This window comes from Cydia pomonella, chromosome 1 (genome assembly GCF_033807575.1).
Source record: "Cydia pomonella isolate Wapato2018A chromosome 1, ilCydPomo1, whole genome shotgun sequence".
Classification (NCBI taxonomy): Eukaryota; Metazoa; Arthropoda; class Insecta; order Lepidoptera; family Tortricidae; genus Cydia; species Cydia pomonella.
Genome location: NC_084703.1, coordinates 15,770,004 through 15,914,182, shown reverse-complemented (window position 1 = coordinate 15,914,182; position 144,179 = coordinate 15,770,004). Strand labels below are relative to the sequence as shown.

The window sequence follows — 144,179 nt, the reverse complement described above, 5'->3', positions numbered from 1 at the left end:
ATTACATATATATGTATATATGTAGGTAATCCAGGGGGTCGCGCAACTCCCGCGCAGTTTAGGTAGCTCTGCATGGCTCAGGGTAGTCGCTGATATACACCGTGTTTTTTTTATTTGCGTTAATTTCGAGGGTGCATTCCTGAGCTTAAATTAAATAACTTTCTCAAAGATACCGATATTCTAACTAACTCCATTTCGGAGATAATCAATCATAATTTTTTATATCATAAGGCCCTTACGAGCGTGTACACTTGCCTTAGGGCCTGTTTACTTATTGATTAGTGTTTAGTGCGAGTTCATACATTTGCTACTAAACGTACGTACTATCTCGGACGATCGATGTTAGAAATGACATTGATATATCACAGTTTTCAATTGTTTGGTCGAGTTAAATGTAATGCCCGTGTTACAACAACGCTATATGCAACATTTAGTTACTTTTTATAAAAATAGTAAAACAAAACAAAAAAAAATTTTTTTTTGAAAATTAACTATGCCATTTAGTTTCCTTAAACGTACTTACCGAAACCCCGGAGTTAACGCAATTCAATAAAAACACGGTGTATATTATAGAAATAAGGATACTAGCAAGTAATTAAGTAGATGTAACAGAACGTATTCATGATGGCCGGTATCATCATCGTTCGTCTCATTCGTTTTTAGTTTATTTCTTATGTGATCATGACTCGTTCTTTACTCTTCTTGTTCGGTATCCATCAGTATCCTCCTATTACTATTTCTAGGACTACTTATTCTGTAACTAGCCTCTCTCTTAATAAGTCTTATTCATTTATCGTCACGGTATCTCAAGTCACATTCGTCGCTTGTCTCATTTGTTTTTTTTTTTTCAACCCATATATTTATTCGCCAAACAATGTTTAACACGTTCGGTGCTGGTCACATTCGTAATTCTCGTCTCTTTTTGGTTGCATTCTGTGTTCGTCACGTTAATGTTTCGTCTCATTCGCTATCTGTGACTACCGTTTCTTTCACATCACTCTTATATTATCATGAACCTATTGCAAATAGCATTTACAATACCTATTTAATACCATGTTCATATATAGTATAATGAAAGGAACAAGTAGAAAATGAACTAGAAGAATTCTAAATAAGGGTAAAAAATGAGAGTGACGAAAACGTATGTGACTAAAGATACAAAAAACGACGTATAAAAAAACGAATATTTAAAACATATTAGGAGAAAGACGACTAACAGAATTTGTCGAAAAAATATAATGCTACCTGCGTAGACACACTGGCAACATCCCACCTCCAACGGACTAATGTAAACAAAACGTAACAAATATAAGAGCACCATTTTGTACCATTTGGCGTTGAAACTAAATCCATGGGGTCCCAGCGCGCACAAGTTTTTTGGAGAAATCACGAAACGTCTGGTTGACGTAACTGGTGACCGAAGAGCCGGCGGCTTCCTCGCACAACAAATCAGTATTGCGATACAATGAGGAAATGCCGCCAAAATCCTTGGTATAATGCCTCAAGGGCCTATTTTAGATATAAGCTAGTAATAGTAATCCTCTGTATATATCCATTATGTATATTGTTATTGTAAATTTGCTCTGCGTACTGACATGCTGGAATGGAAGCGAAATCGTTGCGTGCTCGCGGCGATATCGTTGCGCACTCGCGGCGAACTCGTGGCAAACTCGCTGCGCTCGCTTCGCTTTCAACTGGCTCACAAATCGCAAGTGTGATAAGGCCCTAATAAGAGGAGCGACGATGATACCCCTGTGTTAAATGCCAGGTCTTCTAACATCTTGACCGTTAAGGATGGGTGTTATATTATGTAGGTATGTATGTTGGTATTTAATTTAGGTACATTCCACGAATTTGAATTCTAGGTCAAGTTTATCTTTGTATTTACATTACTTACTCGTATATTATATGCATACCCTCATGGCATTACATTTATATTGTAATTATGACCGGATCAAAATGGTCCAATAATCAAATCGTTAAATGTACCGAATTAAAACTTTTAGAAGGTAAATCGATGTAATAATTATATTCAGTGGACAAACCTACATGTAAACAGTGCAATATTAATTTATTATAAATATTAGTGAATGTAAACACGGACAGTTGATATGTAATGTAAATATTAATACTTTATGATTATTAAAAAATAAATTCCTTTAATTTATATTGTTGTTTTATTTCAGCAGGCAAATAAAAAATCTGATAACTAGCAGTAGGTTACTACATAGTATCATAGTCAATGAGTAGGTATAGTTTTGTTGGCGAATGCGAGCCCACGTTCTAGCCTTACAAATAAATAAATAAATAATAAATAAAAAAAAAAAAAATAAAAAAATAAAATAAAAATAAATATATATATACAATACAAAAGGTTAAACTGTAGTTAGCGGGAATTTGCAATTGAAATGGTATATACGCAGACGATGTCATCAGGTAACAATAACACATAGGTTGCTTGTAAGTTTCGTAACTCACAAATCCACAATCCTTAACGCATTCACTGCTAGCAACCCACCAGGCGGGCGCTCAGTTCGCAGTTGCTTTTCGCTACATACGGGTTTTCACAGGTTACCCTCGATGGTCGTAGCACGCGCTGCGCGCTGGCACTGAATGTGTCAAGGTAGACAACATAAACTATTGCAATAAGTTTTTACTATTGCATCCCTGTTTATTGCGGTAAAAGAAACAAGTGCGAAGCGATATCTGGTTGATATCGATTAAGTGCCGCGGCCCCGCCCCTCGGACGGAGTTTTTAGGATTCCATTCCTCAAAAAGAAATAACGGAACACTTCTGTCTGTTTTTCGTGCTAATGTTTATAGGCGATACCTAAGTGGAATTGTAACTTAGTATTTAAATAAAATAAATCACTTTAATTCAGACAAATGTCCATAATAATAGAATGAGGTAAAAATAAGAACTAAAATACAATAAAATTAAAACTTATACTACTAGTTGCTTCAGTCGATAGGTATGACTAGTCTCAATTTATTTACATTATTATTGCAATATAATTGCATTATATATATATTTATATTATATCACGTGTCTACTTTTTGTTCTCATTCTGATGAACGGATCACATGCCCAACGCGCTGCAGCACCTGGGTAACCTCAGTAGGATGCGAAAAGCGTCATTGTATTGAACTCGCAAAGTTGAAAATGCTTTCCTACTAAAGTTCACCCAGAGCTGGCAGGTATACAAACACTGACAAAATGCTCGAAATAGAGTCACTTTGACACTCTCTGTACACCTTGCAAATTTGCGCGCGAGCATGTTACACCTAATCGATAGGGCTCGTCTTTCCCTTTCCATATCATGGTCATCTTTTAAATCACTACACAAAATGTGCCCAAGGTATTTAAACCTATTTACAACACGCACTGACGAGCCATTTAGAACCAACTTCGGTATCGTGTCCGGACCTCTGCCTGCCCTAAATACCATCATCTCTGTTTTCTGAACGTTATACTTTAGGCCATGGGCCGTTGCATACCGGTCACAAATCGAGAGTAACGTCTGAAGACCACTGATAGCATGGTGCTGAGCCCGTCTTTCAGTGGTTTTCAGACGTTACTATAAATAAGACATCATTTTCTGAGTTATTTAAACTTAACAGATAAAACATTAAAGGTACTAATTCCTGGCGTAATAAAAGTAATTGTACCTTAGCGTTTTTTATTAAAAATGAGATCGATAACTTGAAAAATGATAACGCCTGCGAAATTGTAATAGCAAGCAAAATATAAAATGGGTAAAACTTGGAAACCACAAATAAATAGGCTCATATTATAATTGAATATGAAGGTACAAAAATTTGGCTCTTATAGAATTTAGTCTAATCTAAGTCACCCGTTTTGTTTTTAACCACAGGTACTACAACGGTTCCCATCATCTGAGTAGGCAGATAGGAGTATTTGACGCACATGCTGTATAACGCACATAATTTGCCATAAATAACATCACCGGCATACTGCACGTGTTCCAAACTAAGCACATCGTGCCCAGGCGATTTACCCTTTGTCATCTGTGATCTGTGAAACTGCTTTTTTGACATCCTGTGGGGTAAACTGAACTGAACCTTCCGATTCCGAGACCTGTGTACCCGCTCGGGCGCTGTGGGTAGCGGATTGAACCTGCCAGCAAACATGTCGGCTATGGGCTTAGGCTCCTGCAGACCGTCCACACTAGCAGGCACACTATTTTTGGGATTCAATTTTTTAAGTGTTCAAAAACTTTGTAAAGATTTTTTCGCGCTTACATGTGGCAAGTATATCCATTTAATCTTATCTTCATTGTCTTGACAATACTTAAGATTCTTTTTGAAGATTTTACGACTGTCGCGCATGTTGCCATATATTTCACCTGAAGACGGGCGGCCTGCAAGAACCCAGGTCTGAAAATGTACCCTGGATAATTGGTGACTCTCCTTGACATGTAGATTCCATCCCGTTACCTTTCTAGCCTTTTTCCGTTTATCACTCGAGAATTGCAAGTTACGGCGGCCGACTGCAAACCCGTTACAATTTGTCGATACAGATTTTCTATGTAGCTTATGGCTACTTATATTGTTACATAATAATGCAGGGTCGTCAAAACAAATATCACAATTCGAACCGTCATTAATACCTACAAGATTATTATAGAACATGCGTGCGTATTCCTTAATATGTGACAGCGATCTCGTACCCCATTTAATATATTTAATATCACTGTTGTACGTTTACATCGTTAGTTATATATATATATCGTTAACCTTAAGTCACATTCTATAGCAAGGGGTAAGTGATCCGACCACAGGACATCTTGTAAAACTGTTACCGACTTGATAGTTCGCCAGGCCGCTTCAGTTGCGAGACAGTGGTCTAGCCACCGTCGGCACCCGAGAGCCTCTCTATAATAGGTACGTAAATATGCCCGCGTCCAGGCCTAGCATGTTTATATCTGCGCATTACCAGGTTTGATCCCTACAAAAATTAATCATTTCACGCATTTTAAGTTTGTGACATTAATGTCCTAAAAGAATAATTAAAAAAAAACAGGACTCCTTATACAAAAACGCAATTTTCTGGTGATATATGTATTTTTGTACTTAGGTGTTTAATACACTTAATACATTAGGTACAAATGAGTATCGTGTCGTAGCATGTAGTACCGCCGGTGTTTAAGTCAAACTCGCATTTATTTCCGCTTAGCTATCACTATCATTCATACTTGTAGATATATGTACAATAATAATTTACTATGGAAGCTTATAAAGGAACAGATAGATGGAAGTCTTTATCTAATTAAAACATCAGAGTTTCCAGAACTAAGTTTAACACTTTCTCCGCCCTTCTTTAGGTACATACATGAATGCCACTCATAATTCAACGCCAAAATCTCACGCCAATACCTACTTGAAAGCATCAACATTATAGCTTATTATCAGACTCATATAAATTAAAACTTGTTCTCTTTTGTTCCCGAAAGTATTTCCTCTCCTAGAAACTTAACGGTCAAAAGCACAAAAGTTATAAACCACCTATAGGTACTTACACCCATTGACATAATATATATCTAAGGACGGGCCTTACGGGCTTACGGGTTACGGGCACTAAGAATAGCGCTAGTTCAGTGGTGTCACTCTCGAATTCGAACCAATCGTCTGTCATTCACGAAGACGCGTGCCTCATATTGTCATATTATTAAAGGTTTAGTTATGTTATGATTTAGTACTAGTACTAGATTTGACAAATCTGCGCGTCATTGTGGATGACACGAAATATAATGGCGTTATTCATAAACGCCTGTGTATAAAATAAATTAAGTACAAATCATTAAAGTACGAATGAAATCCTCAAAAAGTCGCCCTTTGACCTATTTCTCGATTTGAATTTCAAATTATGAGACGCCATACCCCATACCTACACCTTTTTCCACTTTTTGGCCGCCCTCTAACTTTCAGGAACAAGAAAGGCAAATTAGCACCTCAATCTCTAGGTATATAAGAAAAGGTCTCTAGGTATATTGGACCCGGGTATGTCCTTAAACTACGTCCAAAAGAGAGGTATGGGCAATGTGAATGTCATCTCGCCTTGTGTGGCAGGGCACAGCACAGCAGATGTCATTCCAGATCTAGAGCAGAGCCCAACTGAGGAAGTACCTCCACCTTACAGAAAACCGCAGCCAAATAACACTTGACGCTACTCATAGTGTTGTGTTCCTGCCGGTGAGTAAGGTTGCCAGAGCTCAACGAGGGGGGTGGGGTTAGGGTCGGCAACGCGCATGTAACTCCTCTGGAGTTGCCGGTGTACATAGGCTACGGAGACTGCTTACCATCAGGCAGGCCGTATGCTTGTTTGCCACCGACGTAGTATAAAAAAAAAACAAGGAGCTGTCTTGAAATATCTGGATACCGTAAAGAAAGGACGCACGAAGGCAAATTAGCACGAGGAATTTCGTACATTAATCCGCCTGTTCCTATCTTTATCGCACGCCCATAATTAGGTATATTACTGTTCCGCTCCCACAGTGTCAGTGAACGCCGGCTTCATGGGCGGGACAGCAATATAATTACGCTCGTGGCGAAAACAACAACCATGTGTTACTTTGTAACATGAGTTGTCAAACGTTAGTGCTTCGAGTGACAATATAAGGCAGTTACCAGCGCTAAAGTCAGACCAAGCTAGCGAGCAAGCAGCTAGCAGCTCGGCAGCGATTATGCACAGACTGTGCAAGTTTGACGTTTAAAAAGTTTATTTTAAGAGAAACGTACAAACTTAGAATCTAGAATGTATTATGCTGATTTGTAGCGATCGACATTATAATCAAAGTGATTTGTTAAGATTTAGGTAGTTAGTGGAAACAGTTTTCTCACAAAATGGAAATACATCAAAAATTTAAGTACTTTCGGTTAGAATCGCAAAGCTGTTCTTCCCTCTTAACATGGTCCGACTCTAATACCTAGTTCCGCTATTACAACTGCTCCACGATATACTCTTTTACTATTTACGTCTACTATAGTTATTCTGTCTATGTTTTTACTAAATATGGACCCTACACACTTAAATAAGTGCTGGGATTAAGTCAATTCGCGATTCTAATACAAAACTGGGATGTTAGTCTCAATGCGGCTTTATACGAAGTAAAAAGCGTTTTCAAAATATTTTATTTTTGAGCGCCTTCCCTGTTACGTTATGGTTTTTGATGGCACCTGAGGGCCTACCGCGAACCACGTTCGACGTGTTGCCTCCCTGTCACATTTACGTACGTACGAATTTACAAGTGCGACAGAGAGGCAACACATCTAACGTGGTTCGCGATAGGCCCTCTGTGTCCAATCCACTGTGCACACAAACGGGTATTCATTTAAATCTCTCTCGTCTATTTGCTTTGTATGAAAACTAGGCAGTAATCAGGTTCTCGTTTGTTTCGTTTTAGGAATGTTCAAATACCGTAAAGCAGTAATAATAATTGTCATGATCAGTGATCGGATTTCCCGGTGCAATACGGGGTGAATGACTTCAAACATTATACTAATATGGATATACCCCGGGATTCCACAACTAATATTGTAGAATAAGTTACTGGCTATATTACATTCAGTAAATTTTAGTAACATTTTGTCGCGTAAAATAAATATTTTCGGAAAATAAGTGTATGTGCATTGTGCATATAATAAGCGTTAGTATTTTCTTTATTCATCTTAACTCTTAGGTTTAGTTTTTTTATAATATGCATATAATAAAATAAAAAAACCAAAGCATTAAAAATGCATACCAATACATTATAAAATACCTAACCTAGGATGCCGCCAGGGCGTTTATTTATTATTATGCAATTTCGATATATGTACTTTCAACAATTACAAAAGATAGGTTGTAAAACACTGTCATAATTAAACATATTTCAGTCATCCAGTCAGTTTGACAATTCACTAATATTTATTTGTTTTCTTGCTTTGCACCATAAGTGGCCAGTAACATTAAGATATCGAATGATATATGTATACAACTTATTGAAGTATTGATGAACCGCGTTATATGTGATAATAATAACAAATAATATGGATATCTACTAAAAATACTGTACAGGTTTAAATTAAATTAAAGTAAAGAATATTCAATGCATTGATAAAGATTTAGTTTACGAGTATATTCGTAATTTGAGCTGCCTAACTAAGTATACCTATCATATCGATATAAAAACAAACGAAATCCGGGAATTTTGGTCATATCCATATTACGTTTTCTACTTGGTATCCCACGGTGTTGCACCGGAAAATCCGATCACTGAGAGCCTACCGCGAACCACGTTCGACGTGTTGCCTTCCTGTCACACTTACGTACAAATGTACAAGTGCGACAGAGAGGCAACACGTCGAACGTGGTTCGCGGTAGGCCCTCTGGCCATGATTTATTTACGTTTATACTCAATAAGTTTTTGTCAAAGATTACATTTTTGATACAAGCTTTTATCGCTGACTGTACTTTTCTTTCCACAGGCAACTAATACTCATCCAGACAATTCTAACAACCCCAAACACAATTACGTTGCGTTGTTTTATCACAGAATTCCTATGGCCATCTTATACAGTCGCCATCAGATAGATTGGAGCGTCCGAGGTGCTCAAATATATCTTCACACGCACTCTAACGCCTTATTTAGTTTACTGATAACCAAAAATATACATTCAATGGTATATGACCTACAATAACTGCAACAAAATACATATATATTCTATAATATATATTACATAATATATACAAAAACTACAACATCCTCCACACATCCTTTAAATTAAGTTTCTTCCGAAGGCCATAACTTTTTTTGAATTCGCCTTTACTACAGACTATTATCATTATTAACGGGAAAGTTGGAAGGAAATTTGTATTTGTTGTTTGCGAGGTACGATATCGTCGGCAACATCGTCTGATGATGTTGTCGCTAGAACTCAGTTATAAAAAAACTACAATTTTCAACACACTTGCTCAAAACGACGTTTTTATTCCGATTTTTGGCTCATAATCCTAGAATTCAAACACGCGTGCTTATTCAGTATATTATGAGCTTATAATATAATGAAAAAGCACGAGTGCTATAAATTATAACATTATATTATAAAATAAAAAAAAATAACGCGCCAGCCATTTTCCGTATTTGTCATAAAATTGAAATAGTTTGCATGTTTTTAGTTTATACATACATTGACGAAAATGTAATTTTCAAGCATTGTCATTTTCAAAAATTGATGCTGCCAGTAATAGAAAATCAGCAAAAACGCCCAGTCTTATTTGGAAAACGTGTTGGTAGCTTCAATTAACTGGCGAATAAGTGCCTACAAGCCCAGCACGCTTTAGTGCAATTATTCGATGTTAAAACTGTAAGCCACCATTTTGAAAATTGTACTTTTACTATTTCGACAAAAAAATGTAATTTATAAGTTTTTTCCTCGCAAGTGTGTTGAAAAACGTCGTATAAAACGCGTGTGTATTGGTCATTACCCACATCGGCTTTCTTATTGCGCGCTCGCTTAAAGCTCGCGCGCACAATATCGCCTCGTGTGTAATGACCAACTTAGCACACTTGTATCATAATGTACTATCCATATTACATATATATGTATATATGTAGGTAATCCAGGGGGTCGCGCAACTCCCGCGCAGTTTAGGTAGCTCTGCATGGCTCAGGGTAGTCGCTGATATACACCGTGTTTTTTTTATTTGCGTTAATTTCGAGGGTGCATTCCTGAGCTTAAATTAAATAACTTTCTCAAAGATACCGATATTCTAACTAACTCCATTTCGGAGATAATCAATCATAATTTTTTATATCATAAGGCCCTTACGAGCGTGTACACTTGCCTTAGGGCCTGTTTACTTATTGATTAGTGTTTAGTGCGAGTTCATACATTTGCTACTAAACGTACGTACTATCTCGGACGATCGATGTTAGAAATGACATTGATATATCACAGTTTTCAATTGTTTGGTCGAGTTAAATGTAATGCCCGTGTTACAACAACGCTATATGCAACATTTAGTTACTTTTTATAAAAATAGTAAAACAAAACAAAAAAAAATTTTTTTTTGAAAATTAACTATGCCATTTAGTTTCCTTAAACGTACTTACCGAAACCCCGGAGTTAACGCAATTCAATAAAAACACGGTGTATATTATAGAAATAAGGATACTAGCAAGTAATTAAGTAGATGTAACAGAACGTATTCATGATGGCCGGTATCATCATCGTTCGTCTCATTCGTTTTTAGTTTATTTCTTATGTGATCATGACTCGTTCTTTACTCTTCTTGTTCGGTATCCATCAGTATCCTCCTATTACTATTTCTAGGACTACTTATTCTGTAACTAGCCTCTCTCTTAATAAGTCTTATTCATTTATCGTCACGGTATCTCAAGTCACATTCGTCGCTTGTCTCATTTGTTTTTTTTTTTTTCAACCCATATATTTATTCGCCAAACAATGTTTAACACGTTCGGTGCTGGTCACATTCGTAATTCTCGTCTCTTTTTGGTTGCATTCTGTGTTCGTCACGTTAATGTTTCGTCTCATTCGCTATCTGTGACTACCGTTTCTTTCACATCACTCTTATATTATCATGAACCTATTGCAAATAGCATTTACAATACCTATTTAATACCATGTTCATATATAGTATAATGAAAGGAACAAGTAGAAAATGAACTAGAAGAATTCTAAATAAGGGTAAAAAATGAGAGTGACGAAAACGTATGTGACTAAAGATACAAAAAACGACGTATAAAAAACGAATATTTAAAACATATTAGGAGAAAGACGACTAACAGAATTTGTCGAAAAAATATAATGCTACCTGCGTAGACACACTGGCAACATCCCACCTCCAACGGACTAATGTAAACAAAACGTAACAAATATAAGAGCACCATTTTGTACCATTTGGCGTTGAAACTAAATCCATGGGGTCCCAGCGCGCACAAGTTTTTTGGAGAAATCACGAAACGTCTGGTTGACGTAACTGGTGACCGAAGAGCCGGCGGCTTCCTCGCACAACAAATCAGTATTGCGATACAATGAGGAAATGCCGCCAAAATCCTTGGTATAATGCCTCAAGGGCCTATTTTAGATATAAGCTAGTAATAGTAATCCTCTGTATATATCCATTATGTATATTGTTATTGTAAATTTGCTCTGCGTACTGACATGCTGGAATGGAAGCGAAATCGTTGCGTGCTCGCGGCGATATCGTTGCGCACTCGCGGCGAACTCGTGGCAAACTCGCTGCGCTCGCTTCGCTTTCAACTGGCTCACAAATCGCAAGTGTGATAAGGCCCTAATAAGAGGAGCGACGATGATACCCCTGTGTTAAATGCCAGGTCTTCTAACATCTTGACCGTTAAGGATGGGTGTTATATTATGTAGGTATGTATGTTGGTATTTAATTTAGGTACATTCCACGAATTTGAATTCTAGGTCAAGTTTATCTTTGTATTTACATTACTTACTCGTATATTATATGCATACCCTCATGGCATTACATTTATATTGTAATTATGACCGGATCAAAATGGTCCAATAATCAAATCGTTAAATGTACCGAATTAAAACTTTTAGAAGGTAAATCGATGTAATAATTATATTCAGTGGACAAACCTACATGTAAACAGTGCAATATTAATTTATTATAAATATTAGTGAATGTAAACACGGACAGTTGATATGTAATGTAAATATTAATACTTTATGATTATTAAAAAATAAATTCCTTTAATTTATATTGTTGTTTTATTTCAGCAGGCAAATAAAAAATCTGATAACTAGCAGTAGGTTACTACATAGTATCATAGTCAATGAGTAGGTATAGTTTTGTTGGCGAATGCGAGCCCACGTTCTAGCCTTACAAATAAATAAATAAATAATAAATAAAATAAAAAAAAAAAAAAAAAAAAATAAAAATAAATATATATATACAATACAAAAGGTTAAACTGTAGTTAGCGGGAATTTGCAATTGAAATGGTATATACGCAGACGATGTCATCAGGTAACAATAACACATAGGTTGCTTGTAAGTTTCGTAACTCACAAATCCACAATCCTTAACGCATTCACTGCTAGCAACCCACCAGGCGGGCGCTCAGTTCGCAGTTGCTTTTCGCTACATACGGGTTTTCACAGGTTACCCTCGATGGTCGTAGCACGCGCTGCGCGCTGGCACTGAATGTGTCAAGGTAGACAACATAAACTATTGCAATAAGTTTTTACTATTGCATCCCTGTTTATTGCGGTAAAAGAAACAAGTGCGAAGCGATATCTGGTTGATATCGATTAAGTGCCGCGGCCCCGCCCCTCGGACGGAGTTTTTAGGATTCCATTCCTCAAAAAGAAATAACGGAACACTTCTGTCTGTTTTTCGTGCTAATGTTTATAGGCGATACCTAAGTGGAATTGTAACTTAGTATTTAAATAAAATAAATCACTTTAATTCAGACAAATGTCCATAATAATAGAATGAGGTAAAAATAAGAACTAAAATACAATAAAATTAAAACTTATACTACTAGTTGCTTCAGTCGATAGGTATGACTAGTCTCAATTTATTTACATTATTATTGCAATATAATTGCATTATATATATATTTATATTATATCACGTGTCTACTTTTTGTTCTCATTCTGATGAACGGATCACATGCCCAACGCGCTGCAGCACCTGGGTAACCTCAGTAGGATGCGAAAAGCGTCATTGTATTGAACTCGCAAAGTTGAAAATGCTTTCCTACTAAAGTTCACCCAGAGCTGGCAGGTATACAAACACTGACAAAATGCTCGAAATAGAGTCACTTTGACACTCTCTGTACACCTTGCAAATTTGCGCGCGAGCATGTTACACCTAATCGATAGGGCTCGTCTTTCCCTTTCCATATCATGGTCATCTTTTAAATCACTACACAAAATGTGCCCAAGGTATTTAAACCTATTTACAACACGCACTGACGAGCCATTTAGAACCAACTTCGGTATCGTGTCCGGACCTCTGCCTGCCCTAAATACCATCATCTCTGTTTTCTGAACGTTATACTTTAGGCCATGGGCCGTTGCATACCGGTCACAAATCGAGAGTAACGTCTGAAGACCACTGATAGCATGGTGCTGAGCCCGTCTTTCAGTGGTTTTCAGACGTTACTATAAATAAGACATCATTTTCTGAGTTATTTAAACTTAACAGATAAAACATTAAAGGTACTAATTCCTGGCGTAATAAAAGTAATTGTACCTTAGCGTTTTTTATTAAAAATGAGATCGATAACTTGAAAAATGATAACGCCTGCGAAATTGTAATAGCAAGCAAAATATAAAATGGGTAAAACTTGGAAACCACAAATAAATAGGCTCATATTATAATTGAATATGAAGGTACAAAAATTTGGCTCTTATAGAATTTAGTCTAATCTAAGTCACCCGTTTTGTTTTTAACCACAGGTACTACAACGGTTCCCATCATCTGAGTAGGCAGATAGGAGTATTTGACGCACATGCTGTATAACGCACATAATTTGCCATAAATAACATCACCGGCATACTGCACGTGTTCCAAACTAAGCACATCGTGCCCAGGCGATTTACCCTTTGTCATCTGTGATCTGTGAAACTGCTTTTTTGACATCCTGTGGGGTAAACTGAACTGAACCTTCCGATTCCGAGACCTGTGTACCCGCTCGGGCGCTGTGGGTAGCGGATTGAACCTGCCAGCAAACATGTCGGCTATGGGCTTAGGCTCCTGCAGACCGTCCACACTAGCAGGCACACTATTTTTGGGATTCAATTTTTTAAGTGTTCAAAAACTTTGTAAAGATTTTTTCGCGCTTACATGTGGCAAGTATATCCATTTAATCTTATCTTCATTGTCTTGACAATACTTAAGATTCTTTTTGAAGATTTTACGACTGTCGCGCATGTTGCCATATATTTCACCTGAAGACGGGCGGCCTGCAAGAACCCAGGTCTGAAAATGTACCCTGGATAATTGGTGACTCTCCTTGACATGTAGATTCCATCCCGTTACCTTTCTAGCCTTTTTCCGTTTATCACTCGAGAATTGCAAGTTACGGCGGCCGACTGCAAACCCGTTACAATTTGTCGATACAGATTTTCTATGTAGCTTATGGCTACTTATATTGTTACATAATAATGCAGGGTCGTCAAAACAAATATCACAATTCGAACCGTCATTAATACCTACAAGATTATTATAGAACATGCGTGCGTATTCCTTAATATGTGACAGCGATCTCGTACCCCATTTAATATATTTAATATCACTGTTGTACGTTTACATCGTTAGTTATATATATATATCGTTAACCTTAAGTCACATTCTATAGCAAGGGGTAAGTGATCCGACCACAGGACATCTTGTAAAACTGTTACCGACTTGATAGTTCGCCAGGCCGCTTCAGTTGCGAGACAGTGGTCTAGCCACCGTCGGCACCCGAGAGCCTCTCTATAATAGGTACGTAAATATGCCCGCGTCCAGGCCTAGCATGTTTATATCTGCGCATTACCAGGTTTGATCCCTACAAAAATTAATCATTTCACGCATTTTAAGTTTGTGACATTAATGTCCTAAAAGAATAATTAAAAAAAAACAGGACTCCTTATACAAAAACGCAATTTTCTGGTGATATATGTATTTTTGTACTTAGGTGTTTAATACACTTAATACATTAGGTACAAATGAGTATCGTGTCGTAGCATGTAGTACCGCCGGTGTTTAAGTCAAACTCGCATTTATTTCCGCTTAGCTATCACTATCATTCATACTTGTAGATATATGTACAATAATAATTTACTATGGAAGCTTATAAAGGAACAGATAGATGGAAGTCTTTATCTAATTAAAACATCAGAGTTTCCAGAACTAAGTTTAACACTTTCTCCGCCCTTCTTTAGGTACATACATGAATGCCACTCATAATTCAACGCCAAAATCTCACGCCAATACCTACTTGAAAGCATCAACATTATAGCTTATTATCAGACTCATATAAATTAAAACTTGTTCTCTTTTGTTCCCGAAAGTATTTCCTCTCCTAGAAACTTAACGGTCAAAAGCACAAAAGTTATAAACCACCTATAGGTACTTACACCCATTGACATAATATATATCTAAGGACGGGCCTTACGGGCTTACGGGTTACGGGCACTAAGAATAGCGCTAGTTCAGTGGTGTCACTCTCGAATTCGAACCAATCGTCTGTCATTCACGAAGACGCGTGCCTCATATTGTCATATTATTAAAGGTTTAGTTATGTTATGATTTAGTACTAGTACTAGATTTGACAAATCTGCGCGTCATTGTGGATGACACGAAATATAATGGCGTTATTCATAAACGCCTGTGTATAAAATAAATTAAGTACAAATCATTAAAGTACGAATGAAATCCTCAAAAAGTCGCCCTTTGACCTATTTCTCGATTTGAATTTCAAATTATGAGACGCCATACCCCATACCTACACCTTTTTCCACTTTTTGGCCGCCCTCTAACTTTCAGGAACAAGAAAGGCAAATTAGCACCTCAATCTCTAGGTATATAAGAAAAGGTCTCTAGGTATATTGGACCCGGGTATGTCCTTAAACTACGTCCAAAAGAGAGGTATGGGCAATGTGAATGTCATCTCGCCTTGTGTGGCAGGGCACAGCACAGCAGATGTCATTCCAGATCTAGAGCAGAGCCCAACTGAGGAAGTACCTCCACCTTACAGAAAACCGCAGCCAAATAACACTTGACGCTACTCATAGTGTTGTGTTCCTGCCGGTGAGTAAGGTTGCCAGAGCTCAACGAGGGGGGTGGGGTTAGGGTCGGCAACGCGCATGTAACTCCTCTGGAGTTGCCGGTGTACATAGGCTACGGAGACTGCTTACCATCAGGCAGGCCGTATGCTTGTTTGCCACCGACGTAGTATAAAAAAAAAACAAGGAGCTGTCTTGAAATATCTGGATACCGTAAAGAAAGGACGCACGAAGGCAAATTAGCACGAGGAATTTCGTACATTAATCCGCCTGTTCCTATCTTTATCGCACGCCCATAATTAGGTATATTACTGTTCCGCTCCCACAGTGTCAGTGAACGCCGGCTTCATGGGCGGGACAGCAATATAATTACGCTCGTGGCGAAAACAACAACCATGTGTTACTTTGTAACATGAGTTGTCAAACGTTAGTGCTTCGAGTGACAATATAAGGCAGTTACCAGCGCTAAAGTCAGACCAAGCTAGCGAGCAAGCAGCTAGCAGCTCGGCAGCGATTATGCACAGACTGTGCAAGTTTGACGTTTAAAAAGTTTATTTTAAGAGAAACGTACAAACTTAGAATCTAGAATGTATTATGCTGATTTGTAGCGATCGACATTATAATCAAAGTGATTTGTTAAGATTTAGGTAGTTAGTGGAAACAGTTTTCTCACAAAATGGAAATACATCAAAAATTTAAGTACTTTCGGTTAGAATCGCAAAGCTGTTCTTCCCTCTTAACATGGTCCGACTCTAATACCTAGTTCCGCTATTACAACTGCTCCACGATATACTCTTTTACTATTTACGTCTACTATAGTTATTCTGTCTATGTTTTTACTAAATATGGACCCTACACACTTAAATAAGTGCTGGGATTAAGTCAATTCGCGATTCTAATACAAAACTGGGATGTTAGTCTCAATGCGGCTTTATACGAAGTAAAAAGCGTTTTCAAAATATTTTATTTTTGAGCGCCTTCCCTGTTACGTTATGGTTTTTGATGGCACCTGAGGGCCTACCGCGAACCACGTTCGACGTGTTGCCTCCCTGTCACATTTACGTACGTACGAATTTACAAGTGCGACAGAGAGGCAACACATCTAACGTGGTTCGCGATAGGCCCTCTGTGTCCAATCCACTGTGCACACAAACGGGTATTCATTTAAATCTCTCTCGTCTATTTGCTTTGTATGAAAACTAGGCAGTAATCAGGTTCTCGTTTGTTTCGTTTTAGGAATGTTCAAATACCGTAAAGCAGTAATAATAATTGTCATGATCAGTGATCGGATTTCCCGGTGCAATACGGGGTGAATGACTTCAAACATTATACTAATATGGATATACCCCGGGATTCCACAACTAATATTGTAGAATAAGTTACTGGCTATATTACATTCAGTAAATTTTAGTAACATTTTGTCGCGTAAAATAAATATTTTCGGAAAATAAGTGTATGTGCATTGTGCATATAATAAGCGTTAGTATTTTCTTTATTCATCTTAACTCTTAGGTTTAGTTTTTTTATAATATGCATATAATAAAATAAAAAAACCAAAGCATTAAAAATGCATACCAATACATTATAAAATACCTAACCTAGGATGCCGCCAGGGCGTTTATTTATTATTATGCAATTTCGATATATGTACTTTCAACAATTACAAAAGATAGGTTGTAAAACACTGTCATAATTAAACATATTTCAGTCATCCAGTCAGTTTGACAATTCACTAATATTTATTTGTTTTCTTGCTTTGCACCATAAGTGGCCAGTAACATTAAGATATCGAATGATATATGTATACAACTTATTGAAGTATTGATGAACCGCGTTATATGTGATAATAATAACAAATAATATGGATATCTACTAAAAATACTGTACAGGTTTAAATTAAATTAAAGTAAAGAATATTCAATGCATTGATAAAGATTTAGTTTACGAGTATATTCGTAATTTGAGCTGCCTAACTAAGTATACCTATCATATCGATATAAAAACAAACGAAATCCGGGAATTTTGGTCATATCCATATTACGTTTTCTACTTGGTATCCCACGGTGTTGCACCGGAAAATCCGATCACTGAGAGCCTACCGCGAACCACGTTCGACGTGTTGCCTTCCTGTCACACTTACGTACAAATGTACAAGTGCGACAGAGAGGCAACACGTCGAACGTGGTTCGCGGTAGGCCCTCTGGCCATGATTTATTTACGTTTATACTCAATAAGTTTTTGTCAAAGATTACATTTTTGATACAAGCTTTTATCGCTGACTGTACTTTTCTTTCCACAGGCAACTAATACTCATCCAGACAATTCTAACAACCCCAAACACAATTACGTTGCGTTGTTTTATCACAGAATTCCTATGGCCATCTTATTCTGTCTCCTATCAGATCAGCTAAATGGTACCATAATACGAGGGTTGCCTTTTATATTTCGGGATTAGAAATTATTAACAACTTTATACTAACAAAAATGACTTTATTGGGTTTTCAAAATATTCCCCTTTGAAGTCTACACATTTTTTCATTTCATTAAACCAATTTTTAAAGCAGTTCAACCACTTCGATTGCGACACCTCCAAAACGTGCATTTTGAACGCATCGACCGCTGCTTCCGGTGTCAAAAAACGTTGTCCGCGCAGTTTGTTCTTGATGTGCGGGAACAAAAAAAAATCATTGGGGGCCAAATCAGGACTATACGGCGGGTGACCCATTAAATCGATATTTTGAGCTTTTAAAAAGGCGGATGTTTGTGCCGACTGGTGGGGGCTCGCATTATCGTGGTGCAGTATAATCCGTCTGCGACGATTGGCTGCCCGAACTTTTTCAATCACCTCTGGCAAACAAATGGTTATATACCATTCAAAATTAACTGTCCTACGTTTTTCTAAAGGAACAGTTGCAATATGCCCAGTTTTTCCGAAGAAACAGGCAACCATTGGTTTTGCAGTACTTCGTGCACGAACACCTTTTGTTGGATTTTGTTCACCTTGAAAGACCCACACTGTCGACTGCTGTTTATTTTCCGGTTCATACGAGTAGATCCACAATTCGTCACCTGTGACAATATCATAGACATATTTCGAAGCCCCACTGCTGTATTTAGCATGTCTTTGCACCAATCCACGCGAGCCTGTTTTTGAGCACCGGACAAATTACGTGGTATCCATCGAGAACAAACTTTCTTGACTGCTAAATGTTCATGCAATATTGTTTGTATGCTGGTCCCACTAATGTCCAAGGACGCCTCAATCTTTCGATAAGTCAAGTGGCGGTCTTGCAATATGAGTTCACGCACAGAGTCAATGTTTTCCGGAACAACCACTGATTTTGGACGACCTTCACGAAACTCGTCCACAAGCGAATTACGGCCACGAACAAACTCTGCAAACCAACGATAAACACTCGTCCTTGATGGTGCTTCATCTCCAAAAGTCGAAATAAGTTCATCGATACCCTGTTGTTGACTGAGGCCCCGTCGAAAATTGTAAAACATAATCGCTCGAAAATGTTCGCGAGTCAATTCCATGGTAGCGGATAACTTTTCGAAATATAGATAAATTTCTTAAATTCGCGCTCAAAAGTATATCTTTTACAGACTTAGTTGTTCTATATTAAAGACATCACTTTTTGTTAAGCTGTTACAGAATGGTAGATACTTATGAAACGTTATTTGATCCGCTACTTTTGATGCCGACTATACCTACAACAGGTATTTAATATTTTAAATACTTTTTTTAACAGATCTAAACACCTATGTATAAAACTCAGGACTGTCTGTTATTGTTACCCTTATATCTGTATGTTTTTACCTATACCCACTAAGAATATCATATACAGGTTGATTCAGGAGACGTGAGCAAGATCAAGCTTGAGCATTCAGTAAGTTATAAGCAATTGTTTCGTACCAGTATTTGTGAGATTAACGTTCTTTAATTTTTTTACTGTTAAAAAAAAATGTTATAATTTATTTACGCCATGTATGGTCACCCTATTTGTTTTATCCATAACAAGTGACAAATTGAATGTCATCGGAGTCTGGTTACTTTTGAAAAATCGTAACTCAAGTGTGACATTTTGTTTTCTTCATAATCAAACTGCTGTCCTAACGGTTAAAGAGGTTTTATCTTTCTTAATTAAGTGTTGTAGGGTGTCCATGATTGTAGATTATCAAATTTGTCCTTCCCAAAAAGTTAAACTAGTAGCTCTGTGAGCTGTAGACCTCGCGAGCATAGCTTATGGCTCCTCTACACGATGGCCCAGCGTAGGCAAGTCCTATAGTCTGTATCTTTAGGTATTTAAAAAAAGGTAAACAAAATCTACCATCAAATGGCTCCTTAAGGCAGCTGAGGGTAGATGGAAACATTACATGATCAAGTAACGTAGGTTTAAAGTCAGGTCGTTCAGTGACAGATCCAGGCGGTTTTTGTATTTGGTTGATTAACCAATAAATATTAAAACTACCCGAAAATTTACAAATTGTTTGTTTACCTTTTTTTAAATACCTAAAGATACAGACTATAGGGGCGCATTTATGCGTTAAAGCAGCGGTTCCTAACTTGAGGGTAATTACCCCCGTAGTGGTAAATCTGGTATTTTACGGAGGTAATAAGCTCAATTAAATATGACAGAAATTAGACCTGTAAGAAAGAATATTGATATTTATTGGGAGTAGGGGTAAAATCGGGTTCCCTAGTTAGTCATAGGGGTGGCAGAACTGACAAGGTTAGGAACCACTGCGTTAGAGGGAGCAAGTGATATTGCTATCTCATTTCACCGCATAGCTGCGTCCTACGCTGGGCCATCGTGTAGAGGAGCCCTTAAAACTGAATAAATGTACCTATGGCTCCGCTGTTTAGAAGAATTTATAAAAACTAAATTGACAAAAAAACATAATTATCGAATAGGATGGTCCAACTTTGTATGTAGAGAAAAGTTGAAAGGATTTTATCTTCACAAGGCTCCCTTTATAGAACAGTAATCTATGTGCCAAATTTGAACTCATTGCGAATGATTAGGTGGTCGCTATGATTTTGTGATTTGCAATATCCTCATACAAATACAAAAATGCAAAGTTACCTATAACAAAAAAAAAACGATCGCCATCTTTTTAAGCATACTTATAAATAATAAATAAAACTAATAAAGAGCCCTAAAAGACATTTCCGAAGCAGATTTATTGATGGGTCAATTTATTTTCATACTATTTTGTATAGCAGTATTTTTTCATTTATAGCGACCTCTAAATAATGTTAATTGCTCTTAATTTTTTAAAGATGCTTTTTCGTATATCAAAATTTAAAAAGCCTGCACGGAAAAGGAATTTTATATTTATTAATAACTAAGAAAACTTTGTAGACACGTATATTTACTGCCATCTTTGGACATATGATTAAAACTTTTGGAACGTTATGGTGCCATCGCTCGAAACGATGCTGTCAAACATTTGGCCTTTTATCTATTAGATGGCGCCACTTTTAGGTCTTTAACAATTTTAACATATATTAGTAAACGAATAAGGATCAAAAAGATCATCAAGGAAAGGAAAGTCAAATGGTGTTCTACAATTTTTATCATGTGTCGAAAGATTAAGCAGCAATTTTACTGTAGCAACAAAATTTTGTTTGACAGTCCACCTCCATTTCAAATTCTCTTTGCCAACGCCTACAAAATGGGAAGGAAAGAGAAAATACTCCCTTTCCCGTTTCCAAACGCCCACAGTTAGTCGGTCATCCCCTGAATGGTAAAAGTAGAACCACCTCCATCTTCGTCGGCAGAAGAAGGGCCATCAGAGCTTCACTCTGTAGTGTTTTATCTCTATAGGATTTGGCAATTTAATCCGCTATAACATCATTTTGCTACATCGAATACCTTGACTAAAATATCAACAGAAGATATGTAACAAATCTTTGGAACATTGTGTTCCTGCAAATTTGTGGCCTGAATTTTTATAGACAAGATTATAGCAAGCATCGCTGGCTCTTAGTAATCTATATGCACCAAAATTTTCTAAAAGAATGCCACGAACCGTACCGAAACTTTCTGCGGCGACTGCACGCAGGAAATATGTTAGAAAACCATTTCCCTCTTTTAGCTATGATATATTTTTTTTATTTATTAAAGCAATATAACATACATTTACGTTTAAACTTCTATTCCTAATATAATATCAATATTCCAATCTACAACTACGTCTCTATAGCAAAGCCAAAGTTGATAAATTAATCTAAATGTAAAAACTGCTCAGATTTTTTTAAACATGAACCCGTTTTCGCCTGCGCAACTGTCCGTCTCCTTGAACTTTAACGGCTGTAAAAAAAAGTTCAGACAATAAAACTGAAACGAATACGCTTTGCTCGCGCTTCGTGCTCGCTTGATCAACAATACGAAATTTAAACACAAAAAAAATACAAAATGTTACAATTCAGGGAATAGATCCAGGGTCCTCTTCTCTCTCCCTGTTACAATAATAGTCAATACAAAATAGGAAATTAAAGTGCAAAAAAAAAAACAAAAAAGATTTCATTGTTCGGGATTTGAGCCCGGAACCTCATGATTGTAAAGCTAGTGTATTCCAATTGAGCCACGAATGGATATATGTGACACGGTGAAATTAGGCTACTTATTCTCGAGTAAAACCTAAATATCTAAATACCCCCTAAACCAGCGTTCTAAAATATCTGAATTTTTCGCAAATCACTCTGTAACCATGTCTCACAAGGAGGAAACTCTTATGATATCGATACGGCTATTTGTTTAGGCGCGACGTACCATGACTCCGCCATTTTGAAAAAATTCCAAAAACTGGATCGACAAAAAAATTCTATTTGATCATAGAATATGGTCGCAAAATTTCACGCGAATCGGTTGAGAATTGCGACCTGTAGAGGAGAACATCCGGACATACGAAAGCAGATTGCGCGAGTCAAAACGTAGACCTACGCTACGCTTCGGTCAATAACAGAAATAAAGCGAGATTGTTTTACTTAAATATGATGATGAACGGTTCATTAACATTTACTGATTGTGTAGGCTTAGTCTTGCTCACGTCTCATGAATCAACCTATACCTATACTTAAACATATGTCAGTTCCTCAATCCGACTGACAGTCTGATTCCCTAAACTACAGATTGATTCACAACAGCTGGGCACTATATCTACTGTAACTTTGCTGTGACTCTCTTTTGGAGTAACATCTAACATTGGACTAACCCATACCAAAACCAACATAATTTTGGTCATCTTTCAGATCTTACGATTAAATTGGATTTAACACATCAAGTTGGAAGCTAAAGTTTTTCAAATAACTGCCTGTTAAGTAATTGTATTAAGTAATAAGTTGGTATTAGAGTTTGAGAAATGTTTTATAAAATATCGAGCGATAATTACTCATAAAACGGTCTAGTACAAACTAAATGATAAATAAATGCAGATTGAAGCCTTTCACGGCCAGTCTTCAGCTGTATCGTGGACTGTGTGCCACGTGAGCCCAGAGCCCGCGGGCGCGTGCCGCGACGGCAGCAGCACGTGCCGCGCGAACGTTCTACCCTGCGTCAGCCCGAGGAACAACTTCCAATTCTTCCTCCGCCCAAAATCGTAAGGGTTCCTAAACGAGTCGCCCTGCGTTTTCCTTAGGGACGCGTTAATATGAGCTTCCACGCTCGTTTCACCCCTACCCACGTTCTTTCCGTGCATGATAGTTAATGTTCCTAGAGCTAATAATACAGACACACAGGTAAAGGCCATGAATACGACAGCTTTTCGCTTCCAGGGGTGTGCGGCGATGCGCTGTGTTTCCGTGATGGGCGGCACGGGCAGCTCGTGCTCGCGCGGCGAGTTGACGGAGTCGTACTCGACTATAACCTTCACTGGGACCAACACTCCACTCTGGTTCATGCGGACTGGGTGCCCAATAAGGTCAGGGTCGTTGTGTGGAATGATTCCACCTGTAAAGTCAAAGTAGTTTCGAAAAATAGACATATTAGAACTACTTCCTCTATTAAACAAGAGAATAGAAGGGAAAGTCTAGGAAAAACTATATATATTACATTAGAATGGACTGAGGGAGTAAATAACTATTACTAGTTATAGCCTTTGCTTTGAGATCGTAAACTTACCAGTGTCATTCACCCATATGACTTGATATCCTATATCAATCCCAGCAATGATGACGAAGGCGACGCCCGCCACCATGTACGCCATGTACAGGTAAAAGTGACGCGCGTTATAGTAGCCCACGCAGTTGTTGAGCCATGGACAGTGGTGGTCCATGGCCAGCACGCAGCGGTCGCACACGGAGCAATGATGCGTCCGGGGAGGTTTTGGAGATATACATTTCTTGCAGATGCTAGCAGCTTCCGCTATCATTGAACCCTGTTATGTGACGTACAAGTCATTATCAGATAGAAACATAATAGGTCTCTTTCCTGCTCTTAAGCATTCTCATGAAACAATACTATGGCAATCTAATTCGTCATAGTACTATGAGAAACAAATTAGATACCTATTACCTACTCATGTCTTATGTTAATTACAATTTTGATGAAAACATGTCACTTAAACAAAACAGAACTCTTTGATTTGATGACATGGTGAATGGGATGGGTTGTAGTTTTGCAACAGAAAAGTAAATATGCCAAGCAATATGGGACACAATAAATAGTATATCACGACTAGACAACACATCAAAATATTTTATTAATATGTGTTTTTTGTCCATGACATTACACACCACTACGAGTATGTTGCCTATTTATATGCATTGTTATTTTAGTGTGATAATCCAATAAAAACAGTATATCATAGTAAAGCTGCTATTTGATGACGGGTTATCGGGGTAAAAGGTGGGAAAAAATCCCCAGTAGTTACCACTGGTAACAACTTGGTGGTTACTAGTGGGAATAACCCTTAAAGTCCAGCCATTCAAGGTGACTGCGGCTTAAAACTCCTTAATACACTTAACTGTTCAACTTACATGAGGAGGATATCCTGGGGAAGTAGCCACACCCATATAGTAATGGAAAACAATATTGAGCAATAGCCAATTGCCAAAGATGACCAGGAACACAGTAGTATATGGACTTCTATGCCACCAGTATGGAAGCCCGACCCAGTATGCTATGGCCACAACAGCAGTGGTCAATACTGTTACACAGAACACAAACACCTGGAACAAACATTTTAATAAAATGACCAGCCCAGTGACACTTAGAGGTTTCAAAAAACAATTGATGTAAGTATAATGCATGTAAAACAAGAAAAGTAGTACTCACCCTCCCTAAATAACTGGCAAAATTGTCAACAAACCAAAAGATGGGTTCTAACAAAAAATCTACAGCATAACTTTGACTCATGTGTTCATTGTATGTGAGGGAGCGAGCTGTCAGCACCAGTTCAGCGTACTTCCATGCTGTATAATCCCTGTATTGTACAAATAATGTTACTATACAGTGAATGATGTATCAAATTCAAGTTAATAATGCTGAGGGAAAATTAACAGGAGATTTAAATTGAACACACACATCATATCTGTTTCTTCATCAATGGATAGCTTATTTAATAAATATGACGAAATTGTTTAACCATATGCATCCATATGAAAATTTATTTAAAGAGTGTAAGGATAAACACCAGTTTTATGTTTAGTATCTGAAAGTATCATCTAAATGTGAACTAGGACTCCTAAATATTCTAATATTAAATCTTTTTCTTGTTGTGTGATCCTAAAAACATAAAAAATTTATTTTATTTAAAGATGTATCATGTGATAAATATCCATGATTAGAAGAAAAACACATTGATACATAAAAAAGTACCTTATTCTTGGGATGATTTCTCGCCACTTCAGCCTCCATTTAATGACTGCCATAATTTGAACAAGTGCCTAAAACATATAACATCGCATACGGTGTAAAGTAATATACCTAAGAAAGTTAGATACTTGTGAGTAAAGAAAAACTTCATTTTCTTACCTTTTTTATAGCATCGGCTTAGAATTCATGTTTTATCAGACGAAATCATGGTAAGGTTTTATTATATTTTCCCCTGAGGAAAACGTTATTTTTATATTTATTCTATTTACACTCGCCGCAGCACACTGTCAAAGAGCATATAATCACTACCAAAGAGCATATCACTACGTTGTGATGTGATGGAAGAGGGAGAATGTTTGACATTTGCAAATTTTTTTTTCATCCATCTGGTTAGACTATAACTCTAAGCCATACTGCCTTGTCAAGAGTAAGTTTTTTTTCTGTAAGTTCAATCCCGTAGAGCAAAGAGTAGTATAAAATAGGTAGAGTCAAACCAAGCTAAGTTGGCGGTGATTTTGATAGCCCAGCCTGTGCAAGTATTAAGTACACGTAATAATTTCATAAAAGTTTGGCGTTTAAATTAAAAAAAAAACACTTGCTCTCTGGGCTTGCCTTGGACTGTCAAATTCGCTGCCACTACCAATCATAGATGGTGTAGATGGAATAGTCGTTACATTTGTAGCTGGCCCCAAACGGCTTTTCCTTTGTCTATTGTTAACTAAAACGGTGCGTGCCACTACCTGCAAAAAAAAACGGCCAAGTGCGAGTCGGACTCGCGCATGAAGGGTTCCGTACAATTTAAGACGTATTAAAAAAAAATCTTCTTACTAGATCTTGTTCAACATTTTACCACTTTGGACACACATTTTACCACTTTGGAAGTGTCTCTCGCGCAAACTATTCAGTTTAGAAAAAAATGATATTAGGAACCTAACTATCATTTTTGAAGACCTATCCATACATACCTTACACATATATGTTTGATGAAAAAAATTTTTTTTTAATTTTATGACTTATTAAAAAAAAACTACTCACTAGATCTCGTTCAAAACAATTTTCGGTGGAAGTTTGCATGGTAATGTATATCATATATTTTTTTTAGATTTTTCATTCTGTTATTTTAGAAGTTACAGGGGGGGGGACACACTTTTTTTCACTTTGGAAGGTTCTCTCGCGCAAACTATTCAGTTTAGAAAAAAATGATATTAGAAACATTAATATCATTTTTGAAGACCTATCCATAGATACCCCACACGTATGGGTATGATGAAAAAAAAATTTTTTTTTTAATTTCATGACGTATTAAAAAAAAACTACTTACTAGATCTCGTTCAAACCAATTTTCGGTGGAAGTTTACATGGCAATGTATATCATATATTTTTTTTAGATTTTTCATTCTGTTAGTTTAGAAGTTACGGGGGGGGGGACACACTTTTTTTCACTTTGGAAGGTTCTCTCGCGCAAACTATTCAGTTTAGAAAAAAATGATATTAGAAACATTAATATCATTTTTGAAGACCTATCCATAGATACCCCACACGTATGGGTATGATGAAATTTTTTTTTTTTTTTAATTTCATGACGTATTAAAAAAAAACTACTTACTAGATCTCGTTCAAACCAATTTTCGGTGGAAGTTTACATGGCAATGTATATCATATATTTTTTTTAGATTTTTCATTCTGTTATTTTAGAAGTTACGGGGGGGGGGACACACATTTTACCACTTTGGAAGTGTCTCTCGCGCAAACTATTCATTTTAGAAAAAAATGATATTAGAAACCTCAATATCATTTTTGAAGACCTATCCATAGATACCCCACACGTATGGGTTTGATGAAAAAAGATTTTTTGAGTTTCAGTTCTAAGTATGGGGAACCCCCAAAATTTATTGTTTTTTTTTCTATTTTTGTGTAAACATCCTAATGCGGTTCATAGAATACATCTACTTACCAAGTTTGAACAGTACAGCTCTTATAGTTTCGGAAAAAAGTGGCTGTGACAGAATCGGACAGACAGACGGACATGACGAATCTATAAGGGTTCCGTTTTTTGCCATTTGGCTACGGAACCCTAAAAAGGGCCCGGTCACTTTATCCGGTTATTTAATTATAACTCCTATGGTAATCGAAATAAGATTCAAAATGAACAAATGGTAAAATAATTTGCGATTTCTTGTGTGGTCCCTATACGGTTACTGACTGAGTGCCGGCGAGTCGAACGCTACCGATCCATTCTAAAATGTGTCCTCGAGATGCGCAATAAAGGCGCGTTTTCGAAAAGCGCCCCTACATTGGTTTTTGAGCGTTGGACTAGCCCGCGCTCAGGTGCCAATTAGAATTATACGACCTTTTTTTTGCAGGTAGTGGCACGCGCGGTTTAAGTTAACAATAGACAAAAGATTAGCCGCTTCGGGTCAGCTTCAAATCGAACGACTATAGTATCGTATAGACGTGCGCCCGTGAGGGACAGAACATACACAATGCGACAAAATTAAAAACACGTTTTAACATTCCTTACAATATACCAAAAACAACCTACGTAAATTGGTCGGGTTATTTATTGCGTTACAAACCATACTAAAATAAAATGTACGGTGGGGAATTTAAAAAATGAGACTGACAAGGACAAACAACAATATCGTTTTCTCTGCTCCTCCTGTTCACAATACGAAATTTAATATTCAAGCCGTAGCCAATTCAGGGCTGCCAGATCGTATAATTCGATACGAATTTCGTATAACCGGACTGATTATCGTATCTATCATGTATTGGTAGTCGTTCGGTATAATTGGATACGAACGAACGCGAATGGTTATTTCGCATTTCTATTTCAGCACGGGATTAACAGAGATGGATTGCCAACTTGATCGTATGATACGGTGACGGTTTGAGTGGTTTCTCTCTTTAGCTCTTTAGACTCGCCATTTCATCGGTTTTCTCATATATTTACCAAAAATCTGACAGCTCCTGTGCTGCCTCCTACAGTTCATGCACGCTTCCTATTAGCCCGGTTGGCCCGGTTAAGCTTCGGTTACACTGACACGGAGCCGCTGTGTAAGCGATACATCGCCCATTATATATATATATAGTGATGTGACAATGTCCCGTTTGCACCAAGTGATTACTGATTATATTGCTCTTTGGTTTGCACACCGGCCGAACCGAACCATTAGCAGGCCGCAGGAAATAAAAGCCACTCTTCAGAACATGCATATTATTTTAATAAAGAAAAGAATTATTATTATTATTACTTATCTTAACTGAAATCGTGACTGCTAACATCTCTAGAGACTTCGCACGAGAGTTACGTACCAAAACAAGTCCAAGGAACAGTGTTATTAAAATATTCTCAGAAAGTATCACACTGTAGGGTGTGAAATTATCATGTAGGGTAATGCGGAAAAGCTTGGTAGTAATAAGTAGGTCACGGCAAAAAGCTCTTCGAAAATATCTTAAGAGGTCGAGGTAGACCTAGATAAGTTGGCAGCAGTTTTGATAGCCCAGACGGTGCACGGGTTATTTTAAACGTCAAATTTCTTCTGACATTATGATGTTTACTTGACACTTGCACCGTCCGGGCTATCAAAATCGCTGCCAACTTAACTTTGTCTGACTCAAAATCTGAATCAAAAGTAACATAAAATAACTTTTTATTTACTGTGTCGCGTTAAGGACCGAGCACACAGGCTTATAATAAGAGACCTGATTCTGCAAAACTGATACTTTAGTTTTCATGTGATTTCAGTTTTTAAGGTGTATGTAACAAAGCAAAAAAAAAAAAAACAGTACTAAATATCCAACTTGATTGAAAGATGCAGTCGGTTTTAATTTAACCGTGCTTCAGGGGATAGGTAATCATCTAATCATACAATTTAAACTCCGCTGTGCGCTTGGCGGCCATTACATGTATTTGTGGCCCTTGGTGTAATTTTTCACAATCCAACAAAACTAAACCACCAACACATCAGCGACGAGACTTCTCATTGTATTAGGCATAAATTCAGAGGTCAAATAAAGAACAAACAGTTCTTAGGATCCTATTACTTAAGCCAAAGTGAAATCAACTATTAAGAAATAAAATAACATATTTTTAGTATTCTGATGAATTCAGCATTAGTGATAATGTTGTTCGCGTGTCAGTGCGACTAAATTAATTCGGTATTCTAGGAATATGAATTGCTTTAGGATTCCTTTATGTATGACCATCTGTTATCAACTATATCCTATATGAATGATTATTAAGGAAACACCTTTTACAATTTTATAGGTACACTGCATCATATGTTTCTAAACACTGCGACACAAAACTACAAAACAATGAGCACCTCATGTCCATTCATTCCTAATTAGAGGTAAAAAAAATACAGTTCTGAAACAACAAGGACAACTACTGAAATACTTATTATATAGTAAAAACGTGAAAAATACACTTACGAGACAGTTAAGAAGTCGTAGAAAAGGGTTCACATTTAAAATGTCGTTTTATATAGACATCATCACAGCGATTCGTCAGCTTTGTTGAACTCCTAGTTAGTATGCTACGAGTACTAATTATTAAATTAACCACTAAACAATCTAAACATGTTCCGAGATTAGCCACAGAAAGATCTGTTGAGCATTGAGATCAAAGCTGCCTATTTAACACGAATATTCCAACCAGGTTTTTACCGATATATATACTCGTCTATTTGTTTTACTCCAGTAACAAATTTGTCGAAGAAATGAATCTGGTTTTCAAAAATTAACCTAAAAAATTACTTACTCTATGATATTATGAGAACTATATTAATTATTTTGATTATTCTGGTTAAGTGAAATCGTCTTCACTAACGGTGAAATTAATTTAATCTTTACCGAGTTTAATAATTTCGTTGGTTCTAATACCTTTGAGTAATCTGAGAATACGAGTACTAAAAATTCCGTATGGTCCCTAGTCTATTTTACAACATTAAATTAGGTGTTTGAAGTTCATTGCATATATATCGATAAAAACCGATTAAGACAAAAACTGTTCGGCAGTCAGGTACTAGTTTTTCTGTAGATAATATCAGGATCAATATGCACTGTTAGACCACGGACTGAACGTACGCGGCGAGCGGCGTCAAGCCGCCACCGCTGTCGTCCAAAACAGGTTTACTCAAGTCGTCGACATTTTGATCGTGGCGCTCGGAACCGGGCGGCGAGAGCGGCGGTTCTCGCGGCTTGCCGCACCGCCCGTGCCTCGCACGCCGCGCCGTGCGCCGCGCGCGCCCAGTCCGCGGTCTTAGAAAAAAACAGTTTTCGAGTCCTGCCCGAAATCTAGTCGTCTAGCGCTTTAGCGCGGCAAAATACTAAAATGGATAGAATACACACACACAGACACACACACTATTCCTACAACCACTACTATATTATAGACATCACTCATTTATGTTAATATTACTAGGGCTCATTCTCTCAAGTAACACGAAGTGTATTGCATTTTAGTAATTGCCATTATTTTTTTATTGCTACTTTTATGTGTTGACTTCACATAGGGCACGAATTTCGAATGAAGATAGTGATAATGATTTGATCAGAAATAAGTTTTCCAAACCTCTATATATATTATTAAAAAGACTGTTACTTATAAAAAGTTCTTCACTCTAAATTTGACACCCTGGTACATTTTGGTCACGTTTTATACGGTGATGTTTCGTTTATTGTTTTTGTTTCATTAGATACCGTTTGGTTAGTCTTCTATGGACCAACTAGGAATAGTTTAAAATTTATAAACTGACCGCTTACCACTTGAGAGCTAATCTTGTAACAATAACATTCTTCTCTTTTGTTTAAGACTACCGCTAATAACAAATAATAGCAGGTAACGAAACCCATCTTCAAAGTCACAAGGTTGAAATTGCAATACATCATAGCACATTAGATAATGACACGGTACCTCGCCGGCGTTGAACGTTGTCCACAAGATAAGCTCTCAAATGGTAAACGGTCAGTTAATTAAATTTCAACTATAGAAAGAAATACACTTAAAAGATATAAGGCAATAATATACTAAATTCTAGATAGTGTTTTAAATGGCAATCACTGTACAAGGAATACAAATTAAAACAAGAGTCTAAATGGAATTACAAAAGAAATTATGCATTTATATTATTTATACCAATAAAATCATATTATAACTTCTATAAAATACAATTTCTTACATAAAGAGAACAAACATAGGCATTAAATGCAATCAATAATCAACAATTCGTATTTTAAACTAAACCAAAAATAGTTTCCTTCTCTTTCATGGCATTTACCTATCAATCAAAATTTAATAATAAACCTTACCTATACACAGTCTTACGATGGAAATACGAACGAGAAGTGTCACCCTAATTATCGCAAGGAACAGTTTATATTAAAGCAGAATCAACATTTAACACATATTCACAATACTATAATCACTGAAGATGTAGAGATCGGAACAGGTGAACACTACCCGTATGGCTCAATAACAGAAACCACGCACAGAACACATTGTAAGAAATAATTTTAATTGATGTCGGGGCATTGCATGGAATGTTATTATTAGATTAGCGAGTGCCGTATACAGTGATAAGTAGTAACAATCACAATTATAACCCTGCTTTTTTGTAGAGTCGCGCGAGTGCTGGGCCGGCCAACTTGGGCGCTACTGCGCGTCGTTCCGCAGCGACGAGTAGGCGAAGGGGCCGGTGGCGGGCGTGTTGGTCACCAGCTGCAGCGTGCGCTGCATGACGCGCAGTCGCGACAGCAGGTTGTTGCTCGCAATCATCATGCTCTGCACGCAAAAACATAATTCAAATACACAACGTACCTACATATTGACACGTACACTTAGCTGGAAAAGTGCATGGCCCGTTTATGAATGAATTCAATTTCATAATGTGCCTATGCAATTTTACAGCTGACTGTACAGTACGATGGAGAAAAGCCTGAACCCTCTGCGGGCTATACATTAAATTTATATACAAAAGAATAGATGAATCATTTTATTTTATATTCATTGATATTTTTATGATCAGTTTACAGTTGTACGTTTTACGTCCACCTATATCGAATTACAAATGAGCTGGAGGCAAGAAAAAGGTCTAAGTACATATATGTCTCTACGATCTTCCCTCTACTAGCTGCTAAGGTAGCACATGTAACAGTAGGACTATTCCCGAGCCCAAAAATGAACTCCTTCACAGATATGAAAGTATTGCTTGGAAAGCTATGCCGGTATCAAATAAGTATAAGTTACCTGTAGCTCAGGCGCGAGCGGCAGACTGGCCACCAGCCACCACAGCCAGTCCGGCCCGTCCGGGTTCCGCCACCACTCCTCCTCCGCCCTCAGCGGCATCTTGCCGAACGCGCGCTCCAGCTTCCAGAGCACGCTGGTCTTTAAGTTCTTCAGCCAAAGCAGGGACATTAGTACCACGTCGAGACCCAAGTCACGCATTATACCGATGCTGAAGTGGTCTTCGGGGATCTTATCAGTCAGAGTCTCCACCCTGGCCAAGCAACTGAAAAAACGAAACTTATTTCAAAAGATATACCACTAATAAAAACCATAAGAACAAAAACTTTTATCACGGCTCTGTTGTACAATGTACATTCGGTCTTTGCCGTACCTGTCCCTCAGCCGTTCAACAATTTTGAATCGTGAAACGCCGATCGTGGACAAGATGATTCGCCCGTCTCCGCACTCTACACAGTCGCGTACTTCCAACATCTGGAAACAAACAGATGATCATTAACTCTTGTGCTACTTGTGGAAGGGATGCTATTTATTGTACTAAATCCAATACTAGAGCTTGGACCTGGGCCCTATTTCTCGAACGGTATTACTCTAATATTATTAGTCAGGGACAGTTCATGGACTAATAATATTAGTCTAATACCGTTCGAGAAATGGACCCCTGTTGTGCAGTCGAAAATTACAACCTTGTTTATACGCATTAGACACGTGGTCTATACCTGTCGTGTCGAATGATGATCCCTACGACAGTTTCTTAATTTTCTTTTGCTTGGGCTTAATTCAAAAAATATTTTATTTATTTTAACGGAGGATAGGCAGGCGTTTGACCACGATCACACCTGATGGTAAATAATTGAAAATATATACTTTAAGCGTATTTTTATTACTAAAATGTTACATTTCGAAATAAATTAATGTGGTAAATTTACAATGAAATGTCTAAAACATTTAACATGACAGCTACTCGATATAAAAAGAAACTGTCATAAGGATCATCATTCGACGCGCCCGGTATAGTGCTTTTAACGGTGCACTACCTTATTACCAGACTCTCAATAGACAGGTCAATAAAATGTCATGTTATGACTGAAAAAATTAAGCCCAACAAAGCTGCTGCGTTACCTGTTGAACATTTTTACGCTTATACATACGATATTTGCTAAGATGTAGACCAAAGTGCAACATTTCGTAGCAAATAGCGGCTACATCATTATGATCATATATTACCGTTCCGTAGGAGTCTGTGTGGTCCTCGTTCCTGGCCACAATGCCGAGGCGTCGCGAGCCGGATTCCAGGATCCGCCGGATGAACACGCGGTAGCACGGCGCGGAGATCAGCAGCGGGCACGGCACTCTGTGCATACAGGAAACGGCTTTATTATATACTTCGTTTTTTTAGCATGAGAAAATGGGTAAACAGACTTGGTGTGTATTTTATTGAAAAACACCTATATATACACCACAAACACGTAGTCTCAATAAACTTTTTATAACAGTGGTTCTAATTATAGTCTGGCCGACTATCACCGGCACAAGAAACAGGCGCGTACTAAAAAAAAAGATTAGTACGTAAACACTTAATTTATTCATTTGCCACCATTAAAGTAGAACTGTTGACTATGAGACCAAATTTGAGCCCATAATCCTACTTAATGCTCGTGCACTGTTAGCGTGAAACAATAACTTGCACAATGAATATTCGAAGAATTTTATTCATTGTTTTACAAAATAAATCATCCTTAACTAAGCTACATTAAAATACAATACCAATTTAAAAATAAACTAAATAACAAACTTGACAAAGTTGTGTAATTTTTTGCTGGCTGGACGGCTGAACCCTACGGTCTGCCCTTACATGTACGGAGCCTCCTTGTGCGCGCTTTTGAAGGACGGTGGTTTGAGGCCAATTGCAATCGGTAGCACATTTCGTCGCCTAACGGCTAAGATTGGGTGTAGGGCTGTGAGGGTGGAAATGTCTGTTTATCTTCGTCCTTGTCAGTTAGGGTTTGGCACAAGGATAGGCTGTGAGGCTGCTATCCACGCAACATGGGCTTATACTTCGGATCCAAGGAATGAGGAGTGCATAATGTCAAGCTGGACATTAAAAATGCATTCAATTCCGTTGAGCGCGACGTTTTGTTGGCGGAAGTAAAGGAGAAGGTTCCTTCTCTTTACCCTTTTCTTTTCCAAGTATATTCCTCTCCCTCTAATCTTTTTTATAATGGTTCTCTTCTTCTTTCGCAAGTCGGCACACAGCAGGGGGACCTTCTTGGCCCTCTGGTTTTTAGTCTCGCGATACATAAAGTAATTTCTGGGCTTCAATCCCCACTCAACATATGGCACCTAGATGATGGCAATATCGGGGGTAAGCCTCTGGAGGTTCAGCAAGATTTGCTTGCCCTTCTTCCGCGTTTTCAAGATCTAGCCGTACGCAAGCAAGTGTGAGTTTTTTCCTTGCAGCGTCGGGTCTCGGCTATCCTTCCCTTTAATTAGCAACTCCTCCCAGGGCTCAGAGAGTAGTCGCCCCAAACTTTTAATCTTTTGGGCTCTCCCATTTTTTCGGAAGCCATCCCGGAGGCCTTCGAGGCTAGAAGACAGCTTCTTTTGAATGCGGGGAATAGGTTAAACATTTCTGCGCACGTGTCACTAGTTCTGTTGCGGTCCTGTCTCGGCGTTCCGAGTTTCACCTACTTTTTACGCACCGTGCCTTCCTGTTCCTGGCGTTTTCCCAAACATATTGACTCCTTGGACAGCGTGTTGAAGGATTCAGTAGAGTCGCTGCAGAACGTCTCCCTCAATGCGGACCAGTGGGATCTGGCCTCCCTTCCCATTCGGGCGGGTGGGCTAGGCGTTGCCGGCCTTTCTGGCGTCGGCGGCGGGGGTCGTGGGCCTTGTTACTCAAATTTTAACTGGAAATGGTGACGAGGTCTCTATAGAGGCGTGGTTGGCTCTCAACCCTGATGCATCGGATGACGTGGGGGTTGAGCGGGTGCTCGGGAGTTTAGTGGAGAATGCAGTGGGTGTAGAAAGGGCAAGAGTCATGGCAGTGTCAAAGCCTGAGTCTGGGGCGTGGCTCCAAGCCCTTCCCTCTCCGCACTTGGGTACACTGCTTGACAACGACTCGACGCGGATTGCAGTTGCTCTTCGCCTGGGCTGTGCTGTGTGTGAACACCACGCATGCATCTGCGGCACTATAGTGGAGAGCAACGGTCATCACGCGTTGAGTTGTTGTCGATGTGCGGGGAGGTTCCCACGGCACCACGCGCTTAATGATATAGTGCGGAGGGCGCTGGTTTCTGCTAATGTCCCGTGCGTGCTGGAGCTTCCTGGTCTCAGTCGCCCTGACGGGAACAGGCCTGATGGGTTGACTTTGGTACCCTGGGAGAGGGGAAAGTGCCTAGTTTGGGACGCGACGTGTGTCAGCGCACCTTCGCGGCGTCGCATATTGGACGTACCGTGAGAGCGGCAGGGGCAGCGGCTGAGTTGGCTGCGGTGCGCAGGCGGGAAAAATACGAAGGTCTTGCGAACTATTTGTTTGTCCATTTTGCAGTGGAAACCACCGGTTGTTGGTATGCTGAGGCCAATGCCTTTTTCTGGGAAGTGGGGAGATGGATGCGGGAGAGGTTTGGATCCTCGCTCTGGGACCTTCTTGATGCAAAGGTTATCCATCGCCGTTCAACGTGGCAACGCGGCGGGCGTCATGGGTACCTTTGCGTCGGGAGGGTCGCGGGTGGAGTGTAGCTGTCGGTATTTAGGTTACAAGTAATTTAGGACTATGTTATATCTGTATATTTGTTTTGTTATTGTAATATGCTTTTTTATTTGACATTGTTAATTATTTAGTTTATTCTTGCACAATTACAATTCGTATGAAAGTACTTACTTGGGAAACGCAGTGACGCAGATGAATACCGGCACGACGTTGGGATCGTGCGGCGGCGGCGGCGGCGGCAGCAAGTTGATGGACGCCAGCGCTGCGCTTATGAACCCCGATGTTCGAGTCTGGAAAAATAAAAGGCTATGTGTCAAAAACATTCCGGAAAACGTGCGTCCTCCCTGTGTACCGTGAAATGGTTGACGTTTTGGGTACATTTTACTAAGGCTTTCACCATACAGCTTATAAAAAGTACAATATTTGATCATACCTCTAAAGTTCTAGCAAGTCAATTAGGCTTTAAGAGTCCTTATTCCTACAGACGAGCGTATTTTGTAAAATGCTTCCTTTTTCATTCAAGATTACGACGTAACTATTAGTATTTATTCAAAAACTGATAACGTACTTAAATAATCGTTTCCTAAACTAGCGGCTCCAACAGTTCAAATTTTCATTTTCTCTTTTAAACCTCTTTTTTAATGAGGTTTTTTGGGAGTCTTTTCCAAATTTTGCAGTGAGATGTGGCGTTTCGGTTCTCAATTTTGCTATAAACAAGAATCATTTGGTACATGAATGACTACAATTTGATTCAACATATCTCGTACGAGGGGCTGGAATGATTAACAATCGAAGCTTCATTTGAAAAAACTGATAAAATACCTTCCGAGTTTTCTTCATTTTTTTGGCGAAAACAGGGTTTTATTATATTTTATTTCCGCAAATTGTACGCATATTTTGCTTTAATAATAATATTATAGCAAACTGTAACTTTATGTTAACCTATAAAAAAAAAATCGTAACTATGGGACCTACATTGCCGTAAATTTATATTTTTTTTAAACACGTATAAATCACGCAGCAGCGACGCCCCGCTCTCAGTCCGCGCGGAGCGCGCTTAGAGGACGGACCTGTGCTCGATTGTCAGGCATTCGTTGCGATCGTAATCAGCTACGGAGTTCCGAGAAGTGCTATATACAGCGATTAGAAAATCTTAATAAAAGTTCATTTTTTACAGTATGCCTAACAGACTCGCTTATTTATGGATTTTCAGTGTTACTTTTTTTTTAATACTAAGTCGGTGGCAAACAAGCGTACGGCCCGCATATGTACGCCTGCAACTCCAGAGGAGTTACATGCGCGTTGCCGACCCTAACCCCCTCCCGCCCCTCGTTGAGCTCTGGCAACCTTACTCACCGGCAGGAACACAACACTATGAGTAAGGTCTAGTGTTATTTGGCTGCGATTTTCTGAAAAACGCATTTTCATTTGAAATTACGTTAGGGTTTGCATTATTATTTTTGACCCGGATGAAGTCCAAGTTCTCATGATGGAGTCAGGAGTTGGTCACCAGAACTCCTAATCTACTCATTATAATCCCATCGTGTTTGGGCTCAAAAGATTTGCCCTGACGAACACCATCGATCTAGATGAGGTCCAGGGTCTCATGATGGAATCAGGAGTTGGTCACTAGAACTCCTATTCTACTCATTATAATTCCATCGTGTTTGGGCTCAAAAGATTTGCCCTGATGAGCACCATCGATCTAGATGAGGTCCAGGGTCTCATGATGGAGTCAGGAGTTGGTCACCAGAACTCCTACTCTACTCATCATAACTCCATCGTGTTTGGGCTCAATAGAGTTGCCCTGACGAGCACCTTCAATCTAGATGAGGTCCAGGGTCTCATGATGGAGTCAGGAGCTGGTCACCAGAACTCCTAATCTACTCATCATAACTCCATCGTGTTTGGGTTCAATAGAGTTGCCCTGACGAGCACCATCAATCTAGATGAGGTCCAGGGTCTCATGATGGAGTCAGGAGTTGGTCACCAGAACTCCTAAACTACTCATCATAACCTCATCGTGTTCGGGCTCAATAGATTTGCCCTGACGAGCATCATCAATCTAGATAAAGTCCAGGGTCTCATGATGGAGTCAGGAGTTGGTCACTAGAACTCCTAATCTACTCATTATAATTCCAACGTGTTTGGGCTCAAAAGATTTGCCCTGATGAGCACCATCGATCTAGATGAGGTCCAGGGTCTCATGATGGAGTCAGGAGTTGGTCACCAGAACTCCTACTCTACTCATCATAACTCCATCGTGTTTGGGCTCAATAGAGTTGCCCTGACGAGCACCTTCAATCTAGATGAGGTCCAGGGTCTCATGATGGAGTCAGGAGCTGGTCACCAGAACTCCTAATCTACTCATCATAACTCCATCGTGTTTGGGTTCAATAGAGTTGCCCTGACGAGCACCATCAATCTAGATGAGGTCCAGGGTCTCATGATGGAGTCAGGAGCTGGTTACCAGAACTCCTAATCTACTCATCATAACTCCATCGTGTTTGGGCTCAATAGATTTGCCCTGATGAACACCATCGATCTAGATGAGGCCCAGGGTCTCATGATGGAGTCAGGAGTTGGTCACCAGAACTCCTAATCTACTCATCATAACCTCATCGTGTTCGGGCTCAATAGATTTGCCCTGACGAGCATCATCAATCTAGATAAAGTCCAGGGTCTCATGATGGAGTCAGGAGTTGGTCACTAGAACTCCTAATCTACTCATTATAATTCCAACGTGTTTGGGCTCAAAAGATTTGCCCTGATGAGCACTATCGATCTAGATGAGGTCCAGGGTCTCATGATGGAGTCAGGAGTTGGTCACCAGAACTCCTAATCTACTCATCATAACTCCATCGTGTTTGGGCTCAATAGATTTGCCCTGATGAACACCATCGATCTAGATGAGGTCCAGGGTCTCATGATGGAGTCAGGAGTTGGTCACCAGAACTCCTAAACTACTCATCATAACCTCATCGTGTTTGGGCTCAATAGATTTGCCCTGACGAGCATCATCAATCTAGATAAAGTCCAGGGTCTCATGATGGAGTCAGGAGTTGGTCACTAGAACTCCTAATCTACTCATTATAATTCCAACGTGTTTGGGCTCAAAAGATTTGCCCTGACGAGCACCATCGATCTAGATGAGGTCCAGGGTCTCATGATGGAGTCAGGAGTTGGTCACCAGAACTCCTAATCTACTCATCATAACTCCATCGTGTATGGGCTCAATAGAGTTGCCCTGACGAGCACCCTCAATCTAGATCAGGTCCAGGGTCTCATGATGGACTCAGGAGTTGATCACCAGAACTCCTAGTCTATTCATCATAACTCCATCGTGTTTGGGCTCAAAAGATTTGCCCTGACGAGTACCATCGATCTAGATTAAGTCGAGGGTCTCATGATGGACTCAGTAGTTGGTCACCAGAACTCCTAATCTATTCATCATAATGGTAATTTGATGGTGCTTGTCGGAGTAAATCTATTGAGCCCAAACACGATGGAGTTATGATAAATAGATTACGAGTTCTGGTGACCAACTCCTGACTCCATCATGAGACCCTGGACTTCATCTAGATCGATGGTACTCGTCAGGGCAAATCTTTTGAGCCCAAACACGATGGAATTATAATGAGTACATTAGGAGTTCTAGTGACCAACTCCTGACTCCATCATGAGACCCTGAACATCATCTAGATTGATGGTGCTCGTGAGGGCAATTATTGAGCCCAAACACGATGGAGTTATGATGAGTAGATTAGGAATTATGGTGACCAACTCCTGACTCCATCATGAGACCCTGGACTTCATCTAGATCGATGGTACTCGTCAGGGCAAATCTTTTGAGCCCAAACACGATGGAATTATAATGAGTAGATTAGGAGTTCTGGTGACCAACTCCTGACTTCATCTAGATCGATGGTACTAGTCAGGGCAAATCTTTTGAGCCCAAACACGATGGAATTATAATGAATAGATTAGGAGTTCTAGTGACAAACTCCTGACTCCATCATGAGACCCTGAACATCATCTAGATTGATGGTGCTCGTGAGGGCAAATCTATTGAGCCCAAACACGATGGAGTTATGATGAGTAGATTAGGAATTATGGTGACCAACTCCTGACTCCATCATGAGACCCTGGACTTCATCTAGATCGATGGTACTCGTCAGGGCAAATCTTTTGAGCCCAAACACGATGGAATTATAATGAGTAGATTAGGAGTTCTGGTGACCAACTCCTGACTCCACCATGAGACCCTGGACTTCATTTAGATCGATGGTACTCGTCAGGGCAAATCTATTGAGCTCGAATACGATGGAATTATAATGAGTAGATTAGGAGTTCTAGTGACCTACTCCTGACTCCATCATGAGACCCTGGACTTCATCTAGATTGATGGTGCTCATCAGGGTAAATCTATTGAGCCCAAACTCGATGGAGTTATGATGAGTAGATTAGGAGTTCTGGGGAGTTCTGGTGACCAACTCCTGACTCCGTCATGAGACCCTGGACCTCATCTAGATCGATGGTGTTCGTCAGGGCAAATCTTTTGAGCCCAAGCACGATGGAATTATAATGAGTAGATTAGGAGTTCTGGTGACCAACTCCTGACTCCATCATAAGAACCTGGATGGACTTCATTCGGGTCAAAAATAATAATACAAACCCTAACGTGATTTCAAATAACACTGAAACTCTATAGCACTAATGTGCGCAAGCGATTGGCATCTTGACTACGCAGCATGGGTGCGTAGCCACCATGCCAATCGATACGACAACGAAACACTATCTGTCTCTCTCTCGTACTAATATGCACAAACGATTGGCATCTTGGCTGGGCAGCATGGGTGCGTAGCCAACATGCCAAACGTTTACGATACGACAAGGAAACACTATCTGTCTCTCTGTCGCACTAATATGCGCAATCGATTGGCTTCTTGGCTAGGTATCATGGGTGCGTAGCCAACATGCCAATCGTTTACGATACGACGACGAAACACTACTCTCTCTCTATCGCACTAATATACGCAAACGATTGGTATTTTGGCTAGGCACTAAGCAAGTGTGTGGCCAACATGCCAATCGTTTACGATACGACAACGAAACACTATCTGTCTCTCTATCGCACTAATATACTTTATTTATACCTGCAGTCATTTAGTAACTTCTTCATTTTCCATTGGTGTGAAAGAGACAGAATAAAGAGCAAGGGTTATAGTACACTCTGTAGTCTGTACACTTAGTAGTAGTGTACATAAAAAAAAAACTACTGTGCATATACAATAAAATAAAGAGTGCCCATATGATATCATATGACACTAAAATTAATGTTGCTTGAAATTATATTGAAAACTATCAAGATTATTCTAGTCTGCATTGAAACGCGCGTCGCGTTGCCGGCGCTCGCGTACCGAGCGCCAACGCCATCTATCGAGCGTTATTTCGTGAAATCGGAGAACGCTCCAAGGATTAAGGGCTCTTAAAGTAAATTAATTTATAACTCGTATTAAAATAGTATATTCACAATGCAAGTGCGCAATATGTGTAATTGTTCACGAGTCTCGAGATACGATACACGGGACAAGTAAATAATGACACTTGCACACGTCCACTGAACGACGTTTTCTAATATATTTGCGAAAAAATAACAATAAAACAAATATTGGTTACGCGAGTATTACACTTACAGACCTTACAGTTACGAATTTTCCCTTGAACTTGAATGATATTGTTAATTCAACATTACACACTACGTTCAACGAAGATTTACATTTGCAAAAATTAATCACAACAACTCATTTCATACAAATACACTCTCACAGTTGCAATTTATGTTGAATTATTTTGATACAACTAAATTTTAAGTGAAAATACTGATAATAGTGGGCGCCGGTTTTACTATTTTTTTCGTTTTTTCCGTTAACGACAACGACGACAATGCCAACGTGGCAATGATAGTTTCATTCAGTCAATACTTAAAAAAGTTTTTTAGTAATCATACTAATATATAATAACAAATAAATATTTAATTAATATCGTGTAATAATATTTTTTCCACGTAATAAACATGGCGTTAAAAAATATATGTAAAGTTTTTGGCTATCCAAAGTCATCGGCGTGGACGTATGAATTACGGCCAAAAATAATTAAAAAAAGTTGAAGTAAAAAGCACTAAAAACAGCTGTGTAAAGTTGCACTTTTGTAACTGTATTTAAAAAGTTTTGATCATTGCGGACATGGTCATGACATCGGCCACATCCTTATAAAGACAGAAAAAGTACATGTTCCATAGTTCGTGTCATACACGACGACGCGCAGATTTGTCAAATATAAGATTAGATTTGACAAATCCGAGTGAGTATTTACATGAAAATACGAGTCACGGCACGCGTGTTGAATGACATTCGCTAGAGTGTATTTAATTCGCTAGAGCGAATTTGTGTCAAGGATTTTTCTATATGTATACCTTTAGTAAATCCTCAAATAAAAATTAATAATTTTACACTACCCTAAACTAACAATAAACGTAACAATATTTCTGTTTTGAAATAATTCGAGTTCGTTCATGTGTTGTGAAGACTTAGTAGCGTATATATAACTTCGACAACACGACACGTAGCTAGCTTAGCTACGTATTCTAGTTTAGTAATAGTTTCTCAGTGTTACAGCTTTACACTGTTTATAAGTTTGAACACACGCAAGTTTACTACAACAATCTTGTTTATTACAATTTGAGTCGATTTTAACCTTCCGGTTAGCCGTTATAATTACTAAGTAAGAGCGGGCATTTAAGGAAACAGTGTAGCTAGTTTCTAGCTTTTACGCCTGCTGAATCAAAGGCAAGCCAGACAGATAGTGATGATGATGACTAACGGTGTTATTGGTTTTATTCATAAAATCGTTGTCGTGAACTGTTGTAGGGAATCTGGTCTGTCATAGTAACATAGGTGTAGATGTAAATATAAAGGAAATCATGATCAACATCATCTACGCTACTCAACTGCGCTATATTCCGTTTATGGCCTCAGCATGTCATATTTCTTAGATTTAGTTGAGTTTTGTTTTTATTATTAAGGTAATAATGATACTTAAACGTAAATTGTTTTAGTTCAAGTACCTAAGTATTTCATATAATTAAATATAATACAATGTACACAATGTATAAATGTAACTTTCCGGTTGTCCTAATACCTATCAGATATTAGTAAAAAAAAAATACAACATATCCGATAATTAATGAAACAGACAGTAATGTCAAACCTGCTTACTGTATTACTACTCATTGTTTTTAGGGTTCCGTAGCCAAATGGCAAAAAACGGAACCCTTATAGATTCGTCATGTCCGTCTGTCTGTCCGATTCTGTCACAGCCACTTTTTTCCGAAACTATAAAAGCTATACTGTTCAAACTTGGTAAGTAGATGTATTCTATGAACCGCATTATGATGTTCACACAAAAATAGAAAAAAAAAACAATAAATTTTGGGGGTTCCCCATACTTAGAACTGAAACTCAAAAAATCTTTTTTCATCAAACTCATACGTGTGGGGTATCTATGGATAGGTCTTTAAAAATGATATTGAGGTTTCTAATATCATTTTTTTCTAAACTGAAAAGTTTGCGCGAGAGACACTTCCAAAGTGGTAAAAAGTGTGCCCCCCCCCCGTAACTTCTAAAATAACAGAATGAAAAATCTAAAAAAAATATATGATATACATTGCCATGCAAACTTCCACCGAAAATTGGTTCGAACGAGATCTAGTAAGTAGTTTTTTTTTAATACGTCATAAAAATTTAAAAAAAAAATTTTTTTCATCAAACCCTTACGTGTGGGGTATCTATGGATAGGTCTTCAAAAATGATATTTAGGTTTCTAATACCATTTTTTTCTAAACTGAATAGTTTGCGCGAGAGACACTTCCAAAGTGAAAAAATGTGTGTCCCCCCCCCCTGTAACTTCTAAAATAACAGAATGAAAAATCTAAAAAAAATATATGATATACATTGCCATGCAAACTTCCACCAAAAATTGGTTCGAACGAGATCTAGTAAGTAGTTTTTTTTTAATACGTCATAAAATTTAAAAAAAAAAATTTTTTTCATCAAACCCATACGTGTGGGGTATCTATGGATAGGTCTTCAAAAATGATATTTAGGTTTCTAATATAATTTTTTTCTAAACTGAATAGTTTGCGCGAGAGACACTTCCAAAGTGAAAAAATGTGTGTCCCCCCCCCTGTAACTTCTAAAATAACAGAATAAAAATCTAAAAAAAATATATGATATACATTACCATGCAAACTTCCACCGAAAATTGGTTTGAACGAGATCTAGTGAATAGTTTTTTTTAATACGTCAATAAATTAAAAAAAAATTTTTTTCATCAAACCCATACGTGTGGGGTATCTATGGATAGGTCTTCAAAAATGATATTTAGGTTCCTAACATCATTTTTTTTTAAACTGAATAGTTTGCGCGAGAGACAGTTCCAAAGTGGTAAAATGTGTGTCCAAAGTGGTAAAATGTTGAACAAGATCTAGCAAGTAGATTTTTTTTAATACGTCTTAAATGGTACGGAACCCTTCATGCGCGAGTCCGACTCGCACTTGGCCGCTTTTTTATTTTTTCTTCTGAAGACTAGTAAATAGAATTTAAGTATGGCTCATGATTTCATTTTCTTTATGCTGTTAGTATGTATGTTAACATTATGTACTTAATAATGAACCTCCAGGTCTATTAAGTATGTTAAGTACTCTACATTGTACTTCAAGTCCATTTGTATAGGTGACTGTTTGTGTTAAAAAAAAAATATATATATATATATATCTTTTTATATTGTTTACAACCTAGATTTAAGTGTGTAACTGACACCACACCTCTATGAATTGATATTATATTTAGTTCCTGGCCGAGTTATTAGTTTTCACTGTTCAAGGATTTAGGACAAGTCTAATGCATTACATAACATTGGCTTCAAATATAACCCACGTAAGAACAATGTAACTTTACTAACCAATGCGAGATTAAAGTTGGTGAGATCGCGCATGCAAAGGGGGCAGGCCTTCCTGTAGTCCAAGGAGCAGGCGATGCAGCTGCGGCAGTAGGTGTGGCCGCACGGCGTGGTGACGGGCGCCACGAACGCGTCGCGGCACAGCACGCACTCCAGGTCGGCAGGCGTCAGCCACGTGTCGGCCGCCTGCCCGCCCACCGCCGCCGACAGCTCTCGAGTCAGCTGCTCCGGCTCCTGCTCTTCCAGCAGAAGCGCTATTGTCTGTAAGAATAATGTCACTGTGGTAATAAGGAACAATACCGGGGTTCATTATAGAAATAGTAATACTATTTCTGAGTAACTTCGAAGTAATAAAAAAAATTGGCAATACAGATCGCGAAGCAACAGTCCGTGTCTGAAACAAGCAATTTCAACGTCAACCATGCACAATCGGCTGGCGCGACGTCGAAGTGACGTAACGTTACTTCAGCCCCGTAGATGAATGGCGCAACAGTAATGCGACAGTACAGAACAATGCCGATACTGTTTATTACTAACGCCAGCATTCTACTCTGTAAAGGCGAATAATAGTTTAACTGTAATATAGCTCAAAGCGACAGACACAAGTAGTCATTTGAATAGCGTCTCAAAAAACGTACGAAGTTCTTTTGAGAACATAAGCCTAAATATAAAATAAAATATCCAACCGCTTAAGAGATGGTTTCCGAGATAAGGAGTACAGTCGCCATCAGATATTTCGAAACAGCCAAAGTGTCCAAATATTTTTGAGCAAGACTAAATTTCAATAAATTTTGCACACTGCAAATGCCATTTATATCATGACTATTGCAATGGCAAAAACATCTGAGCACGGTTTTTTTCAATAATTTATTTGCACACGTCCAGTCAAAAATATCTGATCGCAAAAAAATGTCAAACGTATCTAAGCAATAAGGGCTTTCACAAAAATCTGCTCAGTTGAGGACAATAGACTGTATGTGTTTACTATTCGTCGTATAATTGGTTAGCTAATAGTGTAGTAGTCACGTCTGAAATATCGATACGAAAAATATGGCAAAAATATGTATACACTATCTTAATATATGGGCAATAAAGTCGTGTATACATACTTTTGGCACTTTTTTCGTATCGATATTTTCAGACGTGACCGTACGAGTAAAGATAAGACTAGGTAACATTAACTCTCAACCACTTATGTCTTCCTACCTAGTACCCGTACTCTACTTATCGTCTTTTAAAATTTCTTGAAGGAAATATTTTTATTATTCAAGCACCTATATTGTACTTTATTAACCGACTTCAAGATTTCAAAAGGAGGAGGTTATCAATTCGGTATCTTATTTTTTATGTTTGTTACTCCATAACTCCGTCATTTCTAAACCGATTTTGAAAATTATTATTTTTTGTTTGAATCTATATATGATTGGTCCCGTTTTTGTCTAAACTCAGTTCTGATGATGGGATCCATGAGGAATCGAGGGAGTCTTCAAATGTGAAGAGCATACGAGTAAATATAGTGATTTTTGTATTTTCATCAACAAATCAAGCATTCACATTCAAAAACTGACATTTGATGAAGTGGAACTGCTGATGATGACCAGAATGGAACTCTTCAACGCCGCGTAGTTCACGTTTGGCAATTTGTTCTCTTCGCATGTTTGTCAAGCAGTTAGGTTTTCAAAGTACATTTTTGTCAAGCTTGAGTTTTGATGATGGATTCCATGAGGAATTGGAGGTACATCTCAATTCTTTTAAGCAAACTTAGCCATTTTTAATACTATATCATGCAGTACCAGTACCCTATTACGGGTATTTTACCAGTTTTTTTAAATTTCATTGTATGAAATCCAAAATCAACAATAATCTTTCTTTCACCGGTCTCCCTCATTGAAGTCGGTTTTTTTTTCTTATAAATTATGTCTTTACATTTATACGTGTTTTTGCATTGCTTATAAATGCAACTATGTAGAAAATAGCCAACTAAATAGCGACTCAAATGCTCGTGCATGTATAAACTTCTTCATACCTTTTAATATGCTATGCTAGCCTAGTACTACTATTAAACTTATAATGCATATTTTGTCTTGGAGAAATCGGAAACACTCACTACCTCATAATAACTTATACAATCCTAGTCATTCGAACCTTAATTTACGGACTTTGATAACTCTGGGCTTGTTAGCTATTTTTGAAGTGATAACTTCTTTAGCGGCGCTGTGCACTTTTTGTGATGGGGAAAAAATGTTAAACTCGCGTCAGGGATCACGCGACCGTCAGATTGAAAATCGTCAGATGTAATTGGATGTAATATAATCCAGCCAAATTAAATATATAATTGTTATTTCAGAGTAGGTGTCAATACATAACAACTTTACATAGTCATAACTCATATCATATAAGTTGAAATAATTCGCAGAATTTCAGCGGTCATTGTTTATATTCCTGAAAGATTGTTGAAAAACGTGCAGAGTTTCGAAATTTTCTGCGCACTATGAAAGGTTATGTTTTTTCGCAGTGACGTTGTAATTTTATCGATTTCAGAAGTGGATTGGGGTTACTTTGATTCCTGGGTTTACATTGATAGAAACTTTACCTCAGGTTTAAACTCGAATATTACCCTTTCTGAATGCATCCTGTGGATATTTTTTTTACGGTTGGCCAGATTGAACGTCACTGCCAGTTTGTAATTTGTGTCCGAGGGATAAACCACGTCGAATTATGAGAAAAAAAATTAAATATGTAAGTATTAGTTTTCTGTAATTTTAATAGCCTGTTTAACTTCCAATGTACAATGTTCTAAGTAAATACATAAATTTGATGTAATTCATTGAATCAGGCATGTATCGGCCTATGACATTGATTCTTGTTGCAAATTATAATCATGGCGGCTATTTGTATGTTTTCGGTTTTCGTGGCATGGGGTGTCATTGATTGCCTATAATTTACTTTGATCAATGACACTCCAAAAAATATAGTTTTTTTTTATATTATCTAAATAATGAATGGTTTCTTAACTGATTTTTGTTTTATTGTTTTAGAATAATGCCTCGAACATATAAAAAACGATTGGGTTCCCGAGCATATCGAAACTACTCCAGTAAAGTTATAAATCGGGCTATGACAGAAGTGGTCGAAGGCATGCTATCGATACGCCAAGCATCCGAATATAATGGTATTGTTGGTAAAGTTTGATAGCTTTTTACTGTTCAATTATGCTTCTAAACAAAATTAACTAAAATATGAGACTGTTTAGAAATAAAGTTGATTCTTATTAAACTATCCTTGTTTTTCTTTGTCAAACTAAGTAAAATCCTAAACCTGCGAACGGATTTTTTTAATGTTTTGAATGTTGACTCTCTATAGGGGTTACTATCGAATTCCGTCGAAAAAAAAGGGGGGTCTCAAAGTAACCCCAAGTTCAGTGTAAAGTTGATCACCACTTTTATATTTAATTTCAGGAGATGCATTAAAAATTAAAAAATATAATATTAGTGAAATCGATACAAGAGCAAAAATCGATATTGTAATTTTTTTTGATTCCATTTGCGGGGAGATAAATACATATAAATTTTTAATTTGATCAAAGTAACCCCAATCCACGGTAATGAACTAGCTTTATTTAGTAGAATACTATGAAAGACATGAATGATCTTTGGTGAACTTTTCTTAGTTATTTACCCTGTTGGTTCTGTATCTGGCAAAATCAACATTTTATTTTTGTAGGTTTCAAAAGGATGAGGTATTACAAAATAAATGGATTCAGCGTGTAATTGGTCAGCCGAAATTGATCTTGAAAAAGTCATAGCCAGATATGCTGAAAACACTTCACATCGGATTATTTTCTAGCAAATGAAAATATTAAGTGGAGGCGGCAGAAAGGTGGAGTTGTATTAGGGACCAACATTACATTTGACACACATATTTTGGTAATATTTTTAACAAATATTTATTATTGCATTACCTATCAAAGCATCATCATCTGTGAAAAACGTTGGGTGAATTTCTTCCAGTGCCTATGGATGTTTGTGATGCAGAACACATAAAAGTTTCCAGTCATAATATATTATCGGAGTCAGGAAGTAACATAGATGCCCCCTCAAAATTGGTAAATAATATAAAATACTGTATCTCGCGCGACCAATGATGATCCGTATGACAGTTCATTTTTATATGGAACAGCTGCCACGTCAAATGTGTATATATTATCGCGGCTAGGCTAGGAGGCCTAATGAAAAATGATTTAAAAAAAAATTGGTACATAAAATGAGTAGTTTTGAGTGGTGGACTCTAAATGAGATCGATGCTACATTAATTCTCATATTAGGGTCTGTGAGGAAAGAGAAGAGTCGTGGAATATATGATATGGGAACCAAACCAATACATTTCATGACTCTTCTCTTTCCGCACAGACTATTTGAATTTTAGAGAGAGGGGAATGATCAAAAACATGATTTTGTCATGATTTTCTGAGCTATTAGAACTTAACAGATTAAACATTAAAGGTACTAAATCCTGGCGTAATAAAAATAATTGTACCTTAGCGTTAAAAAAGGCTAGGCGCTAATTCAAAGAAATCTTCGTAAGAAAAATCATTTTTAAGACATGATTTTCTGAGTTATTTGAACTTAACAGATTAAACATTAAAGGTACTAAATCCTGGCGTAATAAAAATAATTGTACCTTAGCGTTTTTTCTTAAAAATTAAATCGATAACTTGAAAAATTATAACGCCTGCAAAATTGTAATAGCAAGCAAAATATAAAATGAGTAAAACTTGGAAAGCACAAATAAAATGACTCATATTATAATTGAATATAAAGGTACAAAAAAGGTACAAAAATTTGGCTTTTATAGAATTTATCCATAACCACGGGAACATAGCGTAATAAAGTACACCCGCCATTCTGACTGTCAGGATGGCGGGTGACCTGTTTTTTGATCATAACTTTACGAACTGTGAGGTACAAATTTTTTTAAACGAGGTATTAAATAGTACAAATTAGGTACAAAAATCTGGTATGCTTTTCATTTGATTTTATTTAGGTACACCCGCCATTCTGACTCTCATGTTCGGTGGAGTATCCGATCTGCAAAGAAATACAAATTACGACTAACTAATAGACTACATACAACTATTAAACAATATGAACACTGCACTATGTACAGAACAAACTACAGTTAAGTATTAAATCTAGGAACTTATTGTACAATAATATGACACATACTACAACTTAAAATTATTTTTAGCTAGGAATTTATTCAACAAAACACAAAACGGAGTAAAAACTAAAGTTAGTAAAAAGTTAATATTTACTGGATGGCTATTCTCACGAGGAAGAAAATCATAGGTATATAGAATAACGTATTTTAGGACACTCCAATAAAATATGATTTGTAGTACCCTCGTCCAGTCCACACTCACAGATAGAGCTGTCCCTTATCCTCATTTTGGCCATACTATTAAAATCAACCGCTGACACGCAAGACGCGTAAAGAGGGACACATATATCGTTTGACGTTACGTTACTCTTCTCGTGAATTGTCAAAATTTTTAAATACGAAAATCACTTTATAGTTTGTTCAGGCTGCCTTATTTTATTTAACCTTAATGCAAAAGCTAAAGGTATATTTTGCTTTAATGTGCAGATCTTTCTGAACGCCCTAATTACTTAAATACGTTCGAAATTTTGTGCGATCAGATATTTTCGACTGGACGTGTGCAAAGAAATTATTGAAAAAAAACGTGCTCAGATTTTTTTGCCATTGCAATAGTTATGATATAAATGGCATTTGCACTGTGCAGACTTTATTGAAATTTAGCCTTGCTCAGAGATATTTGGACACCTTGGCTGCTTCGAAATATCCGACTGTACCCTACCTATGAATTAATTTATGAGTAGAGTCCGAAATCACGTCGCGCTACCTACTTGATGTAGGGTAGGTTATATGCTTGATAGGGGAGTATAAGTTTTTGGCAAAAATTTCATTTTTGGTACAAGCTTTTATCGCTGACTGTACTTTTCTTTCCGCAGGCAAATAATACTCATCGAGCAAAAACTAATTCTAAAAGCAATTCTAAAAACCCCAAACACAATTAGGTTGCGTTGTTTTATCAGTTTATCACAGAGTTCCTATGTCCACCTCTTGTCTCCATCATCAGATCAGCTCGATGGTACCATAATATTGCATTGTCACCCGACTTACATATGTATGCAAATTTTCAGCTCAATCGGAAACCGGGAAGTGGATCAAATTTAAGTTGCAAGATTTGATTACAAACAGACAACAGTCAGGTGGAAGTAAATAAAAGCTTGTAAAATAGACTTACCTATGTGTTAAAGTTGTGTTATGAGTATTCTATTCTATTTTTATTAAAAAATCACTATAAAAATAAATCACTATATCATGTTCTTCTATTCTCTTCTATTGAAAAGTGGCTGTGACATAATCGAACAGACAGACGGACATGACGAATCTATAAGGGTTCCGTTTTTTGCCATTTGGCTACGGAACCCTAAAAAATATCAGATTGAATCTAATATACTTAATGAGGTTATATGTATACATACGGACATGTCATGCGCAGAGATGACGAGTATGTTAACACATTAACTCTGCCGGGAACCCACCTGGTGGGCGCTTGTGAACTTTGTTCAGATGCCGGACAACCCGCTGGGCGGGTTGTTTTGTACGCAGCTATAGACTACCGGTTTCTGGGGTAGTGCGCCGTTTTTTGTCTGGCAGTGAATGTGTTAAGAGAGCGCTATACCTGTCCGAAAAAGAAAGAAGTAGAGGCCGGCCCCCAACGACGTGGTGGACCAGTATGACCAAAGTTAAAGAAGAAGAAGCTACCTGATCCGACAAACCTAGACAGAATGTCATGGCGCAGAAAAGTAGGAGAGCCAACCCCACCTGATGTGGGAATGAGTAAAGAAGGAGAGACGCACAACGAAGTAGAATAAATAGAAGTCTGATTAGATGTCAAAAATTACCCCAAGGGAATTGTGCTGCGAGCGACTCAAGTCTGCCGCGCGGATGCTGACTACCCGTACATCAAATATTGCCGCGCGAGAGATTTTTATTTTATACTACGTCGGTGGTAAACAAACATACGGCTGATGGTAAGCAGTCTCCGTAGCCTATAAACATATAGAATAACGTTGCGTGTTTGACATATACAGCGATTGATAATAATCATAGATGACGAACTAGCTCTGCAAAATGACCCCACACACATTGTGCCGAAGCGGGCGGGGCGTCAACTTTGTGCCGCGGAGCTATTTAGTTCGCCAATGGCGGCCCGTTGTCACAGTCATAGCAAGAAGTATTCAAAATATATCTTTAACAAAAGAAATGCCTTATTGTGCGGATAAATGATGTGCTAGTCGTTCCAACAAACACTAGAAAAAATATGGGATTACTTTTCACGTATAGTTTAGCTAGGTTCATATTATTTTGATTTCTCTTGATCACAACAGGCTTTATATGGGGATGATGTTACGCATTTTAAACAACCATTGATATTAAGAAACTTTCATTTTTAATTTGTTCAGGTTGTTATTTTAATAATTTAAATTTGTGATAGTAAATACGAATCGCCGTTGTAGGTGGAGGTTTTTTTATGTGTACTTTCTTACTAAGTCTCGGTATGTCGCTGCTATTTATAACTTTTCGTTAAGTTCGCGGACGGCTGGACCGATTTGGCTAATTTTGGTATTGGAATATTTCTAGGTCCAGGGACGGTTTGAACGGTAAAAAAATATGAAAAGAATGCCAGGAAAATAGTCGAAACAATAATGATATTTTCCCATACAAACTGTTCCTAAGGCGACGTATTCAATACGAATTTCTGCATGTTTGCTCTGATCAAGATGAAAACCGATATCTGAGGATCCCAGAGGATATGAGGTCAAAAATGAAATAAACCATCTTGAATTTTTGCATTTTGGCTCTGATCGAGATGAAAATCAATATCTAAGGATCCGAGCGACCCGTGTTTGCTTTTATATGATAAATGATGATCATGATAAGAGCAAAAATGGAGATATTCAAGATGTCGGGCGTTTAATTCAAGATGGAGGGCGCTTTTACCAAATATGACTTCAGAATCATAATGAAGTGCCGTTCGGATCCTCAGATATCTATTTTCACCTTGACCGGATGAAAAATTCTAAAACTCAACCCGCGGCATTTTCTTTTTAATTTTGATCTCAAATTCATAATAAAAGGCCTCTCGGATCCTCAGATATCGGTTTTTAATTTTGATCAGAGCAAAATCAAAAATCCCAAATGCCAGCTGTATTTTTCCAATTTTTAACTATCAAATTTACAATACTTTACATCTGACACATTTCTGTGCCACCTAACTAAACGTCGCAGGTGCCCTATATGATGAACGACACAAATGTATTAATTGGTTCAAAGGCTTAATTGCCTTTAAACACGTGCGATAAAAGAACAAATAATATGCCTTTAAATTAAAATAATAAATTATCATACAAAAATATTGCATTTAAAACTACTTAGTCTATATTGCATGAAACCGTCTACCTAGAGTTGGTTTCCATTGACATGTATTTTCAAGTGACAACGCTACAGCCAATCACATCGCCTCATTTTATAATAGACCAATCGTAGTTCGGGTGGTTTAAATTGACTAATCATGGTCAAATGAAGTTTCGTCGAAGAAAACAAGACCTGAACTTTGACGAGTTGTAGTTGGTCCGTTATTACTATTAGTATTGCGTGTTTTATTTAATAATGGGGCCACATTTACGCTGATATTTTGTTTGACGTTAGTCTTCTATGTTTTTTTCGTTCGCTGGACATATGTCATTTTGTTTTAGCTAATTAAAACTAAAGAAAAATCACTACTTTTTTAAAGAGTAGGAAATTGTGTATTGGGTAATATTCAAAGCTGCGGGCGGGGTCTATTTATGGAGAAGGGATAACTCTCAGTGATATGTATAAGATAAGTGTCAGTTATATGAACCATTTTCGAAGTCAAAAATGTACTTCACGCTTCGTCTGTATATTCTGTCACTGGTTACGCAAAGTCAATTGAGGAAATATCTTAATTTTGATACCAAATATTTGTCTAGCCCGATGTCTTGACAGCGCGACGATATTGCGAAGTATATTTATGAGGTACAACCAATCTTTGTGGCAAATTATATCCAATTATGCTTAGCTGTTATGCGCGATTTAGTAACAACCATCGTCTAGCATAATTCAATTGACATACATAATTCAATTAACTCTATAGGCTACAGAGATTCTTAACAACTAGAGCCCATACAAACTACAAATAACTTTAGTAATTTTCCATCTGAAACGCTCTCCGAATTGTTTTGAAACAAAACATGTAAAGCGTACCAGTATTGCACAGGATGTTTACGTGTAGGGAACGTGCGTGTGTAGCGGCACTGGTCTTGGAGGGTCGATATTCAATCAGTATGCATGCAGTATGTCTGCTAAGCTGCTGGCTCATATGAAAATATTCGCACATACTCGTCATGTGTGGACATGTTTTCAACAATAGGTGCAGGTACTGAAATCTCCATTACTTGCTTGTTGATTCAACAATTGATGGTACATTCTACCAAAGTGTACATTACCTAATGCTAGGAAGCCGGTAATCGGTCCGACACTGTTAGTTATTCTCTAGTTTTGTAGTCAGTGACATGTAAAGAAGCCATACGATAAATAAATAAATTACAATAGTGTTTTCTATAACGATTGAATGTTTTTTAAACTTACAATCTTCAAGAAAAAGACCTTGAAATTACAATATTGGAGCTTGTAATTCATTAAATATCTTGGTGATCACAGTGGTCTTAAGTCACAGCAGCCTATTTTATGTATTAGGCTTTATTAATAAATACCGAAACAACTACAGACATTGACAAGTGATTTGAATAACAAAAATAATACTTCTCTTTTCAGAGTCCAATACCCACAAATGTGCGGTTCGTGTACATGTCAGTGTCAATTTGAACACATGTCAATGGACTTTATTTTTAGTTGGCACAGCTCGCACACAAGAGTGGATACAATATGAAGATAGTATTTAGTCATTTGTTATTGCCAAAACACCTTTATAACTGTAAAACATCTAACAAGCATAGTTACCTGTACGAGCAGTTTACTGGCGACGTCAAACTCCTTATAGGTAGCAGCGCGCGCGAGGTGCGGCGCCGCCTCCAGGTACCGCTGCCGCCGGATCAGCTCGCACGCGTGCAGCACGCGCGCCTGCACACAAACTACACTGTCACCCTGCCCGCGCTCAACCTCCTTTACAATCTTATCAACGAAACAAGTGACGACAAAATCGAGGAGCATTGGTTAACCCTTACCCCGACAGTTAAATCGAATCAATTTTAGGGTCGGTTGAATTAGTCTGTCGTTAAAGCGTTTGCTAAATTTGGGAATATCGTAGGGGATTATTCTTAGTTGACTGCTGAGTGGCGTTGATCAATCCGTCAATTGTGGTTAATCTTTTAATATATAACACAATTTGTTTGAAGTGCCACGTGTGGTCACTAAATGGCTTCTGCCTTGATAAGGTTTTAGTAATGTTTTTAAATTTTATATGATAAATATTAACTCCTAAGGCGACACAAGCTATGCGTTGCGAATGATATTTATGTCATAATATATAACGTGCTGACAAGTTTTCACTAGGCGAGCGAAAACTCTGCAGCATGTATTTCGTGTTTTAAATATATTTAGTGCAACATATATAACAGGCACGGGAAATATTATTTCTTGAAATGCAATTCACTTTGTTGAAAATGCTTTATCAGTCAATTATAATTGGATTTGTGTTGTTGTTACTAATTTCGTTGATTCAAAATGGCAAAGAAAGCATAAAAAGGCGCAACTTAATCATAAATGTCTAATTCACAATAAAACACTCAATATTCATTTAACACATTTTTTCGATAATGCATATGTGCAGAAACATTACTAGATAATGAATTCGCATATAATAATTGGATAGGCTCTTATATAGCATCGGTGGCTTCATTGTGTATAGTGATTTTGGTTTAAATTCAACAATTCGCATATAGAACGTAAATTAGAGTTAAGGTATAACGACCCGATGCCCTCTTGATCTTATTTGTTATTATTTTATTATTAGTAACATCACATTGGAATTCAACAGTTATGGTTACAGTTTGATTATTGATTATTAAGTACAAGTACAACATTAGAATAGTTATGTATCGCTAAGCAAACAGCACTCAAATAAATTATAAAACACAACTCAATACAAACACATATGTGTTAGGCTAAGAGGATGCAAGCTGTCGTAACTTTTAGTTATCAATGTAATAACACATTTACATTTTGGTATGTTCTACACGCGTAGGCGTCGTGGCGCGCTGCGTGCTGCATTGTCATACTGAATGCAAGTAATGCGAAAGTGGTGTCGTTTACATACTAGAATTTAAGAGGTCACACCGCTAGCGTTAATACTGAAATATACATATTAATTATCCTAAAATAAAATATAAATAGCAAAGGAGATTACGACTAATTGTCGGAAAGAGTCGCGAGCGTATATGCCTTGTACGAGATGCGTTACAGCCGATCAAAAAAATAAATGCACCAGCAATTGAGCATCCGGACATACGCTCGAAAGTCTTAACGGCGGTGTTATAAGCGCAGTTTGGCCGATATGGAAGTGACAGAAAGGTGTGAAGTTCACCTGGGGGGTCATTGGCAAGCGCGCCGGCACGTCGGGCGCGGTGAAGCTATCAGGAGAGATGGTAAGTGAGACGCGAAGGCCACGCGACAAGCGTTGTGCAACTGTACGACGGCGTGCCAATGCTTGACAATTCTCTGTTGATTAAAAAAATATTGATGAGAATTTGCGCAAATTAACAAAATTAAATCGCAATTCGCAGCGCATTCATAAATGTCGGTATAGGAGATTAGATTATTAGAAGACATCACATTGAAAGTCGTTAAGTTACGCGAAAGGGGACGGAAAGAACGGCAGAAAGAGGTGGTTACACCGATTTTCGATTAATTCATTGAATGAATGACTGAAGGAGGCACGATGTCCTTGATAAGAAAGTCCATTGTAATCACAATAGTGTCGTCAAGAATGGGTCACCCTCGCCTGTCGTGTCCCGTCTTATGCGTCAACTCAGAAATCGAATGTACGAGTAACTTACAAAGATGATGGGTTTAGTAGGTAGGGTCGATTTGTCTATGACATTTGCCCGGCTCGCATAAAACAACGTTACATAATTCGCTAAGGAGTAGTTGTGTTTCGTTATGTAACGCATAGTTCAAGGTACAAGCGCAAAGCGGCATATCGTTACGAACTGAACTAGGGTAATAAGTATTATGTCATTTCATGCGTCGCCCAAAATTCTATACATTGAAGCCTTACACAATGAAATTTGAATTAATTAGTTTCCACAATACTTCAGAATATTTAAGTGTAAAACTTAATTTTGTTTGTGACATTTACATATATCAATAAGTCAAGGTGAACTGTTACGGTTCACTTTACACGAAATAAAGGCAATATTGATATATCCATAATGTGGTTCTTGAACATGTCCCATGCCGTTACATTCTCCGAACTACTTAACATGGCAGTCAATTAATATTTAGAGTTTCGGCGTGGTATAGTTATAGGTAGTGATCATATAGGATAGTCAAGGCCTCTAGGTTGTTCTATTGATGTAAGTACGAATATATCGCATCCAACATAACATTTTCGTTTTTGTAAGTGAATATACTATGTATATTGCAACAACTATTGCAATAATTTACGTTGTTACACAACCTTATAGTTACCCGCCTTATCAAAATTGTATTTTTGCAACTGATGACGAAAATAGTAGATATACCATAAGTAAAACCAATATGCATATATATATATATATATATATATATATATAGATAGATATAAGTATGTTGGTTTTGCACCCCCTATATACCAAAGGCCTGGATGCAATGTGCAAGAAATAATTCGATTTGTCTCTGTTGTGTTAGACATTTTAGACAAAGTTCCGAACGATGGTTATAATTTTTTCCAATAATTTACGGAGTATGTACACAAACAAACAACAATCCCACAACACAAGCCTTATTGAGCTTACTGTAGAGCTTAGTCAATTTGTGCAATAATGTCCCATAATAATATTTTTAAAAACGAGCAGACCATGGTGTGGCGTCAGAAGAGGACTAAGCTCTGGCCAAATAAAATCTTCATAATTAACTTGACGCGCGAGACGCTCTGCGATATCTTTAGAACCATGACCGACAAATATATACATATTAGTAGTGTCGCAAACGTGCATTTGTATAGTAATGTTTACATTGTTATCACAGATGCGGCTTATGTTTATATTTTTAGTTATATTTTTGGTAATATTTTTAGTGTTCTGTACAAAAAATTACAACTGAAAACATACAATATCACTACAAATGCCATTCATCTGAAAGCACTTCTAAGAAATCTTATTGCATAGAAAGTTGAAATTTGGGCTAGGTGCATGGCCCTAACATCTAATATCATCTTTTTTAGGGTTCCGTAATAGTCAACTAGGAACCCTTATAGTTTCGCCATGTCCGTCTGTTCGTCTGCCCGCGGCTTGGCTCCGTGATCGTTAGTGCTAGAATCAGCGAACGAAAAAACATAGAAGACTAACGTCAAACAAAATATCAGCGTAAAAGTGGCCTCACTATTAAAACACGCAATACTAATAACGGACCAATTGCAACTCGTCAAAGTTCCGGTCTTGTTTTCTTCGACGAAACTTCATTTTACCATGATTAGTCAATTTAAACCACCCGAACTATTATTGGTCTATTATAAAATGAGGCGCTGTGACTGGCTGTAGCGTTGCCACTTGAAAATACATGTCAATGGAAACCAACTCTAGGTAGACGGTTTCATGCAATATAGACTAGTTTTAAATGCAATATTTTTGTATGATAATTTATTATTTTATTTTAAAGGCTTATTATTTATTTGTTTATCGCACGGTTTAAAGGCAACTAAGCCTTCGAACCAGTTAATACATTGTGTCGTTCATCTTATGGGGCACCTGCGACGTTTAGTTAGGTGGCACAGAAATATGTCAGATGTTAATGTAAATTTGATAGTTCAAAATTGGAAAACAGCTGGCATTTGGGATTTTACTCTGATCAAGATAAAAACTGATATCTGAGGATCCGAGAGGCCTTTTATTATGAATATGAGATCAAAATTAAAAAAAAAGCCGCGGGTTGAATTTTAGATTTTTTCATCCGATCAAGGTGAAAATCGATACCTATCTGGGGATCCGAGCGGCCCTTCATTATGATTCTGAAGTCATATTTGGTAAAAGCGCCCTCCATCTTGAATATCTCCATTTTTGTTCTTATCATGATCATCATTCATCATATAAAAGCAAACACGGAGAAATCTAATATCGGGCGTTTTTGTCAAATTTGACCTCAGAATCATAATGAAGGGTCGCTCGGATCCTTAGATATGGATTTTCATCTCGATCAGAGCCAAAATGCAGAAATCCAAGATGGCGGGCGTTTGTTTCATTTTTGACCTCATATTCATTATAATAAAGGTCCTCTAGGATCCTCAGATATCGATTTTCATCTTGATCAGAGCAAACATGCAGAAATTCGTATTGAACACGTCGTCATAGGAACAGTTTGTATGGGAAAGTATCATTACGAGGGCGGTTTGAAAAGTCAGTGACTTTATGTAACACAAAAAGCATTTTAACATATAAAGTTTTTAATTACAATTCTGAACTCCTTGGTAGCTGGCAGTTTTTTTTTTAAAAGGCGGGGCAATAAAAAAGTTGTTGAGGCATATGTCAAATACGTTAGGAAAATTGTAGGAAAATGCAGAAAAGCGAATTTCGTGTGTTAATTAAACATTACTTTTTACGTGGAAAAACTATTAAAGAAACTGAAAACTGTTTAAAAAATATTATGGGGAATCTGCTCCTTCTCATGGAATGGTACATAAGCGGTGTACAGAATTTCGTTCTGAACGTACACTACCAATGACGCAGAACGCTCTGGAAGGCCGATTGAAGTGACCACTGATGATGTCGTGAATAAAGTTCACGATATTGTTTTGGAGGACCGTCGAGTGAAGATTCGTGAGAAAGCTGAGACTGTATACATTTCATCTGAACGAGTTTTTCATATCGTGCATAATATTTTGAATATGAAAAAGCTTTCCGCAAGATGGGTGCCGCGTTTGCTGACAGCCGATCAAAAACGACTTCGTGAAACAACTTCCGAGCAACGCTAGGCAAATTCAAGCGTAATCCTAATGAATTTTTACGTCGATTTGTGACGGTAGATGAAACGTGGATCCATCATTATACGCCAGAGACGAAAAATCAGTCAAAACAGTGGACTTCTGCTAACGAACGGGCCCCAAAGAAAGCGAAAACCGTTAATTCGGCAGGAAAGGTAATGGCCACTGTTTTTTGGGACAACCAAGGGGTTATTTATATAGATTATTTAGAGAAAGGTAAAACAATAAATGGCACTTATTATGCTACTTTGTTGAAAAAAAATTACGCAGAAGTTGTGAAAAAACGGCCACGTGTGGCAAAGAAGAAAATCCTTTTTCACCACGACAATGCCCCTGTACACTGTTCAGCAGTCGCAAAAGCCAAATTAGTAGAATTGCGTTACGAAATATTGCCCCACCCACCTTATTCTCCAGATTTGGCCCCATGTGATTTTAAATTTCCAAACATGAAGAAATGGCTCGGTGGGAAAAGATTTTCATCAAAATGAGGAAGGCATAGCTGAAACTGAAGCATATTATTGAGGGTTTGGCTAAAAATATTTTTGGAGGGGTTGAAAAAACTGGAACATCGTTGGATGAAGTGTATGGAGTTGAAAGGAGATTATGTAGAGAAATAAAACTAAAAAAGGTGAAAATGTTTTTTTTTTTTTTGCAAAAAGTCACTGACTTATCAAGCTTTATTTGCATATTTTTTTCATATTTTTTTGGACCCATGAATCAAAAGTTAGAGGGGGAGACCATTTTTTTCTTTTTCATATTGAAAGACCTTTGATTTATGTATCCATGGCAAATTCCAGCTTTTTAGCACTAGTGAATGAACAGACGGACGGACATTGCGAAACTATAAGGGTTCCTGGTTGACTACGGAACCTTAAAAAGTAAAAAACCAAACATCAAAGTCGCTGCTCTCTAATCACTTGGGCATCAGTCTTCGAAACGTAGTCATCATTCAAGTTCGTCATCCACATAACCAAAATATATCTAAAAAATCACGACCAATGTCAATATTTCTGAATTTAAATAGTAAAACTCCCATTACAAATGTTATCAGGAAAGAAATATGATGGGAGGATATCAAGTGCCAATTTTGTTAGAGTTTATGTTGATCTGCTTGCAGATCACCTCTTATGTAAGTGAAGTATGACAATTGGTATTATGAGCCAGTTAAAAGGGACCAAGAGCTCTCAACCGGTCTTGGTGACCCATAAACTGGAAGTGAGTGAGTAGCGAGCCTCCCGGCCCGCGGGAGCGCGGGGACCGCCAATCCCGACGCAGCTCGTCCGCCTGTTACTGCGCAGTTGCACGCAGATTCCACATTAGAAACTGAGTTTACTACGCAACTTGATTGATTTTATTTAAGTTTCTAAAACACTACCAATAGACGAGGTAAGTTTGAAAATATACCTACATTATTTATAGGTACTTAGGATACCTAATTAAAACATTCATTATTTAACTAACGACGTTCGCGTCTTATCAACTTAGAACTAAGTGAGTCGTGCATGCTTTATTAATACGAATTTGACATTGGATGATATTTGTAGGATAATTCTTGTAAATATAAATTGGTATAGGCTTATGACAGTGGTGAGGAATGAACTTTGGTCGGTACTGTCGGTGTATGGATTGAGCGGTCGTCTCATTCAGGCACTGAAATCGCTCTATGAGGATTCCAGTGCTTGTGTGAGAGTAAACGGATCGTACACTGAGTGGTTTAGCATCGAAAAGGGTGTTAGGCAAGGATGTGTAGCGTCACCGTGGCTGTTTAATCTATTCATGGACAGTATGCATGATTTGAGAAATGATGAATGTGGGCTGAGAATGAAAGGTTTACTCATCAAATGTCTTCTTTACGCTGATGACCTAGCTGGTATTGCTGGCGTCACCGGGTGAAGAATTGCAGGAGATCGTAACTAGAATGCATAGATCTTTTGAAAGGAAAGGAATGAAAATAAATGTGAGCAAGACGAAAGTAATGGTATTTGAAAAGGGAGAAAGTATGACAAACTGAGAAGTTTTGATTGGTCAAGAAAGAGTTGAACAAGTGAAAGAGTTTGTGTATCTGGGAACCTTGTTCACTAGGGACGGTAAACATGATGAAGACATTAAAAGGAGAGTGAATGCTGGAAATCGTGTGAATGGGGCACTCAACGCTTTTATGAGCAGCCAGAAGGTGTCGCAAAAAGCACGGTTAGCTGTGCATAGAGGGATGTTGGTGCCTACACTTATGTATGGTAGCGAAAGTTGGGTATGGCAGAAGAAACATCAGAGTCAAGTGAATGCAGTGGAAATGAGAGCGTTGAGAAGTGTGTGTGGTGTAACATTACAAGATAGAATTAGGAACAGTGTGATAAGGGAAAAGTGTGGACTGAACGAAGATGTAGTGACAAACATTGAGAAAGGTATGTTGAGATGGTTTGGACACGTGGAAAGAATGAGTGAAAGAAGGTTAACAAAGAGAGTGTATAAGGGAGAAGTAGAAGAGGGAGCTGGAAGGGGTAGACCTCGGCGGACTTTCTCTGGTCAAATCGGGGAAATCCTGAAGAAAGGCCAGGTCAAGAGCACCCTAAACCGACGAGCGTGTATGAGGAATGTCATGAAAGTGAAGGAAGCGAAAGAGGTATGTCAGGATCGTAGCAAGTGGAAATCCGTGGTCTCTGCCTACCCCTTCGGGAAATAGGCGTGATTATATGTATGTATGTATGTATAAATTGGTATATTATCGTCTAATAATAATCTACTTCATGTTGGTTTTTAAAGAAATTAATCGCCTAGTTTTCGAAGTTTATTGTATACTTATTGCCATTTCTATATCAAGCACATGTTAAACACGTTAAAATATAACAAACTAGGAAAGCGTACTCGGGGTAACGATTATGTTTGAGAATTTTCTAAATGTATTGGTATTCGTAAGTAAAGATGATGTATAATTCAAAATTTTATGGACCGACTGTAAAAGGCGCTGAAACCTAAGGTTTGTTTCAAAGTTTGTCGACCTGTCTGGCCTAGTGGGTAGTGACCCTGCCTATGAAGCCGATGATCGCAGGTTCAAAGGCATTTATTTATGTGATGAGCACGAATATTTATTCCTGAGTCATGGGTGTTTTCTATGTATTTAAGTATTTATAAATATTTATATATTGTATATATCGTTGTCTAAGTACCCACAACACAAGCCTTATTGAGCTTACCGTGGGACTTAGTCAATTTGTGTAATATTGTCCTATAATATTTATTTAATTAATTAATTTATTTAAGTGTATCAATTGCTCGATGATATGAGCAAATAGACTTTCGAAGAAACATTTTCAGGCGCGGCAGTCAGCAGCAGAACTGAGATGAATCATCTGAAGGCGTACGGCTGTAGTTGAGCCTAACGTAACCTGCGACCCGGCGGCGGCGCGGGCAGGCGCTCTCGATCGCTTCGCTTACAATGTCATTGCATAACGGCTATGTAACAAATGGACGATTTACATAATAGCTTTGTCGGTTCGCTATCATACCAGAGGACTCCGCGACATTGATAACAATGAAAATGTCTTTACAATTTCCATCATTATTCACTTCGTAGTCTACAAAATAGAAATAAGAAGTATTTGACATTGTTATAGCTGAAGGTGTCGAGATATTTTTTAAGGGTGACGTAGAACGGTGTCAGTCTAGATTAAGAGTCACCGCTCAATGTCAGGTGGGCATTGACTTGAAAACAAGACGCCGTCTCCAAACATAAGTAAACATATCCACTTTCGTTTGAATATAGCTTCTGGGAAATACGTACGTATGTACCTACCTATTTCTAATGGACCGAGCTGAGTTAGGCGCTTTAGGGTCAACTAGGGGTGCACTTTCATGTTTGCTGCGTTTCTTTGTTGGAACGTAGTTAATGTGAATACAATTTTTAAGTTTGAACCTAAGATGGATCAGCCTGGAGATACTAGATAAGGTATACGACCTACCTTAATAATATTATACTCGCAAATTATTTCTAACCACTTTAGTCTAAGTACTTAAAATCATAATATAAAAACATTCAAATCAGGCAAGGCAGTAAATACGTAATGTTATTATAATAGACATTTTTATAATAGATGTTGATATAAAATGATAGTAAATTATATAAACACAAAAAAACTAGAAAACATCATGCATTATCTGCGGACTGCTATATATTTGTCATGACCGACTTCAAATTTTTAACCTAAATTGTAAGACAGGTTAACGAAAGTCAGATAATTAGGTATTAGTTAAAGTCTAGATATGACACACAATAAAGCACTCTGCAAATTAACAGATAGCTAATAGTTGACAAATTATGTATTAACACTTAGCATGCTAAGGTTTAAAATTTGAAACCTATAATAAATTTAAGAGTGGAAGAGCTATCCAGTTTAGTGACGTAGGGACTAGACACTGACCTTGTATAACCCTGCCGAGAATCGCGCAGACAAAATCATGCAGTGGCTGTCCTCTAACAGGTGGTCGCTCCGATGCTCTCAAGGCAACCCTACGGAGAAAAACAAGTAGCTTTAACAACATACCCTACAAGGGGCGGGTTTAAGCGGCCGCTATATTTAAATGAATATTTTTACTGGTACAGTAACGGCTATCAACATCAAATATACTTATTTTCCTTTTAAAAAATAAATATTTATGTGGTCCAATAACTGTTTAATCCATAGGCATGGTTTGAATAGTATGATTGTTATGTACCTATAGGACAAAATATGACCAGAATAAATAAGAAGTTATTTCAAGTTGATTATATTTCATCACTTTTATAAATAATTTATATATTTTGTTATCTTTTTTTAATGAAATGTCATTTATGAACCAATCGACTAATCGTATCTTCATTAAATGTTTCAATTGACCGTACATTGATTACTTATTATTATTTTACAGTTTCAAATAAGACCGTAAAGACAGAGAATAAGAAGGAAATAAAAAACATGGCCCTCACGCGGGTTTCTACCTTTTATCTGAATGGGCAACATCCATGAAAAATATTTTATTAAGTATGTTTGTTTAATAACTTTCAGCAACACGAAATTAATGCAAAAATATGAAATCCTAATTTTTTATTTTTGTTCGATACTATGACATTAGTGTACCTTCAACATATTGAGCGGATTTTAACTCGGCCGTCACTGATTTTATGTCATAATTAGGTACTAGTAAAAAGCTTAGTTACCTATTGAAATTTGTGAAAATAATAAAATATCCTGTTTACTCTTATTTAACGAGTAAGGGCAGTCATTTTTAAAAATATACAATAAAAATTAGATTATGTGCTTATTTTTTTAAAATGAATATCATAAGTATAGTTGGTATTTTCGGAAATGATTTTTTGGGTTTAAACCTCTAATAAGTTAAACAAAAATTACTGTTTCTTTTATGCAGCAGTTACTACTGCTTCTTCTACAGTCGGTCCCTCAATGCTGAGGATCGTGACATTACGACCTTCTGTTGAAGACCAGATTCCTCTATAGGCTTTATATTCCTCGCCAAGCGCATGGCTTACTACTGCTACTGACTCCGTTATAAGTGAACGGGGACAAGCCCGTGTAAAAACCATTTTACCATCCTATTTATATTGTTTAAATCATGTAGCGGTTCATTTGGAGATAAGGCGTTTTTGAATAAAAGAAACAATGTCTTTTGTTTTAACAGATTACGGGTTTAATGTTTAAGCCCAAAAATTTACCTCAGAAAATTCCAACTCTACCACTCATTGCAATTTTAATGCAATAAAATATTTCCTAAATGAACTTGTGATATGACTAGTACTACACCTACTGCTAATTATTATCCAATTCTAGCCCACTTGCGTCGAGTCGGACTCGCCTTCCGTATAAATTTTTTGATTTAGAAAATATTGTTTAAAATTCCCTACCCCACCCCACACCACATAATTACAAAAATTACAAATAATAAAAAAATGTGATTTTACCAATTCTACGGCACAATAGGTGAAATGCCATTGCCTATCATCGCGAAAAAAAATTGGCTGTCATAATATTGAATTTGGCATTGTCAATTAAATACGATGTATTAATTGAATTTCAAATCTACGTCGTAGAAATCTGATATTTTATCAAAATTGTTTTAAAACAACAACGGATCAGTTTAAAGCATTGACAATGACAGACAACGTCAGATTAATTGAGTCATGTTTTTTCTCTATCGAGATTAAGACCTAGCTTCTAGCGTAGAACTGGAGTTACGCCATTTTAGAATTAGTACATATTTAAAAAAATATAATAAAGTAAATACAAATCCTACTGAAAAAATAAACTATTAGCGTATTCCACGTTTCAAGTAAAAATTAGAGAACCAATAAAATTATAGGGTCAGAAAATTTAAATGTTGTCAATTCCATGGCGGCAAAAAAATTGTCAGTTACAGTTCAATCATCAACCATCAAAGTATTAATGGTGAAACTATTATTTTTCTAGCTTTCAAATGCATACATTTTAAAGTTTTCGATCATGAAAATTGAGAAAAGGAGATTGATGGTGCACAAACTGTCACTACTTAAAAAAAGTTTTGGCATGGTATGCTAATAATCACCTGAATTGTCCCCAATTTCAATCTATCGAAAACTACTGAGCAATCATGAAAAAAATTGTAAACAAAACTAGTCAAATTGTCCATAATTGCGATCTACAAGAAATCAACACGCCAAAAATAACGACAAAAGTGTTGTGCAGAAGATGAGGGGTCCTTTATGAAAACAATTTGTAATTATTTACATAACAAGAGATTTTTTTTTAATTTATATGTATTTGGAAGCTAAATACATTACTGTTTAAAATTCACCATTCAAACTTTCTTATTATATTTACTTAAAAAATAACAATCTTCTAGTGCGTTATGCATTATGTATAAGTTAGTCTATGGTTTACAATATGTGCTGGTGCTGCAGTCTCGCGGTAGAACATTGCAGAATACCCCCTATCCAGCGTAAATAATACGACATAATTAACTGACTCGAAATTCAAAATTCGAGCACTCCCCTGACTGCCACAGCCGGTATCGGAATTCTTGGGGTAGACATCTCGAGTGAAGTCCAGTTCCGCGGCCATTTAGAGAGTAAGGCCAAATTAACCTCCAAAAAGCTCGGTGTGCTCAACAGATCGAAACAGTATTTCACACCGGCCCACCGCCTACAGCTGAATAAGAAGGCGCAGGTGCGCCCATATATGGAATACTGTTCTTATCTATGGGCAGGGGCACCCCAGTACCAGCTTCTCCCTCTGGACCGCAACTAACGAAGAGCGACTCGAATTGTCGACTGCCGGCGTATTTCGGATCGGCTTGACTCCTTGGCGCTGCGTAGAGATGTGGCCTCGCTCTGCATTTTCTATCGCATGTATAACGGGGAGTGCTCCGAGGAATTGTTCGGATTAATCTCTGCCGCTTCTTTTCGCCATCGCCCTACGCGACAACATTTCCATCCTCACCACTTAGATGGTTGGCAGTCCTCAACTGTATGTTTCTCCAGGAACTTTCTGCCTCGCACAGCTAAACTGTGGAATGAACTGTCGCCTGCGGTATTTCCGGACCGATACGACCTTCAAACCTTCAAGAAAAGAGCGTACTCCCATCTTACGTTGTTTGTTTTATTATTGTAAATATGTTTGGGCTGTACGTGTACATTGATGTGCATGATTCTGCTACAGATAATTTTAACATTTTAAACTACCTTGCTGGCAACGCGGAGTCATATTTCAACCTTCACGATGCGCCGGTGACACCAATCGGCGTTAATGTATAAATTATTTTATTACCATTGTTTTAGTTTCCAGATTACAAAATCTCGACTAGAATTTCATAACATCGGATATGAACATCCGGTCAAAATTACATTTCAACATAACTATAATATACAGTTAATTATCCTTCTAACGAACTGACTCTGGTTACTCTTGAATTTCTATCATTTTTAGTTTCGGAGATACAGAGAGTGCATAAAATAGGATTTCATGATTTTCCTCATTTTCGTGAGGCATAAAGCATTATTTTCACATCCATCTGGTTCGCGACTTGGTAAGCGAAGCACCATTCGGTAAGCGACTTGAGACTGTATGCATCTAAAATGTAGATACACTATGAGGTGTGTATCAGTAGATACGACGTTATAACTTTAGTTACAATACTACTCTGTGCTTGAAACCTTATGCCTAAAATATTCAGTGTTGAGTGTAAGCAAGTCAAAATACGACTTTGTGCCTCTATTGTTCTGTTCAATTGGAAGAAATCAACATGTCAAATTTAATAAAGTTAGCGCAAATAACACCTTTTTAAATAGTATAAAAAGTACTACGTTTTCACTTATCCAAAATAGAAGATAAAAAGGCCTTTTTCAATAAAAAAGAATAGTCTTTCTAGCCCATATACTTCTTGAAATTCTGGCAAACAAAAGTGGAAGTCCTGAAAAGTTGACTTTTTTCACATCCGACTATATGGAACTCGACGCGAGAAATATAATTTCATAATACGGTACTTATCTTGTCTGTTTATTTTAAAATTTATTTTATGTAGGTATAAGTGAATAGTGTTAAATAATATAATGTGAAAGAATCAGAAATTATATACGTACAATCGAGTGTTTAATATAAACACGTTACCTTGCAAGGTATGGTGATTGTTTTACAACGCATCAAGCCAGGTTTATTTGGTCTATTAAACCTAGAATGGTTTCCTCGTGTCCGTTATAGTCAAAACTCTGTTCGCACCTGGTTCGCACTAAAATCAAGCCGTGCCCTGATTGGTGTATATTTATTTGCTCATAGTTTGTTATGGTTCCGTATATTCCACTAGGAAAACGTGAAGGTGCAATTTGGCATGGGTATAATATATTTATATCGTCAACTAAATAGTAAAACTAAACCTGTAAAAAATGTTTCAAGGTTATAATCCGTATAACCTGTGGGGGTTCATAGAAATTTGACATTTATCATGGTATTCCCATACTTTGTCAATACAAATGCCATGTAGACTTAGCTTGGTCCGACTTTACCTATTCCCAGTACACGTAAATTGGACGATGTTTTTTCAGCTTCACCTTAAGGTGTGGGCTTATCGATAAGTCTTTCAAAAACAAAAGAGGTCCTAAAATTAATGATAAAGTAAATTCGCGATACACTCGACCAAAAATGTAATCTAATAAAGTTATATACTCTGTAGATATAATGTAAGGGCTTGTGTGAATTGTGTGCTGATTTAAAAATAGAAGTAGGTGATTAAAAAATACGATAAGATCTTCTGAACATATCGTGAATAATTACTTGGCAAATTTAGCCAGTACGTCGTAATGCTGGGCAGTCGTCATCTCATGAATTTGTGGATTATATAGTCTCCGCGCCGGCCCTGTGTGGGTTAGAGACTTGAGGACATACACCTTTGAATCTTCTCCGAGGCATGCAGGCTTTCTCAAGATGTACCAGACTAGCCGTTGCCCGCGACTTCATATGCGTGAATCTGTATGTCGGTAGGTGTATATCCTACATGAACGTAGAACATTATGCAGCAAAAGATAGTAGGGATGGTTAATCATTTGTTAATAGTTATACAACGCCACATGCGTTTGTCTGTCACAACATACGAAGTATCAAGCCCCTAAGTAAATAAAAAATGTTCCCGATATAATCCTTTTCAACCCCCTTAGAAGAATTTCAATCGCTCCCGATGCAAACGTTAAACCCTTTTTTCACCAACAATTAAAGCCATTTTAACTCCCTTAGGGAATACATTTCTAAACACGCTAAAATCACTTGTTTTCTATTATTGTGTCATTTTACGACATTTCAATATCACTATTTACTAATATTTTCGTTATAGATGCAAACTTTCAACCCTTTTTTCATCAACGTAGGGGAAGACTTAAAAAACAAACGGTTTTATCAGTTTTCGTCTGTTTTAATATGCCCTAATATCAAAATTCAAGTTCCTAGGTTAAAAATAAAATCGTACCACTTAACCTCCTCAGGGGTTGATTTTTCAATAACGTTTTTTAATTTTTTTGTGATCTTATATTATGTCATTCTAAAAAGTTTTAAAACATTTGTAATTGATTCAAACTTTCTATTCCTATTTATCCCTTTTAGGGGAAGAATTTTTAAAAACGCTGAAATTCCTTTTTTTTCTACTCTAATAATTTGCCTTTATACAAAGATTCAAGTCAAAACAAATAAAAACGTTTAAATCACAGGGCAAGAACGAGATTCTATTACTAAGGCTCCACTGTCCGCCTGTCTGTCTGTCAGCAGTCTGTATATCATGAACCGTGATAGAAACCTAGACAGTTAAATATTTCCAGGTGATGTATTTATGTTGCCGCTATAACAACAAACACTAAAAATAGAATAAAATAAATATTTAAGAGGTGTTCCCATACAACGGACGTGATTTTATATGCCGTTTTTGCGTAAGGTGCGCGAGTCCCCCCTTATCTCCGAAGTTTACCGAAGAAAAATTATAAAATTTTTAACAATATTAACATTACTATAAATTTTACAGGAAAAATATAATCATACCTATCTTCGTGACTTTTTTAAAAATTAACAATAAACATTTCCAAACACTGTCTGCAATTTAACGAACTTTACGTGTGTTTATTATACTTGAAATTTCTATGACATTACATCAAATACACGGTGCTACATGAGGAAACCGAAAGATTTTGACAGTGTATTACTGATCACATTTAGAGACTAAAATGTCATATAAACTTTTCTGGATTTCGCCTAGTTTCAGAGTTAATACCAATGTAAAAAACCGACCGGTTTGGCCTAGTGGGTAGTGACCCTGCCTACGAAGCTGATGGTCCCGGGTTCAAATCCTGGTAAGGGCATTTATTCGTGTGATGAGCATGGATATTTGTTCCTGAGTCATGGGTGAATTCTATGTATTTCAGTATTTATAAATTATATATATCGTTGTCTAAGTACCCTCAACACAAGCCTTATTGAGCTTACTGTGGGACTTAGTCAATTTGTGTAATAATGTCCTATAATATTTATTTATTTATTTACTATTTATTTATTTAACTTAGTGCAAAACGCCTTTTTGATCGCGCCTTTATGGGGCGTAGTCTAAATATCCTGACAGTGTCAAAAAGTGACAAGTAACCTTTGCAAGGACTAGTTTTTACAAAAAAAATCGTAATAATTATTTTCAGTGCCAGTTTTACCATAACATTAACTTTTTATGTACAAATACGTTCAAAATTTGAAAAAAAAAAAAACAAAAAAAAGTTGGCCTCTGAAGTACGTGGTTAAAATCTTTCGGGTTCCTCGTGAGCACCGTGTACTTTTTTCAAATAAAAGAACAATTTTTGTAATCGGTTCACATGATAGAGAATTCTCCTCGCAAACCCATACGTGCACATCGCGTAAATTAATTAGACAATTTGCCGATAGATGACGCTTTACACAATTATACTGAGTATATCTAGGTACCTACTTCTGATAAAGTCTTTCACCTTTATAGTTATACGAGATAATTCAAAGTTTGTACGGAAGCCTCGGTGCGCGAATTAAACGAACTCGCACTTATTTGCCTATAAAGATTCAAGTCCCGCACTAAAAAAATATTGAATCTCCATACAAACTTTCAACTCCCTTTCCACCACCTTAGGGGACGAATTTCTATAAACGCTGAAATTAGTTTTCGTCTTTCAATAAAATACCTTGGTAAAAAATTTCATATTCCTAGATTAAAATAAAATTTGAACCCCATAGAAACTTTCATCCCCTTTTTAACCCCCAGGACTCGAATTTTTCAGAACCGCTTCTTATTTCTTGTACACATTAAGAGTCCTTATTCCTACAGACGAGCGTATTTTGTAAAATGCTTCCTTTTTCATTCAAGATTACGACGTAACTATTAGTATTTATTCAAAAACTGATAACGTACTTAAATAATCGTTTCCTAAACTAGGGGCTCCAACAGTTCAAATTTTCATTTTCTCTTTTAAACCTCTTTTTTAATGAGGTTTTTTGGGAGTCTTTTCCAAATTTTGCAGTGAGATGTGGCGTTTCGGTTCTCAATTTTGCTATAAACAAGAATCATTTGGTACATGAATGACTACAATTTGATTCAACATATCTCGTACGAGGGGCTGGAATGATTAACAATCGAAGATTCATTTGAAAAAACTGATAAAATACCTTCCGAGTTTTCTTCATTTTTTTGGCGAAAACAGGGTTTTATTATATTTTATTTCCGCAAATTGTACGCATATTTTGCTTTAAAAATAATATTATAGCAAACTGTAACTTTATGTTAACCTATAAAAAAAAAAATCGTAACTATGGGACCTACATTGCCGTAAATTTATATTTTTTTAAAACACGTATAAATCACCCAGCAGCGACGCCCCGCTCTCAGTCCGCGCGGAGCGCGCTTAGAGGACGGACCTGTGCTCGATTGTCAGGCATTCGTTGCGATCGTAATCAGCTACAGAGTTCCGAGAAGTGCTATATACTGCGATTAGAAAATCTTAATAAAAGTTCATTTTTTACAGTATGCCTAACAGACTCGCTTATTGATGGATTTTCAGTGTTACTTTTTTTTAATACTAAGTCGGTGGCAAACAAGGATACGGCCCGCATATGTACGCCTGCAACTCCAGAGGAGTTACATACGCGTTGCCGACCCTAACCCCCTCCCGCCCCTCGTTGAGCTCTGGCAACCTTACTCACCGGCAGGAACACAACACTATGAGTAAGGTCTAGTGTTATTTGGCTGCGATTTTCTGAAAAACGCATTTTCACTTGAAATTACGTTAGGGTTTGCATTATTATTTTTGACCCGGATGAAGTCAAAGTTCTCATGATGGAGTCAGGAGTTGGTCACCAGAACTCCTAATCTACTTATTATAATCCCATCGTGTTTGGGCTCAAAAGATTTGCCCTGACGAACACCATCGATCTAGATGAGGTCCAGGGTCTCATGATGGAGTCAGGAGTTGGTCACTAGAACTCCTAATCTACTCATTATAATTCCATCGTGTTTGGGCTCAACAGAGTTGCCCTGATGAGCACCTTCAATCTAGATGAGGTCCAGGGTCTCATGATGGAGTCAGGAGCTGGTCACCAGAACTCCTAATCTACTCATCATAACTCCATCGTGTTTGGGTTCAATAGAGTTGCCCTGACGAGCACCATCAATCTAGATGAGGTCCAGGGTCTCATGATGGAGTCAGGAGCTGGTCACCAGAACTCCTAATCTACTCATCATAACTCCATCGTGTTTGGGCTCAATAGATTTGCCCTGATGAACACCATCGATCTAGATGAGGCCCAGGGTCTCATGATGGAGTCAGGAGTTGGTCACCAGAACTCCTAAACTACTCATCATAACCTCATCGTGTTCGGGCTCAATAGATTTGCCCTGACGAGCATCATCAATCTAGATAAAGTCCAGGGTCTCATGATGGAGTCAGGAGTTGGTCACTAGAACTCCTAATCTACTCATTATAATTCCAACGTGTTTGGGCTCAAAAGATTTGCCCTGATGAGCACCATCGATCTAGATGAGGTCCAGGGTCTCATGATGGAGTCAGGAGTTGGTCACCAGAACTCCTACTCTACTCATCATAACTCCATCGTGTTTGGGCTCAATAGAGTTGCTCTGACGAGCACCTTCAATCTAGATGAGGTCCAGGGTCTCATGATGGAGTCAGGAGCTGGTCACCAGAACTCCTAATCTACTCATCATAACTCCATCGTGTTTGGGTTCAATAGAGTTGCCCTGACGAGCACCATCAATCTAGATGAGGTCCAGGGTCTCATGATGGAGTCAGGAGCTGGTTACCAGAACTCCTAATCTACTCATCATAACTCCATCGTGTTTGGGCTCAATAGATTTGCCCTGATGAACACCATCGATCTAGATGAGGCCCAGGGTCTCATGATGGAGTCAGGAGTTGGTCACCAGAACTCCTAATCTACTCATCATAACCTCATCGTGTTCGGGCTCAATAGATTTGCCCTGACGAGCATCATCAATCTAGATAAAGTCCAGGGTCTCATGATGGAGTCAGGAGTTGGTCACTAGAACTCCTAATCTACTCATTATAATTCCAACGTGTTTGGGCTCAAAAGATTTGCCCTGATGAGCACCATCGATCTAGATGGGGTCCAGGGTCTCATGATGGAGTCAGGAGTTGGTCACCAGAACTCCTAATCTACTCATCATAACTCCATCGTGTTTGGGCTCAATAGATTTGCCCTGATGAACACCATCGATCTAGATGAGGTCCAGGGTCTCATGATGGAGTCAGGAGTTGGTCACCAGAACTCCTAAACTACTCATCATAACCTCATCGTGTTTGGGCTCAATAGATTTGCCCTGACGAGCATCATCAATCTAGATAAAGTCCAGGGTCTCATGATGGAGTCAGAAGTTGGTCACTAGAACTCCTAATCTACTCATTATAATTCCAACGTGTTTGGGCTCAAAAGATTTGCCCTGACGAGCACCATCGATCTAGATGAGGTCCAGGGTCTCATGATGGAGTCAGGAGTTGGTCACCAGAACTCCTAATCTACTCATCATAACTCCATCGTGTATGGGCTCAATAGAGTTGCCCTGACGAGCACCATCAATCTAGATCAGGTCCAGGGTCTCATGATGGACTCAGGAGTTGATCACCAGAACTCCTAGTCTATTCATCATAAATTCATCGTGTTTGGGCTCAAAAGATTTGCCCTACACGAGTACCATCGATCTAGATTAAGTCGAGGGTCTCATGATGGACTCAGTAGTTGGTCACCAGAACTCCTAATCTATTCATCATAATGGTAATTTGATGGTGCTTGTCGGAGTAAATCTATTGAGCCCAAACACGATGGAGTTATGATAAAGAGATTACGAGTTCTGTTGACCAACTCCTGACTCCATCATGAGACCCTGGACTTCATCTAGATCGATGGTACTCGCCAGGGCAAATCTTTTGAGCCCAAACACGATGGAATTATAATGAGTAGATTAGGAGTTCTAGTGACCAACTCCTGACTCCATCATGAGACCCTGAACATCATCTAGATTGATGGTGCTCGTGAGGGCAAATCTATTGAGCCCAAACACGATGGAGTTATGATGAGTAGATTAGGAATTATGGTGACCAACTCCTGACTCCATCATGAGACCCTGGACTTCATCTAGATCGATGGTACTCGTCAGGGCAAATCTTTTGAGCCCAAACACGATGGAATTATAATGAGTAGATTAGGAGTTCTAGTGACCAACTCCTGACTCCATCATGAGACCCTGAACATCATCTAGATTGATGGTGCTCGTGAGGGCAAATCTATTGAGCCCAAACACGATGGAGTTATGATGAGTAGATTAGGAATTATGGTGACCAACTCCTGACTCCATCATGAGACCCTGGACTTCATCTAGATCGATGGTACTCGTCAGGGCAAATTTTTTGAGCCCAAACACGATGGAATTATAATGAGTAGATTAGGAGTTCTGGTGACCAACTCCTGACTCCATCATGAGACCCTGGACTTCATGTAGATCGATGGTACTCGTCAGGGCAAATCTTTTGAGCCCAAACACGATGGAGTTATGATGAGTAGATTAGGAATTATGGTGACCAACTCCTGACTCCATCATGAGACCCTGGACTTCATCTAGATCGATGGTACTCGTCAGGGCAAATCTTTTGAGCCCAAACACGATGGAATTATAATGAGTAGATTAGGAGTTCTGGTGACCAACTCCTGACTCCATCATGAGACCCTGGACTTCATTTAGATCGATGGTACTCGTCAGGGCAAATCTATTGAGCTCGAATACGATGGAATTATAATGAGTAGATTAGGAGTTCTAGTGACCTACTCCTGACTCCATCATGAGACCCTGGACTTCATCTAGATTGATGGTGCTCATCAGGGTAAATCTATTGAGCCCAAACTCGATGGAGTTATGATGAGTAGATTAGGAGTTCTGGGGAGTTCTGGTGACCAACTCCTGACTCCGTCATGAGACCCTGGACCTCACCTAGATCGATGGTGTTCGTCAGGGCAAATCTTTTGAGCCCAAGCACGATGGAATTATAATGAGTAGATTAGGAGTTCTGGTGACCAACTCCTGACTCCATCATAAGAACCTGGATGGACTTCATTCGGGTCAAAAATAATAATACAAACCCTAACGTGATTTCAAATAACACTGAAACTCTATAGCACTAATGTGCGCAAACGATTGGCATCTTGACTACGCAGCATGGGTGCGTAGCCACCATGCCAATCGATACGACAACGAAACACTATCTGTCTCTCTCTCGTACTAATATGCACAAACGATTGGCATCTTGGCTGGGCAGCATGGGTGCGTAGCCAACATGCCAAACGTTTACGATACGACAAGGAAACACTATCTGTCTCTCTATCGCACTAATATGCGCAATCGATTGGCTTCTTGGCTAGGTATCATGGGTGCGTAGCCAACATGCCAATCGTTTACGATACGACAACGAAACACTACTCTCTCTCTATCGCACTAATATACGCAAACGATTGGTATTTTGGCTAGGCACTAAGCAAGTGTGTGGCCAACATGCCAATCGTTTACGATACGACAACGAAACACTATCTGTCTCTCTATCGCACTAATATACTTTATTTATACCTGCAGTCATTTAGTAACTTCTTCATTTTCCATTGGTGTGAAAGAGACAGAATAAAGAGCAAGGGTTATAGTACACTCTGTAGTCTGTACACTTAGTAGTAGTGTACATAAAAAAAAAACTACTGTGCATATACAATAAAATAAAGAGTGCCCATATGATATCATATGACACTAAAATTAATGTTGCTTGAAATTATATTGAAAACTATCAAGATTATTCTAGTCTGCATTGAAACGTGCGTCGCGTTGCCGGCGCTCGCGTACCGAGCGCCAACGCCATCTATCGAGCGTTATTTCGTGAAATCGGAGAACGCTCCAAGGATTAAGGGCTCTTAACCCCCTTATTCATAAACATCTACTAAAGTTGACAAGCCGCTAATAATCGTTTGTCCCTTTTCGATGTATTGGTATGATGGAAAGGGACAAACGATTATTAGCGGCTTGTCAACTTTAGTAGACGTTTATGAATAAGGGGGTAAAAATGTAACTTGGTGTGCAATTTTCAACTTTCTAGATCTAGTAGTTTTGGGCATATTTATACATACATACACGCTCATATTTATACATACATATATAGATAGATCCAGACAAAGACAAGTCTCCAACGATTTTGATAGCACACGCAGCGCAAGTGTTATTTTAGACGTCAAACTTCTATGAAATTATGACGTATAAATAACACTGGTACTGCGTGTGCTATCATAATCAAGTGAAACGATTGGTCTAACTCTAAACTGCTACAATCATGATCCTTCCTTTTATCATTTCCGTAGGCCGTAAAGAAAAATTGTAAATACAATGTATCACTATGACGCAAAATAGGCGCTAGTCATCGAGTTGCGGAAAAATCGCCCGTGCTACAATAAAATACAATGTTAACGTATTTGGAAACTGCGTCAGTACATAACATGATCTTCTGCGAGTTCTGCGTTTTACTCTTAGGCCTCATTAGCAATTGGCTACTGCAAAGCAAAAAATAAACCGCTTCCATAACATAACATAATAGCCTCAAAGGTACTCACCTGGACGGTTGTTTGTTCGATAGTATTTTGCCGATGAGGTGCTGGACGCAGGTGTCGACGTGCAGCTCGGCCGGTGCCGGCTCGCCGCACGTACACGACGAATTGCTTTTGATGCATCTACGAATAACTCTACATCAAACAGGTGTTGACGATTTCTAATAACAATGCAGTACAAGAGTAACGGTTACATTCTCATCTATTTTACGATTCACACCAGCCGGCTGTTGTCAGGACGCATCTACTATTATATCTCTATTAGAAGAACTGGCGCGAGATTTGTACTGAACCTTCAAAAGTGTCATATAAAATTTGCGCCAGCTTTTGTGATTGAACCATACAGAGATTATATTAAATATTTAAACGGCAGCACCGTGCGATGCAATCGTGACTGCTAGCGAAAATGTGCGTTTCCATTTGAATACCTATGTATAGTAAAGATGATTCAATCTCCTTTGATTTTAGCAAGGACTTAAATGTGAAACGTAAAATATCAATAGAAAAAAAGTTTAATTGTATCCCCTATTTTTAAATAAGTAAGCATTCTTTTCAATAGTTTTGCGAATTATACAACAGACAAGGCGCGATTTAGATAAAAAAACATAGGAAGATATGCTCACTGTATACAGCGGGTGTGTCCGCACTGGCCGGTGACCGGCAGCGCGGGCAGCGCGCCGCAGTCCGCGCAGCAGATGTCCTGCTCCTTGGGCATCTTCTTAAGGTACGCGAGGTTCACTAGCTGACCCGCTACGTGCATCGCCTGCTGCAGAACTAGCGGTACCGGCACGCTCGGCACCACGTGCGTCACCATCATGCACGACATCATCAAGTGGTTGTTCACGTCGCTTTTCCAAACTCGTACCTCGCGCGTCAAATCAAATGGTGGTATCGATAAATTACGAAGAACCCGCAACAGTCTCTGCCGCGGTTGCCTTCTTAATGTTTGCAACCAATTTGTCGGAGCTATGCAGACGTTAAGCGACGCTGAACTGTTATTTGACAACATTGCGCTTTGTGTTGTAGGATTAACGGGATCCTCTTGATGCGAGCTTAATTCACCACCTTGAATTGTATGGCTTTTGGAAAATAACATAAGAATTCCTGCAGCTTGAATATCGTCAATAGTTATTCCTAATTGTAAAGTCTGGTCCTGGTCCGCCGTGGCCGTAGCAGCCGGATCGCTGTGCCGCTGAGTGCCGCTGATCGTGTAGGGTTGTTGTCTGACGTCGTTCGCTCTCCTGTACAACGGTTCAGTGCGAGCTACCCGACGCAAGGAACGCCTAATACTAAGCCTGTCTCTTGTACGACAATCGACAGTTTGTGAGCTGCCTTGCAGCTCTGGTTGGTTTTCATTCTGTGTGACCTGAAAATAATACAACCGACTATACTTTTGAACTTGATTACATACTCCAAATACTGCCTTAAGGAGAATTAGAGATGGGTCGAATATGGAGTTTGCCGAACACGAATATTCGGCCGAATGTGCGATTCAGACCCTGCCGAACCAATGTATGGCCTAATTATTCTGTTTATCTGCATTAATCTAATAAACCACTTGCGAACGCTTCAGTTACATTAGCAGCTAAAGATGAATCCCTTCCAAGGCCATTTCCTAGAAACAACAACAGGTCAAAAGGCAAGGGACTCGCAAATAAATTTACAAGACTCCAAATAATCAATACGTCCTATGAATTCAACATGTCTCATTGTGTATTTGGATGACACCGGGAAAACATATAACCTGATAGAATAGAGTAGGTTATTAAAACGTTCTGTAGGAGCTTACATTTTACAGTGCAACAAGACAAACATAAAATAAAAATGCCGAATATTCGAAACTTTAACCGAATAATTCGGCCGAACATGAATATTGGAAACCTTGCAGAGTACCGAATATTCCGCCAATCTCTAGTTATGATAGCCACGTGTGTCCCAACTTGTTGCTTCGACTTTCGACGATAGTCAGCTACTCATTTTGCTCAAGAAGCCCGGCCGCATTTCAACTCCGCACTATTGATTTTCTGGAGCGACCTTAGCTAACTGCACCTCTATTATTCTGTTGAATAATACATTAACGGCATCGAATCGTATTTTATTGACACACACTGATGATTGCTCAACGCGCTCGTATGTTTATATAAAAATAAATTAGTAGACACCCATGTAAGGGCTCGATATGAGATGGACATATTTTAAACCAACTTCCGCCTCGCCTGTAATCAGCGAGGAAAGATTAATTATGAGATGAAAGTATCCTTCCTCCTGACACAAAACTATCTTTATACAAAGGGTCTAGCAGGCTAAGGAAGGAGAAGTGGCCCCTGTGACGAATATTGGATTTTTATAATGTCATTTGATGACTATCTTATAATATAGAAACACCTTAACTTTTAACCCCCTATCTTGAACCGTCACCGATATAATGTCAAAAACGTCATTTTATGGACACATTTTTCAAAGCCGTTTTTCTCCTGAACTATATAAGGTAGAGCAATCAAACCAAATCATAGCTACAAATAATGAGTAGGAGTATAAGTCAGATTCTTTTAAATATTTAATTCCCTGAAAAGATAATGATTAAAATGCCAGAGATTTTTTTGACATCTCTTCTCAACAAGTATTTGTAAAGGTACACCTATGGAAAAAATCACATAGACTGCAAATAGTATTAGCTACTACCAAGCGAAAAATCAATTTAATATTATTGGTGCAACATACTTTTTTTTAAATGTCAACGAAAGCGTTCTTTGTAGCTATGATTTGGTTTGATTGCTCTACCTTATACATATAATTCAGGAGAAAAACGACTTTGAAAAATGTGTCCAAAAAAGCCGTTTTTGACATTATCTCGGTGACGGACGGTTCAAGATAGGGGGCTGAAAGTTAAGGTGTTTCTATATTGTAAGATAGCCAACAAATGACATAAAAATCCGATTTATGTCACAGGTGCCACTTCTCCTTCCTTAGCCTGCTAGACCCTTTCCTATAAATCGGATCGGCGGTTAAAGCTGGAGTTGGTAACATACATATAGACTAGATAAACAAATAATAACACTCGCATTTATAGTATTTATATTTTGTACTTGTAAGTAATATTAACGTTTAATTAAGTCGGTGTGTGCTATATACGTGATGAGGCTTATTTTTTATGTAATAACAGCTGGTAAAAGTTTGGCAATAATAAGTATTAAATTTAGTATTTATATGTAAATGTACAACATTTCACGGACATACATTTTCTGATCTACAGCCTGTTTGATATTGTAAGTTATTCGCAACCTGAGCGCGATAAGCGATGCACTTGACCCCGTTCCAATAAGAATACTGCTAGAAACTTTGCTCTCGTCAGTTGAAGCCGCTATCCGACGGCGTTCGCTTGCACATACGTCAACTAAGCGCTTACATAAAATACGCCATTGAACACAGTCATCGTCTGGGGTTGGTTGCTCGCAATGGTCTTACGCAAAGCGCGAGTAAGCGGCGCGTTATATAACGCGACCTACTGGCACACTGACTCTGTATGCCTGTACCTCGGTTGCACTGCTCTACCTACGTACGATTACTGAGTAACCCTTCTATCTGTTGTAAGTCGCGAATATTACATATGCAATACAAATTCACACGCACAACGTGCTATCTGATCACATTATACAGCTCCGTGGGGCCATTTAGAACTATGAGAATCTTAGATAACATTGAGCACGAATATTTTAAGCCATAGCAACAGTCCAAAATAGTCGTTTATGTGATTGCTACTTAATGCTTAAATATGTACAGTTACATATAAACTGCTTTATCTACATGAATATCATAATAAAATTAATAAGCTACAACAAAACAAGGTAATTTTATACGTATTAGCTAATTAAAAGACAAACTTGACGACAAATAGCGGTAATGCTAACTTTTTCGCGCATGTCACGCATCCGTCCATATATTTTATTGCAATTCACCCCAATCTTGCATTTAGTGGTTAAACTCGCAAAGAAAAATTAAAATTAATTTAAAAATCCCGTTGCAATTAATACAAAATATTTTGTGCACAATAGTCTTTATATTATTAGTCAAAATAAAATCTCATAAGTCACACCCCAGGATATCATCTAAAAACACCTATGTATATAATAATCGGTATTACTATATAAGTACCCATCACATATCGGTTACAGAAAACTGCAACTACATCGGTCAATCCGTTTTTCGCGGATTCCAGGTTGAGCTACAGCATCAGGTTACCATTATCTTGTTATATCACTTGTATAGTAGGATATAAAATTTTTATCCATCATATCGGCGGAAGATGTACAAAATCTCTTCCGTGTACAAATCAATTCTCAAACTGCTAATTTTTTTTTTTCTACAAAACAGCTAGAAGCAGCCCCCGCAATCAAATAACGTTTCAAACAAATAGAAGCTAGATCATAACTTTGCATTCGTTTAGTTAGAGAGTACTGGAGCAGAAGCTATGAAATTATTGTCAATTTAGTATAAACCAGTCGGTGTCGCCAACCCTTATTAATGGATCTATACAAACAATCGTTAATCTTATAATTATTGTGAATCGATAAACACACCAGTAATAATTAAACTCCACCTAGCAGTTTTGTTCCCGTTTCTTCCTGCTTTCTTTTCAGTTCATGCTATACAAATGTTAAGTAGTTGAATGAACCTCAAGTAAAGATCACATTTATTATATAAAATACTTCAAAGTTGTACTGTATAATAAATACCATTTACATTTTAAGGTAAATAATTCTATTTTAAAAAAGATATTAGTGTTTTTTTTTTTGATACTACGTCGGTGGCAAACAAGCATACGGCCCGCCTGATGGTAAGCAGTCTCCGTAGCCTATGTACGCCTGCAACTCCAGAGGAGTTACATGCGCGTTGCCGACCCTAAAAACCCCTCGTTGAGCTCTGGCAACCTTACTCACCGGCAGGAACACAACACTATGAGTAGGGTCTAGTGTTATTTGGCTGCTGTTTTCTGTAAGGTGGAGGTACTTCTCCAGTTGGGCTCTGCTCTAGATCTGGAATGACATCCACTGGCTGTGCCCTACCACACAAAGCGAGATGACATTCACAATGCCCATACCTCTCTTTTTGGACGTAGTTTAAGGACGTACCCGGGTCCGTCCGTATTAGTATACTTGGTGTACTTAATGTGTCTAAATGGCTTAAATTTTAACCTCAAGTTCACACTACGTCACAGCAGAACCCGGGACTCGTTTGCCTAATATGAACGAAACTCAAATGAAAATAATTAAGGTACTGGTTTGTTACACACATATACCTGTGTACCTACTTTAACCAGTCTAACCTTATACATTGGCAATGCATTAACCTAATACTGAAATCCTACGATTGTTTCTCTATAATCCAATAAATGATATGAAAATCTCGTAATATTAGTGTTGATTTGAGATGCAGAAGAAATGCAGTTCATATTAATTCTTGTGGTTAACACGTAAGATTCTTATTTTAGAATCTTTTGCGCACTACGTTGTGAAAGATACTGTACTAGAGCTAGAATTAGGTACTTATTCTAGACGTATTTATTTTATAAGCTATATTTTATAAGTTGTTTAATCTGTTCTAGTTAAATTTGACCTAAATTCCAGTTTTCTATTGACTTGAAATTTCGGATACCTTTAGCTTAGATTTCGTAAATTAAGTCTCCGTCACAGAGGCGCGTTCTGATAACGGAGCGTGAGCGGGGCAGTTTGCGAGTGGTCACTCGATTAGTGAACGTTGGAATTGAAAAGCATCACCATAGACGTTTAAAAGCTCATAAACGTCGTAAAACAAAATGGAGTTTTATATGATTTACTTAACTAATAAAAAATACAAAAATGTAGATATTGTTTAAAAATTGGGTGGGAGAATATAGGTCGACAATTAAATTTTGACTATTGAGTAGGTGCCAACTTTTGGTAGCTGTCGACTATTGGTATGTATCAAGTATTGGTAGTTGCCGACTATTGGTTCTATTGGTAGATGTTGAATATTGGTAGGTAACTAGGTACCATCAACTCCACCAAGTACCAACTATTGGTAGGTGTCGACACTGTCGACTATTGAAATGTGCTAACTATTGCTCGGTACAGCATTCGATGGTGGAGGTCTTTAGAAATTATCGAAAGGTTTCAAAGAAAGCTGTTAATTACACAGAATAAGTAGTAGTACTATCGTATACAAAAGAAACTTCCTGCAAAACCGAAGTTTGACAGCGATTCAGGGACAAATCAAGCTGTCTCTATTTACTGTATGGCACTATCCCTTCGGCTATTTAGGGTAGTCAAAATCTGTGGTTGTGCAAGCAAAGGGACGTTAAGTTGTGCCAACCCTAATAATTACTCTGAGCAATGCTGAGCCGAACGGAGCCAAGAATGCCAGCAAGCTGCAGTTTCTCCCCCCTGGTAATAATTGTTTCTCGAAAGAGATGGGTGCGGGCGGGTTTTGAGCGCGGTGCTGGCGGGCCGTGAGCGTAACGCCGGTCACAAGGCGTGCCCCGCTTACAAAACGCGCCTGTGTGACGGAGCCTTGTGAGATTGATGATGCATTCGTTGAGTTTGAACACGTTAGTAGAAAATATAGTCGGAGCTAAAAAAATTACAAACTCTTGCTTAAAAGGATTTTGAAGTATTGTCATATCATATTGAATAAGCTGGAGTTAATTCCAATACATCGGAAAACAAAAATATACGTTTAAGATAAGATATGACAAATTTTGCTTAGCATAAGCCAGTAATCGATTGCTTTTATTTATATACATATGTCTAATCGTAGTTAGGTGTAGAACCTATTACCTTACATATCATACGTATGTCTAAACAATATGAATGTTTGTGCAACTGGGCAATAACGTGTTGACAATAACAAGTACACGTAATTATTAATTTAGGCTTGTGGGTAGCTATGTAAAGCTGTTTACAAGAATATCGTTGTAATAATACCTTTGAACAACCGGCGGACTGCCGGGTAGCCTGACTGTGTTGATGTAGAATAATAGCTACAGACAGCAAAACGATTAGCTTAGTACTCGATAAAAACATGCATGCAGAAGTGTTAAGCTAATAGTTTTGCTGATTTTACATATAGACGAGCATAAAAACTTACAAGCAGCTGAATAAATTACTTTAGATAGGTGAGGAACAATGAGGTACCTACCTCATAGTTATACTATGGCCTAAGCAGGTTTACCGAGATATGCTGATTATGGGCTTTAGACTTGACGGGTAATCGTGCTAGCCGTCTATTTTCGATAAGTAATTTACACGAATATTATTAGGTACTGTCATTACAGCAACCCTTAAACAATTACAGGGGCCACGTTCTTTGCACAGCATTCAGCATTATAAACTTGCAGCGTCAACCCTGATTCGTGAGGGAACACGACTCTTATTTTCTTAACAATAAAGAGCAGATGGGATCAATTTGAACACTTCACCCGTTTAACTACTTTTGCTGCTGAGTGTACCTACCCTTGTTTTCTCAGAATCTACATCGATCGACAGCATTATTTAGGAGTGTTATTTAGCGTAGCTATTGTATTACTTTAATAATAAATAGGTCATACCTACACAAAAATACCTATGTCCTTTCTAAAAGTCAGTTAATATGAGTTGTATACTTGGATTAGGCAAAGTAATGAAATAACATTTGTAGTTAGCGACAAGAAGTCACTATTGAAATGCCTACTAAAAACAGTCGTTTCGCAGCGACACGTCCTCTGCTGCTGCTGTCTAAGGTCGGGTTCCCACTTGTACCTTAAGGGTCAATTCATAGCTGTCAAATATCAATTCTTACAGCTTGCCCGCTCAAAAACTTGTACATATTGAAAAGTTAAGTACAAAGTATAAGTAGGTCAGTAAATTGTCACTGTGTACAGTTGATTCTTGGCTGATTCTGTTACATTTAGCTATGGCATTCATATAAGTCCGGCCAGGCCAGACCTGATGTGTAGGTACCTATCTATGCAGCACGACTCTGTGAGAATGCTGTGCTGAATACCTACGCATCTGTTGTGAACTGGGCTTTAAGGTACTTGTAGAAGGCCGGATCCTTCATAGCCCTCCAACAGTAAAATATCAGTATCTAAAGGAAGCTAACCGATACTTACAGGTTATTTGTTGAGTTCTGCACATTATTTCAGGGGCATATCCAGGAGTTTGGGTTGAGAGGGGCTTGAATCATGGAGAGGGGAGCTCATAGCTCCTCTGTGGGTATGTCTAAATTTTTTCATGAAAGGACTCAGATGCTTTGTTTAGGGTTTAGCCTTGCCTTCCCTACCCCCTAAATCTGCTACTGTGTAATTTTATTCCTACACAAGACATGTACTTGTTAGCGAAAATAGAATAGAATACAGAGCAGTAAATAAATACAGTGGTAATCGAATAAACACTTACCAATATGAAGGTTATGCTTTTTCTGTTATCTGTATTTAATAAAACACAAACAGGATACAATTCGAAAGTACTGTTAGCACAACAGTACTTATAAATTAATAGTAATTATTATCATAAGTCATTAATTATAATCATTAATTCTATGATAATATACCTTCATACTACAAGCCCAGGGTTGCATTTCTTGAATGTCCCTATAATATTTAATAGGTGCCAGGAAATAATCTTCAACATAATTCCATATTTGAATAATGAAAACTAGAGATGCCTAGAAGATTTTGATAGCCCAGTCTGTGCAAGTGTTAAGTAAACATATAATTTAGAAGCTTGATGTTTAAAATAACACTTGCACTGTCTGGGCTGTCAAGATCGCTGCCAACTTACCTTGGTCTGCTTCTAATTCTATCTATTCTGATTAGTACATTTGAGGACATTATTAACATTTTGTCAGCCATTAGGCAAGTAGTTCCTTTTACATATTAAAATTGAAAACTTCAAACTTAAAATTGAAAATAAAATATTTACTCCATTTGCAAAGACCAACATATTACACCACCACCATATCATATAATTATTCCTTTACTCGTATCAATATATTACGATAGGAAAAAATATATGTTACATAATGCACTAATTACGCAATTATATTTATTTGGGTGTTTATTTCAAGTTCGCTCACTAGTTGCGCTAGGCGCCTACCGATTATTTATGTTTACACCAACACCATGTTTACGGCACGACTCGCACGCCGCTTTTCGTCGCGGTGGAGCCGGCCTCGCCGATCTGCCATAGTTAAACTTTATTCTTGACAATACATTTTCTTAATTAAATACAATCGGTTAACAAGTTCACCAAAATAATTTGAAAACGATACTACCCACAGTTTTCAAACGGTCACTAACGGTCATTCGATGCCGCCGGCTCGATTAAATCATCCCTAAGCTTGATCCTTACATAATTTTTCTTACGTAATAACCACGTGAAGAGGATTTCATTGTTTTATAGCTCACCAGGAGCCTAATTCCACTTACAATTACGTAACATTATTCTATAACGTAAAAATGATCTTGTACATCTATACCAATTCGTCGAGATTTCAGAAGGTAGCTTTAAAGTAAAACTATTTACTATGTTACCTCGGTTGTAGTAGACGGCAACGGCATTAGAAGCTCGCTGACCGGCGGCCACATGATATAAACTCCGCTTTTGTTTTGGGTAATCAGGATGTTTAAAAACTGCAAATCTGAAACTATTTATAGATGTACACAACCACGTACTAACGGACACTTATCAGAACTGACTGACGGTGACGAATAAGATGGTGGGAAATTGAAGGAAGGAGAAAATAGGAGGGGGCATGAACTGTCAATGTCAAATGAATCATAGACAATTTAAGGCGAAGTTGTACAAACGTAATGAATAGAAGAAGATAGAAGTAGTACAATTTTAAAGTACTCATAGACGGCAATGCTGAACCGCGATCTTGGCCCGGTCAGCTTGTCTCTTTTCGCTTTCACTCATAGCTGCATCCTTAACGTACGTACGCCGAACCACCTTCCACTCGATCAAAGAGGCCTTGGACAGTACAAAAGTCACATTCCAGTACGCCCGTCTGTTATTACTTTTACCACTGCAAGGTTCAAGAAAGAAAATAAAAAAAAACATGTGTACTCTGTCTATGGATGGTTTTCTTCCAATCTTCCACACAACATGAAAGATCATTCCTAGTTACTTTAGTCGTGTTGAAAATATTTATCGTATTGTGAATTTTACTGTGTAATTAAAAACGTTTACTTGTTTTCATAATAGTCGTAGTGGCAGCTATTAAACTCCGATTGTTTAACTTGCTTCTGGTTTCTATAACTCGCTAGCAGTGATAAAATTATATGTGGACGGTGATACGCATGCAGGATTTGGAATACGGTGGTCATTATTAAAATACCTATCTTCTACAGAAACAGACGCTTCTATTGTCGTTTTATGTCAGTTACCGCGAAGTAATCGTAACCCAGCCAATGACGACCACTTTTGCATTCTACATCTTCATCGTAGTTAGTGTAAAGTTGTAAATTGTGTTATTTTGATACCTAAAACTAGCCCTGCCGCTTACCATTAGTAAAATGGAAGACGACGGAGATGATAAAGATGACTCCAAAAGGTAAGTGCATCACAATTGTTTATTATTTCAAACAACAAATTTGTCCTAGGTATTTTTTTATTTAGTGTAATACTTGTTTATTCACCTTACACAGGCAAATAAATAAAATGTGTAAGCATGTCGATAAATCACAGAAATATTTTATAAATAAAAGAAACATTTAATTATCTGATAATCACACTATAACCTCCTAAGGCCCTGAGTACAAATTTTTGTACATATTCCAAAATCTATTTTGAACTTATATTATGTAACTAAGGGTTCCAAATACAAAAACAAAACAATTGCTTCTGGATCTCAGGAGGTTCACACACTAGTTAGTTAGTGCTTCTGGGCATTTTCCGCAACTCGACAACCATTGTGCCTATTTTGCGTGAAACGAGGTAGCGCTACTCTAACCACCCCAGCTCCTCCACGAAGCCTAGCAAAGTTTTCAGGCTGCTAATTGCCTCTCCTAGTGTGCACGGATTCCCTAGGTATTTGTTCCTGTATACTTCTACCTGTTTGCAGTCTAGGAGAATATGTTTTGTTGTTTCTTCTTCTTCCATGCACGCTCTGCACATGGGGCTGTCTGTTTTACCCATATTGTGTAGGTGTTTGTTAAGTGTGTTATGTCCTGTAATTAATCCTACTATTTTACGTAGTTGGTGTCGAGGTGTTTTCAGTAGTATTTTGGTGAGTTTGTGGTTCAGTTCCGGTAGAAAATCCTTGGTCTGCCTGCATGTGTCCATTTCATTCCAGTATTTATTGTGCAGTTGTCTGTGATGTAGGTCTAGCTGGTTGTGTATATAGGATATTGGTAGGGGTATGATGGGCTCGGGTCCATATGCCGTCGTTTCTGAGCCTTTCCTGGCCAGTTCGTCCGCTGCATCGTTTCCTCTTGATCCACTATGCCCCTTTATCCATTGAATTGTTACTTTGTTGCCTTCTTTGCTCACTTCCGTGAGGCTTCGATGACATTCGAGTATGAGCTCTGAGTTAATTTTGTCGCTGCATAGCGCTTGTAGTACTGATTTACTGTCTGACAGTATTAGTATATTTTCGTGTTTCACCTGTCGTCTTGTTATAGCATTGCAAGCTTCTATTATTCCCACACATTCAGCTTGGAATACCGTGTTATGTTCTCCCAGGGGTTTTGAGATGTGTATGTTCAGGTCTTCCGAGAAGACACCACATCCTGTCCCTTCAAGTGTTTTTGAGCCGTCTGTGAATATTCTTAGGTTTGTTTGGTCTAGTCCTTCTTTAGGATCCTCTGTTAATGATATGGCGTATTCTTTCCAGAAGATCATAGTTTTTGGTGTTTTGTCGATGGGCGCCGCCAGCATGGGTAGTTTCGAGATCATATTTTCATAGATCTTCTTGTGCGATGAGCTGAAGGATGTCCATAGGTTTAGCTTTTTCAACCGAAGAGCCGTGGCAGCCGCTTCTTTTTGTATAAACACACTATATTTATGTATATAAGTAATTGATGACCAGTCTGGCCTAGGGTAGTGACCCTGCCTAAGCCAATGGTCCCGGGTTCGAATCTCGGTAAGGGCATTTATTTGTTGGATGAATGCAGGTATTTCTTCCTGAGTCATAGGTGCTTTCTTTGTATGTAAGTATGTATTTATCTAAAGACATATGTTTATCATTGCCTTGTACCATAGTACAAGCTTTGATTAGTTTGGAGCTTGGTTGATCTGTGTAAGATTTTCTCCAAATATTTATTATTATTATATTGTTTATTACACTAGCAGCTGAAAGCTGATGCGTGTATATCACTGCACTTGTTTTTTATTTATTAATGAATTATTTATTATTAGTAATGTAACAATGTGTGTTTTACACTGCATTTAATTTGTGCTACAAATTGCAAAAATAGTCACACGTCTTTGCTAAATAATGAACTCTGGCAATGAGACCCTGTAATGAAGGGTATTTGTGGGGTATGCAAACCCCAAGGTGATTGTAAAGGGTTTGCAACAAGACCAGCATATCATCAGGTGACAACCAAAACTCACTAATTACCACCACAAGTTCATAGCCATAGTAAACCATATTGGTATAAATTAAGGTATAAAATAAAGTTGATTTTTGTTTAATTATTTTTTGTTATGACTTAAAAAAGTGAGTCAAAAAAATACTTTAGGAAAAAGCTGTCAACAATGTGGGAAATTTATTAGGGGTACATATTCCTAATTATGGGTTATGAGTTTGAGATACCCTACTCTAATGTAATAAGTCTTGAATCAAACTACATTCTGACCCAACAACATGTAATCATTTTAGGAGGACTAGAAATATGAGTGAGAAGAAAAGAAGAGACCAGTTTAATCTCCTAGTCAATGAACTGAGCACTATGGTGTCTTCAAATAATCGGAAGATGGATAAATCTACAGTCTTAAAATCAACTATATCATTTCTGAAAAACCACAATGGTAAGTTCCATCATTTTTAGGTTACATATTTGCATGAGGTTATGCTTATCATTATGCTATTGTCCTGTGAATGAATGTTTGACATTCAGAGTTTTTTGATGAAAAAAATAGGTAATCACCTTTAGTTGGTCTTTTGTATTGTATTTTATTTTACATAGAGGATACCAATACATATACATAAGAACTTAAAGCAGTTGAATTTAATATGCACATTATTATGCATTATTTTAAATAAATAATATGATTTCTTAATAATATTATAAATGAAAAGTAACTCAGTCTTTTTGCCACCACATGCTGAAACCACTAAACCAATTTAGATATGGAAATAGTCCTGTAGTTTGAATCATAACATATATGTATTTGTTTTTAGCATTAGTTATTATACCAACTGGCTTAATTTAGGGTATTAATTAGGAACTTGGGTGTGTATTGTGTTAACCTGTCTATAGTTCTATGCAGGAGTATTGTGTGACACCAACATTGTTTTTTTAGGTGCTTAAATAAAAAAATGTATTATGAAAGTTTTACGTTAGTTTGATTAATTGGTTACCTGAATATACTGCTTATTCCAATAGGCTACTTCTCTAGTTATTAGCTATTATGAGATTATTTTTGGTTCCATGTATCTCATAATTAAAATATAACATTTCTTTTAGAAATAACAGTTAGATCAAGAGTCCATGACATACAGGAAGACTGGAAACCGGCATTTTTGTCAAATGAAGAATTTACATATCTTGTTTTGGAAGCACTTGAGGGCTTTGTGATGGTCCTCTCTGCTAGTGGGCTTGTTTATTATGTATCGGAGAGCATAACATCATTACTGGGTCACAACATGGTAAGACAAATTTTCTATTTTAGATATGCTCTGTTTACATAGTTTTAGAAAATAATTGAATCATGTTTAAATTGCAGGGTGATGTGGTCAACAAAAGCATCTTTGATTTAGCTTTTGAGGATGATCACCCGAACTTGTACAATATACTTCAGGGCCCCGGCACAGCAGTAGACACAGTACAGAGAGGAAACCAAGGTAAAGAAACAAGTACTTAATTAATAATTTAACTATATATCTGAATAGTTTGCTATATTTTCTGCTCTGGAAATTGAGGTAACTTTTGCCACACTAATATTTGATTTTTCAAAAGAAAACAATGAGCTAAAGGCCTTTTTGTGTAGTTACATAGTATTGTTAAAAGTGCAATGCATTCAATTTATAAGCATTACAAGAATAATTAGACAAACCATAAACTTTTGATTAATGTAATAAATGGGTGAATCAACTTTTTTTGTTTTGTTATCCTGTCCCGTTGTCCAAGGGACAACAGTGGCACAGTTTGTTTGAAGAGACGTTGTATGCCGTTCTATTAACATGCTTAGTAGGGGGCCCATTATGGACATTCGTTATAACGACCACAAAAACGCAAGTTTAATACATTTAAGTACCATAAAATCAGTATTTCAATGAACTTTTGTCCCCTGGACAACTAATCGTAACCATGGCAACGAGTGACGCTAAAAAGTTGATTCTCCCAAATAATTCATTTTAATTAACCACTGTGGCTGAATGTGCAAATTAAAAATCAATGTAGATTATTATTTATGAGATACAAAATTCTGAAATATAATAAAGTGTATTTTATATATATGGCTGTAATTTTGGATATTAATTTGCTGTGCTTTTCTGCTCTGCGGCTAAGCTGTTCCTGTCTTGTAACATTTATATTGAGTAGTTAAGTTTTCATACATCCTTTTATATTACCTATTGTTGCTGACTGTTCCCCACGTATCGTTTTGCGAAATATGACCAAAATGCGAATGCGAGTATGATTGTTTTCATTTGCTTACCATGACTGAAAAATAATGACCTTCATCTATAATAGCTCTATTCTTTACTATAATATTCCAATTTTGATATTCGCGATATGTCCAGTGGCGGCCATAACATTTTTTTTAAAGGGGCGAAACCTTCCGCTTATGACTGGCGCTCAATTTTAGATACAGGCGCCTTTTTGATGGGGTTCCCGTCTGTCTGTCCGTCCGCGGCTTTGCTCCATGATCGTTAGTGCTAGATTCAGACCAAGACAAGTCTGCAATGATTTTGATAGCACACTCAGTACAAGTATTATTTTAAACGTCAAACTTCTATGAAATTATGACGTATAAATAACACTTACACTGCGTGTGCTATGAAAATTGAAACAGAAAGCTGCAATTTGGCAAGAATTTATAAATCTATCAAGGATGTATTAACATCACCCGACTTCTGAAGGGTGTGTATGTAAGTATGTATAAATTGTATGTTGGTATATTTGTGTCTTATGGTCATCGTAGCGTCAAAACTATTGAACCAATTGTCGTGAATTGTTAATTCGTTTTTTTTTTGAGTTCGTCTCTTACCGGCGCACGGTGTCAAAAAGTGACGTATACCCCTTATTCCATTTAAAGTATGATATTTATTGGTTTATGATTAGCATTTGTTGAGGGAAACCAAATTGTTGCATTAATGTGTACTTCCCGTTTTTGTGTCGATGATTTGTTATGTAAAATAACGGTAAAAATAGCGGTGATACGTTGCACATAGCAACAGCGAACAAACAATACTTGTATGTACCGCAATCTGTTTTATTTTCTTGATATATATATTTGTTTTATGTGCTCTGCTAAATGTTATTATGATATGTCCGTAATGTCAATGTCGCAATCTTACAAAATTTTCTCATCACTAATGTATTATTTTATTCTTAATGATACATACCGAACACATAAAATTAAGCATTTTTATAATGTTGATTATATGTTTAAATAGAAAACGCTCGAGTATGTTGTTTTTGGCACTTATTTGTTGATGCTTAAGTTTACATATTATGCCACCAAAGTGTAAAGTACTTCCTTTTAAGTAGGATTAAAATTAATACACATAATATCTAAGTTCGATGTGTAGAGCATTCAGCATTCAGTCCGCCATATGCACATTGTTTAGTTATGGGGCAATAAATATTCAGGTTCAGGAACTTAAGGTTATACAAGGTTTTCAACAAATAGTGTGTTTTATTTTAGATAAGGAGATACGGTTCCAGTGTCACCTGAGACGTGGCACGCTAGACTTCAGAGACGAAAGCACGTATGAACTGGTCGAGTTCAGTGGACATTTTCGTGAGTATCATCAGATACATATTAGTACTTACATTTCTGTATGCTTCAGTCATGATGGTTATTCGAAAACTCTCATGGTCACTAATTGTGTGTAATATACCTATATTACGCAAGGTGATGATGCTGTCCTTTTTTAAGGGTTATGTATCGTAAGTAAGTAACGGGGCCAGAATGGAAACCTTCTCGTCTGGTCATGACGGTCTGTTATTCAGTATGTCACCGGCCGTATACTCGTAAACTAAGTTGTTTTACTACAGTTTGTCTGACAGTTCCGGCTCTGTTAATGCGATTGCAATATTATTTATACCTCCTAAAAATCTAATGTTTATTTAAAACAGTCTTTTCACATTTACGATTTCAAAATTTGATTAATAATACTAAAACGTGTGAACCAAATCTATTCAGTTTTATGAAAAGACGACAAATGCGGATTTCAGTTTTTGAAATTCACATGCTCTAAATGTCGACTTTCGCTGTGTACGCACTCCTCTAACCTTTTACGCATATTCCTGGCGCTTTGCGATACTAAGTCATAAGCCTTTGAATTTGAAATGGGAAATCTGTCGGTGCCCTGTAAAATATTAGCACACATGGAGTCTCAAGAACTGCTCACCACAACTGTTGGTTTATCTTCGAGACGACACAATATTGCAATCGCATTGAGTAGAGCCGCACCAACCCTCTTATAGATGAATTTTAAAGTATATTATGAAGAGACTTTTTTTATTTTTTTGGTAATAATGTAGCTTTGTAGTAATAATAGTTAATGAATAATAAGAGAAATTCCAAAGACCTTTGAGTGGAGTTCATTCAGTTTCACTTCGAAAAATATAAACACCACAATTTGTCCTCCTTTAGATTTTATACCACGTACGTGACATACGTATCTAAAATCTTTAATAAAGTCATAAGGCTATTTAGGTCGTGATGTTACACCGTTTTTTACTTACCTATACAATAATATTAATTATGAAAAGTCTCTTTGCCCGCGACCGCGGACTCTTGTATACCTTAGGGTTAAGCACGGGACAACACTTACTGATAATCGGCAACGTTGACAACTTCATTTACCTAATCTAATGTGTTTCACTTTTAAGGTACTAACACAGAGCCGTTAGATAAGGAAGACTTGCCTTATAGAACGGATCACGAATCCAGGTAAAATAAGCATAATTCAATACTAAATGACTTTGAATTTCTCTGAAATGATGCGTTAATTTCATGTATTTCCCCTATAGATTCTGTCATTCACGAAGACGAGTGCCTCGACTTGTATTGTTATGTTATTAAAGGTTAGATTTGACAAATCTGCGCGTCATCGTGGATGTCACGAATTATACAGGATGCCCAGTAATTATTGGGTAACCTTCTAACGCTCGACACATTTACAATTTCAATTATTAAAAAAAAAGTTTAAAAAAATTTGATTGAAAAAAAAAGTCTGGCCTTAACAAATAAAGATATGGCTTAGATGGTGATTGAAGTAAGGTGCTAGCTAGCTATTAAAAAAAGACAGAAAAGTTTGATTATCTCGAAAAACACGAAACTTTTACTAGACCTATGAGTGCATTATCTGGATCAGCCTAGGGTGCTGTCGGTGGTTAGAAGGTTATCCATTAATTACTGGGCATCCGGTATAGGAGAACCGCCCTTTTAACCATGTGTTTCGTCATCGAGTGGCATTTATATAAATAAAATATTATCAATACTTAGGTACCTACATTTAAACCGTACATACACGTAATCAAACAACTAGAAAATTCACGACTTAAAAAAGTAAGATTAAAATATATTTCGAAATAGAAATCAGTAAAAGTATAATTAATGTCTGTCCTTTTATAATAGATGTTGTATTTTTCACGTACACTGTGATACGCGGGACATCGTGCCTTAGCTAAGGGCACCTGTAATTCAGCTGTAGATCACGCCCTCTCGCCATCTACCGACACGAACAACGCCCAGCAGCAACCATCGACAAAAAAATTACAATTCCTATTTTATTTAAATTGATGTCATATTTATTTATATTACTATTTGTTAACTTGTTTTAGTTTTCATACAAATATGTTTTTTTTTTCTTTTAATGTTGTTGACATAAATAATTTCATTTTTAAGCACTTAGTCTGATACAAGATGCCTGTGCTAGGGTATATTATACGGTACATGTGGACTGTGCGTGTCTTATGGCAGACACTACAGTTGGCACCGACTTAAAACATATTTATTGGAAGTCCATATAAAAGGGATAATATTTTATGTTTGAAGACAGTTTTCTTTTATCATAATAGTCTTTGTAAATTTATTTAAGAAACCTTAGAAAGAGTTCGTTCGGAAAGAATAACTTTTATTTTAGGTACTAAAGCCGCTCAAAGCAAAACGTGAGACTGAAGTCACGCGACTTCAGTGGTACACCAAATAAATATGATCTAAATTCTAAATTTAATTGTGAACTGGATCTAAATTTCACTAAATATAAAGTTAATGAATATCGGAAACGGAAAAAGTGAAAACTATTTCACTTAAATTTTAATTGAATGAAAATAATTAATCTTAAATTGCAACCGTGTGAGTTATTGTGATTACTTTTTGCAATGTATTTATCAGGGCTAAACGTAATATAGTGCCAATTTGACAATATCATTCAAGTTCAAGGGAATATTCGAAACTGTAAGTGTAATACTTAGTATCCTATATTTGTTTTATTAGGTGTGATTTGTTCTTGCCTTGAATGTACTACATATTATATTATATTCCCTTTGAGTGACCTAGAGTCACTAGATACATTATTTGTAATACTCGATTCCTACCAATAAACAAGCCCTATTTTGTAACAATTGAGCACTTTACAGTATATAAAATCATGCCAAATAATTAAATAAATAATATGGCTTAAGAACTAAAATATATGTCATATACGAAAGAAAATGAGACCAGGGCCTGCAGTGCCTGGGGTGGGATCAAACCAGCTTTTGTATTCGCGCGGACGGGCTCACTGTACTGTCAGCCAAGTCTAAATACAATGTGTGTGTGTGCGTGTCGCAGATTATTCGTGTGCACGGGGCGCCTGCATACACCGCAGCTGATCCGCGACGTGTCGCTGGTAGACTCTAACCGTAACGAGTTCACCTCACGTCACAGCTTCGAGTGGAAGTTCCTGTTCCTAGACCACCGCGCGCCGCCCATCATCGGCTACCTGCCCTTTGAGGTGCTCGGCACCTCCGGCTACGATTATTACCACTTTGACGATCTAGAGAAGGTTGTCAATTGCCATGAAGCTCGTAAGTTAATACGGTGATACATTTTTTTTAAATTGCTAATCATGCAAAAAATTAGCATAGATTTGAGGTCCAATGCAACATAACATTTACAAATCGTAATTCAAATTAAACCTGACTATGACAAAACCAAAATCAATTTCTCCATGTATCCTAAATCTTTGTTAAATTGTACAAAAATGCTTGTTTTTTTTTACAGTCATGCAAAAAGGGGAACTAACGTCTTGCTATTACCGGTTCCTAACAAAAGGTCAGCAATGGATTTGGTTGCAGTCACGGTTTTACATTACCTACCATCAATGGAATTCGAAACCAGAATTCGTAGTCTGTACACACCGTGTTGTAAAGTAAGTATACCTACATAAATATCATTATACCAATAACTTTGCCAGTTAGATTATAATGGTTATTTTCAACACACTTGTTCAAAACGGCGTTTTTATTCCACCGATTTTCATATCTAATATCTCATAATCCTAAGATATTAAACACGCGTGCTTTTTCAGTATATTATAACTCGTTCTTTTTCATTCTATTATCCGATTGAGTTAAGAAGGTAATTTTATAACGTGGACTGGCCGGGGCCGGCGGCGGGGCGCGGGGCGGCAGGCAGTATGACCGATGCAACACTGCATACTAACCGATTTAAGGTGGTTCGATTTTCATACAAAAAACAATCGCTATTTATTAATTAATTACACAATATTATTACATAAATAGTTGCGCATCTATCTACTTTCGAATATTCATTTGCGCTAAATTAATAGAAAAACTTTGTTTCATACAGAAATCATTCAATAATCAACGTTATATTTTTATAAATTTTACTCATGTGTGTGTGACAAATGTCGTGTACAAATACATTGCGGCGTTGCCACTCCATGCTTCGGACGGCCATCGGCGCGACGTTGCGATGTTTGACGCGTTTTTAGCTGACTCTGTCGACACTGACACTCAGTGTGACCAGGCGTACGATAATTGTCGTACATGTACGATAATTTGGGCCCCGGTATGACGTAATGTTCCAAAGAGCATTATCGTACACTAAAGTACTATAATTTCAGCCCTTGGATGATGCCACCTTAAAAGTCTAGTAATTTGAAGCAAAATATGACACTTTCTCTCAGAAATAGGCTAAAATTAGTATCTTTTGGGTGTTCGGCTCCTTGGTGTAAGTTTAAAGTTTAAAATGTCACAATTTCCTGTATACCGTTTGAGTCTATCCCAAAAATACACAAACATAAACAGATTTTTTGCGCAATTTAGACGAAAATTGTCTTTTTTTTATTATTAATTGGAAATTTAAGCTTATTTTGCTAGACATTTTTAGGGGCTGCCTTTTTGATTGGCGTACGATATTTTTTTCAACGGTACAATAATATTGACACTCAAGTACGATAATTCTCTTCCGCTCACCTGGCAACACTGCTGAAACTTGACATGACCTGGGGGCCTACCGCGAAAACCTAAATTCGCAAATTGCGGGGATCTTTCTCTTTTACTCTCACTAAGACGTAATTAGAGGGACAGAGAAAAATGCCCGAAATTGACGAATTTCGATTTTCCCGGTAGCCGCCCTGGTGCTTGAGGTACTTGATAGAAAACAACGCTGCCGCATGTTCTGAATTGTGATTTTATGTGTTTTTGGATTGAAAATGATAGCAACGTCTAAATCAAGTTACAAAAATCATCGATATTCTGGTCCGCGAAAAACCAGGAAAAGTGTAACTGTAATTGGAGTCTACAAAAATGACCAATTCATAGAAAATATGACCTAGAAACTAGTTCACTTTTATAAAACTCAATTTTGCCCGAGATTGTACTTAGGCGAATACCTAAGGGAGCTAAGATCTTGAATAATTAGTTGGCTAATACATATATGACTCCAATATGGACATTTACATCATAACTATTATACCTAGTTGGTTACTAAATTCTGTTACTCGATTTCTTTCTTTCTTCCTAGCGTTGTCCCAGCATATTGCCACGGCTCAATGGAGCTTGGGGTCCGCTTTGACAACTAATCCCAAGATTTGGCGTAGGCACTAGTTTTTACGAAAGCCACTGCCATCTGACCTTCCAACCCAGAGGGTAAAACTAAGCCTTGTTGGGATTAGTCCAGTTTCCTCACGATGTTTTCCTTCACCGAAAAGCGACTGGTAAATATCAAATGATATCTGTTCTGAAGTTCTGGTACTCGATTTGCAACCTCTTTATTTCCGTTAAAAGAAATGCTACCGAAAAAATAAAAAATGACATAATGTGGTGGATTTGTGAGCTATAATTATATACCACACATAACGCTTATCTCGTCGTATCGATAATGAATTGGGGCCTAAAAGAGAATCGTAGGTATTCAAATTTTTTGAAACGCTTATATTACTTTCTGTATTAACTAAAAGTTGCCTTAAAATTCAGCTTTTATACTAAAAACGGCTTTAAATATGTTAAATTAACAAAATATATTTTGACAGATGCTTTCGCGCCCAAAACGCTCTTTGAAAATTGTGTGACGTCACAGTTTATGGTTTGACACATAACTACATACACACGTAGAAGATACGAACTGTCAACTGATATTTGTCATTTGTTGTTAATCGCCTAACTGTCAACAGTGTCAATCCGAGAGTTGTGACGTCATCAGAATCTTCAATGACGTTTCGAGTTTGGTCACGTGACGTGTGAAAGATATTTTAAATTCAATATTTACAAAAATATGGTCATTACAGGCCCCCTAAAAGTAGTTTAACATGTTCTTATAATCCAAAAGAATTTTTTGGGATACAATTATGCCCTAAGATTTGTAGATGGAAACAACCCTATTGCGTTGCACAAATGTGGGCACCCACCAAACATGATTTTGAGTGTGTCATACTCAGGGCTAACACAGATTCATTTCTGTGAAAAAGGTGTGAAAACCGGAAACTGGAAACCGTTCTCGAACCAATAGTGAAGCCCTTAAGCCACACCCTATTTCAAAACCAGCCATGGATCTTTGAACAGGACTCAGCTCCTGCACATAAGGCAAAAACAACTCAAGCCTGGTTTCGAAGGAACAAAATTGACTTTATTGCCCACGAAGACTGGCCGTCCTCCAGCCCGGACCTTAACCCCCTGGATTATGCCATATAGCAAGTTATAGAGGAGAAAGCCTGTGCTAAACCCCACACAAATCTTAACTCCCTCAAGCGGGCCATAGTTAAGACAGTGACGGAATTAGACATGACAATCGTGCGTGCCGCTATTGATGACTGGTCTCGTCGTTTGAGGGCCTGTGTCAAAGCCAGAGGAGGCGATTTTGAATGATATTGTTATATGTAATTCCTGATTTTGTGTACTTCATTTTAATATATACTTAATTAAACTTTCGTTGGTATATTTTATGTAGATAAAGATTATTGCAGTAACAGAATTTAATAACCAACTAGGTAGAAAACAATGCAATACATAAACACATAAATTGGATATGATGTGATCCGTTGAATGAAATTGACAATAAATAAAATAAATAAATAATTTTCTATCTCTAGGCATTGTGTGAAACTTCTAGTTGTGTCAAAATATCGGGAAATCAATAATATAAACAAACATGGTAAATATCTCATTTCTTTTTATAATGGTTATAAATAGAAGGCCATGCAATTTTGTAACTCACTGTAATTTAATTAAATGTATCGTAAAAAAAATGTTTTAATTCTACTGTAAAATAGTACCTACTTTTTTAAAGGCTGGGCAGTAAGGGATTGCTTTAATTTTAGAACAAAACAGCGTTTTTTTTTGAAAAAAATTCCGGAAAATCTGACTTACAAATTTCGACTTTCTTAGGTTCATTCTACTTAGAATCTTCTCCACCCTAGCATTAAAAAAAGATATCCTAAAATATCCATACCATTACGTCACATTTTAGTGTGAAAGGAATATCAATGTAAAACTAAAATTTCAATACAAATTTTCTGGTTTTTTTAGCACGAGGACTGATTATGCTAGTGATTCTGAGTTGGAAGAACCCAAAAATATCATGATGTGTGAGAATCAGATTTTTAATATTTTTATGGAAAACGCTCATATTTCTCATAAAATAATTTATTAATAATAGGTACTTGATAATACTGATAACAAAAAAAAAAAATGAGTCTCGAACCCACATCCTCTTGCATGTATTTCCTCGTACATACCGCAACGCTATTGAAGCCTACTCACGCTGTGCCAAATTGTCTACTACAAGGATCCCAGTAAGACTGTTTGAATGTGTGAGTGATACTTAGAAATAGAGTCAAGAAACATTCTGTCGACATTAAGGGGTAGTTTTTGTACAATGAAGTGTTCAATGTTTGTTGTAATAGTTCAATATTTATTTAAAGAGTGCGCTAAACATTATTTACAGTATAGAAATACCAAGACTACTCCACAAAAAAATTAAAACTTAAAATTTGCAATTGTGGCGCCATCTAGTGAGGTTTAAGCTTTGGGTAACCTAGTCGAACCACCTTAACAATTAAAATTTGATTAATATGATAGTTTCTTTTTTCCTCGCAAGTGTGTTGAAAAACGTCGTATGAAACGCGTGTGCTATGGGCATGACACACATCGGCTTTCTTATTGCGCGCTCGCTTGCAACTCGCGCGCACAATGTCGTGTAATGACCCACTTAGCACTCTTGTATCACAATGTACTATTACGATACAAGAACTACCGAAGGGAGTGTTTTAAATCGACACGAGTTGGGAATTACCTATTCCCAAGTGTATCGTACAATGTTTTACAGTACATATGTCTCTTTAAAGTTTCCACATATGCACGCAAAGTGCTCATTCCCGCACGCGTGCGGGAAAGTAGCACCATATGTACTGTAAAATAGTCTTTTGTCATCATGCCGATTGCCGTTTTTTTTTGTATTCGCTCAACCCTCACCAAATGGTCTGTTAAGTGTCCAGCTTGGGAAACACTTGAAATCGGTTAACAGTTTTTTTTTATTTAGGTATTCATTATATAATAGAAATATATTTTTTGTTCAGTTACGCTGACGTAGCAAAAAGCGGGAAACAAGAAACTGTCGAGCCGGAGCCCGTGGTGCAGGAGGTGCTTCCCGAGGAACCGAAGGAGAGCAAGGCGGAGGAGCCGATCGCGGACATGTCCCCCACTTATATGTCCGAGGCGTGCGACTCCTTCGCCGCCTCCTATTCTGCCGTGTCGCGAGTACGTTCGTCTCGCTATTCTGATCATTCATTTATTGAAATAAGTAGTTATAACGAAGAGTGGAAAGAAGGAGATCCGAGGCAGAGCCGGTGCTGCTGAATAACGTTGATTGATTAGGTGCAACTGACCCTTAGTGATTTTTGTATTTTCATAGTACCTAATCTTGCATGACGAAAATTATCAGTTCGTAAAGCTGCTCATGAAAACCATAAGAAGATGACTGAAGAATTTTTCAGCACCACCACTTTACACTACTTACACCACTACACACCACTACACACCACTTTTACGTTAAGTAAGGTTGAGCAGCGAGCCCATTTCTCGAATTGTATTAGACTAATATTATTAGTGTGTTGCTATGGTAACGCATACAATTTGACAGTTCGTGTGACAATAATAGTCGTCTAATACCGTTCGAGAAATGGGCCCCAGCGTGTGTTCCTATTGGTGGTTTTTTTCACGCACACTGCTGTCTCTCATATCTGGTGGACGTGATAGTTGTTAGGAATAAACCTATCACTATTTAGCAGAGATCTATAGCACAGTTATGAGTAAACCAAGAAAGTGTATACTAAAAATTTATTGTATTTACATGAGAACTGTTATTGACCGACTTACATAAAAGTAAACAAACAATTCATAGAACCGTTGCTATACAAATACAAATTTGACAGGGTTCCGTCTACTGCCAGTACTGTGGCCCCTTAAAATAGGCGTAACCAGATTCTACAGATATCACATTAACATAATATTTGAATAATAGTATTCTCTAGAAGGTCTAGTATAGCAAAACTTACAAAATGTAGTGATCGTATTATGGTATTATTTTCTTGTACACTAGACTTTGTGCATTTGTAGCCGGCGTCAGTAAAGTCGGCGTCAGGCAGTTCCACGGGTACGACGGCAACAACGGGCGCGCCGTCGGTGTACGCGTCGTGGCCGCGCACGTGCACGCGCTACGCCAGCTCCGAGTCGTCGCGGTACGCGCCCGCCGAGCCGGGTCGGTACGCGCCCGGCTGCGACACCGGCTCGCTCTCCGGCGAATCGCGCTCGTCGCAGCGAAACACTACTCGCTCGGTCAGTATCTATTGATAACTAATATTATGCGCTACGCCAGCTCTGAATTGACATTCGATTGAACAAAAAAGGTACAAAAATTGTACAATGTGAGCCATAGAACTGTAGTATTGCCATGATTGCACCTCGTTTCACAATTACAACACAACCATTCAGCTGAATGCGACCATCAGAAAAACAGAAAATGGAATATTTAGCATGTTTCAATAACAATGTGTAAGTCAGGTTAAGTATAATTACTGTCATCCCACAATCATTCATCCAAATGTAATAATGAGTTCAGTTTTTTTCCTTCAATTAGAAGCGTGCGTTACGAAATACCGAGTTTGCCAGTTATGGTGACGGTGGACTGATGACGTTCCCGCAGCTCAAGAACGAGCCGATGCTTGTGCCGCAGCGCGCGATCGGCGCGCAGTACCTGGAGCCGGCGCCGTACGTGGGCGCCGTGAGCGTGCCCGGCGTGCCCGCGCCGATGGTGTCGGTGGTGCCGGCGCTGCCCGGCGTGCTGCCGCTGTCGCTGCCCTCGCTGCCTGTCATCGTCACGCCCGACCAGGCGCAGATACAGGTGAGGTCATCATTGACTATTCCAGTGATTGTTAGTATCACAGCATTTATTGGCAATGGCAACATAGTTGAAGTAAAGAAATAGATATTGCCTGGGTGCATATAGGTAGTTCTTGTAGGAAAAAAGAAAACGATCGCAGCACTTGATGTCGCCAAAGGTGGCGAAATTCCGAGCGGTGTTTTTGTCTAATATCATCTTACTTATTTTTCATCACACTTGCTCGAAAAAGATCTTATTTCATGCACGTGTACTGAAGGACAAAGGGCTGTTTTGTTCCCGCGGGAGTTATGGATTGTGAAAAAAAAAAAAGCTATAACTCCCTAGGGAGTTATATCTTGTCTTTTAAATTATGTCACTTATTCATACAAACCAAGTAGCATAAATGAGTTTTACTTTTAAAATACTGACATTTATAATATAATATTTTTGTTAATGTTTAAAATTATTTAATTTAACAGCCATTTAAAATATTTTTACATAATTTTTCAACTGTGGCTGAATGCCGAATAGGTCTGTGCCTTCGATGCTTAACCTCTCAAGAAATTACAAAATGGCGGACGAATGTTTGATATGTCACCGTATTTAAGAATTATTTCGCTTAAAATCTAGTTTTTTCTTCGCAAGTGTGATGAAAAACATTGTATGTAATTCCGGGGGTAAGAATATTGCAAACTCCGGTCTTTAATTCCCTCGTATCCAAAATTTCACTTACCCCCCTCGTTGCACAATGTACTATTGTTCACGATTTTTGCTTTACAATCAGTACAATCACAGATATAAAGGGGTCACGATATCTGTTGCGTGGTAGACTGCAATAAGACTGGCTGAAACAGTAATTAAAATTTTTATAGCATGGAAATTAGACTTAAGAATAAAATAGATAGCTGCTGTAAGAAGACTTAAGTATTTGTGTGTGTTGAAAATAAGTAATGAGTAATATTTGAGGAGAATATTATTATGCGCTTTTATACATAATCGTTGACGTCCACGACAAAGAAGGAAACCTAAACATTATGAAATTATCAGCAGTAAATTTTGCTAATTTTAAGTAGTTCATTTTTTTAAATCAAATGCAGTCGTTGAAAATGAAAGAGCGATTTCATGTTTCCGCCTTTTATATTACATCTCGCCTAAAACTTTTTCTACTGTGTCTTCTGAGATAATTTATGAGGTGTTTCTCGTAAACATAGTTTTTCTTTAAGTTTTATGAGCTACTATACCTTCTTAAATTGACTTTTGTTCAATACTTAACTTTTTGATTTAACTTGAGGTAGTTAAGTGGAATTTCCACTTTTGTGTATTTGCCATTCTTACAGAAATTTGTGTCCCATAGAAAAATCTCCGTCATAGGTTAGATTGTACTGACTTCCTGACTACCCAACGTAAAATCCAGTTTATTGGTATAACTTATTCGTAAGATGATATTTCTCAAAGCATAAACACAAGTTGTGAAATTGGATATCCAATTGTGGCATTGTAGAAAACGGCAAGTGAAGATTATCAAATCATGTTGTCCATCATTTTTATATATTATTTTTATTTTATATTATTTTGACAGTATATTCCTGATCATATTTAAAGATTAAAATGTCCTATAAACTTTTTTGGAATTCGCCTAATTTCTGAGTTAAAGCCACTTACAAAAAAATTAAATCTTTATATTGTTACTAGTGCAAAACGCCTTTTAATTCCTACCCGCTCCTTTTTATTCGAAATAATACGAAATAATCGGTTGAAAAAAAAAATTAGGTACCGACAACCGGGGTGAATAGGGATGGCGAGGTTTATAGGGACACAAAATGTGACTTACAATACATATGGTGCTACTTTACCGCACTAGTGCGATAATTAAAGCATAGTTCATATAGAATTGGCACATAATTAGCAATGTTTAAAAAATAATAATTCCATGTCGGGAAAAAAAATGACAATTACAGTTCAATCACCAACCTTCAAAGTATTAATGGTGAAAATATTATTTTTGTAGCTTTATGCATTTTAAATTTTCCGACCATGAAAATTAAGAACAGGAGATTGATCGTGCACAAATACTTCGAAAATTCTTATCGATCCTGGACAAAGACAGCTAAATCGCTTAAGATGCGAAAAGCTAGTATTTGTAGGGTCATAAAACGTTACAAGGAGACTCTATCAGCCGACAGGAAAATACAAACTAATCGGAGGTCTGGGACAAATAACAATTTTTTTGGAAAAAAGTGCCAAGGTCACTCAAACAAAATTCAGGACGGTCTAATTGCGATTTATCCCAAAAATTCAAAGAGACTTCTAGAAAGATAAAGATGATACACCTCAGAGGTGGCTATAAGAGCTATCGAGCAATAAAACAGCCAAATCGGACTGTTAAACAGATCCGACAAGCTAAAACACTAGCTCGACTATTGTACGACCCAGTATTGACAAAATTCGAAGGTTGCTTGTTGTTGGCCGACAAGACGAATGTAAAACTCGATTTTAATCAACAACTCGGTTCGAAGTTTTATATGGCCAATAATAGAGGTAATTTACCCGAAAAATATAAGTTCGTAAAACTTGACAAGTTCGCAAAAAAACATATGATATGGCAAGGAATTTATAACTGCGGCTGTAAGACGAAAAGTTTTATAACATAGTCAACAATGAAGTCGGACCTTTATATTAAAGAGTGCTTAGAGAAATGAGTAATTGGCATTTATTAGAACCCATAACGGTCCTGTGAAATGTTGACCAGCATTAGCCAGCTGCCACTACTCAAAAAAAGTTTTGGCATGGTATGCTAATAATCAGGCCAATTACATACCCCGCGAGATGAATCCTTCGAATTGTCCCCAATTTCAATCTATCAAAAACTACTGGGCAATCATGATTTTTTTTTAAATAATACTACTTAAATTGTCCAGGGTATCAATTTATTGCGATCTACAAAAAATCAACACGCCAAAAATGTCGACAAAATTGTTGTGCAGAAAATGACGGGGGTCCATTATGAAAACAGTTCGTAATTATTTACATAACAGATATTTTTAAATTTTTACATATTTGAAAGCTAAATATATTACTATTTCAAATTCACCAAACATAACTTTCTTATTTTATTAACTTAAAAAAATAACAATCTTCTAGTGCGTACCAATTCTATATGAACTATGCTTTAGCACATTACGTAACTATGTCAAAAATTTAAAGGGCCATATGTACTGTAAAATGTTGTACGATACACGTGCGAATCGTCAATTCGCAACTATTATCGATTTACAACACTCCATTCGGTCGTGTTTTAATGTGTCCCCACTCGTTGCAAATTTCCTATGTTTCGCATCATTTGAATATAGTAGTAGATTTTGTATGATACAATTATGATGGTTTTTTTAACAAATTGTCAGGTAGGTAAATCGCATCACATCACAAATCACAATCACATTTTAAGTTTTGTTTCTATTCACTCCAGCCATCCCTATTAACCCCAACTGGCGGTATTTAATAAACACGTTTACATGTCACTACCGTTACACACTAATACGCCTAACGACTATCTCTTCCGCCTTTACGCTCCTCGAGTTGCTGGGCAGCTATTCGATATTTGTACAAGCGATCATATACATAGAAGGTTTATCTCCGTGTTTAAACTTGTATCGATCGCAACGACAATACGAATAGTCGCGGTTGGCGCTCGGTATTAAAACGTATTGTGGTGATGCGAGCTAGTGGCCGTGGCAGGAGCAGCTGCAGCAGAAGCACGAGGAGTTGCAGCAGATGATCGTGCGCCAGCAGGAGGAGCTGCGCCAGGTCAAGGAGCAGCTGCTGTTAGCGCGCCTCGGCATGCTGGAACCTTTGCCCGCTGTGAGTACCGCCATCTTTGTACACTACTCTTGTACCAGAATGCAAATGTCGTCCATGGGTCATCTATGGCATATTCCATCATAAAATATATAAAATCAATTGTCAACACACACACACACAAAAAATAAACAGCCAATAAATAAAATTAAAAATATTATATCAAAAATCGGCTTCATAGTAATTGTTAAAAGTAAAGTAATGATGTCATGTATGGCAGCGAATTATTCGTATGAAAACAAAATGCTTAAACAGGACACGTTAAAGGCCAGGATCTTCAAGGCGCTTGGCACACTGGATCCGATTCGCACGTCGCTCCGATGTTTGATCGAGACAACGCGATGTGGGAATCGGATCCAGTGTGGTAAGCGCCTAAGATTCTGCATAGGCTAGGGATGTGCGCAGCCTCTAGCCGAAGCCCAAGCTTCGTGTGGGCTGAAGGTTTGGAGCTACTGAGCGAGGCCGAAGGCCAAAGCTGCAGGAGGTCTGAGATCGAACACTGAGTCATTTACAAGACCTTGCATGTACCTTATTCCACTGTCGGTGCGTCTCTAGGTTTTTTTTAATCATAATTATATTAATATTAATCATAATGATAGATATAATATAGGTGTTATTATCGGTGTTACAGGTGCCGAACCCATACCTAAACAACGAGACACAAAACCCGGCACGGCTGCCTGCTGAGCTGGTGTACGAGGAGTCGGACCGCGCGCTGGCCGTGGCCGGCTTCCCGCCGCCGCCCCCGCCACGCCCGCACCCGCCGCAGTGACTCCCCACACCTTCCACCCTGTAGCCTGCTATGCTACCCTAGTAGCTTATCAGGCAATGAAGCAACTGATCTTATTGTTATAACCACTTCTCATAAATACTTCACGTACCTATTATAGTGGTCATTCGATCCGACGCCTTCATGATTGACCAATTTATGTCGATTAGTCGGCCACTTGGAGGTTTCAAAGCGATTTTGAAAATCGCCTTTGATCTCCGTTACCTCTCGAAGATTACTCCTGACGGAGATGTTATGCATGTGTGCCAATACCAATGAAAATGTATGTGATATTTCGATTTTCTTTATACGAAACATGTTACATAATACTGTAATAAAATTATGAAGTTATTTTTTTATTGTATATTATACATATTTTAGTTCTCATAGTCATAAAGCTCACCCTGCTCATGTATTTTCTAATTTGGGTCCTTTTATACGAGATAACTTTTTTTTAGCAAAATGATATAGTGCTATTTCAAACATGCCATAAATAAACTGTTATTAGGGTATATTACTAATACTTATTTTTAAATCGGCAGTAGTATTAATTTAGTATTTTTGATGAAATGGTGGAGTTATTATTATATTTCGCTTAGTCGTCACATCAATGAACTCGCTGTTTATAAAGTAAAAAGTGACTTGTGTTGTTAACTTGAGCGCTACAGCAAACGCAACTCAATTAAGATACGTATGCCATGGAAATCTTATAAATACAAGTTGAAAGGAATGACGTATGAATGTTGTCAGATTAGTCAGAAACGAATATATGTTGAAACAGTCCAGTGGCTGCGGACATCGATTGTACAAGACAGAGTTAAATGTTTATGAAGGTGGCACATGGCGACTTTTTGCAGAGATGCAGTCGCAAAAAGGCTGCGATACAGTCTTGCTGCTGCTCGCTGGTCATATAGCCTCGCACACGTAAATATGATACTGCATCGCGACTATACAGCATCGATACAGCCACGATTTAGCATCGATACGGCCTTTATTCACTCTTCCTATACCCGATGTAGAAGCGATGCTGAATTAAAACAACGCGACTGTGCGCTTTTTTCGCGGGTTGCAAATTCGACAAGGGGCCACAGAAATGTCTGGCGACAGAAATGCTGCATAAAGTCGCCGTGTCCGACCTCCCTTAGATCTGAATGCAGTAGTGTTTGCAGTAACCTATATGTGGTATGTGTTTGTGCTCTTAAAATATTATGCGGCTGTGTATATTTTGATTATGGAACTGATTGAAATTTATTTTTGTAAATATATTACCGATCCTACTAAATGACAGTGTACGCTTGACTGGTTTTAATAATAAATATCATTTATATTATTCATTTACTTGTTGGCTTATTTTGTTGCATTTGTTTGTAAAATGGTTTCACATTTTATTATATTTCATAATATATATTATTTATGATGAATAGAAATATATCTTATTGTATACATATGATGATATGACTTAGTATGTAGTAACGTAAAACAGGGTCAGTAGAATTCGTAGAAAACAATTGTGTATCTTCTAAGGATTTGATAAATAAGGCTATGCGAACATTTATAAGTTTTATAACATCTACATAAGTGCAACGTAGTTTTAATTTGCCCTTATGTAGGTATTATCTTAGTTAATACGTTATCTCTAGGGTTCCGCACCCGAAGGCTGTTGACTGGAACCCTATTACCAAAGTGCAGTTGTCTGTATTTATGTTTGTGAGATGCACTTATAGAACTGCTTTAGATAGATTTCTTCCTTTCATTACAGTTTGACGTTAGATGTGTTTCACAGATTTTACATACATTTATTTTATTATTCTTAAATGTCAATTCTTAGTGGCGACTGTACACGACAAAAAAAGTGCGATTTATGGCAAATTATGATGATGATTGTCCTTTTGAATCAAATTTTTGATGCAAATTTTGACTGGGGTGTAAAATTCGTAAAATATTTTGAACTTTCATTGTTTAACTAAAGGTTCGAAATTCAAAAACAAAACAACTGCCTCTGAGTCTCGGGAGTCCACATTATAATGAGGAATAAAAAGGGATTTTTTATTAAATTATTTATTTTTATCTACTAATTAAATTGATAATTGTTTAGAATATTAGAAAATTAGACGTCCATTTAATTTAATTTTTTTAAGTTGTTATGTTATTTTATAAGAAAAGGAATAAATCCTTAATTTGGACGAAACTGATACCAAACGACCACATATCTAAATCTTTAAACAAAATTTTGCGTTAAAAATGAGATTGCTAAATCAATCAGAGAGTCAAAAAGACCAACTCTGCTAAAGGAAACTCCATCATTTGCCTACTCCAATTTTCTTTCTTGACAATATTTATGTTATCATTTTTACACTTAGTATTTTTTCCTTTTAGACATAAGTGACTATTATTACTATTGGGGTTTTTAGGCCTTTGAGTGCCACGTCCACCAGCTAGTGATCTATTGTGACACCCCTTTAAAGTTCATTACTGATGCCCGTTGAATCCAGGAAATTCCAGATTCTTTGGGCCGTAATGTTCTGTACCTCATAGGGTTGCAATACGTGCCGCCCCAAGTGGGTACTTCTTTTTGACATTAATGGTCCACAGGAACAGAGAATGTGCATTGCAGTCTCCTCTGACTCCTTGCAGAACCTGCATGTTGCGTCTTGTTTCTTCCCAATTTGAAACATGTGTTTGTTCAACTTACAGTGTCCAGTCAATATTCTGGTCACCGCGCAGGTTTTGTGTCTTTTGAGCTCTAAGAGCTCCTTAGCAAATTTGTTGTTGAACCCTTTGATTAGAGCTTTCGAGTGTTCTTGTCCTTTGACGAACTTCCACCAATCGATTGCTCTTGTTTTTTCTAAGTTGCTGAGCAAAGAATATGCATCCCGTTTTGTGATTCCACATAACGGTTCTGGGCCGACCAGCGCCCTTTCTAGCAAGTTCGTCCGCTTCTTCGTTTCCGTTAATGTCGGAGTACCCTGGTACCCATCTAAGTATGACTTTGTTGGAGTTAGCCAGTGCATTTAGGTTTGTTTTACAGTTCTGGACTAGTTTCGAGTTTGACTCCAGGGATTCTAGTGTCAGAAGAGCAGCCTGGCTGTCTGAGTTGATGTAGATATGTTGGTGTTTTAGGTTGCTATCCAGGTTAATCTCCGCACATTTGTTGATGGCGTAGACTTCTATCTGGACGATTGAGGCCTGTGTGCCCATGCTGACGCTAGCTCTGAACTTAGGTCTCTCACCATAGATCCCACATCCTACATCACTGCCTTTCTTGGAACCATCAGTGTACCAAATATGGCTTCCCTCTTCGACGTACATTTGGTCGTTGGTCCATTTGTCTCTAGGAGGAACCGTAAAGTTCTATTTGATTAAACCGTAAGTGACTAACCGTATAATCAAATAGAATTTGAAATAGAGGTGGATTGTCAAAGAAAACTTTGTAGCCACGGTATATTTACTGCCATCTTTCGACACATTAAATTTTTTAGAACGCCATTTGACTTTGATCCTTATTCTTTCACTGATATGTGTTAAATATCAAAAAGTGGCATCACCTAATACATCATAAGTCAAAGGTTTGACGGCATCGTTTCGAGCGATGACCAAAGAGTAAAGTAAGTATATAGGTAAGGTATAGGTAGGTAGGTTCTTGAAGCATTTTAAGGAAACTAATTTCGAAGCGCTATCTTTAATTTGGATCCGAATCTAGCTATGTATGTGTGCGTGCACATCTACATATGCATCCGTATGTGTAGGTACTTTCGTCCTATATAACTTACATAATATTAGGTCTACTTGGGCGGTTTACAAGTAAATTTTTTTGTTTGATTTCTTGTAATTTTTAATAGATTTTTTGTTTACAAGATATCAAACGAAATATAGCCTTGTAAGCCGCCCAAGTAGACCTAATATTATGTAGCAAAGATTTTAACTTTTTTACCGCCAAAGACGTCATATGACGCGCGCAGCTACAGCCCAATATCAACCTTCCTGCGTACCGACAAGGTTCACGATTACGCGCCGCGTGCGATAGGCGTGGCGTTCAAAAGGTTAAAAGAATGAAATCCAAATAAAAAAGTCATACTTTATAGTAAAGCAAGTATATGTTTATTGCTTTCAATTTGGTATACAAGATAATAGACTAGGTGTTGAAGTCCTCGCAGCTACTGATTATCTTTGGAATTGTTCTTCTTTTTACCTTTACAAAGCTGTACTAGCTTTGTCTTCTGTGACTTGTGTCTCAGTTTGAGCTAGAAATCTTCATGTGCGCATAACTGACTTGCTTAGTTCTCAACTGAGAGTTTCTACTTCGAGCTTAACCTCCAACTGTACTTGAATTCAAGATATTTCCAAGGTAATGTAAGGGCAGGTAAAGTGCACATTAGGAGAATTCCTGGTAATTTCGTCTCGCTCTGTAGCTCCAGATATACTTTAAAATAAACACATGAGCAAGATGCAGGTTCGGATCCTTTTTGTAGCTGATGAATTTCAGGCATAGGACGTCTGTCTTGTCTACGCATGTACCTCCATAGATGCACACTATCTCGTCTTAATTAGCGGAATCAAATTGCACAAATCTTGGCAGACTGTCATCGGATCGGACATGTTTGTCGTAAACAATATTAAAATAATTTTAAACGTCTTTGCATAGCTAGCCTTTTCATCGTTACATGAGCGCCAAGGATGGTATTTTGCTGCCGGCATTGCCTTGAACACTGTTAATTTTTTAAACCTCCAGGTTTTGTAACATTGGGACTATTGGGATTCTAATATACCTATTTGAATTTGACTTGTGTTTAATGCTTGCTCCTAACAAACGTCTCTTTTTGACCCAGTGGTTGACTGGTAGAGAATGCCTTAAGCCATTAAGTCCACCATTTGTACTTAATATTTTATGTGCAATAAAGTGTAAATAAATAAATAAACATTACGAATATTGAAAGGTATACGAGTATGCAACCATCTTAATGTTGTATTTCATGCCTTTAAATTGTATCCATTTTTTAGTGACATATGGTGACGTAGTTCGCATAATCGGAAGTCAACTTTACGCAAAAGTAGGTGTCTCGATCCAATTAAGATCGCCTCCATCTTTACTAATGTTAACTACATTTCTAAGTGTCGCCTTCCTGGCGATGGCGCCATAACCTTTGGCCTATGCTCTATTAGATGGCGCCACTTTTGATTTGATACTTAATATATTTAACACAAATCAGTGAAAGAATAATTATCAAAGTCAAATGGCGTTCTAAAAGTTTTAATCATGTGTCGAAAGATTGTACTGTGGCTACAAAGTTTTCTTTGACAATCCACCCCTATTTCAAATTCTCTTTGGTATAATTCATGGAACACCACAGATTGTCTAGGCAACACTGATATCATTCACCTCAGTCGTTTTATACAACAAAGTTATGGAAGGTAGAGGTAAGGAACGCAATCTCCATAGGCAGAACTGATGCAAAAGTGTCCAGTTGTCAGCTATAAATAAAAGTTCCAAATCTCTCCAGAGTAGCGCTAGAGTAGCTAAGAACCTAGGCGTTATTGACGGAGTGAAATGCGCTGTCTTTGATATGTTTTTTTTTTTCAAGTATTATTATATAGGTATTGTAGCGCCACATATTTAAGGTTTATTGATGACAATTTTTGGTATGTGGTGTTTCCATACACAAAGTGTTACCCGTCTAAACGCTTATTTGGCCGCTTGTTTCACGTTAGTCTCGTGCTAGGTTATTCTTACAATTGAAATAAACCCGACCAGAAATATATGATCATTGTCAAGAGGGCGCTATTATTCGCATGTATAGGGTGACAGTTCAGTTTAGTATGAAACAAACAGTTCCATTGAAATTCCGCAATATGGCGCGTGATCATATATTACTGGTCAAGGTTTAATTGGTTGCGTTTCAACTTAATGTTTTTATATTTTGGATAACTCTAACATAGTTTTTAATTTTTTTGTGTACAAAAAGAATATGTTATCATTTTTATAGACTCGGTAGTTCTTTAATACCTAAGAAAATTTTAACACCATAAAAGTAACCAAAACTTAAGTCTTTAAACATAAAATAGTTTTAATTTGTTTCTATTGACCTTGTTTTGCGCTGTTTGATTCTTTTATTTTGTTATTGTTTTTGAAAGGACTTGGAAATATTAAATATAAAAAATAAAATATGTTCTCATATGTATATTCATGTTTCTCGTTTAGTTTATTGAAATTAATATAATATATTATAATATTACACGTTTGCGCTAAAATATATCATTAGATACCCACCGCCAACCAACGTGCGTTTTCTGGCGTTGTAACAACAGAGAAAAAAAATCTCTGTTAAAAGGTAAACTAATGTAACGGAAGACGCAAACGTTGAAAAAGTAGCCTTTTTTAAGTGATAAACATTATTTTGTAAATTATTAGTTAAATATATCATTTTCTGCGAAGACGCTCCCCTCATACTCAGCACGAAAAATGGGTCTGCTATTAATGCTATCATCCAACTTTTATCATAGGTTTGTAAATATAACTTTTAAGTCCAATATGCGATTTCTTACCAAATAGAAGTTAAAAAAAGCACGCAGCTCACGTTGAACGACGTATATTTAGGATATCAGGATTGCTGAGCCACTTGCTCGTGTTCATAATGTCGTGTGAAGTAAATCGAGCTGCACCGTTATATTTTATCACGAAAAGAGTTTTACACTCTAGTTCGCCGAATTAAGATCAGTAGCAACAAGTGGTTCGGCAGTTCCCCTTCTTGTATCGGTTTTTAACTTAAATAAGTTTGTGGTACTTTTATGGTTATAAATACCCATCAAAGATTGCGGTTAGCAATGTTAAACCGGGTGTGCACAATCATTACAAGAATAGAATTAATTATTGGTTAGTTCATGTTGTAAGCATAGTAGTTATAATATTTATAGAACAAGAAGTATGTACATATACAACATCGACGAAGAGTATGAAATTGGACCACGTATTTTTGACTGATATAGAATTTTGACATTCAAAACTTAAACTGTAGCGAAAAGTTGATATGGCCATCTTTTATCATATTACCTACATACATATATAGAACATGCGTGTGCTTACTCGTGGCAGGAATACTATAGTGATTATTTATTATTAAAGTTAATATATTATCTTCTATCAATTTCATTGAGCACATGTATAAAAATATATATCAACATAACGAACGTGGACCGTGTTAGCACACGTATGTATAAAAGCAAAGAGAATCGATTGAAATAAAGAGGTAAAGTCTAAGAAAAAAACGTGTAAAAAAAAAATGTCTTGCGGTCACTGATTTGTCAAACGTCAACTTTTGACAGAGTTACCGCAAAATATATGGAACTGAACAGCGCCATCTCGTTTATGTACCTGTTTAAACTCGAAGCACGGAATTGTCTTAGATTATATACATCTTAATCAATGTATGTTTGATATAAGTAATATTTATAGCAAAGTAAAAACGCTGTCTGTCATTGACTGACTTTGTGAAATATCCATCAACTATCATAGACCGGTATTTCTGATATACAGATATACATGATATAGCATATCATCTTTACAATATATACGAGTATACAATATATCGATTGTCAGAAAATTCTGACTGGCAATATGCACGTAAAGGTAAATGTCTCAAAAAATACTATTTTATGGGAAATACCTTATCAGGCCTCAACTTGCGGAATGTTTTTTTTTTTTTTTAGTTAGTTACCCGTGCCATTATATCTAATTAAATTTGTATTATCTGGTGCTTCAACCAAAAGTTTATTTTTAAGTTAATGCGATTTTCATTGGCGTCTAAGTCTATTTTACTTGAGTATAAACAATTTATATTGAAGAAGCATCCTGAATGCGACTGCAATTGATCTTCCATTGAAAAATGTAATTTGTATTTTGGTAAATAAAGGTAAATATTGATGTTTTTAATGTACTTACAATCTGGGATCCGTTTGAAGGCCGGTATTAGCTCAATAATATTTGTGCATCACTAGTCCGATACCGGCCTTGAAACAGACGTATTATAAGGAAGGTTACAGGGTGATCCCAAAAACGAAGCAGGACTTTTCACGAAGAGAGTGATATTGTATGTAGTATAATTTTTAGCGTGTTCAATGTTACGTATGTAAGAAAAGGTAATTTTAGAAAGGTTAATAAAGTAAATTACCATTTTTTGGCATTTTTATTCATAATCACAATTTTAAAAAGTTTTGGATCTTACTCTTGGATTTATCATCAATAGGTTAAAACGTGTAATAAAACTTTGTACAGTCAGCATCAAAAGTAGCGGATGAAACAACGCGCCAAAAGTATCTGATATTCCGGATAACTTTTCCAAATATAGATAAATTTCTAAAATTCGCGTTCAAAAGTATATCTTTAACAGCCTTAGTTGTTCTATATTAAGGATATCACTTTTTGATAAGCTGTTACAGAATGGTAGATACTTATGAAACGTTATTTGATACGCTACTTTTGATGCTGACTGTACGTAGTTTCATAGCGAAACAAATGAAATGTACCATCTTGTATAACCTATGAAAGCAATAAACACACTGATTAGATACTGATACCCTTTTCCAGGCCGCACCAATCTACAACGTTTTCCCAAAAAATCTAAATATATTCCAATTAATCCAGGTTTCATGATTCATTTGAAGACGAGTAAAATTTCCTGAAAGTGTAATCTAATTTGAACCTTAAATCGGAATGCTACAGTTGAAATTCTAATGGCGCGTATGTGGTCGATAAATCGTACTATGCCTGGAAAAGGGTTAAGAAGTACCTACCTAGAGTCAGACCAAGATAAGTTGGCAGCGATTTTGATAGCCCAGCCTGTGCAAGTGTTAAGTAAACGTCGTAATTTCACAGAAGTTTGACGTTTAAAATAACACTTGCACTGTCTAGTTAGTCTGTTAAATCGAATTCAGCATACGGACCTCCGTGATTCTGTTCTGACAAGCGTTAAAAAAGCGCCTCTCTAACAAACACAATTCTCAATATGGCGGATAAGGACAAACAATTATTAAGGGCTTGTTAAGTATTTGGTATAGAAGATTTAGTAAGTTTTTAGTACTTTGGAGGACAATTTCTCCCAATAGGTTGAGTTTGGGCAGCTAAAAAAAAATACGTGTCCGTTATTTTAGACTACTCTATAAAATATATAAATAGAGCCTGGCTAGCCAAATATTGTTGACAAATATTTTCATGTTGTATCACCAATTAAAAAGCTAAAAGTCTGTTGTCAATTTATGTCATTTATACAAATTGTTCGCGGTTTATAAGGGGCTTATTTTAATATTACTAATGACTTTACCGAGTGAGGTCCGCAAACTATTATTTAAGCTCGTAATACATAATTACGATAATGTACGAAGTCGACGCGAACAACGAAAAACTGCAATGTTTACAAGTCGTAAACAATTTAGTAGGTTGTTGCTCTATTAATATTTTGATACTTTAAGTACTAGTTCTAACATTTACCTATAACTTTGATTAAGTACGTGAATTTATTAATACCTGAATCTCATGAACAGGACACGACAAGTGTGTAAAGAAACGGATAATGAAAACTAATATTTAGAAGAAATCTGTGGAATGACTGGTCAGTAGTAAATTGATATAAAAATATAAAATATATAAAAATATCTTGGCGAAACATGTGTATACACCGTGTCCAATAAGTTCGAATACAAACTTTTAGCACTTGCTGTATAGACATACGGATCGCTGGATATAAAATTCTTATTTTAATTTAAAAAGTATATTGACATAAACATAGTACTATAATTTCATGAGTCACGTATTTTTAGTTTGGCTTGAATACACGATGAAGTACGTTCGTGAAGAAATTATTAGAAAATTCCTTAAAGGCGACATGCCATGTGCTATATTCAAGGCGTTACAACCGCATGGAATTAAACGGAATCTGGTTTATACTACTATAAAAAGGTATAAAGAGATCTCTTCTACAGAGGACAGGAAAAGATCCGGTCGGCCCCGCTCAGCTAGAACTGAAAAAGTGGTAAAGGCTATAAGAGAGCGAATTCGGCGGAAAAAACACCGATCTATTAGAAAATTAGCTGCTGATCTGAAAATTTCCAGGGGATCTGTACATAATATATTGAAAAAAGATCTTGGATGTCATGCTTATAAAAAACGAAAAGTACATGGCATTTCAGATGCAACCAAGAAAAAGAGAGTAGAAAGATGTAGCACCATACTTTCTTGGCACGCAGGTGACGAATTTGTTTTCTCAGACGAGAAACTCTTTGTGTTAGAGCAGCCTCATAACGCCCAGAACGACCGGTTGTGGGCAGCACGGATAGAAGACATTCCAGAGTATGAAAAGAATGTGCCTAGGTTCCAGAGCTCACCATCAGTGATGGTTTGGGGTGCTCTTTGTAAGAGGGGCAAACTGCCTCTAGTTTTTATTGATAAAGGCGTCAAAATCAATGCGGCATACTATAAATCGGAGGTTTTGGAGAAAAATGTTGCCCCAAATTTAAAAAATATGTTTGCAGACGATTATTATGTTTTCCAACAAGACGGAGCTCCGTCGCATACGGCAAACGCTGTTCAAGCTTGGTGCAAGGCTAATTTGACCGATTTTTTGCCGAAAACTGAATGGCCACCAAGTTCTCCAGATTTAAACGTACTAGATTATTTCGTATGGTCATACATGCTCTCGAAACTAAATAATTATAAAGTCGCAAACCTGAGCCATTTTAAAAAGGTTATCGTGCAAATATGGGACGATATGCCGATGGATGCGGTGCGTGCCGCTTGTGACTCTTTTGAGAAACGTTTGAAACTTGTAAAAAAAGTTAAAGGTGGAGTTATTCCAAAACATTTGTTGTAAATATTGTATATAAATGTGGCTTTCATTTAATATAATTTTCATAACATAAACTACGCGTAAATTTATTTTATTAAGGATCATAACTGTATTCGAACTTATTGGACACGGTGTATATGTCTTTGTACTTTACATAGAGGTAGAAATTATGTGAGCTGACTTTGAGTCAACGTCAACGTATAGGTATTAACTTATTTCATTAGATACCTTACTTGTGCACAGAAAATCAATAATATTTTCTAGTATCAAAACTATAATTCCAACTACACAAAGTGTGACCAGCCCAAGATTTTTTGAATTTCCCGCCAAAATATTGTGTAATATTTCAGTAGCCAGACTGTATGAATCAAAAGGAAATTGGACTTGTTAGTATACGAGGAATAGATAAGTTAATTTAGTTAAGAAGAGATTGATAAACTGAGAAGAAACTTACAACTACTCGTAATTACTAACTAACTTACAAGTTAAGGTGAGTGAGTGAGTGAGTGTGTGTGTGTGTGTGTGTGTGTGTGTGTGAGTGTGTGTGTGTGTGTGTGTGTGTGTGTGAGTGAGTGAGTGAGTGAGTGGGTGAGTGAGTGAGTGAGTGAGTGAGTGAGTGAGTGAGTGAGTGAGTGAGTGAGCGAGTGAGCGTGTGTGCGTGTGTGTGTGTGTGTGTGTGTGTGTGCGCGCGTGCGTGCGTGCGTGCGTGCGTGCGTGTGTGTGTATACAAAGACTGGCTCTGCTGAATGCGAGGCTTCACGGTGGGCCCTGGTGACAATTTTTACCAGAAACAGCTTTCTAACACTCAGTACGCTGGTTTCCCTGAAAAGACTGTCTGTTGAAAATAGTGGTGACTTTTTAAGCATAATTTTAAGTACTGACCGCTGCGCGCGCAATAAATTAATTAATAATGTGGATGTCGAGCCTCCCCACGCCATGATACAATATGTCAGAACCGACTGACAAAGCGCAAAATACACTAGTTTAAAGGTTTCTCTATCGGCAAGATCTCTTAGTAATTTCATCGTGTATATGAGTTTCCATACTCTTTTTGACGTAACATCAATATGTTGTTTGAAACATAGTTTTACGTCAATTACTACGCCTAAGTATTTTAAGGCTTCTACACGTGAAATAGAGTGGCAGTTGCTACAATCGGAACGACGGGCAACGGCGGCAGGGTTACTGCAGGTGTGTAGTACTAAACTAGTATCACTTGGTGGACTCGATGCGCTGGTCTTAAAGAAACACACATAGTTCGTTTTGGGACAATTTAGGCTTAGGAGGTTGTAGCTAAGCCATTTCGCGGTTCGAATTCGAAACAGGCCTTGCTGAGCTATTTGAATGACTTTATCCCAAGTCGACCTACGAAAAACAATAACCGTATCGTCGGCGTAATTGATCATGTCAGCGTTTTGCATTTCTATTGAGGATAGATCGTTTAAGTATATTAAAAACAAAGTGGGACCCAGAATACTCCCCTGAGGAACTCCAAAAGATAAACCAAGTTGATCGCTTGTAGCTGTACCTAGTTTTACGCATTGCATTATATTAGTGAGGTAGCTGCGAAACCACTCAAGTCCAAGACCCCTAATTCCAGAACCCTCAAGCTTCGATAACAAAATGGGTATATACACCGTGTTGAATGCTTTGGCCAAGTCGAGGAAGACCCCAATGCTTTTTAGACCCTTGTCCAAATAGTTTGCAACAGTATTTGTCAGTAGGGTAACGGCGTCCTCGGTGGACTTGCCTCTACGGAAGCCAAACTAGTTATTTGCAATGATACTATATTTCTCCAAGTAGTTAACTAGCTGTTGATTAACTATTTTTTCAAGCAGCTTTGAGAAAGTACTTAGAAGAGGCCTATAGTTGACAGGGGAGCGCTTATCGCCGCTTTTGTATATAGGGCAAACTGCTGCGATTTTCCAAATTTCCGGAAATACCCCAGTTGAGAGGCTTAGGTTAAAGATGTGGGTGAGAGGAGCTACTATATACTTTTGAACTTTTTTTCAAGGCCCGCCGCACTGTCATCTATTAGGTTTCGAATGTAGTTTCCCACGTCGGTGGTAGTGGTTGGATGTAAGAAGAAGGAATGTGGCGGAGAATTGCCAAGTTGAGCTTTAGCGGTAAGTTGTGCGAGATACCTTGGCTAGATAGAATTTTATTTGATAAAGTTATTAGAAATAAGTATTCACAAAGCACGTTACAACTTATTATAAATGGGTTTATATCTATGTATGGAGTGAGCACTCGTCTCGTCACGTGAAGGCGCTATTAGTTGAGGGCCACGTGTTGTCCCTTGCACATGCGATAGTAGTGACCCTGCAGAGCCACCAGTTCCGCGTGGGTGCCTTTTTCCACGATTTTACCTGTGCAAAAAATAATGTTACTAGAACTGTAAAGTTCTTAATAACTTGGATACGTGATTAATCATCAATGGCATACCTATGACCCATGCTTGCATTACAGTCAGCTGCAGAGAGAGGTGACAACCCCCCCACCCCCCGCATAGAGATCTATTCGCGAGCGGGGGGGTCACCTCTCTCTGCAGCTGACTTGACCGCACAAACGAAAAAATATAAAATAGCATAAGCCTAGATACTTGGGTATATTTTTTTGGGAATCGTTTGATTCTTTGGTAGGTATTTTATGGGTACGTAGTACCTACTCGTACCTTTGTCAATGACGCAGATGAGATTGGCGTCCTTAATAGTTGAGAGCCGGTGAGCGATTGTAATACATGTTCGTCCTTTGGCTGCCTTTTCCAGTGCTTCCGACACAGCCTGGAATAAAATATTTTGTATGTAATTCCATCCCAAGACAAACAACTCTTGAAAAAACTTAAAGTACAACCAAACATGCTTGCTGCATCTGCGTAATCGCCATCCGGCCATAGCTTCTGGATTTGTTCGTAGAGTCCACGCTAATTGTTCATTCAAAGTGCTACGTCAAGCATGGCGACATGTATGCATTGTTATTGCCGAGCCTGTGCAGTGTCAGCGTGGTCGGCGTCTAGCCGTGACATTACCCGTTCGCTGTTGGCGTCGAGAGCGGATGTGGCCTCGTCCAGTAGCAACAGGCGCGGGGTGCGGATGAGCGCGCGTGCGATACACACGCGCTGCTTCTGTCCTCCCGACAGCTGAGCGCCGCTCGCCCCCAGGTTAGTGTCATAGCCCTGTCAATACGTTGTACACTGTAATAGAGCATTCGACGTACAAAACACACCTTAATCGTGTAAATAAGCTTCGCACTTAGCTCTAGCCGTTACGTACCTTGGGTAGTGAAACGATGAAACTATGAATATTGGCAGCTTTAGCAGCGGCTACGATTTCCATCGTCGTGACCTTTCTACTGTTGTCTCCGTAGGCAATGTTTTCGCCAAGCGTGCGGTCGAAGAGCACCGGCTCCTGCTGCACCACGCCCAGTTGCTTCCGAAGGCGTGGCAATGTCAACTGGTTCCGAATATCTCGCCCATCTATTTCCTAAAAGGATAAGTTTCAATGTCAATCAAAGTTCCGGATGGCATTATGATGATACAGAACGAGAACACAAGTCACGAAACTGATATATGGTAGTGGTTGCGGTTGCAGATACATTTTCATACTAAAGCTGCAACAGCTTTTTGGAGTATTTGCGGAACTTTTTCGACATTTGTATGACAAAAATTAAGGTATTATTCGCAATCAGACTAATGATATGTTATAAGTGATAACGGAAAAATATGTTAAGTACGTAGGGTAGTGGAACCAAAAGATGACCGGCCCCCAAAAGATGAACAATTGACTTTAAAATCGATGTAAGTAATTAAATCGTGCATTATTTTACGCACCTGAGGGTAATTTTTCCTAACGCGGCAACACATTGCCGAGGGTGACATTTAAACTCCCAGACAATTGTGCTGTGCGTGTGGCTGAGAGCGGTCGTAAAATGCGTGGTCCACACCAAAATCGCCATTTGAATGGAGATCTAATAAGATTAGCGCTTCGAAGTATATAATTGCGTATAAAATTGAATTATGCATCTACTTACATGATTTTACACAGAAAAGATTCTAGACTAATTCCTCTAACGTTTTCGCTATCAAGTATTGCATATTTTATCTTATTTTATTAAAATATTTGCAGTTCAAGTTATGGTTCCAATATTGTATGCTTAAGCCAATAAATGAACGGCGGTCAACTTTCGGGCAAGGTCTTGTTTTTTCAAAGGCTTGTATAAAATGTAATAGAAAAGGTATGTGCATAATTTATATTTTAAATTGACTAGTTGATGATTTTTTTACTAAAAGATAAACGAAGCTTTCTTTTATTTAACCCAGTTATTTCGAGGTTTATTTTAGTATGGGCTGTTCAACAAAAAATCGTATCCCTAAAAGATGAGCTGTGATAATTAGTTAGTTCATCTTTTGGGATCAATTACAATACATGAATTTCTTCAATACCGTGTCCAAAACTTGAACCAAGTAATTTGTTCGTTCATGTTTTGGGTAGCATTTTCAACACTTTACTAGAGGATCATATTTTCTTGGAGCAAATTTCTACCTGGGGCATTTTATTTCTAAGGAGCAATGTTTCAAATTTCGAATATTTAAAATATAGTGGAAAAGTATTAATTGAGCTCGGATGAGCAAGAGTCTATGTTAAGTGGCTAAATATCCATCATGTATGAGACCTTTTTTTCTGTGGCACAAAAAATCCTCTCTATAGCACAAAGAATTTAAACTGAGATTTTATAGACCACTTTTTTCGCTACCGATTATAATTGCTCAGTGGGCAGAATTTAACAAAAGGGGCAAAGTTACACTCTATCTATACTAGTTAATCTATTGGCATCATGTCGTTAAATATTAGGGTACTTGATTTTAGTTTTATACAGGTTCATCTTTTGGGGTCAAAACGTTCAGAGATAGAGCACCGTGTTGATCTGCAGGGCAAATTGCCCTATTTTTCCATATGTTATTTTTTATAAAAATACTGAATTACAATATGAGCATTTAGAATAATTAATTCTAATCTAGATTATATGCTGAATCATATTAAAAAATAAAAGTTGATACAAATAAGTTCCAACATATGTAAAAAAAAAATGTAAAGTTGGGGTAGTCGCTGAACTCTTCATCTTTTGGTGACTTCACCCTAGGTAAATAATAAACATAACGCCAAGAAGCTGCAAAACCTTTTTTATGGAAAGGGATAATTATAAGTACTTGGTAAGCTTGCTTGTTTCTCAAACTTTCTTCGTGTTATAACTGTAATATAACTGATTAAGCCCAACAAGTTCCGAACGGTGGAAAATCGCTCAACAATAGGTGCGTTATGAAAATACATCTGATTAAATTCCAATCTCCAGCAGCACCGTTCTGTGTCGGTTGATCTACTTACAATATTGCCAGAGTCAGGATCGTAAAAGCGCTGCAACATTTGCAGCACGGTGGATTTGCCGCAACCCGAGGAGCCCACCAGCGCCACCGTCTTGCCCGCCTCCACCTGCAGGTCCAACCCCTTTAGCACGCGTATGTGTGGCCGCGTCGGGTAACTGAACTCTACATCTTTGAAGCTGAATTGTCCGGTAGATACCTTAAAAAATGACAATCAAGGCTCAGAGCAGATGGCGCTCCAAAAGTCATAAAAGTTCGTTAAGGTGCACAAATGTCGTTAAATAGGTAAACGGGTTAGTAACTAGTTATATATGCCCGCCACTGCTGCGTGGCTTAAATTACCTACTACTGAATTCTAAATGGAATTTACAGCATCCCGTTAAAGAAAATCATACCCAATCTTTTTTGTCCTTTAGCTCATTTGCTGTTACGACCTTCGGCTCCCTATTGATGACGGCCAAGACGCGGGCTCCACTTGCTTTAGCCGAGTTGAAGCTTGGAGCATACACCAATGACTGGCCGAGCATGTACGCGCCGTACATTAAGGCTTCCGTAACTCTGTAACAATATCATGTAACGTCATTCCTGAATTATTTAATTTATGTAACATTATTATCACCATTTCATTATATTCTTAAGTGAACATATAGGTTAGTTAAGCTGAAGTGATTTACTTACAGCTAGGATATCAGCGAAATACTTACAAAAACACATATTGGTAAGGTACATTGTCCGTCGCAACGAGAGTGGCGCCGTATACCGTCGCGCTACAGTACGACAGAAATGGTACGTATAATCCCAGCCCAAGCACTAAGCCACGCCAGCGTGACTTCTTGGCGACAGCAACACATGATGCCTTTAATTCTTTGTTGAACTTCCCTAAAAATTTGGATTCGACACCTGCAAATTGGCGACGTTGATTGTTATAAGGAGGATCTCAACGTATAAGATATTTTGTCCCATAGACAAGTATTATGTTCTTTACCTAAACTCTGAACAGTTTTAATACTAATAATGGCTTCAGTAGCTATTGATGTTGCTAATTCCAGGGCTGCTGTTTCATTTTCTTGAGACTGCTGGGAAACAATCCCCTCTAACCAGATGCTTCCAACCATCTGCATTTAATAACAACGGTAAAAGATTAAACTTGCAAATTCAATCAAATAAGTCTGTCACTTATTTCAAAATTGTGTCGTATCACATTGTACTCACCAGCGGTAAGAAAACCGACCCTACAAGGGTCAACTTCCAGTTGTAGCAAATGGCCATGATGAAGCCGACTAGCACGGAACTCAGACCCTGCAGGATGAGACCAATCCTGAGGCCCGTAGCGCCCTGAACTGCTGCTGCGTCGCCAGTTAAACGAGAACAGAGCGAGCCTACAGTGTTCGAATCTTTATCAAAATAGCCAATATCCTGAAAGAACAGTATGTACAAATTTACAATTACACGTTACAGACTGTTGTTTATAGTGTCTTATTAATACTAGCAGCTAGATATACAGACTCACTTGGTTAAGTAGACTACTGAAGTATTGATGCCGTAATCTCGTGGTCATTTTTAAGCCAGCATTTGTAAAGGTGACGCTCTGCAGACACATGGATATTCCAGCAATGGCGGCTACCACGATGAACATGCCCGAATAAAAGTCCGCTTCGTATCTTATCATGTCATGATTTTTTGAAACGAAAATCTGCGTGTAAAATTTACTACCATTAAGTTAGGTACCTAAGTTATTATTAATGAAACTGAAAAAAATGTTCTACAGAAATAGATTTGGTCCGTACCCCGCTTGCTAATCCAAATAGAAGAGCGAAAACAGGAAAGCAAGCACCTTGCAAAAATGCGGCCAAAGCTCCGGCTGCCAGGTATGGCCATTCTGGCGCATTCAATTTCATCAGCTCCCAATCGCTCACCGGTTTGAGTTTCTGCAAAAATAATTTAAAATAACAAGTACAACTTCAGCTAAGTATCTAAGTAATTTCAATAAGTCGCAATCAATTTGATTGATTGAATCAAAAGTATCTGTACATATAAACAAGTACTGAAAATTTTAGACAAGCAGTCTAGCGCCTTTACAATAATAATAATAATAAAAATGGTCGAGCCACGCTCTATTGGGATCGATCTATTATCACTGACAGGACTATTGTAGCCAATAAACCTGACATCGTGATAATAAATCGATCGCAACGCCGGGCCGTGCTCGTCGACATCACCATCCCCCATGACGAGAACCTCGTGAAAGCCGACAAGGACAAATCCAGTAAGTACCTAGACTTGGCTCATGAGATAACCGCCATGTGGGATGTTGATTCGACGATCATTGTCCCGATAGTCGTTTCAGCGAACGGTCTCATAGCGAAGAGTCTCGAACAACACCTTGAGAGACTCTCGCTAGGTGGTTGGATCAAGGGTCAGATGCAGAAGGCGGTGATCTTGAGCACGGCGCGGATAGTCCGGCGGTTCCTCTCTCTGCGGCCCTGACCACCGGCAGCTTGGGCCTTGCCCCGCTGCTGGCGGCACCCTAGGTTAGGTTTTTTTATAATGTGTTTATATCTTTTGTATTGTTTTGTAAGTGTTTTTATATTTTACTTTTATATCCATATTATAAAAAATCCTAATCTAAGATATTAAATGAATAAAGAGAATAATAATAAGACTTGCATAAGACGCAAGTTGGCACAGTGGCTGTTATCAGCCACTGGGTAGAAAGCGGCGTACACCTCTCGACACCCCTGAGCCGCTCACACCGGTGTTGCTCCTGGTCGTCTTCACGACGGCATTTTCAGGGGCCCATCTAGTGGGCGGCGAGTCACCGCCTGCCTCGATAACTAGTGAAAACATTGTTATGGCAGGTGTCCGGACGTCTTTGCAATAACCAAGTCTCATTGTCCTCCTAAACTTCAATCCATAGACCGTTATACTGTTCACTTTACTACAATAGTCCCAATGCCTGTTGCGACCGGTTCATGGGTGTCTATTGTTGCGCCTGTGAACGGGTTCCAGCAGGCGTTCTACATGACATTAAAGCTCCCCAAGAGGCCTCTACGTGTTGGATCTATATCCCCACGCAAGCCTATCAAAAGACCGGGATTTATAGGCCCGTGAAATCCAAGGAGATATAATAATAATAATAATACTTAATTAGATGATGACGAACAACTATCGGAAATATATCCTGAAGGACGGTACGGTCGACATTTGTCGGGCATGCCGCCGTCCCAGAGAGTCACTCAAGCATATCATTTCCGGTTGTTCTCATCTTGCTAACCGCGAGTACCTACTGGCACAGACATAATCTCGTAGCCAGGATTATTCACCAGCAACTTGCTCTTCTATACGGCCTTGTGGACCGCGAAGTACCGTACTACAAGTACTCACCCTATTGTAGCCAATATGTGTACATTGTAGCCAATGTATTGCACTTAGGACTATTGTAGCCAATAAGCCTGACATCGTGATAATAGATCGATCGCAACGCCGGGCCGTGCTCGTCGACATCACCATCCCCCATGATGAGAATCTCGTGAAAGCCGAGAAGGACAAGTCCAGTAAGTACCTAGACTTGGCTCACGAGATAACCGCCATGTGGGATGTTGATTCGGCGATCATTGTCCCGATAGTCGTTTCAGCGAACGGTCTCATAGCGAAGAGTCTCGACCAGCACCTTGAGAGACTCTCGTTAGGTGGTTGGATCAAGGGTCAGATGCAGAAGGCGGTGATCTTGGACACGGCGCGGATAGTCCGGCGGTTCCTCTCTCTGCGGCCATGACCACTGGCAGCTTGGGCCCTGCCCCGCTGCTGGCGGCACACTAGGTTAGGTTTTTTACAATATGTTTGTATGTGTTTTGTATAGTATTTTTTAATGTATTTTTATATTTTACTTTTATATCCATATTGTAAAAAACATAATCCTAAGAAGAAAGAGAAATAAAGGAATAATACTTAAGAAGAAAGATACATAAAAATAATACTTATAGCTACAGAGTTCAGATATTTGTGACAACCTTGTTCGTTTCGCCGTAATAATACGCTGTGATACTTATTGTTTGGTTTGAACTTACTTCGTCGTCGTCATCCTTTTCCTCGTCACTTTCAACGATATCGGAGTTGTAAACAAAGTTTTGTAATCCAGTGGATATCACAGAACTTATAGAGCCTCGAGGAGTCATCCAATCATGCGAGTCTGAAATATTATAGCCACATTTTTAAGTACGTCTGGAGTACGGAATTAAAGGGATAATTTTTTAACATCACTGTACCTTTTTTATACTACGTCGGTGGCAAACAAGCATACGGCCCGCCTGATGGTAAGCCTGTGGTGTGGTGTGGTGTGTGGTGTGGTGTGGTGTGGTGGTGTGTGTTGATGGTGGCCTGGTGGCTGATGGTACCTTTTTTCATTGAGTGGTGTCTGTGAATCCTCCTATTAGACTTTCTCTTTACATCTACACGCGGAGCAAGAGCCGCTACTTCGTCTGCATCGCCCGTTTCATCTACTTCCTCCGGTAAGGTATCGATTACATCAGGGTCCTTTACTTCCTTTCCGGTTGTTACCAACTTATGATAGAAACCTGTAAACATGCATAATGTTTCATCATTGTTCTAGCTTTTTTTTCTAGTTTTTTTTCAATCGGTAAGGACATTTTTACAAGAAATCATTTACCTTTGGCCTTCATCAGCTCTTCGTGAGTGCCATTTTCAACAATCGCCCCTTGGTCCATGCATATAATTCGATCAGCGTTCACAATAGTTGATAATCTGAATATCACAAAAATACCTAATTTAGAAGAAAATATCCCATCAAAAACATTTTCATGTAAAATGTTACCAAGCCGAAACCATAAGGCTCGCACTACCAAAAAGTTATCAGATCTCTTGTAGAGCCAAGTTTCTAACTCTACAAGGCCTAATTTCACAAACTCTAAACCTTAGTCAAAATATATGGCTTGGCCGTTTCGCTACCGTCACATGGGTGTAAATCCCCATAACAAAAACTATCTACATACCAAATTTCTACTAAATTGGTTCAGCGGTTGTTGATTCCCTATAGGTACGAATTTTCATGCCCCTTTTCAACCTCTTAGGAGCAAAAAATATCAAGTTTTTGAATTTTTGTTGTTGTTTGTGTATTAATACTATATACCAAATTTCAGCTTCCTAGAACTTCATGAAGTACCTACCCCAAGGGTTTTGATAATCATCAGTGAGTGAGTGAGTCAGTGACGTAATCGGAGTTTTTTTAGACATGAATAAAATCTAAAGTATGAGAGCTATGCATTTGGATTTTTTTTATGCTTTATAAGTCTACTATTGATATAAGTGATATAACCCAAACCCAAGTTATGAGGGTTCAAAATTACGACGAAGCGCTTCGAGAAAAGATAGGTACCTAGTGCCCTTGCGCTTCGCTTTGCTTGTTTTGGCGGGGGCACAGTAAATTAACTTTACTCGCACACTAAAAACAGTAAACATACCTATGTGACACAACAATCGTAGTTCTTCCAACGCTAGCGCTGTCCAAGGCTACTTGGACTTGCTTTTCCGAGTGCGGATCCAAAGCAGAGGTAGCCTCGTCCAGAAGAAGAACTGCCGGTTCACGCAGCAGCGATCGCGCTATTGCGATACGCTGCTTTTGGCCACCTGAGAGCAACGCACCTCGTTCTCCTATCACAGTGTCGTAGCCCTTTAAATGTGAATTAAATTAATACATGAACGGTTCGCTTTCGATTTCTATCGAATTATCAAAATTCTTTTGATAGGTAAGTACCTAAGTCTATATATAGACTTACCTCGTGCAGGTTAACGATAAAGTCGTGTGCATACGCCATTGTAGCAGCTTTAATAACTTCCTCCCTCGTTGCTTCTGGGTAGCCTATGGCTATGTTATCATGTATAGTTCCGCGGAATAACACAGGTTCTTGACCTACGACACCTGCGAAGTGATCGTTAGTACCTGCAGTTAATTTGGCGAATTCAAGTTTTTGTGGAATTAATTAACAAACTTAGAAAAGTGGTTCAATATACTTTATAATGCCTAAAAACTTGTCTCGTATAAAACTGAAATAAATTTGTAATGCAAAAAATTCAGGTAACCCATGAGAATATTCCACTTATTTTCAAACATAATACAGTTAAGTTGCAATGTAATACATAACATTTAATAAAATTCTTTATAATTCCTTAAATCAACTGTTTTACTGTAGGTGTCGCGAAAAAAATTGGCTGTTTCATACATTTTGGCCATTCGACCTTGACATTTTCTATGGAGAGTTTCGCGGTTTTGGGATTAACTCATACCTAGTAAAAGTTGCTCAATATGACCTATACTCAGTATATTCAGCTCGTAAATTATTGCAGGTGACTAAATAAACAACTTGTACTGAATTAAAATACTTGGACTCCGAAAGCTTTTCAAAAAAAATTCTTGTTGTTTACTACTAACTAAAGCTCTTCCTGCAACATCCCACCTTTACAAAATTTGAATCACGAGCCTTTTTAACTGACTTGTAAAAAGGAGGGGGTTAACAATCCACCGTTTTTAGGGTTCCGTAGCCAAATGGCAAAAAACGGAACCCTTATAGATTCGTCATGTCCGTCTGTCTTTCCGTTTATGTCACAGCCACTTTTTTCCGAAACTATAAGAGCTATAGGTACTGTTCAAACTTGGTAAGTAGATGTATTCTATGAACCGCATTAAGACAATTAATTTTGGGGGTTCCCCATACTTAGAACTGAAACTCAAAAAATCTTTTTTCATCAAACCCATACGTGTGGGGTATCTATGGATAGGTCTTCAAAAACGATATTGAGGTTTCTAATATCATTTTTTTCTAAACTGAATAGTTTGCACGAGAGACACTTGCAAAGTGGTAAAATGTGTCCCCCCCCCCCCCCGTAAGTTCTAAAATAAGAGAATGAAAAATCTAAAAAAATATATGATACACATTACCATGCAAACTTCCATCGAAAATTGGTTTGAACGAGATCTAGTAAGTAGTTTTTTTTAATACGTCATAAATGGTACGGAACCCTTCATGGGCGAGTCCGACTCGCACTTGGCCGCTTTTTTATAATTATCATTTTATTATTAATCATTTATTTCAAATAACAAGGTTAGTACAATAGCTAATTATCTTATTATCTACGTTAGTATTCCTATATCTAAGGTTTTTTGGTTTTTATGTTTTTACCTCAGTAATCCGTCATTCATGAACCATTAAAAAAATTTATTTTTGTTTAAGAGTACAATCCTGACGATACGAGTAGGATCCATGAGGACTTGAGGGAACTCCTCAAATCTTATAGGCATACATATGTAGTTATAGCGATCTTTGTATTTTCATCGACAAACCAACCATTTACATTCAAGACCAGTACCCCTAGTGTAAATAAATTCGATTTCCAAACGTGACGTACGCGTTTGCGTTTAGTCTCATTTTGTATTGGATTTCGAAAGAGCGCGCCAAGCGGGACGTTTTGGAACCTCAAAATCCTATACAAAATGAGACTTAACGCAAACGCGTTCGTCACGTTATGATGTCGATCAAAGTTACACTAGGGGTACAGAACGGAACTCGTTAACGACGAGTAGGTATTTCAAATTTTGCAATTTGTCTTCTTCGTTTAGTTTGTTAAGCAAAACATTTTGTCAAGGATTTGGATTCTGACCTTCAAGAAACGTACCCGAAGCGCGAAACTTTTTAGTGACATGACTGTTCGGCCCGATAGGAATGAATCTTGCAGAATACTCTCTTCTTCTCTTCTGTGCGCTAGCAACTGATATGTTTGAAGACTATGTTAAGAAAAGCGTCAGCCGAGGTTGACCCTACTTAAACAAGAATATTAGCATAACATATCACATCAGCACATCACAGTACAGAGAGGAAAAAAAAAAGCAGTAAACAAGACATGAAATTCTCGACGCACGCAATTTTTGGTGATTTTATTTAACCTGTGTGTGTGTGTGTGTGTGATTCAATTTACCTATTTATCATTCTTTTTATTCGTCTCTTTCTAATTAGCAAGACTTCTTCACGAAAATGAAGTTAGTGCTGTCTAGTTTAGCTATCAATACCGATCTAATGATATATTACTCCATTTTGTGCGTTTTATCTTTCTTTCTCATGCTCCAAGAAATAAAACGTATTTCATTAAGAGATAAATGAAACTTTTTTTTGAAGAGGTACCTAAACAAGACCGGAGCCAGCCTATGTTCAGTGTTCTGACATCTCTGCCATCAAGCTTGACCGAGCCGGAGTGCACGTCGTACAGCCTCTGCAGCAGCTGCAGTATAGTGGACTTGCCGCAGCCGGAGGACCCGACCAGTGCCACGCACTCTCCTCGTTTGATGTGTAGAGAAAAGTCTTTCAAAACCTGGTCAAAAGTTATCATTGTAAACGAATAAATTTAAAAAGGCCCTGCACAAATGGCCCATACAAGACAGGTGAAAGTAATGAACCACTATATTGACAATTTAAGATTATTTGTTTTATTGACTCCTTAGGTAAACCAATTTAAAATAAATATAATATAACAATAAATATCTGTATTATGAAATAAAGAAATAAATAAAAGGAATTAAATATAACAATAATATATATAATATTAGTAATGCTATGATTCTATATTAATTATTATGAAAATATAATTCGACTTATGTAGTTTATTTTTGTAAATGGGCAAAGATTAATAATAAGTGTAATAGTATATCAGTAGGCATGTTTCTAATATTCTTGCTCATACAAATGTATTGTTTGCATGCTCATGCTGGTTGTAGACAGCTGAAAAAGGAGGACAACAACAAATGTGAACATCTGTAACTGTACCCTTTTCAAGCAAATAAATGATTTATGAATCTTATCATACAAAACAAAACACTGTAATGCGAAAACCAATCTTTTTAGAAATTACTTATCGTTTAGTTAACAAACGATAAGTAATTTCTTACGTACGATTAATTACTACATATTTAAATTTTCACCCCATTCAAAACGCTTATGTTGAATAAAATAATATATAATACAATAATTATGCTTGTGATAACTTGGACTTTGCGATAGTTTTCCATAACAAGTAATTATACATAATAAGTAATTATAAATCTTATACCTTTAAACGAGCAATTCTTGTATATATATATGTATATATATTTCCGGGATCTCAGAAACGGCTCTAACGATTTTGCTGAAATTTGGTATATGGGGGTTTTTGGGGGTAAACAATCGATCTAGATTAGTCTTATGTTTGGGAAAACGCGTGTTTTCGAGTTTTCATGCGTTTTTCTTTCGTCGCAGAATATGGTCGCTAATTTCGTGTTGCCGGCCACTGTCCGTCTGGTCCAGCGGGTTAAGACGCGGACTGCTAAACGAGTGTTACGGGTTCGAATCTCGCCCGGTGACTAACTTTTTTATTTTATATGTTTTAGACAAGTTTAATGTAGTAAAAAAATGTACATAAGATTATCACCTATACACCACCATATTACAATAAATAGTTATAACCGAGCTCCATGCTCGGTCGCCCAGGTACTAGTATAATATTGTAGAATTTTTAAGTACATGGCAGATACGTACCGCGACGTCGGGACGCGAGGGGTAGTTAAAACAAACATCTTCAAAAGAGATGTCACCAATCACTCTTCTTGGTTGAGCGCCTTCTTTGCTCATGCTATTAATTTTCGGTTTTCTTTCTATCAGTTCGAATACGCTGGCAGCTGCGGCCCTCGCTGCCGAGAATGACTCTCCATGAGGCACGCAGAAGGTTATGGACTGCGTGGCCATGTAAATACTGAAGAGGATCTGAAGAAAACAGCAATAATATAGCAAGGATAGCTAGCTCATTTGGTGTCAGTAATTATGTTCTGATTTTGTACTTACACTGAAAATTTCTCCAACTGCGTATCGCCTTTTATCAGGGTCAGCAATAAGCAGGTCTTGAAGCACCAAACGAGTGCCGTAGGATAGACCGATGGCATTGAGCGAGTACGAGAGCACCCAATTGAAGCCAGTGCCCAGTCCCGTGTACAGCCCGCGCTTGCGTCCGTACCGCTCCGCCGGTTCCAACAACTTCCTGTACCTGGGAGTTTCATTCGAATTAAAGGGCAGCCGGTACCCATGAAGTATGTATATTGTTATTTATAAGTACATATAATTAATTATGAAACGATCTGAGCCAGATGAGTTTCCAACCAGTGCGACGCCTCCTTTCCACTATGAACGTATCGAGACGGCAAATAAAAAGATTCCACACTGAATAAAGAAGAGATAAAATATAATTGTGTTCTAAAGTGTTTTTCAAACAGCATGGGTATGGTGACATATGTTATTTCAATAAAACTTTACGAGACTTCGAATTTTAAGGTTTTAAACTGTATGGAGATGACACCTCCTAGTTGATGTGCCCGTGCTGTTTGAAAAATACTATAATGCATCTTCTTAGCCGCCCAGATCGATCACCTCTAAGAAGAGGTACTTCCAGAAACCTACCTGTCGACTTCCCTATTTTCACCACCGAAAGCAACAATAGTTCTCACAGATTTCAATACTTCTTCAGCTTGTTTTCCAGCTTGACTATAGGAATTCATTTCACGGACTGAAGACTTTGTTTGGTACTGCAATAACATTATAATTTAATTATTTAGTGTAAAGCACGTTTATGTACTATACTTAGTAAAGCGCTGTAAGTACTTACGTTAGATAAAATGACGGACGCTGCGACAGAAAAAGGTACTACTGAGATACAGGCGAGCGCTAATTCCCAACCAAGTGGGAACGCTTGGCAGATACAAATAATAGCCGTGCCGATAAGATTAGAAACAACAGCTACTTTTTCTCCAATTCCATCTTTTAATTTCATCATGTTCCTGAAAAAATATTTCTCACGACTATGAATTTATAATATTTATAAAAAACAGCTTCACCGGGTTAAAGTACCATGTTCTTGCACTGACATAAAGGCGGGACAGTGCGGTACAAGAAATTCTTGTGCCATACCGCACAGTACCGCACACTGGTGGTATCCCGCCTTTAGCAAAACGATCAAGTTTTGACTTGATACAACTTGGGGAAGTTGCTGAGGTCCCTACATCAGCTAGACAAAGTTGATGTCCTTTGAACTACTGGACGGAAATTCACCAAACGATTTAGCTTATTTAGTTAAGAATTAGATTTGTACAAAGTTGTTCTTGCTAATATTCTTTTAAAACTTCAACTTACTTACTCTGACATTTTGGTAGCCAAGTTGAATTCCGTGTCAGTGTCGAACCATGTCATATCCTGTCTTAGAACAGCCTCTAAGAAAAGCTTCCGAATTCGTGTGATCTGAAAGTGCATACAAGTTTAGCCTTAAGCAATATATATAGGTCATTCTTACACAAATGTCTCGAAACCGCCGCCATACGTGAGGCAGGTACAAATGGGAATCATTTATATGAAGCGAATATTCCTATCTGTGCCCGGCGGGGACAAAAGGGTATACACCCTCAAAAGTCGCCGTAAACTTTAATGCTTTGTACAATTTTGCTAAAGTGTAAAATACCTTTCCATGTGGTATGATTAATCACCATACAACTGCCATACAACGAATCACCTGCTGCAGAAGATCTTCATTACGATATTATATTGGTAGATATCACCTCATCATTTTGTCTCTGTGTCAGCGAAACTCGAAGATAGACATGGCAAACCAAAGCAAGGCCATCAATTACATCAATGTAAGCGTTTCAATAAAATTCGAGATACAACTGTTGGTATGCTGTATGCACTAAACAATTAACACTCGTTATTTCATTGGGTACGAGTTGAGAACAGAAATCATTTCAATCTAAATATTATTTATTAATATATTATAGTATTAACAGATTTAAATGGCACATACATGTCACCTAGATATTCCTTTTTATTATAAAACTTTTGGGTAAGAAAAGTAGTTAATAAGCTTTTTGCACGATTAATTAACTTACCTAAGTAGGTAATTAATTCAAATTCCAGACATTTAAATGGTAATTTGATTGCCCAATTCTGTGTAGTGTTGTAGTACAATTTAGTACCTGAGATATAAAATAGTTTAGAAAACTGTGTTCTAAAGTTGCTACTTACTATATCATTTTATGTTGGTGCCCTATAGGTACCTGTCTCAATGCACTCCAGTTGATGAGCGCTACCGAAGAGATGACGAGCACCAGCGATGCTATCACGCAGACAAACGTGCCTATAGCCATTGCCTTGGCATCGTCAATTAGGGCGTCCATATGCTGTTTGGGAGATCCATTTTTCCTGACAATACACATAAATATTTGATGTACCTGCATACAATAAATGGGACTAGGTGACACTACTTCCTCGCGAAAAAAGGGATTGAATTGAGTGTTTCTTGGCACCGACTAAGATCGACCGAAATCCGCTACCTATTAGCAAATTCGTTTAGTTACTTACTTCATAGTAAGAATTCTGCGCCCATAATGAACCTTTATAGGAAAAATAACTTACTTTAAAAAATATACACACTATTATTCCTGATACTTCTCATGTCTATCAAGCACTTCTCGAGACCTTTCTAATGAGCCTATATTTGTGCTCTTTCATGAACGAGTTCCTTTGGCTGCCTTCCGACTGCATCATCAGATCAGCTAAATGTTAGCATATCATTGGCCTAGTGGGTAGTGACCCTGCCTACGAAGCCGATGGTCCCGGGTTCAAATCCTGGTAAGGGCATTTATTCGTGTGATGAGCATGGATATTTGTTCCTGAGTCATGGGTGTTTTCTATGTATTTAAGTATTTATAAATATTTATATATTATATATATCGTTGTCTAAGTACCCTCAACACAAGCCTTATTGAACTTTCAATTTGTGTATTGATGTCCTATAATATTTATTTATTATTTATTGCATTGTCATTGGAATTATGGAAGTACTGCGAACTGGAAGCAAGAGCGATAGAGAGGAGAATAACGAAATTACGTAGCAGTATACCCTCAGGTGTAAATGCCTCTTAGATGGATCGCCGGACGGAGCTTGTTTGTGAACGGTAAGTATAAAAATACAAAAAGCCTTACAATCTCAGGCCTCCTCCGAAGGCGATCATGAGCGGCATGTAGCTGGTGTACTGATCCTGGTAGGTAGTGCGCTCAATGAAGCTTGTGCTGAGCTCCCCGATCTGCACCAGGATGAAGCACACGCCTCCGCCGCTCAACAATCCCAGCAGCACTCCCAATATTGTCGCCGCTCTCTCTGTACACGTCGCGTAACGATACTACAAGCAAACATTATTTCATTTTTTTGTATTTATACACCGTGTTTTTATTATTTTGTTAATTTCAAGGGTGCATCCCTGAGCTTAAATTAAGTAACTTTCTCAAAGACACCGGTATTGTAATTAACCCTATTTCGGACATAACAATAATTATTTTTATCTGATAAGGCCCTTACGAGCCTGTACTTGCCTTAGGGCCTGTTTACATATTGATTAGTGTTTAGTATAAGTTCATACATTTGCTACTAAACGTAAATACTACCACGGACGATCGGTGCTCGAAATGAGATTGATATGTCACAGTTTTCAATTGTTTGGTTGAGTTGAATGTAATAGCCGCGTTACAACAATGCTATATGCACAGGCGCGGATACAAGATTTGGCTTAGGGGGGGGGGCCATTTTGAGAAAATCATATATTTTTGCACAGAAAATAAAATTTACTCAATTTAGTAATGTGAGAGCCAGGGTTTTAGGGGGGGGCCATTGCCCCTATGCCCCCCCCCTTGTATCCGCGCCTGTATATGCAACATTTAATTACTTTTAATAATAAAAAATATATATATATGAAATTATTAACTATGCCATTTAGTTTCCTTTAACGTACTTACCGATAACCCGAAGTTAACTGAATTCAATAAAAACACGGTGTGTAAGTCAAGTTAGGTAATATGCAATATGAATTTAAAAATAAAGTACCATAAATGACACATCCATGTAGTGGACACACTTTAAAAACCTTGGGTGACACCGGCAATGAACGGAGATAAAGGATTTTTTTTTAACATCGCTTCACCTCGCTTATGGAAATCAAATGACAATTGACAACTTACAATGATTGTCGTAATGATTACGTTGATTTGTATATGAGATTTATGATTTGTTAATTTCGGTAAATAAATAATGTCTCGCAAGTTTGCATTTTTGTCCTTATAACTTTTTTACTCCAATAAGCCATCGGAATCTATTCGGGCCCACCGTGTAGGTATGACGCTGTTTCGTGTTTTTTGGATGGTAATGTTTTTTTTTATTATAGAGCAGAAAACAATAATGATTACTTTACTTACTATTTGAAGGTACGAAACTTTAGGAGGTTCTTTTTCTTTTTCTCTGCAATAAAAAGAAGGCATTTTACTTCAGTACCTATTCCAAAAGATCAACGTTTAAATTGTTCGCCGTTGAGTAAGTTGGGTTCAAAATTAAATATGTATACTCGGAACCGTACCAATATCGCAAAAGCCATATATACTAAAAAGCCGAGCAAAGGGTGAAATTGTATCCAGTGTGTAAATTGTAATGTATCGCCAATGCAATGAAAGGTAATATTTGTTTAGTTATCTAGCTTATACAGGTATTATTAAGGTGCAGCTGATTTTATTAATAACAGTTAATATCATAATCATACCTACATGTTCAGCAATTTTATATTTTTTAATTACTAGTATGTTACCTACATATGTAAATCATTACACCTTATAAAACAAAGTCGTCCACCGCGCCACCGCGCGTATGTATTTATGTAAGTTCGTGATAAACTCAAAAACTACTGAACGGATTTTGATGCGGTGTTCACCTAATCAATAGTGATAATAGAGGAAGGTTTAGGTATATAATTTGTTAAGGTTTTGTGTAACTCGTGCGAAGCCGGGGCGGGCCGCTAGTAAAAATAAGTATAAAATTGCTGAATAGTAAAGGTAGACATTGTACATTGTGCAACGAGGGCGAAAGTGAAATTTTGGATACGAGGGTGGTAATTCCCAACAGCCGGAGGCTGGAGGGAATTAAAGACCCGAGTTTGCATTATTATTACCCCCGGAGTTGCACACAATGTTTTTCATCACACTTGGAAATAAACGAAATTTTAAGCGCAATTCTTAAATACGGTGACATATCGAACATTCGTCCGCCATTTTGTAATTTCTTAGCAGGTGAGGCATCGAAGACACAGACCTCAACTAAAAACAACAAGGGGGGCGGGTTTAGGGTCGGCAACGCGCATGTAACTCCTCTGGAGTTTCAGGCGTACAGTCGGCGTCAAATACTTTGTAGCAACTAAAGTAGCCAAATAGTTCGGTACACCATATATTTAGTATGGTGTACCGAACTATTTGGCCACTTTGACTGCTACAAAGTATTTGACACTGACTGTACATAGGCTACGGAGACTGCTTACCATCAGGCGGGCCGTATGCTTGTTTGCCATTGCCACCGACGTAGTCGGCATTCAGCCACGATTGAAAATTATGTAAAAATTATATAAATGGCTGTTAAATTAATCAAATTAAATAATTTTAAACATAAACAAAAATATTGAATTAACATGTTAGTATTTTAAAAGTAAAACTCATTTATGCTATACTTGGTTTGTATGAATAAGTGATATAATAAAAAAAAAGCTATAACTCCCCAGGGACTTATAGCTTTTTTTCACAATCCATAACTCCCGCTGGGACAAAATAGGCCGTTGTCCTTCAGCACACCTGCATGAAATAAGATCTTTTTCGAGCAAGTGTGAAGAAAACAAATATACGTTACTAAAGATGAGGAAATGAAAACATGCAAAGAAGCGCGGCAATAATAATCGCGTGGCTAATTGACACTTACTTTTTATCTTTTTGATTTCCCATATCGGAGGAGAGTTACACTATTTGTATAATTAATAATTGTCATGTACACATGGACGCGAGCTGAGAAACGGACCGCGCGCAGTTGCCTCACTCGGGAAGTGGCACAATATCAAGAATCGCCGATCTATTATACACTGAATGGGAACAACAAATAACTGCTTAATTTATGAGACAAACTTCGAACAAGTGAAGGAGTCATTGTAATTGAACACATGTAATATTAAGAGTGTCCTTTCAATAACTTAGATAGTGTATTTATTGTTAGTAATCTATATATATAAACGTGAAAGACCTGACTGACTGACTTAAATCAACGCACAGCCCAAACCGCTGGGACTAGAAAGTCTGAATTTGGCAAGTAGGTACCGTGGATTGGGGTTAATGGGTCCAAAAAATATGAAAAATATGAATAAATTTGTAAAATAAAAGTTTAATCAATACTTTAAATGAAAACTATAGCGATATGATCGGTCCAGCCGTTTTGGGTTGTGTATGTGAACCCAACCTTTGGATCAAACGCTGCGGCCGCCTGTTTGGTTCAGTTCAAGGCCTAGATGCCTGGACTGGTGCAAGGTAGTACTGGTGCTAGTAAATGAACCAAATGGGTCATATTTTACAAAGGCTTTCACAAACTTAAGGTAAATATATATTTTAATAAATGACCGCGAGCCGGTAACACATTAGATATATATGACTGTTTTACACATGAAATATTAGTCAATAGCTATAACTAATAACTACGAATACCTACCACCATCCAGTCGACGCCTGTTTTTGGAATGGCTCCACGTTTAGCACATTGTTAACTCTTTACGCATACAACGTCCTCATTTATTACTATTAACAATTAATTACAGTGATTGACGGCTTGTCCTTCCAAGTACAATTGTAAATCAAAGTACCTAATCAAGGAACAATTAAAGTTTATTTGTGTACAGTTAACATTTAAATGTACGTAAGTAATTATTTTGCACTCTCTTTTAATCTTTTCTCTCTGCATCTTAACCTTCTCTCTCTTTCAAATTCCTTCATCCTAATTACATAATCTCGCTGTTCACAGTTGAGGTAATTGTGTTTTTCATGATGACATTTAAACACTAGGGGAAAATTGATGTGTCGGCACACTTGGTAGTCCAGCAGGTAGTCTGCGCAGTAGTCCCGGAACTTCGGGGGAATGCGGGCGGACACCAGCTCTTCCTCTTTCACCTCTCTGTCCATCTTGCGGGGCTTCCTTGTGTATGAGAACCCAACCTTTGGATCAAACGCTGGCGGCCTGTTTGGTTCAAGGCCTAGATGCCTACTAGTAAATGAACCCAATATCTGACCCATTTTTTAGGCTTTTACAAACTTAAGGTAAATATATATTCAGTAAAGTTCATGTGTGTATAATTTTGCCTGACATTTAGTGTCAAAAAACAGCCAGTGTCAAAAAACAGCCAGTCTCAGAAACTAATAGAAAGAGGCCCTACAGGTGTATAAAAACTGTACGTACAAATACTTAGGTACTCTCGTTGACGTTACAGTCGTTATGTACCTGTTCAATCGAGTTCATAAATATAGGAGCATATCCAATGCTTCAAAAAGTAATGAGCATAGATATGAACTTACGTGTTCACATAAAAATATTTGAAAAAACTTTTGCGTAGGTGTGTATTTGTGTACTCTCACTTGGTTAAATAATTTTGAAAAATATTACTACAGACATTTATCAGTTTTCAGTTGCTTACATATTATTGTGAGACTTGCTCAGATTAATATGACAGGTGATTTGTGTACATATTATTATATTACTGTATAGAAGCATATGTACCTTTCTATGCTCATTTATTTTTGAAGCCTTGGATGTGCACACTGTACATGCCAGTCAAAACATATCCTCCAGTTGAAATTTGCACACTAAAGCTATTTAAAAATTCAAATCCTAAGGGCGTTAAAAAGGGGTTGAACATTTGTATGGCGTTCAAGTTTCATTTTAAGCTAGGAACTTGAATCTTCGTGAAAATGTATGATATTAAAACATAAGAAAAATAATTTCAGCTTTTTTGGAAATTCATCCTCTAAGGGGATTAAAAAGGGGATGAAAGTTTGTATGGGGATCAAGTTTTCTTTTAAGTCTAGGAACTTGAAACTTCGAGAAAAGGTATTACATTAAAATAGAAAAAAAAGCTCTCAGTGTTTTTAGAAATTCGTCTCCTTAAGGGGATTAAATAATGTATGAACATTTGTATGGAGAACAATTTTAGCTAGGTTAGGAACTTTAAGCTTCGCAAAAAGGTTTTATATGAAAATAGAAGAAAACAATTTCAGCGTTTTTGAAAATTCATCCCCTAATGAGGTTAAAAAGGGAATGAAAGATTGTCTGGGGATAAAGGTTTATAAAAAGTTAGGAATTTGAAACTTTGTAATAAGACATGTTCATAAAATAAGAGAAAAGTGATTTAGGCGTTTTTGAAAATTCGCCCCCTAATAGGGTTAAATGGGGGTTGAAAGTTTATAACTGGAATGATTTGAACAATTACTTGAAATTAGTAAAAAAAAATTAAGCTATTGAAAATCCTGCCCCGAATAGGCTTAAAAAGGAGTTGAAGGTGTGTTTCGGGAAATAAATCCACGCGGACTAAGTCGTGGGCAACAGTTAGTAAACGTACAATTTCATAGATAATTCACTTGAAT

At 37.7% G+C, this 144,179-nt stretch overlaps 6 protein-coding genes and 1 long non-coding RNA gene across 14 annotated transcripts in view; 3 read left to right on the top strand and 4 right to left on the bottom strand.

Moving 5' to 3' along the window:
* The window catches only part of LOC133516665 (pancreas transcription factor 1 subunit alpha), a 12,468-nt gene extending 10,301 nt beyond the window's left edge, over positions 1–2,167 (top strand). For all 3 annotated transcript variants that reach the window (XM_061849699.1, XM_061849694.1, XM_061849688.1), the window contains exon 6: positions 1–2,167. This exon is cut by the window's left edge and continues 2,001 nt beyond it. The gene's annotated coding sequence lies outside the window, so the exon portion shown is untranslated.
* Positions 2,168–23,136: 20,969 nt separating this feature from the next.
* On the bottom strand, positions 23,137–26,219 carry LOC133516584 (palmitoyltransferase ZDHHC16). The gene is made up of 6 exons (XM_061849592.1): positions 25,763–26,219; positions 25,607–25,674; positions 25,064–25,211; positions 24,766–24,957; positions 23,909–24,164; positions 23,137–23,737 (listed from the first exon to the last, which is right to left on the bottom strand). Exons 2-6 carry the CDS (start codon positions 25,657–25,659, stop codon positions 23,235–23,237), a joined length of 1,152 nt encoding a protein of 383 aa, XP_061705576.1. The 5' UTR covers positions 25,660–25,674; positions 25,763–26,219; the 3' UTR covers positions 23,137–23,234.
* A 5,884-nt stretch (positions 26,220–32,103) lies between these two features.
* On the bottom strand, positions 32,104–88,603 carry LOC133516635 (uncharacterized). Its single transcript, XM_061849653.1, has 12 exons — positions 88,100–88,603; positions 79,176–79,918; positions 78,559–78,675; positions 65,302–65,390; positions 57,296–57,429; positions 55,714–55,833; positions 45,586–45,843; positions 36,736–36,854; positions 34,080–34,206; positions 33,226–33,326; positions 32,856–33,117; positions 32,104–32,390 (listed from the first exon to the last, which is right to left on the bottom strand). Exons 1-12 carry the CDS (start codon positions 88,151–88,153, stop codon positions 32,262–32,264), a joined length of 2,253 nt encoding a protein of 750 aa, XP_061705637.1. The 5' UTR covers positions 88,154–88,603; the 3' UTR covers positions 32,104–32,261.
* On the top strand, positions 48,191–48,859 carry LOC133516681 (uncharacterized). Its single transcript, XR_009799253.1, has 2 exons — positions 48,191–48,321; positions 48,621–48,859. It is a non-coding gene; the product is annotated as an uncharacterized LOC133516681 (long non-coding RNA).
* An 80-nt stretch (positions 88,604–88,683) lies between the features above and the next one.
* Positions 88,684–110,750, top strand: LOC133516652 (circadian locomoter output cycles protein kaput). Of its 3 annotated transcripts, none has more exons than XM_061849676.1 (13): positions 88,684–89,121; positions 91,393–91,541; positions 92,201–92,382; positions 92,460–92,577; positions 94,605–94,700; positions 95,798–95,858; positions 97,743–97,978; positions 98,175–98,322; positions 102,991–103,171; positions 104,030–104,248; positions 104,550–104,813; positions 108,534–108,650; positions 109,279–110,750. In XM_061849676.1, exons 1-13 carry the CDS (start codon positions 89,084–89,086, stop codon positions 109,417–109,419), a joined length of 1,950 nt encoding a protein of 649 aa, XP_061705660.1. In that variant the 5' UTR covers positions 88,684–89,083; the 3' UTR covers positions 109,420–110,750. The 3 variants fall into 3 exon arrangements, with proteins under 3 accessions (XP_061705660.1, XP_061705655.1, XP_061705666.1); XM_061849671.1 differs by having other exon boundaries at positions 108,516–108,650; XM_061849682.1 differs by having other exon boundaries at positions 88,685–89,121; positions 104,616–104,813; positions 108,516–108,650.
* An 11,643-nt stretch (positions 110,751–122,393) lies between these two features.
* LOC133516614 (multidrug resistance protein homolog 49-like) lies at positions 122,394–142,462 on the bottom strand. Of its 4 annotated transcripts, XM_061849630.1 has the most exons (27): positions 142,258–142,462; positions 141,484–141,640; positions 139,947–139,989; positions 138,684–138,880; positions 137,756–137,900; positions 136,846–136,946; positions 136,318–136,489; positions 136,113–136,237; positions 135,504–135,702; positions 135,201–135,425; positions 133,815–134,001; positions 131,418–131,560; positions 131,103–131,311; positions 130,292–130,386; positions 130,020–130,199; positions 129,693–129,814; positions 127,413–127,553; positions 127,136–127,318; positions 126,838–127,041; positions 126,611–126,740; positions 126,330–126,525; positions 126,021–126,183; positions 125,630–125,824; positions 123,521–123,730; positions 123,277–123,423; positions 122,923–123,031; positions 122,394–122,617 (listed from the first exon to the last, which is right to left on the bottom strand). In XM_061849630.1, exons 2-27 carry the CDS (start codon positions 141,504–141,506, stop codon positions 122,523–122,525), a joined length of 3,939 nt encoding a protein of 1,312 aa, XP_061705614.1. In that variant the 5' UTR covers positions 141,507–141,640; positions 142,258–142,462; the 3' UTR covers positions 122,394–122,522. The 4 variants fall into 4 exon arrangements, with proteins under 4 accessions (XP_061705614.1, XP_061705618.1, XP_061705631.1 ...); XM_061849634.1 differs by lacking the exon at positions 141,484–141,640; XM_061849647.1 differs by lacking the exons at positions 137,756–137,900; positions 138,684–138,880; positions 139,947–139,989; positions 141,484–141,640; positions 142,258–142,462 and adding an exon at positions 137,724–137,740.
* A 7-nt stretch (positions 142,463–142,469) lies between these two features.
* On the bottom strand, positions 142,470–142,835 carry LOC133529628 (NADH dehydrogenase [ubiquinone] 1 beta subcomplex subunit 7-like). The gene has a single exon (XM_061867386.1). The coding sequence runs from the start codon at positions 142,833–142,835 to the stop codon at positions 142,470–142,472; it is 366 nt and encodes a 121-aa protein (XP_061723370.1).
* Between the last annotated feature and the right edge of the window lie 1,344 nt (positions 142,836–144,179).

What these genes read in the sequence shown, in the direction of transcription:
- LOC133516584 (XM_061849592.1), bottom strand. Translation starts at nt 25,659, where the DNA reads ATGGCAGTCATTAAATGGAGGCTGAAGTGGCGAGAAATCATCCCAAGA. An exon ending in GAAATCATCCCAAGAATAAG is followed by an intron (nt 25,212 to 25,606) that starts GTACTTTTTTAT and finishes TGTACAATACAG; the next exon opens with GGATTATACAGCATGGAAGT. An exon ending in TTGCCAGTTATTTAGGGAGG is followed by an intron (nt 24,958 to 25,063) that starts GTGAGTACTACT and finishes TGTTTGTTCCAG; the next exon opens with GTGTTTGTGTTCTGTGTAAC.
- LOC133516652 (XM_061849671.1), top strand. Translation starts at nt 89,084, where the DNA reads ATGGAAGACGACGGAGATGATAAAGATGACTCCAAAAG. An exon ending in GATAAAGATGACTCCAAAAG is followed by an intron (nt 89,122 to 91,392) that starts GTAAGTGCATCA and finishes TAATCATTTTAG; the next exon opens with GAGGACTAGAAATATGAGTG. An exon ending in CCGACCAGGCGCAGATACAG is followed by an intron (nt 104,814 to 108,515) that starts GTGAGGTCATCA and finishes GATGCGAGCTAG; the next exon opens with TGGCCGTGGCAGGAGCAGCT.
- LOC133516614 (XM_061849630.1), bottom strand. Translation starts at nt 141,506, where the DNA reads ATGGGAAATCAAAAAGATAAAAA. An exon ending in TTCGGAGGAGGCCTGAGATT is followed by an intron (nt 137,901 to 138,683) that starts GTAAGGCTTTTT and finishes GTGTATTGTCAG; the next exon opens with GAAAAATGGATCTCCCAAAC. An exon ending in CAGTTGGAGAAATTTTCAGT is followed by an intron (nt 135,426 to 135,503) that starts GTAAGTACAAAA and finishes TGTTTTCTTCAG; the next exon opens with ATCCTCTTCAGTATTTACAT.
- LOC133529628 (XM_061867386.1), bottom strand. Translation starts at nt 142,835, where the DNA reads ATGGGTCAGATATTGGGTTCATTTACTAGTAGGCATCTAGGCCTTGAA.
- LOC133516635 (XM_061849653.1), bottom strand. Translation starts at nt 88,153, where the DNA reads ATGTGGCCGCCGGTCAGCGAGCTTCTAATGCCGTTGCCGTCTACTACA. An exon ending in GCTTGCCAATGACCCCCCAG is followed by an intron (nt 55,834 to 57,295) that starts GTGAACTTCACA and finishes GTTTGTGTGCAG; the next exon opens with GCGCGCGTGCTGCACGCGTG. An exon ending in TGCGTCACTGCGTTTCCCAA is followed by an intron (nt 34,207 to 36,735) that starts GTAAGTACTTTC and finishes CTGTATGCACAG; the next exon opens with AGTGCCGTGCCCGCTGCTGA.